The sequence below is a fragment of the Physcomitrium patens genome, chromosome 17 (genome assembly GCF_059467195.1).
Source record: "Physcomitrium patens ecotype Gransden chromosome 17, ASM5946719v1, whole genome shotgun sequence".
NCBI lineage: Eukaryota > Viridiplantae > Streptophyta > Bryopsida > Funariales > Funariaceae > Physcomitrium > Physcomitrium patens.
This window is the reverse complement of record NC_143426.1, coordinates 6,241,108-6,385,286: the sequence shown is the minus strand read 5'-3', so window position 1 is coordinate 6,385,286 and position 144,179 is coordinate 6,241,108. Positions and strand designations below refer to the sequence as shown.

The 144,179-nt window shown below is 32.8% G+C and overlaps 8 protein-coding genes across 12 annotated transcripts; 4 read left to right on the top strand and 4 right to left on the bottom strand.

Moving 5' to 3' along the window:
• Nucleotides 1–10,517: 10,517 nt before the first annotated feature.
• Nucleotides 10,518–12,178, bottom strand: LOC112294047 (uncharacterized). The gene is made up of 2 exons (XM_024544155.1): nucleotides 11,791–12,178; nucleotides 10,518–10,870 (listed from the first exon to the last, which is right to left on the bottom strand). Exons 1-2 carry the CDS (start codon nucleotides 12,161–12,163, stop codon nucleotides 10,737–10,739), a joined length of 507 nt encoding a protein of 168 aa, XP_024399923.1. The 5' UTR covers nucleotides 12,164–12,178; the 3' UTR covers nucleotides 10,518–10,736.
• Nucleotides 12,179–48,128: 35,950 nt separating this feature from the next.
• Nucleotides 48,129–49,789, top strand: LOC112294028 (uncharacterized). Its single transcript, XM_024544112.1, has 2 exons — nucleotides 48,129–48,516; nucleotides 49,437–49,789. Exons 1-2 carry the CDS (start codon nucleotides 48,144–48,146, stop codon nucleotides 49,568–49,570), a joined length of 507 nt encoding a protein of 168 aa, XP_024399880.1. The 5' UTR covers nucleotides 48,129–48,143; the 3' UTR covers nucleotides 49,571–49,789.
• Nucleotides 49,790–73,773: 23,984 nt separating this feature from the next.
• On the bottom strand, nucleotides 73,774–75,390 carry LOC112294743 (uncharacterized). The gene is made up of 2 exons (XM_024545518.3): nucleotides 75,172–75,390; nucleotides 73,774–74,251 (listed from the first exon to the last, which is right to left on the bottom strand). The coding sequence occupies exons 1-2, from the start codon at nucleotides 75,275–75,277 to the stop codon at nucleotides 74,118–74,120; spliced, it is 240 nt and encodes a 79-aa protein (XP_024401286.2). The 5' UTR covers nucleotides 75,278–75,390; the 3' UTR covers nucleotides 73,774–74,117.
• Nucleotides 75,391–79,389: 3,999 nt separating this feature from the next.
• On the top strand, nucleotides 79,390–80,979 carry LOC112294821 (uncharacterized). The gene is made up of 4 exons (XM_024545703.3): nucleotides 79,390–79,807; nucleotides 80,116–80,162; nucleotides 80,327–80,380; nucleotides 80,689–80,979. Exons 1-4 carry the CDS (start codon nucleotides 79,522–79,524, stop codon nucleotides 80,761–80,763), a joined length of 462 nt encoding a protein of 153 aa, XP_024401471.1. The 5' UTR covers nucleotides 79,390–79,521; the 3' UTR covers nucleotides 80,764–80,979.
• Nucleotides 80,980–101,328: 20,349 nt separating this feature from the next.
• On the top strand, nucleotides 101,329–106,472 carry LOC112294514 (regulatory protein NPR5). 4 transcript variants are annotated; one of them, XM_024545019.3, is made up of 5 exons: nucleotides 101,329–103,475; nucleotides 103,664–104,040; nucleotides 104,201–104,703; nucleotides 104,958–105,032; nucleotides 105,165–106,472. In XM_024545019.3, the coding sequence occupies exons 1-4, from the start codon at nucleotides 103,011–103,013 to the stop codon at nucleotides 105,014–105,016; spliced, it is 1,404 nt and encodes a 467-aa protein (XP_024400787.1). In that variant the 5' UTR covers nucleotides 101,329–103,010; the 3' UTR covers nucleotides 105,017–105,032; nucleotides 105,165–106,472. The 4 variants fall into 4 exon arrangements, 3 of the variants coding, with proteins under 3 accessions (XP_024400787.1, XP_024400785.1, XP_024400789.1); XR_012219440.2 differs by having other exon boundaries at nucleotides 101,564–103,475; nucleotides 104,906–105,032; XM_024545017.3 differs by lacking the exon at nucleotides 104,958–105,032 and having other exon boundaries at nucleotides 101,347–103,475.
• A 5,267-nt stretch (nucleotides 106,473–111,739) lies between these two features.
• LOC112294778 (serine/threonine-protein kinase 12) lies at nucleotides 111,740–117,183 on the bottom strand. Of its 2 annotated transcripts, none has more exons than XM_024545602.3 (12): nucleotides 116,959–117,183; nucleotides 115,353–115,848; nucleotides 115,039–115,113; nucleotides 114,775–114,873; nucleotides 114,398–114,483; nucleotides 113,992–114,112; nucleotides 113,708–113,787; nucleotides 113,494–113,556; nucleotides 113,105–113,256; nucleotides 112,818–112,906; nucleotides 112,510–112,634; nucleotides 111,740–112,345 (listed from the first exon to the last, which is right to left on the bottom strand). In XM_024545602.3, exons 2-12 carry the CDS (start codon nucleotides 115,692–115,694, stop codon nucleotides 112,189–112,191), a joined length of 1,389 nt encoding a protein of 462 aa, XP_024401370.1. In that variant the 5' UTR covers nucleotides 115,695–115,848; nucleotides 116,959–117,183; the 3' UTR covers nucleotides 111,740–112,188. The 2 variants fall into 2 exon arrangements, with proteins under 2 accessions (XP_024401370.1, XP_090099754.1); XM_090243628.1 differs by having other exon boundaries at nucleotides 116,862–117,035.
• Nucleotides 117,184–120,615: 3,432 nt separating this feature from the next.
• On the top strand, nucleotides 120,616–127,643 carry LOC112294603 (exocyst complex component EXO84B). The gene is made up of 11 exons (XM_024545249.3): nucleotides 120,616–121,856; nucleotides 121,992–122,089; nucleotides 122,839–123,454; nucleotides 123,728–124,174; nucleotides 124,414–124,578; nucleotides 124,896–125,070; nucleotides 125,177–125,415; nucleotides 125,696–125,884; nucleotides 126,210–126,346; nucleotides 126,558–127,198; nucleotides 127,375–127,643. The coding sequence occupies exons 1-10, from the start codon at nucleotides 121,647–121,649 to the stop codon at nucleotides 126,712–126,714; spliced, it is 2,433 nt and encodes an 810-aa protein (XP_024401017.1). The 5' UTR covers nucleotides 120,616–121,646; the 3' UTR covers nucleotides 126,715–127,198; nucleotides 127,375–127,643.
• A 2,665-nt stretch (nucleotides 127,644–130,308) lies between these two features.
• On the bottom strand, nucleotides 130,309–133,184 carry LOC112294742 (short-chain dehydrogenase TIC 32, chloroplastic). Its single transcript, XM_090244025.1, has 6 exons — nucleotides 133,064–133,184; nucleotides 132,299–132,530; nucleotides 131,915–132,042; nucleotides 131,451–131,604; nucleotides 131,195–131,324; nucleotides 130,309–130,690 (listed from the first exon to the last, which is right to left on the bottom strand). Exons 1-6 carry the CDS (start codon nucleotides 133,182–133,184, stop codon nucleotides 130,400–130,402), a joined length of 1,056 nt encoding a protein of 351 aa, XP_090100151.1. The 3' UTR covers nucleotides 130,309–130,399.
• Between the last annotated feature and the right edge of the window lie 10,995 nt (nucleotides 133,185–144,179).

Here is a 144,179-nt window from a genome sequence, read left to right as displayed (position 1 = left end):
TAGTTATTTTCTCCAAGATAAAATAGAATTTTTTTCAGTAGCCATAGTTTGATCTTTTGATATGGATAGCCAAGAGATAGATACAATGTCAATCAGATTATCTCAACCAACTAACTCACGAAGGCGACCCCGAGATGAAGAACCACCTACACCACGACGACGACGGAGGATACCAAGTAATCGATCATTGGTGATTGTATTTGAGTCCGAGTCTGCTTACGATGGTCAGCCAGAAGGCATATTTGCAGGACAATTTCACAATGAAGACATGGAAGTTCATGCTTGGTCAGAAGTTGAAGAAGTAGGCCACTACTGTTGGCTTCAAGGGTCGATGAACCACTTACCTTGTGAACAACAGTTGGAGTTCATAGCAGACATTATGCGACAGATCTTCATTTTCTTGCGTTGGTACTGATTGACAACAACATTGCTTCTCAGAGACCTCGAAGCTAAAGGAGGGGGTGATGTTAGGGACATAGTCTTTAGAACCTGCTAGAGATAAGTTTCTAGAACCTTCTAGAGACAAACTTCTAGAACCTTCTAGATGTTAGGGACATAGTCCTTAGAACCTTCTAGAGACAAGTTTCGAGAACCTTCTAGAGACAAACTTCTAGAACCTTCTAGAAGCAAGTCTCTGGAATCTTCTAGAAGCTTCTTAGTTGATAGAAGATGTTAGGAACATAGTCCTTGGAACCTTCTAGAGATAAGTTTCTAGAACCTTCTAGAAGCAAGTCTCCGGAACCTTCTAGAAGCTTCCTAGTTGGTAGAAGTTGCTTGAGAAGCTTCCTAAATAGGAGTATATATTGGAATCGAGGCTGAAGAGTTTTTCAGTCTCGACAACACATCTCTTGGAGCTCTAGCTCACCTCTCTGGTGTTGTTCTTGTATTCATCTGATTAATCTAGTTCTTGCCAGTTCTTCTTGAACTTCTTGTTAGATCTCAAGTCTATATTTTTGTGTCCGTGACACCTACTTAAGAGTGTATATGGAGGCAAGAGTGAAGCTTTCTTCCCTCTTATCAATACCTTTTTAGTTCTTAGTCTTGTTTGAAGTCTTTCTAGTCTTCTTATTTTGACAATAGTCATTCTAGTTTAATACTATATCATCTTTGAGTGAATTTTTAGTTCTTTTGCATGATATAAGAGAGTATTAAAGATTTCTTTTTTCAAAATTCATATCTTGGACGCTTTTTCAAAAGTATTAATTTCTTATTCTTATCTTATTTTAGAAATAAGTAGATTATTTTAATTCTATTGTTATATTTTGAAGGTTGTAAATTATTCATCTTTAAATAAAATATTTAATTTTTTAATACTAATATTTTTTTAAAAAAAGAGCAAATTATCCTTCTTTGTAGAAATTTTTATTTAATATTAAAAGTTGTAGATTATTCTCCTCTATTTTAACTTCTAAATTTCTTAAATTAATTGAAATAGAAGAAAAAATCATGGATGCTATACTTGGCAAAAGTGAGAATAGATTTGCAACTATTACAAATATTCATGAACTTGTCAATACTCTTAGAGTGGAATATTCATGCATCATCAATGCCAATGATAGAAATACTAATCCTATGCTTATAAAAAAAGTTCAAAATCTATGTCAAGAAGTTGTATAGTTGGAAGAAGTAAGTAGATTGACCTTACAAAAAAATCTAAGAAGATTTGCTTCTATAAGTACGATGGAGATATAAATTAGTATGTCTAATAAGCTAGATGAAACGAGATCAAAATTTTGAAGATTTTTGCAACAAATCAAATTCTATCTAAGATTGCATCTCTTCTAATACCTTCATGGATTTACTCAAGTTGGATTCATAAGCACACTCTTATTTCAAAGTACTATCTCTTGCTTTGTACCTTTAATGGAAAAGATTAGTAATTCTTTTATGATTTGATTTCATTTTTAGAAGTATTTATAGCTACATTTGAAGAAAGTAATTGAAAAAGAATAGTAGAGACCAAGCTCTTATTTTTATAACATAGATTATAGTTAGCTATATTATATGTTGTTGAATTCCAAAATTTTGCTTGTGATGTAGACTAAAATGACAATACTTTTATTAATCAATTTCAATATGGATTGAAAGATAACATCAAAGATTTGTTATTGACAATATCAATGGTAAAATCTTTGGAATAATTTATTATTCAAGCTATTGTATATAATAATTGATTATTTAAAATATATGAAGAATAAAGATTTAGCTAAAGAAGAACAAGCCAAGTAATGATGGCAACTCTCAAGTTTTCAAAAACTTATTTATCAAGGCCAAAATCAATACAAATTCATATGCTTTGTTTTAAATTCCTCATTGAGTAAAAAAATTTAATGTTGTCAAGAAGGTTTTTGCTTATATTATAGAAAAGCTAAGCACACTCCTCAATATTATCCAAAGAAGTAACGCAAATACAAAATCAGAAGCACAATTGCCAAAAAAGACAATGTGTTGGAAAACAAGTTTTTTCAGCTATAATAGGAACCATACACCTTAATCATGTACAATACTTAGTAAATGTCCTATTCTCTCCTCAAATCCTTCACCTTATTTTACAATAGATGTATATTTAGAATCTAAAAATCACAAAGTCTTTACATTATTAGATTTAAGAATCTTAGCTTGTTCTATAGATGAAGACTTTGTCAAGAAATAATAAATACATTAAGTCAAGAAACCTAAACTTATACATGTAAAAGTCATAGATGGTCATTTTTTGTCTTCTAGAGATATTAGTCATGAGATTGTTCTTTTAAATGTAACAATTAAAGATTATAATAGTGTAGTTATATTTAATGTCATAAAATCTTCTTCCAATTCAATTATTTTAGGATTATTGTGGTTAAAAAATATAACCCTTAGATAGATTAGATTTCTTATAATCTTAATTTTTCTTATATTTTAATTTAAATTTTTAATAGTGAAATAGAAATAGATAAGCCTATTACATCCAAAATCTTATTGGTACATGCAAGAACTTTCATGCATGTAGCAAAAAAAAGGTCATCTTTTTTTATATATACCACATCTATTTCAAATGGTAAAAAGATGTCAAGTGGCAGTTTTAGCTAGTATCAAGATTTCCATGACGTTTTTGAAAAGAAGAATGCAAATATTCTTCCAAAGCATTGATCCTATGATTATTCAATTAATCTATAAGAGAGAGCTCAATTATCATTTGGACCAATCTACAACTTATTACAAAATGAGTTGGATGCATTAAAAGAGTACATTGGCAAGAACTTAGCTAAGAACTTCATAAGCCACTCATAATCTCATGTATGAGCTCCTATCTTATTTTTGAAGAAAAAAGATGGATCTTTATAGATGTGCATAGACTATCAAAGGCCTTAATAAGATCACTATTCAGAATAAGTGTCTTCTATCTCTGATTTCAAAACATCTTAAGTAATTCAATCAAGCAAAGATCTACACAATAATAAATCTATAAAGAACATATAACCTAGTCTACATCAAAAAAAAGATGAGATGAAGTTTGATTTTTAAATTAGGTATGGATATTTTGAATATAATGTCATGTTTATTAGACTTACAAATGCACCAGCTGCTTTTCAATATTTCATGGATGATGTCATTTGTGATTTTCTTGATCATTTTATTGTCTATTATTTAGATGACATTCTAATCTACTCTAAAAATATAGAAGAACATAAATTTCATATTTATTGTATATTATAAAAATTTAGAGATACAAGATTATATGTCAAAATGAAAAAGTATATATTTTATTTTACTCAAGTTAATTTATTAGGATATATTATATTTAACAAAAGATTAATAATAGATTCTAAGAAGATCCAAACTATCATAGATTTGAAAGTCCCAAAAATAATCAAAGATATGCAATATTTTTAGAGATTTATCAATTATTACAAGATCTTCATCAAGAAATTTTCTTAAATTATGGTTGCTCATACATGTTTAATATGCAAAGACAAACTTGAATAGAGCAAAGAGGCAAAAGCATCTTTTGAAGCCTAGAAGATAACATATATTTTACATCAATTTTTTTAAGACATTCTTCATGGAAATAGATGCATCGGACTTTGCTATGGATGTTGTTTTATAACAAATAGAAATAGATAATAAGCTCCACTAAGTTATTTTTTATTCCAAGAAATTTTTAGTAATTGAGATTAACTACAAGATCTACGATAAAGAACTTCTTACAATTGTGGATTCATTTCAAAAATAGTATCATTATCTAGAAGGCACTTCTAATTTAGTTACTTTGTATGTAGATTACAAGAACCACAAATACTTCATATTGATTCTAAAGCAAAAAAAAAAAAAATTGATAAGAGTGAAGAAGGCTTTATTCTTGCTTCTATATATATTGTCAATCAAAGACTTATGCGGCGACGTTCTATAGAACTTCTAACATGTGTTGACTTTGCAAGTCACATATCATAACTTGCAATGCAAGTTTTTTATGTATGTACCACATAGTTAGCTTGTCCCACAAGCTATCTACACATATGATACATGGCTAATTTGTTGATCAAGTTTCTAACCTAAAATTCAACTGTAAATACATGTAAAGTCAAAACCATATCTATAAAGCTTTTAAGAAACTTTTTAGAAGATATTATATAATTAATCTATTTTTATTTAATTATATTTACTTCTATCAAATCATATAGATAATTACTAGAGTAAGTATATATATATCTGTGATAGTATGTCTGTGACTACTATTAAATTTATTATTATTAAAGCTATTATGATAATTAAAATACTAATGTATTTATATATAGATTTAATAGATATAAATTAAATATTTTTAAATAAAAAATTAGATAATAAAAAATCTTGATATATCAATATTAAATTTAGATGCTATGTTAATCAAAAGAAGATTTTATCAATGAAATCATCTAAATTACAAATACAAAAAATTAAAAAATATAAAATAAAAATAGGCACAAAGACTTATTGTCTATAGTTAAGATTCTAATATCTCTTCAATAAGCTTACTATCCAAACTTTGATATTTTTGATATAAATAAGTTTGTAGTCCAACAATTTGAAAGTTTAGCCAAGCTTTGCTATAAATTAGATAGACTTATTAACTACCTTCAATTATTGTTGAATTGTTATATTTCTTGTTAAATATCAATCAACAAAAGTTAAAATTAATAAATAATATTTGTACAAAAATTAACTTGTTACAAGCAAAACATATATCAAGGTTTTTATATTGAGTATTATTTTAGTTGGATTATATATAATCTAACTTCAATGAAAAAAACAAAAAACTTAAGATAGGAAAAATAGTAATAGACATAAAATATTATATAAAAATATTTATAGACTTCTTGATGCAACATAACAATAATAATAATAAAATAAGGGTCTTAGCTAATACAACCTTATTGTATACTAATACTACTTTTAATTAATTATGGCAGCTCACCATCTATCTATATATGTCAATTTATTATCTGGCCTAAATTTGCTCTTAGTTAGAAATCTTTTTATAAATGGGTCGGATATTTGTGAGTTATATTGAATGTTATTAATCAAAGTCTTTCTACTATCCAAAGTTTAAAATGAGTTTATTTAGGCATCTTGTCTTTAATGGGTTGGCTATATCTTAATACCATTGGATCTTATTTGTCCCAATCTTTCTATTTTTTCAACCTCATTATTCCAAATCTATTGCTTAATTGGTTGTGTTAATTAAAATTACCCTTGTCATGGGAATTTACACATAAAAAGCAAAAAATACCATATATATATATATGTAGAAAAACTTATAAAATGACTACAAATAAAAACAAAATACTATATTCTATTGCTATTGTAAAGGACATGAATCTAGATATAATCCAAAAGTTAATATATTTATGTATTACTAAAGAAGAGACAATATAATGTAAAAAGAGATACTTATAAGAAAGAATAGAATTAGAATTCTACCTACTTCTAATTCTTCATGGTTGTCACTATAAAATACTAATCTTTATTCTTAATTTTTAATAAAGCTTCTAACAATGAAATTAAATTTATAACTACTTTTCTAAGATAAGAGATTTTAATTTATAATAATTCATTCTATATTCTTACACTTCTTACTACAACTCATAACCAACTTCCAACTACTATAATTTCTAATTCTTTTATTTTTACCAACTTTTTTAAAATTTAGACTCTAAGCTCTAACTATTTAGAATCACTTCATAATCCTAATTTCAAAATATAATATCCAACCTAATTAGATGTCATCCTTCTAATGCAAAAATCACTTACATCCTTACTTCAAACAATTTGATTATTAGTTTAATTATTTTAATTAGTCAAATTTATATTTATTATAAGCATACATATAAATATAAAATATATTATAATTAATAATATATTTTGAATTAAAAAATATTATTTTTAATGTTTACATAAATTATGATACCATATAACATTATCAATACTATTTTCAAAATAAATGGTGTATTCAATTATAATGAAGTTAGCTCTAGTTTTTATTGTAGAAGTTGTACACTATTATAATATACAAGATGCAATATATACATATCTAATATATTATATGTAATGTTTTTATAAATTTGAAAATAAATCCATAAACCAAGTAGATTTAAAATTTTAGATCTATAAACTTAATACAATATTTTATTTTTTTATGGAATGAAAGAAAAAAAATTATATAATATATTCTTTTAAAACTATGCTACTTATAGATATTAATCTAAATTAGTAGAAATAGATGCTAATTAAAAAAAATTATAAGGAAGTATTATATCTTTAAATAATGTTATTTGATTCTTCTCTTCTCCATATTTTAGAAAGTATATAGCTACTGTAAAATCATAAAAATTCTAAGATCCTAGAAACATTGCTTCTACACAATTTAAATAAGTACCAAATAGTATATAGAATTACTTATTTTACTTTAGTGCATGTTTAAAAGAAAAAGAAAAAGAAAAAGAAAAAAATTTAAACTAAAACAACATTTTTTTTTTTTTTTACAATATCTACAACAAAAATAAGACAAATAAAGGTTTTTCATCTTTGTAGCTAGGATTCAATTTAATTCCAGATTGGTAATTTATCAATTGGGGATCTAAGAATAAGATTGTTTTAATGAATAGATTGGATAAAAATATTTTTAGTCTAATAATTTTTTCAAAATAAGAGTATATTGTCAAAATATTTGAAAATATAATTATATTTTAATTCTCTTTGAATTCTTTATCCAATTAATTCTAACTTCTTTCAATTCTAAATTGTAACTTCATGCCATTACAAATAATCTAAATAAAGCTCTAAATTTTTTTCAAGTTATCCTAATTACATCTCATTAACCATACAAATACATGGATACATCCAATCAATCCTTAGTTAGATTCCAAAAAATCTTTAAGAAAATCCTAATCAACCTCAGATAGAATTCTAAAATAACCTTAATTAATGCTAAATAAACCCTAATCAAATTCTATGAGATTAAAATTAAATCCTAATAAAATCATAAATAAGATATGAAAAAAACCTAATTAAATCCTAATAAATTCATAAATACGATATGAAGAAAACTTAATCAAATCCTAGAACAATCATTAAGAAATTCTAACAAAATTCTAATCAACTCTAAATCAATCCCATAGCAATTATAAAAATATAATTAATTTATAATCAATAGTTAATTTTACTTTAAAAAAATTCAAATTTTAACCTCTTAGTTGAGAATAAGCTCAATAATATAAAAATATTCACCTCAATCCACTTTGAAGATATCCAAAAATCTTTGAAATTCTTACTAATATTTAAACAACTAATTATAGATATCTTAACCTACTTAAATTTCAATAACTTTAGATTTTTCCAACCAACTGAGCACAAACTTATATTATAAAGTTAAGACAAGTATGTCCACAAACTTTTTAAAAATCATTTATAGATATATTACAAAATTCACAATATTATCCAAAAAGTAAACTTTATTTTATTTCTCAAGAAAAAAATCATTAAAACTGATTCTTATTTTTCTTAGGTCTCAAAAAGTTTGTATAAACTCAATATGCTTAAAAGTACCGCATGTAGAATCCTTTTAATATTTTGCTCTCTAATTCCACTTTAGATTAACAAAAAGACTCTGCATTTCATATAGGCATTTAGATTTATGCTTTAAAATGTAGTTTTGACCCTAGTTAACATATGTTCCTTGTTTAATATCATTTTGAGTTTTCTTGAATAATTTCTGCTATAAACTACCTCTAATTTTCACCTAGAGATGTCTTTAATAGTATTTTTTGTCTAATCTACATTGTCTTGTCTTGTTTATGGCCATAGAAAGTCATTGTAAAAAAACACATTATGGACATTAAATTTTCCACCTCATCTTATCTTTTATCTATGGTATGTAAAGAAATTTTCTACTAAATTCTCAATAAAGCCCTTCTAAAATATAGGTCTTCATTTGCTCTTTCATCTTTGTGTTGTGTTACAACACAATTGCATTTATTATGTCAAATTTTTCTACACTGCCTAGAACACTTCGAATTCTCCACTAACTAAAATGTACAAGGTTTGCATTTGGTGCTTGAGGAAGGAAGGAAGGCCATACTACCAGCGGGTCTTCTTCTTGTGCATGCAATTTGTAAATTTACTGTATTTTGGTTCTTTTCACAATATGAGAACAATATTATTATGTGTATGCATGGATACGTGGCATGAAGGGAAGGGGGGAGTTGTTGTCCACATAGTTAAAAGAAGATTTGTGCCTAATTGTTTCCAAAATCTATCATTGCACAATCTTACATACCAAAGAAAATATTTTTAAAATAGTAATTGTAATAAGGTTTGTATATTTATAAATTTTAATTGAGTAATATTTATTTTATAATTTTGATTTTCTAATCCCATAAGTATTTAATATAATTTCCAAATGCTTTATAAAATATTATCTTATGGTTTTGTTTTCTCTTTTTTGAACCTTATTTGAAAATTTAACAATGATAATCTTAAAAAATAATAAAAGACAATAAGTTTCTCACAAGTTATTATAATATTATTGTATTCAAAATAACATATCTTAAAAGCATTTAAAAATGAAATAGAATATTTATGAATCATAGTTTTTATTCCTAAAAATATTTTAAAGATTATTTTATATAAGATTAAATTTGTTTTACATCATACTTACTTAACAAATCCAATCATATTAATGCCACCATAGTTTTTGCTTCATTTCACATACTCCAATAATTTTTTTTCAAAGAATGTAAAAATTTCATATATTTGTTCTTTTTTCAAATTATATACAAAAATAATAATCTAATAGTAAAATAATTGAAGAAATAATAAGAGTAAATTCGGGTGGAAATAGCAAAGACAAAACAGAGAAGAGGTGCATGGATAACTGCAAAAAAAGGAAAACAAATGTGGTGAGATTGGCATTTATGCATACTAGTAATATAGGCAAAACATCATAAAATAACTACCGAACTTCAATAAAGTCGTTTAAGTGTGAGGAAGTAAAATTAAGTCACGTTTCACTAAAAAAAACTCCGTAAAGGCAGCTCTTTTCAAGTTCACAAATACGATAAAATTTGAATAATAATCTAAGACTATGTATTAAAGTATATGCATCAAAAAATTCCAACTTTGAAAATTTTAACTCCTTTCAGGGTTAAATCCTGAATTTTGTTCAGTAATCAAGACCAAATACCACCCCTGCACAACAACCCAGTGGGAATCAAATGTATGCGGGCTGCTGAAAAACGTCTAGTCGGTATTCCACCACCTGTTCCCACCCCCACGCCCTTCCCACATCACTTCCTCTCCTACCATGCTCCAATTGCTATCCCATCCCACATCAACCCCACCTCATACCCCCAACGCTTTCCCTTCTCTTTCCTGCCCTCTCCTCCCATCCACCTTCAACCTCCCCACATTTTCCCCCTTTCCCACTTCCACACTTCATTACTACCACATTTCCCCTCCTTCTCACCATCCCAATCCATACCTCCACACATCCACCACGACTCCCTACCATCTCTGCACGCTTCATTACATCCACACTACACATGCACTCTACACCACCGCATCCGCTGTTTTCAAACACTTTCAATCACAAAGCCCACACTGCATCTACCGGTCATCATGTTGGCAACCTCATGCTGCAATACTGTTCCACATCCTATCACACAACCACAAACTCATGGGCAAACATCACCGCCCGACTGGTACCCTTCACCACCCTTTCACGTCCTCAGAGCAACCCACAGATTTCACTCACCATCCCCATTACCAATCACGTCCACCCCCTCCGCTTCCCCCTTCACCAAACCATACCAAGCTCACTTGCACACAGCCGTGCTCCTGCTCTGCTCATGCCATCTTACCCACGCCATACAACTGCATTCATTTCAACCATTTCCACTTCCCCCTCCATGCCTTCCATTTCTATGCACATCTACCATTCCACACCATACCATTGCCCTGTCAGACACTCTCACCATCACCATACATTCTGTCCCACACGCTTTGTCATTCTGCATCCGTCCCGAAATCCGGGTCATATTCTCATTGCATTGCATTCACGCCTCCCATACATAACCATGTCATTCATGGCGTCCCTAAGTCGAAGCGTGTACCAGCACCTGCATACTAACACCTCATGTCTTTATTCCCTTTCCCTTCTCTACGATTCTACGCATGGCCCTGCATCCAACTCCTGCGCCTGCCATCCCATCCTACTCCGCTCAAGCCTTGTGGTAGTTCTGCCTTGAGATTGGGTTCATCACCACCGGTCCTGCTGCCTCACGTGGCCATGCATCCAACTTCTTCCCTGTTTCCTTCTCCCACTCGCTGTTTTGGGCTGTGATCGGCACCGTACCTGCACCATCCAATCCATAAACATTACTCATGTCACCACACACCCCACCTTCACCGTCCCACGCCATTGCGCCTCCACATCCACATCCTCACCCTCACCACCACACTGTGTCTGCTCCACACCCACAACCCGCTACATTCACCTGTCCAAACTTCCCTGCGCCACCACGCTTGTTTCTTCTCATGCCCACACTTCCCCAAAACACCCCCACCTCCTCACCACCGTCGCATGCAAACTATTCACATCCCAAATCCACCAAAACCACACACATCCCACTGCGTCGCCCACCACCACACTGCCACCCGCATTCTAAACACCACAGTTGGACCTCAATTCCGCCCCTCCCACGACTTCACTCATTCCTCCTCCCACAATTGTGCCAAGCTTCTGCCGTCAACGTCGTCACCGTGTCTCGACACCTTTCCTGCCCTGCTACCAACTACGAACGTGCACAAATTTCCACTACTTCACAACTTCTCACCCCCAACTGCCACCGTCCATCGAGTCAACACATCACACAACTCACCCCGTCTCGCTCCACGCACTTCCGTTCCCAAATCTCAACCCCACACTCCCACGCACAATTCACTCGCCACGTCACGTAACCTGTCACCGTAGCGCCACACCAGAACACTTCATCCACCACCAGGTCGTCCCATCTCTCCTTCCCACCACAGTCGTCGCATCCAATCGCCTCACACAACCCCTAAATCCCGATCTCATTCCGCCAACCCCCACTATGCCCAACCGATCGTCACACCTGCACTGCGACCAAAACCTAACTAACCCTCCTCCCTCCGACCCTCACACCCGACAATCGCCCTGCACAAACCCTCCCCTGCAACAAAACCAACCCCCAAACCCACACAACACCGACTTCCAACACCACAGACACGGAGAATGGGCAAGGAAACCCTAACCTCCAAACAGCTTGCGATTCCTGCTCAAGTCCCAGAACGCGTAGGACACAACACAGGTGCCCGCGAGGGCAGGCATGATGACCTTGGAAAACGACACCAACCCCATTTGCAGTGACGATATGGCCTCGCGTTTCGAATGCTGCTTGAATGGTTGTGGAGAACAAGGAGGGAAGGAAGGGACCCCGACGGAGAGCAACGAGAAGCAGCGAGTGAGAGCGAATGCCGAAATGCTGGCTTGCGCTGCCCAGTCACTCCGAAGAAGTGCACAGAGGCTGTCCCTCCCTCCGTCTCTTCCTGCCTGGCCCTTTCGCAGTGACTGGGAATCGCAGGCTGTGCCAAACCTGGCGTCGAAATTTACTAAAGCAGAGTGCATTGATGTGTTAATTGTTGGGAGTTGGTGGCGGTGGACAGTTTGAGTGGGACGGAGAAATCAAAAGTTGAGAATGCATGCGGTCAAAGTAAATGGCGTAGGATTCATGTCGCATACATGTTCTTATTGATTTATGAATACTTCAGATGATAATATGTAAGCTAAATCTATTCTATTGTGCATATATATTTTGAAGTAGGAAATCTTATAATTCATGTATTTTTTTATTTTTTTTATTTGAATGATAGAGCCACATTGTAGGTAAAGACAGTTTTTTTGTGCATAATACTGTTATTGTAAGTATTTAAATTATGACTTTATTATGGATTTTATTTTATAAGTATACTATGGTTATCTCAAAGACATTAATTTCAAAGAAAGGGAATCTCAATGCACTCTTGTGTCACTTAAAAAGTTTAGGAAATCACTAAAAAATGGTAATACATTGAATTAGAATGGATATTTGTAAAAACAAGAAGAATAGAAAGTCTTAAAACGAGACTAAGGATTAGAAAGGCATTAACAAGAGTAACAAAGGTTTTTTTTCTTGCTTCCATGTATATATAATATTTAATTAGGAGTTACATGACAATGTTCTACATGACTTTGAACCCGTGTTAATTTTGCAAGACACATGCCTTAAATTGCAAGGCAAGTTTTTCATATGTACACTATATAGTTAGCTTATTCCATAAGCTACCAACACATTGTTGTATGGTGTGATTTTCTATCTAGAAATATATTAAGTACCTAATTGTAGAGAATTTAACTTTAACCTATTGGCCAAGTTCCAATAAGTCATATATTCTTATTATAAAGGACAAATAGATACAACATTATCAAAAAATATTCTACTAATAAAAATCCTTATATATTTAAAAAGCTTTAACACAGTGTTGAATGTGACCACATCAACTGACCTTGAACTAGATGATGACTATTGACACACTACCAAAGAACAATCTAACACTTACTCTAATACAAATGAAATGTGGCTAGTCTATCTCAAGTATCCAAAATCTTTTTAATCCATAGCAACAACTCCTCATTACAAAGTAGGACCAAAAATGGAGTAGAACAAAACTGAATAGAACTTAAACAAAATAGGACACCAAAGACAAAACTAAGCAACCAGAATTAAAACAAAACAAAACAAATAAGAAGATACAAAATCAAATTTTATTAATAGAAAGGGTCTAAAGCCATACCTGACCAGATGCCTCAAAAGGCCATGGCCAATCCTATTTACACTTTGTTCTACAACCTTGGACTTTCAAGAATGTTCTTAGATTATGGACCCTACTTAGTTAACTATCTTAAGCTCCATTTAGAAGGTTTGACGATGGATTCCACTTAGATAATTGCCCTAAGCCATTTCTAGAAGGTTCCACAATGGACCCTACATAGTCCACTAACCTAGCCTCAATTCTAGAAACTTTTATAATTTCTCCAACGTGGTTCCAATTATCTATTATTATGTGTCAACAATACAATTATCTTATCTATATCCTATTACACATGGCTTGTCCAAACCAACTTCAAATCTTTTATCTTTAGTATGCAAAATGTAGCCTTTTAAATCAGCTTTCCAATTGCATAATTTGATCTTCAAAAGCCCTTTATACTCATGTGCTATACCCCAAAGAGTGACAATAGGTACAAAATCGACATCTTCACTTTGAGTGCCTATATCTCTTTCATAAAAATTCCAAATCACACAAAATTTTTATCAAAACCATATCCAAAATTCTTAACTTGATGATCATAACCTCTAATATTCAAGTCTTCTATAAAGAGTAATCTTAATTCCTAATAAGGCCTTAGGCAGCTTCTTTAAAGCCCATTGGGCATGACTTTTAGCCACTAAGAATGGAGATTTTCATCATCTATTTCTATTTATCCATATGGTTGACTTAACTATTTCATTGTATACAAAATCCTTCTTTAATCATTTTTCTAATAAATTTTACATAATATGTCCCCTAAATATTAAATAAAAGAAACAAAATAAGATTTTAAGAATTACTAATGTCTAATAAAGATGGCTCTTAATAAGTTGTATAGTAAATTCTATATATATATATATATATATATGCATTAACTTGATCAAGTTTCTAACCTACCAATCAACTATAAATGTAATCATGTAAAGTTAGAGTTATATTTATAAAGTTTTTAAGAAGTTTTTTTAAAAGATATTATAAAATTGTTCTACTTTTATCTACTTCTACTTAATTATATTGATAATTAGTAGAATAAATATTTATATTTGTGACAAGTTATAGAAGCATTCAAATAATATATAAATTGATATGGTGAAAGTTAGTGCAATTAGAATTATATTTACAATAATTAAATTAAATAGATTATAAAATATTTACTATTATATATTAAGATGGAATAGCAATTTGAAGTAACATGATATTTAAAAATAGAAAAAGATGCCAATCAAGAAGACAAATTAAGAAGACAAGTGTATCTTTTTAAATGTATTAAGGTAGAATGAATCCATTAAGATTAAAATAAAAAAAAGATAAATCAAGTCAGTTGAGTGTAAATAAAAAAAATTAATCAAATTTTAAATCTATATATATATATATATATATATATATAGTATTTGATTAAAATTATCTAAAAAATTAATAATTAAAAAATAAACCAATCAATCAATAAAATATAAAATCTATTAAATATATAGAATATGTATGATGAAAGAAATTTCTAATAGTAATTAAAAAAAAATTGTAATTATAATAAGACAAAAATAACATATAAAGTTCTATAAATGATAAACATATTTTATTTTTAAAAATAAAAAATAAAAGCTAAAAAATCCATTGTAGGTGTAAAAAACAAGGACTTGAAGAATATTAATAAATAAGTTAGATTTTTTTTAAAAAAAAGATGATAAAAAAAAAGAAGTAAATATATATATTCAATAAGAAACAAGAATGAATATTAGCAAAGTCTACGAAATTAGATACTTTTAAAAATAGATTACAAGCATTAAAAAAGTTGATAAGAATGTAAAAGGCATGACTCTTGCTTCCATATATACTATCTAACTAGAAGCTATATAGTGATATTTTATATAACCTCTAGTATATGTCCAACTTATGAGATATGTGTCTAATTTTCAAGAGAATTTTTTTATATATACATTATATGTCCAATTTGCACCATAAGAGGCCAGTATGTGCAACATGTGGTAAACTTGTTGGTCAAGTTTTCAATCTACCAATCACCTACAAACATGTATAAAGACAAAGCCATATCTATACAACTTCAAGAAGTTTTTTTTTACAAGTTATTATCAAATTCATATTCTTTTGTCTATATATATATATATATATATATAATTATTTATATATATATATTTATCTAAATATATATATTTATGTTATCTAGGTAATTATTGAAGTAAAAATATATATATTTAAAATATTATGCCATAAATAATTTATAAACATAAATAAAGATATAATTTAATAAAAAAATAATTTAGAATAAAAATAATTTTATTTTATAGAAGTCATGTTGTTTTAATATAGATATTTTTTAAAAAAACTTGTCATATTAAAAATCTCTTAAAAAAGCATATTAAAAAAATAATTGATTATTTCAACTATTTATTATAATTTTACCATTATTTTAGTAATATACTTCTATATTTAATTTTTAAGTTTATTTTTTGATTAATATTTTAAAATATTCAAGTTATTAAGTTTTTTATTACTAGATACAATGTTGATTTCATAAAAATAAATAATTAAATGTTGATTTTATATATTTAGTTTGTAAAAAATTAAATATTAATAGAATAACATATTTTTTATTCATTTAAATTTATGGAATAGATTACGTAGTTATAATATTTTTAATATATAGTATTTAATAAATATCTATTAAACTATTGAAATAATTTAGATATAATATTAATAATAAAATAAAATATGATAATTCTATATTTCTTTAGATCTAAAGAATTTAAAATCCATTCTTAAAAAGTCAACCAAAAAATAAGAAGGCATTATAATAGTGGAGTCTAGCAGAGAAATTACAGCATGGGAGATATGGCAGAGCAATCCTAAATAGAAGCTCAATTATAGCACCTCTTACACCAGATAGCTACTTTGCAAGAAAAAATAGAAACCTTGAGGATAAGGGAGTTGATATCTATTAGGCTGAAATTGAGTAAGCCTAGTACATACTCTGGAACTTCAAGACAAGAAGATGTATGTCAATGGCTCTTCAAAATGCAAAAATATTTCCAACTATTTGGGACAAATATTAGTAAAAGAATTATATATGCAGTCAACTATTTGAAAGATGTGGCAGCTATTTGGTGATGACATCAAGTTCAAAGCTATAGAGCTCAAGGTGGGTTTTGTAATTGAGAGGAGTTTAAAACCAAGTTTAGGAATCAATTTTGGCTCATCAATGGGAAAAGGATAGCATGCAATCAATTAACAAATCTTACACAATCTAAGTCAATACAAGATTATGTCTCCCAATTCAAGTCTCTATATTTTTAAATTGATAATATTTCAAAGGTAGAAATGATGGATTGATTTCTATGAGGTTTGAAGCTTGGGATCCAGTGAGAAGTAGAACTAAAGAATCTACAAACATTTGAAGAGGCAATTAGGATTGTAGAGAAGCTCAATGCTATAGATTTTAGAAATTGTAGAGTATAACATGTAGCACAAAGTCCTACGCCGCTATCTAATACTATGGCACAACAACCAATGCCAATAGAGTTTGATGCCCTACAAAGAATATTGACACTACAAAGATGACAAATATTGGTACAAAAAGGATTGTATTTTTATTGTCAAGAGCCACGCCATCAGATCGGAGGTTGTTCAAAATGTCAAAATTCAATCACTAACAAAACAAGGCAGATTCATAGTCTTAAAATTCACCAAGTCAATAATAAGTTAGAGCAAGAAAAAGGGGCTCCCTAATAAAGGCGCTAAGGGCCAGTATTAGAGATAGCTACTATGTCTTAGAGACAAATGGCATGGCTTTGTACAACTATAAAAGAAAAGTTGATCAATGCATTTAATAGAACTACTAAGAGGACAATCATGTCAAGTACTTATAGATTATGGATCTACAAAAAATTACATCTTGGATGAAATTGTTAATCAATTTCGAATTAAAACTAAGATAATCAAAGAAGAGAGTATATACTTTATAAATGATTGAGAAAACACATTGAATGAAATATGTGAAGAAAAAACCTTGAGGTTGACTGATACCTACGTCTTAAGAGAGAGGTTTAAGATATCAAAGCTAAAATATGATATTATCCTTGGTATGCCATGGCTAGAAGTGAAAAAGAAGCAAATTGATTAGGTAGTAAGGACAATCTCCTTCAAAGATAGTGAATGCAAGGTGGCTTTTTATATCTTTGCATTGACTGAAGAAAAAAAAATATTATGTAACTAGAGACTTACTCATAAGAATGACCTCTTAAAGAAGCAAATACAATATAAGCAACTAATATATATGATGGTTTTAAATCTTGTATCAGTAGTGGGAGAGACAGCCAAAGGAGTGGAATAGACAAATCAATTCATACTGAAATATCAAGATGTCTTTTTAACCAATCTACCTACTAGCATGCTTTTTGATCAAGGTTCTTCCTTTTATACTATTGCTTGGAACCAAACTAATTAGTTACTTACTCTTAATTCTAATTTAGTAGCATCTATGAAATTAAATGCCTCATAATTTGATTTATAGCTTTACAATTTTAGTGTATATTTGTAGAAATGTTTATCCAAATAGTCCTCCAAATAGCCAATTTATGACCCATATCAAATTCTTCATGAAATTTACTCATTAATAAACCTCAATTTGGAAGCATTGTCTTCAAGCAGTCATGGTGAAATAAGATTAGTCTATGTAAAGTTTCTAAAATCCTTTTAATCTATAGCAACATAAAACCTCATCACAAAATAGGATCCAAAATGAAGTAGTATAAAATCGAACAAAACTTAAACAGAATGGGACATGAAAGACAAAACTGAGCAACTGGAATTAAAACTGAATAAAACTAAACAAGAAGATAAAAAACCAAATTTTATTAAGAAAAAGGGTTCAAAGCCATATTTGACTAGATGCCTCAAAAGGTCTTTGCCAGTCCTATTTATACTTTGTTCTACTTCCTTAGACTTTTAAGAATGTTTCTAGATAATGGATCTCATTTAACTAACCACCTTAGACTCTATTTAGAGGAATTGACAATAGGCCATACTTAGATAACTATTCTAAGTTATTTTTAGAAAGTTTTATAGTAGATTCTATTTAAATAATTATTTTAAGCTATTTTTAGAAGATTCTATAGTAGATCCTATGGAATCAACTAACTTAGCGCCAATTCTAAAAACTTTCATAACTTTTCAAATATCGTTCCAACTATCTATTTCTTTGTATTAACAATATAATTATCTTACTTATATCTTGTTATAGTTATTCTTCTTCCTCTAATGCAAAACATCTTTGTTTCACTCTTAATGGTATTTCTAAATTATCTCTTTGAAATGAGTGAGGTTTTGTGTAGGTTCTCAAGTTGCATCATGGATAGAATAATCTTTCCAAAGAACTTTGTACTGAAGTTGTGGACGTCCACTACCATATTGAAAGTAACAATGCTCCAAAATTTTGTCCACATCATATTCTTATCGGTCTTCAACTACAACCGATGGTGGTAGTAGTTGGTGTCGATCCAAAAAGAAATTTGGCTTAGTATGAAATTCTTTCTCTTGGAAAATATGAAAGACTAAATGGATCCAAATATGTGGCAAAAGCTTGAGGCAATATGCAACATCAAAAATTATTGCAAAAATATAGAAAGGTCTAAGCCACTAAGATACCAATTTATGGTTTTGGTTGATGTAGCAAGTGGCAAGTTGGCATTGGAGAATAATACTTGATTATCCTTTCAAAAGGTCTTGTGTTACCAATGATTATTTGTATACTATTTTTGTCAATTTTGTGCAGTTAAGAAGCGGTGCCATACTTTTTTTAAGGTTATTGTAAGCCATTGTATAAATTCCTCTTTTATTCAATTGTTAGTGTTGATAGGATGATAGAGAATTGTCAGTATAAGTAGATACTGACCGGTATTAAGGCAAAATGATAAATGATTGGTACTCGCATGAATACTATCATTGTAAGCAAACTTCAAAAGCGTCAAATATTCATCTCAATCATTATGATGAACTATCACAAATGCTCAAAAAATATCTTCCAAGGTCCAATTTGTATGCTATGAAGGGAAAGAGAGCTTGCCTTGAGAGCTTTTTCTCGACAGCAGTAGTAGTAAAATCCTTGTAATACCAAAATTCCTTCAATATCGAATTCCTGTGATGCATTGAATTTTAAAATTTGATAATTCTCAATTCAACCATTAGATTGAACTCAAATTATTTAAGAAGTAAGGCAGTACCTTTAACTCTATTATATCCAATTTTCAATTGTTGATTCTTTACAATCCTCTAGATAACACAATTTTAGTAGCACCGCCTTTACATGTTGACTTAGAAACACCTATGTATTGATTTTGTAATTTCTTACAAACCCAACACTCAAATGACATGAATTTTTTTTGTAGATTTTCAATATTATAACTACATCTTTGGCAAGTTTGAGCCAAAATTTATTCAAAAATGCTCAAAAAAAAAATGTCTCAAAACATAACCATTAACAATTAGGTTACTTATTACCTTAATTTGCAAGCTCTAACTTCGACCAGCCATTTCTTCCTCACTTCAGATCTGATTTCATCAAATCTTATGTAAGAATTGAAGTCCTTCAAGTCAGCTTTCCAACACTTGACAATATTACTATAATTCAATGGCAATACCTACATCTCCTCAATACATACATTTAGAAGTAGAGGATATGCAAATTGATGCGATATGTTTTAAACCTCTTATCGAGTAAGAAAAGACTTGATGTCGTCAAGAAGGATTGTGCTTATATTATAGAAAATATAAATACATTGCTCAATATTGTCCAAAGAAGCGACAAAACCACACAATAAGGACCACATCTTTCAAAGAAGATAATGTATTAGAAAACAAATTTGTCCAGCTACAATAAAGACCGTGCGGTTGAAATCTTATATAATTTCTAATAAAGGTCCTATCTTCTCCTCAGATCCTTATCTTTGTTTCATAATAGATATAAATTTAGGACCTAATAATTATAAAGCCTCCACCTTTATAGATTTAGGATCCTCAACTTCTTTCTTAGATGTAGAATTTGTTAAAAGTCATAAATTATCGTTACTAGAAAAAACTAAATTTGTTCATGTAGAAGTCATAGATAGTCATCCATTGTCTTTAAGAGATATTACTCATGAAATAATTCCTATAGATGTTGCAATAAATGGTCATACTAATTACATAATCTTTAATATAATTAGATCTATTTCTAATCTAGTTATTTTAGATTTATCATGATTATAAAAATATTATTCTTACATAGATTGGATTTTTTGTAGTCTTAATTTTTCTAAAAATATAACTAAGCGTGAAATTAATTCAATAGAAAGTTATAAGTCTAGCATAATAAAACTTGTATTTGTAGATATGAGAGCTTTTTTGCATACTACAAAAGAAGGATCACGTTGTTTCATTTATACCACACCTATTTTTAATGATGCAAAGACTTCAAGTGGCATTTCAAGCCAATATGAAGACTTTTAAGATGTATTTGAGAAGAAGAATGTTGATATTCTTCTAGAATATCGTCCCTTTGACTATTCAATTGACCTTCAAAAAAGAACACAACTGCCATTTGGATCAATCTATAGTTTATTACAAAATGATTTGGCTGAATTTAAGGAATATATTAAAGAAAATTTGGCCAAGACTTTTAGATGCCATTCCAAATCACTAGGAGGAGCTTCAATCTTATTTGTGAAGAAGAAAGATAGATCATTGTGGATGTGTGTTGATTATCAAAGACTCAACAAGATCACTATCAAAAATAGGTACCCTCTACTTTTGATATCCAAACTTCGTAATCAACTGAATCAAGCTAAAATCTATACAAAAATAGATCTACAAAGAGTATATAATCTACTACATATTAAAAAAAGAGATGAATAGAAGATTGCATTTCAAACTATGTATAGACATTTTGAATACAACATCATGCCTTTTCGACTTATAAATGCACCAATAGCTTTTCAACATCTAATAAATGATATTTTTGAAGAGTTTTTGGACGATTTTATTATTTGTTATAGAGACAATATCTTGATCTATTCTAAGAACACAAATGAATATAAACTTCATGTTTGTCGTGTGTTACAAAAATTAAGAGATGCAAGATTCTATGCCAAGATAAAAAGTGAGTATTCTACACTACTCAAGTCAACTTCTTAGGATACAACATTTTAAATGATGGACTTGTGATGGATCCTAAAAAAGTTCAGACTATTATGGATTGAAAAATTTCAAAAATAATAAGAGATATTCAATGCTTTTTGGACTTTGCTAACTATTATCAAATCTTCATCAAAGACTTCTCTTCAATTGGAGCTCCACTTATACATTTGACTTAAAAAAATAAATTTGAGTGGAACAAAGAAGATGAAGTATTGAAGTCAGCCTTTACTTTTGCACCAATCTTGTATCACGTTGACTTTTCTAAGGCATTTTTTTATAGAAATAGATGCATCAGACTTTGCTTTGGGTGCCATATTATCACAAATAGAAACTAGTGATAAACTTCATTCAATAAAAATTTTTAGCAGTCGAGATTAACTGTAAAATCTATGACAAAAAGCTTCTTGTAATTATGGATTCATTTCAAGAATGGCATCATCATCTAGAAGGCGCTTCTAATCTTATCACCATATATATGGATCACAAGAATCTTGAGTACTTTATGTCAACACATGTTTTAAATCGTGACCAAGCACATTGGAGCATGTCTTTATGAAGATTTGATTTCAAGATTACATATTGACCTGAAAAACAACAAGGTTTGTCAGACATCCTTTCTAAACGTTCTTATCTTATGTAAAAAGAAAAAAATACATATTTTGATCAACAAAGAATGATTCTCTTGGAGCCAAAGCATTTTTATCTTTAAGTAATGAAATCAACATTGACTGTTGATTCAATCCTTGTAAAACAAATCCAATGAAGTATGTCTTTTGATCTTCTTGTTCTTAATATCAAGAATCCTTCTTCTAAGTCCTAAGATACTTCTAAGTTTGAGTTTAAAAATAACTTAATCTATTTTGAAGATCAATTATATGTTCTAAAAGGAGAAGCATGATTATGTGTTTTTCAAGCATGTCACAACTTTTCAAGAGTAGAATATTTTGGATACAATAAGACTTTGGAGCTTATATCGAGAGATTTTTAGTGGCCACAAATGTAAAAAGGTGTGAAAGACTTTGTTCAGTCATGGGACATTTGTTTAAGATCAAAAACTCTTAGTCATTGACCTTATAGACTTCTTCAACCATTACCTATTCTAAAACAACCATGGTCTTCTGTTTCTATGGATTTCATCACGAATCTTTCAATCTCAGGTTCTTATGACTCTATATTCGTGATAATAGATTATTTTACCAAGATGGCATATTTTGTACCATGTTGTCACGGCCATAATCATGTAAGCTAATAATTACATATGGAAATAGGTAGAAGTAAGTAAAAGTAGACAAAAGTAAGCTAATTCTATAATATTTAATATAGAAGCTTCCTAGAAACTTCCTAGACGCTGCTTTGACTTCATAGGTATCTTTAATTGACTTTTTGGATTAGAAACGTGGTCAACAAGTTGGCCATGTGCCACACATGTTGTTAGCTTGAAGATCAAGCTAACTATGTGGCCCACACATAGAAAAACTTGCCTTGTAAGTCAAGGCATGTGTCCTACAAAGTCAACACATATTGGAGGTCCTATAGAACGTCGCCACGTAGCCTCTAGTTAGATAGTATATATAGAGACAAGAGTGAAGGCTTCTTCACTCTTGTCAACTCCTTTCTTGCTTCTAGTCTAGTTTCAAGGGTCTCTAGTTTTCTTGTCTTTTGGCAATAGCCATTCTAGTTTCTCTTTTCAATATACATACTTATTATTCATATTTTGTTACTTTTCTTTGAGTGAAGGCTTACTTGTCTGAACTGTTTTTTCATCGAGTTCTTGTCCTTGACAGATTGACAAGAGTGTACTTACAATATCAGAGCTTTGTTTTTCTTGAGTAAGAGTGGATTATCCCTTTCTCTTGACAAGACATAAGCGTATTAGAAGTTGCGGATTATCCACTTCTAAACTAATATTGTTCTTAGTATCTTCTTTGTTATCAAGTCTTTCTTTTCTTTTGTCTTGAGCAGTATCAAACAAATTTTTCTTCTTAGTGTCATTATGGCAAAGCTTGTTGAAATGAAGAGTGCAATGGCACAAATGCAAGAGCAAATGAGGGAGTTAATGCTTGCGATGCATCAACTCAATTCACCAACACAGGAAAGAACAAGAATAGCAGAAAGTGGGGATATAGAGATGATCGGAGCTGCTTCAACATCTGTAACAAATCATGTTCCTTCTCCAAATATACAATACTCTGTAAGCACTAGAAAACCAAGAATTGCCTTACCCGAGAAATTTGATGGTACGAGATCAAAGTTTCGAGGGTTCATCAATCAAGTACAATTGGCAATTGAACTTCAACTGCAAAGCTATCCAACTCCAGGATCACAAGTCAGGTTTATTGGCACTCTACTTTCTGGTTCTGCATTATCGTGGTTTTCGTCTTTTCTTGAACAACAAAATCCAATATTGGACAATTTGGAAGCCTTTTTGGCGGAGTTTCGATCTATGTATGGTGAACACAATGCAACTCGTGTTGCAACAAATAAGATCCAAATTTTGCGACAAGGAAATCGCTCAGTAACAGTGTATGCTTCACAATTTCGACAACTTGCAATTGACATCAAGTGGGATGATGCTGCACTCATCAGTCAATTTCTTTATGGATTGCAATACGAAGTAAAGAAATTGATGCTCAACTTATCTGATCCTCAAACTTTGAGCCAAGCAATCGATTTTGCGGTAAAATGTGATAATCGACTTTTTGAATTTCGATCCAAGAATCATTCACGGGAACCTCAACGTTATTACTCAATGGCAACATCAACATCTTTGCCAAACGTACATTCGAAAGTAGAAGACATGCAAATTGACGCGGTACGTTTTAAAACCCTAACTGAGCAAGAAAAGATTCGTCGTCGTCAAGAAGGATTATGTTTATATTGCGGAGAACCTAAGCACACTGCTCAACATTGTCCAAAGAAATGACGCAACTATAAAATGAGGGGTACGACGGTCAAAGAAGACAACATGTCGGAAAACGGATTCGTCCAGCTACAATAGGGACCGTGCAGCTGGAACCTTGTACAATTCCTAATGAAGGTCCTATCCTCTCCTCAGAACCCTCTCTTTATTTTATAATAGACTTATATTTAGGACCTAAGAATTACAAAGCCTCTACTTTATTAGATTCGGGAGCCTCAGCATGTTTTTTAGATGAACAATTTGTTAAAAGTCGTAAAATACCCTTTGTACAGAAACCTAAACCAGTACATGTAGAAGTCATAGATGGTCGTCCCTTGTCTTCTAGAGATGTCACTCATGAAACTCATCCTATAAAAGTAACAATAGACGGTCATGATAGCTACATAGCTTTTAACATAATTAAATCCCCGTCCAATCCAGTTATTTTAGGTTTATCCTGGCTAGAAAAATATAACCCTCGAATAGATTGGAATTTACATAAACTTGAATTTTTCCAGAGCGTTATTAATAGTTCTACCAACCAAGTAAAAAATTATAAGTCTAGTATAGTAAAACCCGCACAAAAGCATTTATACACGCAGCAAAAGCATTTATACACGCAGCAAAAGAAGGATCAACTTTTGCTATTTATGCTGCACCTATTTCTGAAAACGTAAAGACTTCAAGTGGCATTCCAAGTCAATATCAGGAGTATCAAGACGTTTTTGAGAAAAAGAATGCAGATATTCTTCCCGAGCATCGTCCATATGATTGTTCAATCGACCTTAAGGAAGGAACTCAGCCACCATTTGGACCAATTTATAGTTTATCGCAAGATGAGATGGCTGAACTCAAGACATATATTGACGAGAATTTAGCGAAGAATTTCATACGCCATTCAAAATCTCCAGCAAGAGCTCCAATTCTATTCGTAAAGAAAAAAGATGAATCTTTCCGAATGTGTGTTGATTATCGAGCACTCAACAAGATCACAATCAAGAACAGGTATCCATTACCTTTGATATCAAGACTCCTTGACCAGTTGAATCAAGCTAAGATCTATACAAAAATAGATCTAAGAGGAGCATATAATCTAGTACAGATCAAAGAAGGAGATGAATAGAAGAATGCGTTTCGAATCAGGTATGGACATTTCGAATATAATGTCATGCCCTTTGGACTTACGAATGCACTAGCTGCTTTTCAACATCTCATGAATGATGTATTTCATGAATTCTTAGACAATTTTGTCGTCTGCTATCTAGACGATATCCTGATCTATTCTAAGAACCTCTAAGAACATGAAATATATGTTCGTCAAGTATTACAAAAACTTAGAGATGCAGGATTGTACGCCAAGATGGAAAAGTGTGTATTTCACACTACTCAAGTTGACTTTTTAGGATACATCATTTCAAATGATGGTCTCATGATGGATTCTAAGAAAGTCCAAACAATCATGGATTGGAAGATTCCAAGGATAGTAAGAGATGTCCAATGTTTCTTGGGATTTGCCAATTACTATCAGATCTTCATCAAAGATTTCTCACAAGTTGCAGCTCCACTTACATGCTTGACTAGTAAAGATAAATTTCAATGGAATCAAGAAGCGGAAGTAGCATTTGAAGCCTTGAAGACATCGTTTGTCTCTGCACCAGTCTTATATCATGTTGACTTTTCTAAGGCATTTTTTATGGAAACAGATGCATCAGATTTTGCCTTGGGTGCAGTTTTATCACAAATAGGAACAGATGACAAACTTCATCCGATAGCTTTTCATTCAAGAAAATTCTCAGCAGCCGAGATCAATTATGAGATCCACGATAAAAGACTTCTTGCGATCATGGATTCTTTTCAAGAATGGCATCATTATCTAGAAGGCACTTCTAGTCCAGTCATTGTGTATACAGATCACAAGAACCTCGAGTATTTCATGTCAGCATGCATATTGAATCGTCGTCAAGCTCGTTGGAGTATGTCTTTGTCAAGATTCGAGTTCATTATCACTTATCGGCTAGAAAAACAACAAGGTTTGTCCGATGCCCTATCTAGACGTTCTTATTTTGCACCAAAAGAAGGAAATACAGCTTTTGAGCAACAAAGAACGGTCTTTTGGAAACTGGAGCAATTTCATCTCCGAGCAATGAAATCAACATTGACTATTGATTCAACTTTTTTCAAGCAAATCCAGTCCAGTATGTCCTCAGACCCTCTTGTTCATGATATCGAGAATAATTCTTCCAAGTCTCATGATCCTTCTAAGTTCGAGTTCAAGAATAATCTATTATATTTTGAAGGACGTCTATATGTTCCAAAAAGAAAAGCACGTTTACGTGTTCTCTAAGCACGTCATGACTTTCCAGCAGTAGGGCACTTTGGATATAATAAGACTTTGGAACTCATATCAAGAGATTTTTGGTGGCCACAAATGTGAAAGTCAGTCAAAGACTTTGTACAATCATGTGATATTTGTTCAAGATCAAAAATTCCTCGTCATTGACCTTACGGACTTCTTCAGCTATTACCTATACCAGAACAACCATGGTCTTCTGTTTCTATGGATTTCATCACAGATCTTTCAAGCTCAAGATCTTATGATTCTATATTTGTGATAGTAGATCGTTTCACCAAGATGGCACATTTTGTGCCATGTATAAAATCTATCACAGGTGAAGAAACAGCTAAGCTTTTCATTGATAATATCTATCGCTACCATGGATTACCTAAAGATATCATATCTGATAGGGGAACTCAATTTGTGTCAAGATTCTGGAGGACCCTTTTCAAGATTTTAAAAGTGGACATCAAGCTATCTTTGGCTTTCCATCCTCAAACTGATGGACAAACAGAGCACGTAAACTAAGTCTTAGAGCAATATTTAAGGTGTACTATCAACTACCAACAAGATGATTGGACAACCCTTCTGCCATTGGCAGAGTTTGCTTATAATAATACGGTACATTCTTCCACGCAACAAACACCTTTCTTTGCCAATTATGACTATCATCCACGACTTGATACTTTTGATTTTTCAAAAGTTGATAATCCTGCAGCAGAAGATATGGGAAATTGGTTGTCAGAGTTACATGCAACATATGATGACCGCTCCTCGTGGAACTCGTCTCTAGAAGGGGGGGTAATGTCACGGCCATAATCATGTAAGCTAATAATTACATATGGAAATAGGTAGAAGTAAGTAAAAGTAGACAAAAGTAAATTAATTCTATAATATTTAATATAGAAGCTTCTTAGAAACTTCCTAGATGCTGCTTTGACTTCATAGGTGTCTTTAATTGACTTTTTGGATTAGAAACATGGTCAACAAGTTGGCCATGTGCCACACATGTTGTTAGCTTGAAGATCAAGCTAACTATGTGGCCCACACATAGAAAAACTTACCTTGTAAGTTAAGGCATGTGTCCTACAAAGTCAACACATATTGGAGGTCCTATAGAACGTCGCCACGTAGCCTCTAGTTAGATAGTATATATAGAGACAAGAGTGAAGGCTTCTTCACTCTTGTCAACTCCTTTCTTGCTTCTAGTCTAGTTTCAAGGGTCTCTAGTTTTCTTGTCTTTTAGCAATAGCCATTCTAGTTTCTCTTTTCAATATACATACTTATTATTCATATTTTGTTACTTTTCTTTGAGTGAAGGCTTACTTGTCTGAATTGTTTTTTCATCGAGTTCTTGTCCTTGACACATGTACAAAATCCATCACAGGTGAAGAAATAACTAAGCTCTTTCTTGACAATATCTATGGCTATTATTGATAATCTATGGATATTATATCGGATTGGAGAACTTAGTTTGTATCAAGATTTTGGCAAATTCTTTTCAAGATTTAAAAGTAGATATAAAACTAACTTCGGCATTCCATCTTCAAACTGATAGATAAATTGAGTATATCAATCAAGTTTTGGAGCAGTATTTAAGATGTACCATCAACTACCAACAAGATGATTAAAAAATTCTTTTGCCATTGGTGGAGTTTGTTTATAATAACAAGATACATTCTTCTATAAAATAAACACTTTTCTTTATCAATTATGGTTATCATCCATAATTTGATACTTTTGACTTTTCAAAAGCTGATAATCTTATGGCAAAAGATTTGGCAAATCATTTATTAGAGTTACATGCAACATTGAAGGCACAATTAAAAGAAGCTCAAAAACAACAAAAGAGTAATACAAATATCTATAAAAAGAAACAACTACCATTCTACATGGCTGATAATGTATGATTACTGTATCGCAATATCAAGACCACTCATCTTTGTGACAAGTTGGACTATTGTAGATTTGAACCATTTCCTATTTATGCACAAATTAATCTAGTTGCATATCATTTACACCCATCAAAATTAATGAAAATCCATCCAGTATTCTATATATATTTTTTTAAACTATACAAGAAAATGGACATACCAAGAAAAAGATAAGCTCCACCTCCTCTAATAGAAGTAGACAATAATAAAGAATTCAAAGTGGAAGAAGTCCTAGATTCAAGGCGACGCCAAAATAAATTAGAATATTTTATCTATTGGTATGGATATGATATTAGTGAATGCACATGAGAGCTAATAAAGAATCTTGCAAATACAACAAAGGCGATAGAGGCTTTTCATCGATGACATCTATGAAAATCAAGATAAAGGCCTTTCTTATAAAAAAAACAAAAACTAGATAAGAAAACATTCTACTTTCAATCTTTGTTTGTAGCTTCTTTTTATTTGTGACACTAAAGAAATAGAAAACCAACAACCAATAGACTCAACTGAAGAACCTTTGTTTGCTGACTTGTTAGATGAGACATTATAATTGTCAAAACCTTCAAGATGATGCAATGAAGATGAAGATCCTCAAAAATAACATGTTTTTTGTCGAATAAATGGCGAGATACAACTTGTTTTGTATCACGACCTTGGAAGAGATTTTTAATATTTGGTAATTTTATTAGAGGTAGAAACAACTGCTGACTGTGTTCTATATATTTTATTTAAAGGAAGTTACAAAGGCATCAAAAATAATCAAATAACAGGGTGGTCTTTCAACCTTGGTATGGAACACTATTCATGGTTGAGAGGCCCTATCAATCATCTTCAAAGAGAACAAAGATCTGAATATGTGGCAAATATAATTTGTTGTATCATGGATTTTTTCAACATATGATGATCGCTCTTCATGGAACTTGTCTCTAGAAGAGAGAGTAATGTCATAGACATACACATGTAAGCCAAAAATTACTTCTATAAATAAGTAGAAGTAAGTAGAAGTAAGTAAAAGTAAAGTTAATTCTATGATATCTTCTACAGAAGCTCCTTAAAAGCTTCATAGATATTGCTTTGACTATATAGGTGTCTATAATTGACTTTCTAGGTTAAAAAAATAATCAACAAGTTGGCCAGGTGCCACACATATTTTTAGCTTTAAGACCAAGTTAATTATGTGGTCCACATGTAGAAAAACTTGCCTTATAAGTTAAAGCATGTGTTCTATAAAATCAACACATATTAAAGGTCCTATAAAACATCACTACTTATGTCATATTATGTGTTGTCTTCCTCGGGAATGCATCAGGCACCTAGCTGTGGAAGATGAGGCTGTGTTTTATAAATATCCAAAAAATCCAAATAGGTTTCATCTATACGAGAAGAATATAATCTGAATTTTAATTCAAAAGTAATAAAAATACTCTTCTTAATAGCCTTAACCATACATAAATCCCAATTATCTTGTTACTTTTATATTTAAGCAATTTAGATTTTTTTCTTATAAATCCCAATCCTAATCAGTGAGCTTTAACAAGTTGTAACATCCAATCCGACTATCCACTTGATGTAGAATTTTTCATAAAATTTTTAATGCAATTCTTCTAAATTCTCAAGAATTTTTAGCCCAATCCAACTTATAGATTGTGAGAACACCTCCAAAAATTGCACCAATGTCACTCGGCCGCCAACTTGAAAAGTGAAGCAAAAATCCCAACAATGATTTCTCCCTTTCCAACCGTTAATTTTGACTCAAAGTTGGTACGCAACATGATCTTAAACTCTTTCAACACCATGCCAATTTTCACCTTGATTCAATTGATAGATCTCTAGATATCACAAAAATCCTATCCAACCTCAAACTGCCAACTTCCGAAACCTTCTTTTGCTAAAAACTAGATATCTCTAAATCACATCATTAGATTATCACAAAATTTTGTATATACTTAGGACATTTAATAATCCAAATAGTTTCAAATTTTCAACTATAGATGTTACACCAATTGCACAAATTAGCCAAAATTGCTAGCCCTAATTAGATTATATAAAATCCAAATCATGAATACAAACCTTGACTTTGAACAATAATTGTTAAGTCTTCAAAAACCTTCCAAAAACAATCCTTATGCTTCTAGAAAGAACTTCAAGCTAGCTCTCAAACTCTATCTTCCGATCTTTGAATGCCTCCCTATTTTGTCCTAGGCCATTGTTTTAGTGGCTAGAGGTTTGATTTCGACTCTGTCTCACAAACAATCGACCCCCGAGTATCAATCTAATCTATCTTAAGGATTTTTTAGCCCAAACCTACTTTTAACTTAATCCTAGTACCAAGCATACTAATTATTTACCTCTTCTAACCTGATTTTATCAATTTATGGTCTTTCTAAGGTAATAGAAGAGTCTCTATAATCTAGAAGGTAAAATTACTAACTAACCTTCAACCTACTAACTATTAAGATAAGAAAATAGCCTAAGAGACTTTTATAAAAGCTAAGTTTAGATACCTCAAATTATAATTGAATTAAGATAATTAGATATTAATTAGAAATTTAATTTTGATTATAATTGAATTAAGATAATTAGATATTAATTAGAAATTTAATTTTGATTATAATTTCACTATATAGTTGTATTACATTATGACAACATAGCCCTAGTTAGATAGTATTTATAGACACAAGAGCGAAGCCCTCTTCACTCTTGTCAATTTCTTTCTTACTTCTAGGGTAATTTTAAGAGTCTCAAATTTTCTTGTCGTTGAGCAAAAAGCCATTCTATTTTTTTTAATATATGCACTTTTTTATTTCTATTTTTTCACTCTCTCTTTAACATAGATTTCATTAATTTTTACATCATCTTTTAGTTCATGTCTTTGACATCCAATCTCTTTCATGAATCACATGAACAAATTGTTTCAAGATCTTTTGGATTAGTATATAATTGTCTTCATCGATGATATCCTCGTATATATTAATATCTCTAAAGAATATGAGCAACATCTATGAGAAGTACTATGCCAGTTATTAAATAATTACTTCTATTATAAGCAATCAAAATATAAAATTTAGAAGTTGAAAGTTATTTTTTTGAAATATGTGATATTCTTTGAAGACATGGGAATGGAGCATGATAAGGTGAAAGCAATAGAAGATTGACCAACTCTCAAAGATGCTTCTGAAGTTTGTTCATTTTAAAATTTGGTGGATATTATCACCATTTTATTTAGCAATTTGTCTACATTATTGTTTCATCGACAAACCTATTAGAAAAGGGTGCTCCATTTGAACGGAAATTAGAGTAGCAAAGCACTTTTAATAGGTTGAAGGAAGTATTCATTACTGCTCTAATATTGCAATCGTATGATCCCAATCTTTCTTGCTCACTTGACATTGAAGCTTTTAATTTTGCTATTGAGTAGTCTTTCAACAAGAATTTGGTAGGGGCCTTCAAATTAAAGCATATAAATCATAAAAGCTTGAAAGGACACATTGCAATTACTCCATATGTGATTAAGAATAATTATCAATTATACACAAAGATGTAGTAATACCATATGTTGAAAAAACCAATGATTGTTCGAATTGACCATCAACTCTTGCTATATGATTTGTGTTTGAAAAATATGAAATTACAACATCATCATTATGAAGAATAGTTGCAACTTTTTGATATCCAACTTCAGTACAATTAATGGCGACAACATACTATATCTGACAACTTATTGTAAAAAATAGACTTGAAGGTCAAATCGAGATATAAGGCAGAAGTTGCTACCATTATTAGTATCATTTTAAACCTAGCCAAAGAAACACAATCAAAGGAAGCTATACATAGGGATGCTTATTTCAAGATGGTTAACAATCAGTAGAAGATGGACAATACACAGCATCAAGATTATATTCTTGTTGATGGCTTGTTCTATTTCAAAAAATAAATTTATATACTTTACAATGCTATACTCGAGATGTACATACTTTAAGAGAGACATGACATTCCAATATCTAGATATCTAAGGTGAAATAAGGCTCTAAAATAAATCTCAAGGATATGATTTTGGACAAGTTTAAATCAAGATGTTTGAACTTTTGTGTGCTCTTGCAAGTCATGTCAATGTATTAAAGCACACAATGCAGCATCTCTTGGACTATTGTAGCTAATTCTACTACCTAACGCACATCAAAAGCAAGTGACTATAAATCTCAATACGTGTTTGTTGTGAATACCTCATAATTACACTGCAATTACCATCTTTGTGGATTGACTCTTAAAGCAATCGTACTTGGCCACGATGCACTCAAATATTGATGCTCCAATGCTTGCACGAGTCTTCTTTGATAATCTCTTTTATCACCATAGATTACATTGTATCATTGTTTCAAATCGAGATCCATGCTTTAGAAGAAGTTTTTAGCAAGCCTTGTTTAAACTATTAGGCACTTAACTTGCCATATTTATAGTATTCAATTACCAAAAATATAGATAAACAGAGCATTATCGTATTGTAATTTATTCATAGTGTAAAAATAATGGTTATTATATTGATGTAATTTAATAATGACCTTAGAAAATAATGAATTATATTCTATAGAATTTCATGGTTTATAGAAATCTTAAATAACTTGTGTAAGTTTTATAAGTAAAAGTAGAAGTATTAGGATTATATGATATGAAAGTTGTAGAAAGATATGGATATTGATATTATAGTATTGAGGCCTTAGGCCATCTATTTGGATAGATAAGGCAAGGATAAGAGGATCTTCAATCTCATTGGCTATAGGTCATGACCAATGAGTTTTAAGGGGATATCCGAGAGAAAACCGAAGGGGAGGCCACTTCTTTAGGGCATTCGAGGGTTTAGAGGAGAGATTCAGAAAGCTTGTATTTTGGGCTATAATTTTGGTATATAAAGGTTGTTATTTGAGTTTTGTATGAAAAAGTTAAGGTTGTTTGAAGTTAGGGTGTCAATTGTTTACTGACTATCACTCTTTTAAGCATACAAAAAGTTGTAGAAGGTTTTTTGGAAAACAAAAGATGTCGCTGGAAATCTGGTTTGAACGAATATAATTTTTGTACAAGGGTTTTTAACTTTGAATCTGCAATGAAAGAGTTATGGCTATTTAAAGTCTAGATGTAAAATTTGTACCTATTGTCACTCTTTTAAGCATAAAAAGTGTTGTAAAAAGGCATTTAACAATCGGAAGGTGGAGTTGGAAAGCTGACTTGAAGGACTTCAATTCTTACATAAGATTTGATGAAATCAGATCTGAAGTGAGGAAGAAATGGCTGGTCGAAGTTAGAGCTTGCAAATTAAGGTAATAAGTAACCTAATTGTTAATGGTTATGTTTTGAGACATTTTTTTTTTGAGCATTTTTGAATAAATTTTGGCTCAAACTTGCCAAAGATGTAGTTATAATATTGAAAAGCTACAAAAAAAATTCATGTCATTTGAGTGTTGGGTTTGTAAGAAATTACAAAATCAATACATAGGTGTTTCTAAGTCAACATGTAAAGGCGGTGCTACTAAAATTGTGTTATCTAGAGGATTGTAAAGAATCAACAATTGAAAATTGGATATAATAGAGTTAAAGGTACTGCCTTACTTCTTAAATAATTTGAGTTCAATCTAATGGTTGAATTGAGAATTATCAAATTTTAAAATTCAATGCATCACAGGAATTCGATATTGAAGGAATTTTGGTATTACAAGGATTTTACTACTACTGCTGTCGAGAAAAAGCTCTCAAGGCAAGCTCTCTTTCCCTTCATAGCATACAAATTGGACCTTGGAAGATATTTTTTGAGCATTTGTGATAGTTCATCATAATGATTGAGATGAATATTTGACGCTTTTGAAGTTTGCTTACAATGATAGTATTCATGCGAGTACCAATCATTTATCATTTTGCCTTAATACCGGTCAGTATCTACTTATACTGACAATTCTCTATCATCCTATCAACACTAACAATTGAATAAAAGAGGAATTTATACAATGGCTTACAATAACCTTAAAAAAAGTATGGCACCGCTTCTTAACTGCACAAAATTGACAAAAATAGTATACAAATAATCATTGGTAACACAAGACCTTTTGAAAGGATAATCAAGTATTATTCTCCAATGCCAACTTGCCACTTGCTACATCAACCAAAACCATAAATTGGTATCTTAGTGGCTTAGACCTTTCTATATTTTTGCAATAATTTTTGATGTTGCATATTGCCTCAAGCTTTTGCCACATATTTGGATCCATTTAGTCTTTCATATTTTCCAAGAGAAAGAATTTCATACTAAGCCAAATTTCTTTTTGGATCGACACCAACTACTACCACCATCGGTTGTAGTTGAAGACCGATAAGAATATGATGTGGACAAAATTTTGGAGCATTGTTACTTTCAATATGGTAGTGGACGTCCACAACTTCAGTACAAAGTTCTTTGGAAAGATTATTCTATCCATGATGCAACTTGAGAACCTACACAAAACCTCACTCATTTCAAAGAGATAATTTAGAAATACCATTAAGAGTGAAACAAAGATGTTTTGCATTAGAGGAAGAAGAATAACTATAACAAGATATAAGTAAGATAATTATATTGTTAATACAAAGAAATAGATAGTTGGAACGATATTTGAAAAGTTATGAAAGTTTTTAGAATTGGCGCTAAGTTAGTTGATTCCATAGGATCTACTATAGAATCTTCTAAAAATAGCTTAAAATAATTATTTAAATAGAATCTACTATAAAACTTTCTAAAAATAACTTAGAATAGTTATCTAAGTATGGCCTATTGTCAATTCCTCTAAATAGAGTCTAAGGTGGTTAGTTAAATGAGATCCATTATCTAGAAACATTCTTAAAAGTCTAAGGAAGTAGAACAAAGTATAAATAGGACTGGCAAAGACCTTTTGAGGCATCTAGTCAAATATGGCTTTGAACCCTTTTTCTTAATAAAATTTGGTTTTTTATCTTCTTGTTTAGTTTTATTCAGTTTTAATTCCAGTTGCTCAGTTTTGTCTTTCATGTCCCATTCTGTTTAAGTTTTGTTCGATTTTATACTACTTCATTTTGGATCCTATTTTGTGATGAGGTTTTATGTTGCTATAGATTAAAAGGATTTTAGAAACTTTACATAGACTAATCTTATTTCACCATGACTGCTTGAAGACAATGCTTCCAAATTGAGGTTTATTAATGAGTAAATTTCATGAAGAATTTGATATGGGTCATAAATTGGCTATTTGGAGGACTATTTGGATAAACATTTCTACAAATATACACTAAAATTGTAAAGCTATAAATCAAATTATGAGGCATTTAATTTCATAGATGCTACTAAATTAGAATTAAGAGTAAGTAACTAATTAGTTTGGTTCCAAGCAATAGTATAAAAGGAAGAACCTTGATCAAAAAGCATGCTAGTAGGTAGATTGGTTAAAAAGACATCTTGATATTTCAGTATGAATTGATTTGTCTATTCCACTCCTTTGGCTGTCTCTCCCACTACTGATACAAGATTTAAAACCATCATATATATTAGTTGCTTATATTGTATTTGCTTCTTTAAGAGGTCATTCTTATGAGTAAGTCTCTAGTTACATAATATTTTTTTTTCTTCAGTCAATGCAAAGATATAAAAAGCCACCTTGCATTCACTATCTTTGAAGGAGATTGTCCTTACTACCTAATCAATTTGCTTCTTTTTCACTTCTAGCCATGGCATACCAAGGATAATATCATATTTTAGCTTTGATATCTTAAACCTCTCTCTTAAGACGTAGGTATCAGTCAACCTCAAGGTTTTTTCTTCACATATTTCATTCAATGTGTTTTCTCAATCATTTATAAAGTATATACTCTCTTCTTTGATTATCTTAGTTTTAATTCGAAATTGATTAACAATTTCATCCAAGATGTAATTTTTTGTAGATCCATAATCTATAAGTACTTGACATGATTGTCCTCTTAGTAGTTCTATTAAATGCATTGATCAACTTTTCTTTTATAGTTGTACAAAGCCATGCCATTTGTCTCTAAGACATAGTAGCTATCTCTAATACTGGCCCTTAGCGCCTTTATTAGGGAGCCCCTTTTTCTTGCTCTAACTTATTATTGACTTGGTGAATTTTAAGACTATGAATCTGCTGTCACGGACATACATATAATTACCTATATGAATAGATAAAAGTATGTAAAAGTAGATAAAAGTAGGTTAATTGTGTAATATCTTCTAGAGAAGCTTCTTAGAAGCTTCATAGACGCTGCTTTGACTTTATAGGAGTCTATAGTTGACTTTTAGGTTAGAAACTTGGTTAACAAGTTAGCCATGTGCCACACATGTTGGAAGCTTAAAGAACAAGCTAACTACGTGGTCCATCCATAGAAAACTTGCCTTGCAAGCAAAGGCATGTGGCCTAGAAAGTCAACATATATTGGAGGTCTTATAGAACATCGCCACGTGGCTTCTAGTTAGATAGTATATATAGAGGCAAGAGTGAAGCCCTCTTCACTCTTGTCAACTCCTTTCTTGCTTCTAGTCTAAGTTTCAAGGGTCTCTAGTTTTCTTGTATTTTGGCAATAGCCATTCCAGTTTCTTTCTTAATATACATATTTCTATTTTGTCCTATTTCTTTTGAGAAAAGTCTCACTTACTCTTTAGCTTTCATCGAGTTCTTGTCCTTGACAGATTGACAAGAGTACACTTACAATATCAGAGCTTTGTCTTTTCTTGATTAAGAGTGGATTACCCCTTTTTCTTGATAAGACATAAGCGCATTAGAAGTTGCGGATTACCCTCTTTTAAACTGATATTGTTCTTAGTATTTTCTTTGTTATCAATTCCTCTCTTCTATTTGTTTTGAGCGTTATTAGACATCTTCTCTTTTCTAAGTGCTACTATGGCAGAGCTTGTTGAAATGAAGAGTGCAATGGCACAGATGCAAGAGCAATTGAGGGAGTTAATGCTTGCGATGCATCAACTCAATTTACCACCACAAGGAGCAACAAGAATGGTAGGAAGTGAAGATATAGAGATGATTGGGGCTGCTTCAACATCTACACCAAACCATGTCCCTTCTCCCAGAATGGAACACCCTTCGAGTGTTAGAGAACCGAGAGTTGCCTTGCCCGAGAAGTTTGATGGTACCAGATCCAAGTTTCGAGGATTCATCAATCAGGTCCAACTAGTAATTGAACTTCAACCCCAGAGCTATCCAACTCCAGGGTCACAAGTTAGATTCATTGGTACACTCCTTTCAGGTTCAGCATTGTCATGGTTTTCATCTTTTCTTGAACGACGAGATCCAATATTGGATAATCTGGAGGCTTTTTTGGCGGAGTTTCGATCCATGTTTGGAGAACATGATGCAATTCGTGTTGCAACCAACAAGATCCGTATTTTGCGACAAGGCAATCGATCAGTAACATTATATGCTTCGCAATTTCGACAACTTGCAACTGATATCAAGTGGGATGATGCCGCACTTGTGAGTCAATTTCTCTACGGATTACAATATGAGGTAAAGAAATTGATGCTTAATTTACCTGATCCTCAAACATTGAGTCAAGCAATTGACTTTGCTGTGAAGTGCGACAATCGACTTTTTGAATTTCGATCCGAGAGTCGTACAAGTGGGCCTCAACGTTACTACAATTCAATGGCAACACCGACGTCTCCTCAACACATACCTTCGGAAGTAGAGGATATGCAAATTGATGCGGTACGTTTCAAACCTCTTACTGAGCAAGAAAAGTCTCGTCGTCGACAAGGAGGATTGTGCTTATATTGTGGAGAACCTAAGCACACTGCTCAACATTGTCCAAAGAAGCGACGTAACTACAAAATGAGGAGTACGACTGTGAAAGAAGACAGTATGTCGGAAAACGAGTACGTCCAGCTACAATAGGGACCGTGCGGCTGGAATCTTGTACAACTTCTAATGAAGGTCCTATCCTCTCCTCAGAACCATCTCCTTGTTTTATAATAGATGTGCGTTTAGGACCTAATAATTACAAAGCCTCTGCCTTGATAGATTCAGGAGCCTCAGCTTGTTTTTTAGATGAAGAATTTGCTAGATGTCATAGAATATCATTAATACAAAAAACTAAACCTGTACACGTAGAAGTTATAGATGGTCGTCCGTTGTCTTCTGGAGATGTAACTCACGAAACACTTCCTGTAGATGTAGTAATAAATGGTCATAGTAGTTGCGTAATTTTTAATATAATTAGATCTCCCTCTAATCCAGTAATTTTAGGCTTATCATGGTTAGAAAAGTATAATCCTCGAATAGATTGGATTTCTCGTAAACTTGATTTTCCTCGGAGCATTAGTAACAGTTCTATTAATCAAGTAAAAAACCATGAGTCTAGTATAGAAAAACCCGCACTTATAGGTGCAAAAGCATTTATACACGCAGCAAAAGAAGGATCAACTTTTGCTATTTATGCTGCACCTATTTCTGAAAGCGTAAAGACTTCAAGTGGCATTCCAAGTCAATATCAGGATTATCAAGACGTTTTTGAGAAAAAGAATGCAGATATTCTTCCTGAGCATCGCCCATACGATTGTTCAATCGATCTCAAGGAAGGAACTCAGCCACCATTTGGACCAATTTACAGTTTATCGCAAGATGAGTTGGCTGAACTCAAGACATATATTGACGAGAATTTAGCGAAGAATTTCATACGTCATTCAAAATCTCCAGCAGGAGCTCCAATTTTATTCGTAAAGAAAAAAGATGGATCTTTACGAATGTGTGTTGACTATCGAGGACTCAACAAGATCACAATCAAGAACAGGTATCCATTACCTTTGATATCAGGACTCCTTGACCAGTTAAATCAAGCTAAGATCTATACAAAAATAGATCTAAGAGGAGCATATAATCTAGTACGGATCAAAGAAGGAGATGAATGGAAGACTGCGTTTCGAACCAGGTACGGACACTTTGAATACAATGTCATGCCTTTTGGACTCACGAATGCACCAGCTGCTTTTCAACATCTCATGAATGATGTATTTCGTGAATTCTTAGACAATTTTGTCGTCTGCTATCTAGACGATATCCTGATCTATTCCAAGAACGTTGAAGAACATGAAATACATGTTCGTCAAGTATTACAAAAACTTAGAGATGCAGGATTGTACGCCAAGATGGAAAAGTGTGTATTTCACACTACTCAAGTTGACTTTTTAGGATACATCATTTCAAATGATGGTCTCATGATGGATTCTAAGAAAGTCCAAACAATCATGGATTGGAAGATTCCAAAGACTGTAAGAGATGTCCAATGTTTCTTGGGATTTGCCAATTACTATCGGATCTTCATCAAAGACTTCTCACGAGTTGCAGCTCCACTTACACGCTTGACTAGTAAAGATAAATTTCAATGGAATCAAGAAGCGGAAGCAGCATTTGAAGCCTTGAAGACATCGTTTGTCTCTGCACCAGTCTTATATCGTGTTGACTTTTCCAAGGTATTTTTTATGGAAACAGACGCATCGGATTTTGCCTTGGGTGCAGTTTTATCACAAATGGGAACAGATGACAAACTTCATCCGATAGCTTTTCATTCAAGAAAATTCTCAGCAGCCGAGATCAATTATGAGATCCACGATAAAGAACTTCTTGCGATCGTGGATTCCTTTCAAGAATGGCGTCATTATCTAGAAGGCGCTTCTAGTCCAGTCACTGTGTATACAGATCACAAGAACCTCGAGTATTTCATGTCAGCACGCGTGTTGAATCGTCGTCAAGCTCGTTGGAGTATGTCTTTGTCAAGATTCGACTTCATTATCACTTATCGGCCAGGAAAACAACAAGGTTTGTCCGATGCCCTGTCTAGACGTTCTTATTTTGCACCAAAAGAAGGAGATGCAGCTTTTGAGCAACAAAGAACGGTCCTCTTGAAACCGGAGCAATTTCATCTCCGAGCAGTGAAATCAACATTGACTGTTGATTCAACTTTTCTCAAGCAAATCCAGTCCAGTATGTCCTCAGACCCTCTTGTTCATGATATCGAGAATAATTCTTCCAAGTCTCATGATTCTTCTAAGTTCGAGTTCAAGAATAATCTATTATATTTTGAAGGACGCCTATATGTTCCAGAAGGAAAAGCACGTTTGCGTGTTCTTCAAGCACGTCATGACTTTCCAGCAGCAGGGCACTTTGGATATAATAAGACTCTGGAACTCATATCAAGAGATTTTTGGTGGCCACAAATGTGGAAGTCAGTCAAAGACTTTGTACAATCATGTGATATTTGTTCAAGATCAAAAATTCCTCGACATCGACCTTACGGACTTCTTCAGCCATTACCTATACCAGAACAACCATGGTCTTCTGTTTCTATGGATTTCATCACAGATCTTCCAAACTCAAGATCTTATGATTCTATATTTGTGATAGTAGATCGTTTCACCAAGATGGCACATTTTATGCCATGTACAAAATCTATCACAGGTGAAGAAACAGCTAAGCTTTTCATTGATAATATCTATCGCTATCATGGATTACCTAAAGATATCATATCGGATAGGGGAACTCAATTTGTGTCGAGATTCTGGAGGACTCTTTTCAAGATTTTAAAAGTGGACATAAAGCTATCTTCAGCTTTCCATCCTCAAACTGATGGACAAACAGAGCGCGTAAACCAAGTCTTGGAACAGTATTTAAGGTGTACCATCAACTACCAACAAGATGATTGGACAAACCTTCTGCCATTGGCAGAGTTTGCTTATAATAATACGGTACATTCCTCCACGCAACAAACACCTTTCTTTGCCAATTATGGCTATCATCCACGACTTGATACTTTTGATTTTTCAAAAGTTGATAATCCTGCAGCAGAAGATATGGCAAATCGGTTGTCAGAGTTACATGCAATAATGAAGGCGCAGTTGAAGAAAGCTCAAGAACGACAAAAGATAAATGCAGATGTATATCGTAAAGAGCAACCACAACTCAACGTGGGTGATAAGGTATGGCTACTTCGTCGCAATATCAAGACCACTCGACCTTGTGACAAATTGGACTATCGTAGGCTTGGCCCCTTTTCTGTTTCTGAACAGATCAACCCAGTTGCATATCGGTTACATCTACCGGAGTCAATGAAGATCCATCCTGTATTCCACGTGTCTCTTCTTGAACCATATAAGACAGTGGATATACAAGGAAGAAGACAAATGCCACCGCCTCCTATAGAAGTAGATAATAATGAAGAATTTGAGGTGGAAGAGATATTAGACTCAAGGCGGTGCCGAAATAAGCTAGAATATCTTGTTCATTGGCGCGGATATGATATTAGTGAGCGCACATGGGAGCCATCCAGGAATCTAGCAAATGCATCAGCTAAAGTCAAAGTTTTTCATCAACGACATCCATCAAAACCAAGATGAAAACCTCTCTTATAAAAGAGACAAGATTGAGGCAAGATAACATTCAAATTCCTATCCTTGTTTGTAACTTCTTTGCATTTGTGACGCTAATTAGATGGAGAGCCAACAACCAGCGGATTCAACTCAAGAACCTTCGTTTGTTGACTTACCGGATGAGACATTACGATTGTCACAACCTTCAAGACGACGCAACCGAGATGAAGATCCTCAAGAACGACATGTTCTTCCTCGAATAGATGGTGAGATACAACGCGTTTGGTATCACGACCTTGGAAGAGATTCTCGATGTTTGGTGATATTATTGGAGATAGAAACGACTCCTGATGGTGTTTCAAATGTATTATTTGAAGGAAGTTATGAAGGCCTCAACAGTGATCAAATAACAGGGTGGTCTTCTCGCCCTGGAATGGGACACTATCGATGGCTAAGAGGACCCATCAACTATCTTCGAAGAGAACAAAGATCAGAGTATGTAGCAAATACAATTCGCCGCATACTAGATTTTCTCAATATATAATCACCGCTCCTCGTGGAACTCGTCCCTAGAAGGGGGGGTAATGTCACGGACATACATATAATTACCTATATGAATAGATAAAAGTATGTAAAAGTAGATAAAAGTAGGTTAATTGTGTAATATCTTCTAGAGAAGCTTCTTAGAAGCTTCATAGACGCTGCTTTGACTTTATAGGAGTCTATAGTTGACTTTTAGGTTAGAAACTTGGTCAACAAGTTAGCCATGTGCCACACATGTTGGAAGCTTAAAGAACAAGCTAACTACGTGGTCCATCCATAGAAAACTTGCCTTGCAAGCAAAGGCATGTGGCCTAGAAAGTCAACATATATTGGAGGTCTTATAGAACATCGCCACGTGGCTTCTAGTTAGATAGTATATATAGAGGCAAGAGTGAAGCCCTCTTCACTCTTGTCAACTCCTTTCTTGCTTCTAGTCTAAGTTTCAAGGGTCTCTAGTTTTCTTGTATTTTGGCAATAGCCATTCCAGTTTCTTTCTTAATATACATATTTCTATTTTGTCCTATTTCTTTTGAGAAAAGTCTCACTTACTCTTTAGCTTTCATCGAGTTCTTGTCCTTGACATCTGCCTTGTTTTGTTAGTGATTGAATTTTGACATTTTGAACAACCTCCGATCTGATGGCGTGGCTCTTGACAATAAAAATACAATCCTTTTTGTACCAATATTTGTCATCTTTGTAGTGTCAATATTCTTTGTAGGGCATCAAACTCTATTGGCATTGGTTGTTGTGCCATAGTATTAGATAGCGGCGTAGGACTTTGTGCTACATGTTATACTCTACAATTTCTAAAATCTATAGCATTGAGCTTCTCTACAATCCTAATTGCCTCTTCAAATGTTTGTAGATTCTTTAGTTCTACTTCTCACTGGATCCCAAGCTTCAAACCTCATAGAAATCAATCCATCATTTCTACCTTTGAAATATTATCAATTTAAAAATATAGAGACTTGAATTGGGAGACATAATCTTGTATTGACTTAGATTGTGTAAGATTTGTTAATTGATTGCATGCTATCCTTTTCCCATTGATGAGCCAAAATTGATTCCTAAACTTGGTTTTAAACTCCTCTCAATTACAAAACCCACCTTGAGCTCTATAGCTTTGAACTTGATGTCATCACCAAATAGCTGCCACATCTTTCAAATAGTTGACTGCATATATAATTCTTTTACTAATATTTGTCCCAAATAGTTGGAAATATTTTTGCATTTTGAAGAGCCATTGACATACATCTTCTTGTCTTGAAGTTCCAGAGTATGTACTAGGCTTACTCAATTTCAGCCTAATAGATATCAACTCCCTTATCCTCAAGGTTTCTATTTTTTCTTGCAAAGTAGCTATCTGGTGTAAGAGGTGCTATAATTGAGCTTCTATTTAGGATTGCTCTGCCATATCTCCCATGCTGTAATTTCTCTGCTAGACTCCACTATTATAATGCCTTCTTATTTTTTGGTTGACTTTTTAAGAATGGATTTTAAATTCTTTAGATCTAAAGAAATATAGAATTATCATATTTTATTTTATTATTAATATTATATCTAAATTATTTCAATAGTTTAATAGATATTTATTAAATACTATATATTAAAAATATTATAACTACGTAATCTATTCCATAAATTTAAATGAATAAAAAATATGTTATTCTATTAATATTTAATTTTTTACAAACTAAATATATAAAATCAACATTTAATTATTTATTTTTATGAAATCAACATTGTATCTAGTAATAAAAAACTTAATAACTTGAATATTTTAAAATATTAATCAAAAAATAAACTTAAAAATTAAATATAGAAGTATATTACTAAAATAATGGTAAAATTATAATAAATAGTTGAAATAATCAATTATTTTTTTAATATGCTTTTTTAAGAGATTTTTAATATGACAAGTTTTTTTAAAAAATATCTATATTAAAACAACATGACTTCTATAAAATAAAATTATTTTTATTCTAAATTATTTTTTTATTAAATTATATCTTTATTTATGTTTATAAATTATTTATGGCATAATATTTTAAATATATATATTTTTACTTCAATAATTACCTAGATAACATAAATATATATATTTAGATAAATATATATATATAAATAATTATATATATATATATATATATATAGACAAAAGAATATGAATTTGATAATAACTTGTAAAAAAAAACTTCTTGAAGTTGTATAGATATGGCTTTGTCTTTATACATGTTTGTAGGTGATTGGTAGATTGAAAACTTGACCAACAAGTTTACCACATGTTGCACATACTGGCCTCTTATGGTGCAAATTGGACATATAATGTATATATAAAAAAATTCTCTTGAAAATTAGACACATATCTCATAAGTTGGACATATACTAGAGGTTATATAAAATATCACTATATAGCTTCTAGTTAGATAGTATATATGGAAGCAAGAGTCATGCCTTTTACATTCTTATCAACTTTTTTAATGCTTGTAATCTATTTTTAAAAGTATCTAATTTCGTAGACTTTGCTAATATTCATTCTTGTTTCTTATTGAATATATATATTTACTTCTTTTTTTTTATCATCTTTTTTTTAAAAAAAATCTAACTTATTTATTAATATTCTTCAAGTCCTTGTTTTTTACACCTACAATGGATTTTTTAGCTTTTATTTTTTATTTTTAAAAATAAAATATGTTTATCATTTATAGAACTTTATATGTTATTTTTGTCTTATTATAATTACAATTTTTTTTTAATTACTATTAGAAATTTCTTTCATCATACATATTCTATATATTTAATAGATTTTATATTTTATTGATTGATTGGTTTATTTTTTAATTATTAATTTTTTAGATAATTTTAATCAAATACTATATATATATATATATATATATATATAGATTTAAAATTTGATTAATTTTTTTTATTTACACTCAACTGACTTGATTTATCTTTTTTTTATTTTAATCTTAATGGATTCATTCTACCTTAATACATTTAAAAAGATACACTTGTCTTCTTAATTTGTCTTCTTGATTGGCATCTTTTTCTATTTTTAAATATCATGTTACTTCAAATTGCTATTCCATCTTAATATATAATAGTAAATATTTTATAATCTATTTAATTTAATTATTGTAAATATAATTCTAATTGCACTAACTTTCACCATATCAATTTATATATTATTTGAATGCTTCTATAACTTGTCACAAATATAAATATTTATTCTACTAATTATCAATATAATTAAGTAGAAGTAGATAAAAGTAGAACAATTTTATAATATCTTTTAAAAAAACTTCTTAAAAACTTTATAAATATAACTCTAACTTTACATGATTACATTTATAGTTGATTGGTAGGTTAGAAACTTGATCAAGTTAATGCATATATATATATATATATATATAGAATTTACTATACAACTTATTAAGAGCCATCTTTATTAGACATTAGTAATTCTTAAAATCTTATTTTGTTTCTTTTATTTAATATTTAGGGGACATATTATGTAAAATTTATTAGAAAAATGATTAAAGAAGGATTTTGTATACAATGAAATAGTTAAGTCAACCATATGGATAAATAGAAATAGATGATGAAAATCTCCATTCTTAGTGGCTAAAAGTCATGCCCAATGGGCTTTAAAGAAGCTGCCTAAGGCCTTATTAGGAATTAAGATTACTCTTTATAGAAGACTTGAATATTAGAGGTTATGATCATCAAGTTAAGAATTTTGGATATGGTTTTGATAAAAATTTTGTGTGATTTGGAATTTTTATGAAAGAGATATAGGCACTCAAAGTGAAGATGTCGATTTTGTACCTATTGTCACTCTTTGGGGTATAGCACATGAGTATAAAGGGCTTTTGAAGATCAAATTATGCAATTGGAAAGCTGATTTAAAAGGCTACATTTTGCATACTAAAGATAAAAGATTTGAAGTTGGTTTGGACAAGCCATGTGTAATAGGATATAGATAAGATAATTGTATTGTTGACACATAATAATAGATAATTGGAACCACGTTGGAGAAATTATAAAAGTTTCTAGAATTGAGGCTAGGTTAGTGGACTATGTAGGGTCCATTGTGGAACCTTCTAGAAATGGCTTAGGGCAATTATCTAAGTGGAATCCATCGTCAAACCTTCTAAATGGAGCTTAAGATAGTTAACTAAGTAGGGTCCATAATCTAAGAACATTCTTGAAAGTCCAAGGTTGTAGAACAAAGTGTAAATAGGATTGGCCATGGCCTTTTGAGGCATCTGGTCAGGTATGGCTTTAGACCCTTTCTATTAATAAAATTTGATTTTGTATCTTCTTATTTGTTTTGTTTTGTTTTAATTCTGGTTGCTTAGTTTTGTCTTTGGTGTCCTATTTTGTTTAAGTTCTATTCAGTTTTGTTCTACTCCATTTTTGGTCCTACTTTGTAATGAGGAGTTGTTGCTATGGATTAAAAAGATTTTGGATACTTGAGATAGACTAGCCACATTTCATTTGTATTAGAGTAAGTGTTAGATTGTTCTTTGGTAGTGTGTCAATAGTCATCATCTAGTTCAAGGTCAGTTGATGTGGTCACATTCAACACTGTGTTAAAGCTTTTTAAATATATAAGGATTTTTATTAGTAGAATATTTTTTGATAATGTTGTATCTATTTGTCCTTTATAATAAGAATATATGACTTATTGGAACTTGGCCAATAGGTTAAAGTTAAATTCTCTACAATTAGGTACTTAATATATTTCTAGATAGAAAATCACACCATACAACAATGTGTTGGTAGCTTATGGAATAAGCTAACTATATAGTGTACATATGAAAAACTTGCCTTGCAATTTAAGGCATGTGTCTTGCAAAATTAACACGGGTTCAAAGTCATGTAGAACATTGTCATGTAACTCCTAATTAAATATTATATATACATGGAAGCAAGAAAAAAAACCTTTGTTACTCTTGTTAATGCCTTTCTAATCCTTAGTCTCGTTTTAAGACTTTCTATTCTTCTTGTTTTTACAAATATCCATTCTAATTCAATGTATTACCATTTTTTAGTGATTTCCTAAACTTTTTAAGTGACACAAGAGTGCATTGAGATTCCCTTTCTTTGAAATTAATGTCTTTGAGATAACCATAGTATACTTATAAAATAAAATCCATAATAAAGTCATAATTTAAATACTTACAATAACAGTATTATGCACAAAAAAACTGTCTTTACCTACAATGTGGCTCTATCATTCAAATAAAAAAAATAAAAAAATACATGAATTATAAGATTTCCTACTTCAAAATATATATGCACAATAGAATAGATTTAGCTTACATATTATCATCTGAAGTATTCATAAATCAATAAGAACATGTATGCGACATGAATCCTACGCCATTTACTTTGACCGCATGCATTCTCAACTTTTGATTTCTCCGTCCCACTCAAACTGTCCACCGCCACCAACTCCCAACAATTAACACATCAATGCACTCTGCTTTAGTAAATTTCGACGCCAGGTTTGGCACAGCCTGCGATTCCCAGTCACTGCGAAAGGGCCAGGCAGGAAGAGACGGAGGGAGGGACAGCCTCTGTGCACTTCTTCGGAGTGACTGGGCAGCGCAAGCCAGCATTTCGGCATTCGCTCTCACTCGCTGCTTCTCGTTGCTCTCCGTCGGGGTCCCTTCCTTCCCTCCTTGTTCTCCACAACCATTCAAGCAGCATTCGAAACGCGAGGCCATATCGTCACTGCAAATGGGGTTGGTGTCGTTTTCCAAGGTCATCATGCCTGCCCTCGCGGGCACCTGTGTTGTGTCCTACGCGTTCTGGGACTTGAGCAGGAATCGCAAGCTGTTTGGAGGTTAGGGTTTCCTTGCCCATTCTCCGTGTCTGTGGTGTTGGAAGTCGGTGTTGTGTGGGTTTGGGGGTTGGTTTTGTTGCAGGGGAGGGTTTGTGCAGGGCGATTGTCGGGTGTGAGGGTCGGAGGGAGGAGGGTTAGTTAGGTTTTGGTCGCAGTGCAGGTGTGACGATCGGTTGGGCATAGTGGGGGTTGGCGGAATGAGATCGGGATTTAGGGGTTGTGTGAGGCGATTGGATGCGACGACTGTGGTGGGAAGGAGAGATGGGACGACCTGGTGGTGGATGAAGTGTTCTGGTGTGGCGCTACGGTGACAGGTTACGTGACGTGGCGAGTGAATTGTGCGTGGGAGTGTGGGGTTGAGATTTGGGAACGGAAGTGCGTGGAGCGAGACGGGGTGAGTTGTGTGATGTGTTGACTCGATGGACGGTGGCAGTTGGGGGTGAGAAGTTGTGAAGTAGTGGAAATTTGTGCACGTTCGTAGTTGGTAGCAGGGCAGGAAAGGTGTCGAGACACGGTGACGACGTTGACGGCAGAAGCTTGGCACAATTGTGGGAGGAGGAATGAGTGAAGTCGTGGGAGGGGCGGAATTGAGGTCCAACTGTGGTGTTTAGAATGCGGGTGGCAGTGTGGTGGTGGGCGACGCAGTGGGATGTGTGTGGTTTTGGTGGATTTGGGATGTGAATAGTTTGCATGCGACGGTGGTGAGGAGGTGGGGGTGTTTTGGGGAAGTGTGGGCATGAGAAGAAACAAGCGTGGTGGCGCAGGGAAGTTTGGACAGGTGAATGTAGCGGGTTGTGGGTGTGGAGCAGACACAGTGTGGTGGTGAGGGTGAGGATGTGGATGTGGAGGCGCAATGGCGTGGGACGGTGAAGGTGGGGTGTGTGGTGACATGAGTAATGTTTATGGATTGGATGGTGCAGGTACGGTGCCGATCACAGCCCAAAACAGCGAGTGGGAGAAGGAAACAGGGAAGAAGTTGGATGCATGGCCACGTGAGGCAGCAGGACCGGTGGTGATGAACCCAATCTCAAGGCAGAACTACCACAAGGCTTGAGCGGAGTAGGATGGGATGGCAGGCGCAGGAGTTGGATGCAGGGCCATGCGTAGAATCGTAGAGAAGGGAAAGGGAATAAAGACATGAGGTGTTAGTATGCAGGTGCTGGTACACGCTTCGACTTAGGGACGCCATGAATGACATGGTTATGTATGGGAGGCGTGAATGCAATGCAATGAGAATATGACCCGGATTTCGGGACGGATGCAGAATGACAAAGCGTGTGGGACAGAATGTATGGTGATGGTGAGAGTGTCTGACAGGGCAATGGTATGGTGTGGAATGGTAGATGTGCATAGAAATGGAAGGCATGGAGGGGGAAGTGGAAATGGTTGAAATGAATGCAGTTGTATGGCGTGGGTAAGATGGCATGAGCAGAGCAGGAGCACGGCTGTGTGCAAGTGAGCTTGGTATGGTTTGGTGAAGGGGGAAGCGGAGGGGGTGGACGTGATTGGTAATGGGGATGGTGAGTGAAATCTGTGGGTTGCTCTGAGGACGTGAAAGGGTGGTGAAGGGTACCAGTCGGGCGGTGATGTTTGCCCATGAGTTTGTGGTTGTGTGATAGGATGTGGAACAGTATTGCAGCATGAGGTTGCCAACATGATGACCGGTAGATGCAGTGTGGGCTTTGTGATTGAAAGTGTTTGAAAACAGCGGATGCGGTGGTGTAGAGTGCATGTGTAGTGTGGATGTAATGAAGCGTGCAGAGATGGTAGGGAGTCGTGGTGGATGTGTGGAGGTATGGATTGGGATGGTGAGAAGGAGGGGAAATGTGGTAGTAATGAAGTGTGGAAGTGGGAAAGGGGGAAAATGTGGGGAGGTTGAAGGTGGATGGGAGGAGAGGGCAGGAAAGAGAAGGGAAAGCGTTGGGGGTATGAGGTGGGGTTGATGTGGGATGGGATAGCAATTGGAGCATGGTAGGAGAGGAAGTGATGTGGGAAGGGCGTGGGGGTGGGAACAGGTGGTGGAATACCGACTAGACGTTTTTCAGCAGCCCGCATACATTTGATTCCCACTGGGTTGTTGTGCAGGGGTGGTATTTGGTCTTGATTACTGAACAAAATTCAGGATTTAACCCTGAAAGGAGTTAAAATTTTCAAAGTTGGAATTTTTTGATGCATATACTTTAATACATAGTCTTAGATTATTATTCAAATTTTATCGTATTTGTGAACTTGAAAAGAGCTGCCTTTACGGAGTTTTTTTTAGTGAAACGTGACTTAATTTTACTTCCTCACACTTAAACGACTTTATTGAAGTTCGGTAGTTATTTTATGATGTTTTGCCTATATTACTAGTATGCATAAATGCCAATCTCACCACATTTGTTTTCCTTTTTTTGCAGTTATCCATGCACCTCTTCTCTGTTTTGTCTTTGCTATTTCCACCCGAATTTACTCTTATTATTTCTTCAATTATTTTACTATTAGATTATTATTTTTGTATATAATTTGAAAAAAGAACAAATATATGAAATTTTTACATTCTTTGAAAAAAAATTATTGGAGTATGTGAAATGAAGCAAAAACTATGGTGGCATTAATATGATTGGATTTGTTAAGTAAGTATGATGTAAAACAAATTTAATCTTATATAAAATAATCTTTAAAATATTTTTAGGAATAAAAACTATGATTCATAAATATTCTATTTCATTTTTAAATGCTTTTAAGATATGTTATTTTGAATACAATAATATTATAATAACTTGTGAGAAACTTATTGTCTTTTATTATTTTTTAAGATTATCATTGTTAAATTTTCAAATAAGGTTCAAAAAAGAGAAAACAAAACCATAAGATAATATTTTATAAAGCATTTGGAAATTATATTAAATACTTATGGGATTAGAAAATCAAAATTATAAAATAAATATTACTCAATTAAAATTTATAAATATACAAACCTTATTACAATTACTATTTTAAAAATATTTTCTTTGGTATGTAAGATTGTGCAATGATAGATTTTGGAAACAATTAGGCACAAATCTTCTTTTAACTATGTGGACAACAACTCCCCCCTTCCCTTCATGCCACGTATCCATGCATACACATAATAATATTGTTCTCATATTGTGAAAAGAACCAAAATACAGTAAATTTACAAATTGCATGCACAAGAAGAAGACCCGCTGGTAGTATGGCCTTCCTTCCTTCCTCAAGCACCAAATGCAAACCTTGTACATTTTAGTTAGTGGAGAATTCGAAGTGTTCTAGGCAGTGTAGAAAAATTTGACATAATAAATGCAATTGTGTTGTAACACAACACAAAGATGAAAGAGCAAATGAAGACCTATATTTTAGAAGGGCTTTATTGAGAATTTAGTAGAAAATTTCTTTACATACCATAGATAAAAGATAAGATGAGGTGGAAAATTTAATGTCCATAATGTGTTTTTTTACAATGACTTTCTATGGCCATAAACAAGACAAGACAATGTAGATTAGACAAAAAATACTATTAAAGACATCTCTAGGTGAAAATTAGAGGTAGTTTATAGCAGAAATTATTCAAGAAAACTCAAAATGATATTAAACAAGGAACATATGTTAACTAGGGTCAAAACTACATTTTAAAGCATAAATCTAAATGCCTATATGAAATGCAGAGTCTTTTTGTTAATCTAAAGTGGAATTAGAGAGCAAAATATTAAAAGGATTCTACATGCGGTACTTTTAAGCATATTGAGTTTATACAAACTTTTTGAGACCTAAGAAAAATAAGAATCAGTTTTAATGATTTTTTTCTTGAGAAATAAAATAAAGTTTACTTTTTGGATAATATTGTGAATTTTGTAATATATCTATAAATGATTTTTAAAAAGTTTGTGGACATACTTGTCTTAACTTTATAATATAAGTTTGTGCTCAGTTGGTTGGAAAAATCTAAAGTTATTGAAATTTAAGTAGGTTAAGATATCTATAATTAGTTGTTTAAATATTAGTAAGAATTTCAAAGATTTTTGGATATCTTCAAAGTGGATTGAGGTGAATATTTTTATATTATTGAGCTTATTCTCAACTAAGAGGTTAAAATTTGAATTTTTTTAAAGTAAAATTAACTATTGATTATAAATTAATTATATTTTTATAATTGCTATGGGATTGATTTAGAGTTGATTAGAATTTTGTTAGAATTTCTTAATGATTGTTCTAGGATTTGATTAAGTTTTCTTCATATCGTATTTATGAATTTATTAGGATTTAATTAGGTTTTTTTCATATCTTATTTATGATTTTATTAGGATTTAATTTTAATCTCATAGAATTTGATTAGGGTTTATTTAGCATTAATTAAGGTTATTTTAGAATTCTATCTGAGGTTGATTAGGATTTTCTTAAAGATTTTTTGGAATCTAACTAAGGATTGATTGGATGTATCCATGTATTTGTATGGTTAATGAGATGTAATTAGGATAACTTGAAAAAAATTTAGAGCTTTATTTAGATTATTTGTAATGGCATGAAGTTACAATTTAGAATTGAAAGAAGTTAGAATTAATTGGATAAAGAATTCAAAGAGAATTAAAATATAATTATATTTTCAAATATTTTGACAATATACTCTTATTTTGAAAAAATTATTAGACTAAAAATATTTTTATCCAATCTATTCATTAAAACAATCTTATTCTTAGATCCCCAATTGATAAATTACCAATCTGGAATTAAATTGAATCCTAGCTACAAAGATGAAAAACCTTTATTTGTCTTATTTTTGTTGTAGATATTGTAAAAAAAAAAAAAATGTTGTTTTAGTTTAAATTTTTTTCTTTTTCTTTTTCTTTTTCTTTTAAACATGCACTAAAGTAAAATAAGTAATTCTATATACTATTTGGTACTTATTTAAATTGTGTAGAAGCAATGTTTCTAGGATCTTAGAATTTTTATGATTTTACAGTAGCTATATACTTTCTAAAATATGGAGAAGAGAAGAATCAAATAACATTATTTAAAGATATAATACTTCCTTATAATTTTTTTTAATTAGCATCTATTTCTACTAATTTAGATTAATATCTATAAGTAGCATAGTTTTAAAAGAATATATTATATAATTTTTTTTCTTTCATTCCATAAAAAAATAAAATATTGTATTAAGTTTATAGATCTAAAATTTTAAATCTACTTGGTTTATGGATTTATTTTCAAATTTATAAAAACATTACATATAATATATTAGATATGTATATATTGCATCTTGTATATTATAATAGTGTACAACTTCTACAATAAAAACTAGAGCTAACTTCATTATAATTGAATACACCATTTATTTTGAAAATAGTATTGATAATGTTATATGGTATCATAATTTATGTAAACATTAAAAATAATATTTTTTAATTCAAAATATATTATTAATTATAATATATTTTATATTTATATGTATGCTTATAATAAATATAAATTTGACTAATTAAAATAATTAAACTAATAATCAAATTGTTTGAAGTAAGGATGTAAGTGATTTTTGCATTAGAAGGATGACATCTAATTAGGTTGGATATTATATTTTGAAATTAGGATTATGAAGTGATTCTAAATAGTTAGAGCTTAGAGTCTAAATTTTAAAAAAGTTGGTAAAAATAAAAGAATTAGAAATTATAGTAGTTGGAAGTTGGTTATGAGTTGTAGTAAGAAGTGTAAGAATATAGAATGAATTATTATAAATTAAAATCTCTTATCTTAGAAAAGTAGTTATAAATTTAATTTCATTGTTAGAAGCTTTATTAAAAATTAAGAATAAAGATTAGTATTTTATAGTGACAACCATGAAGAATTAGAAGTAGGTAGAATTCTAATTCTATTCTTTCTTATAAGTATCTCTTTTTACATTATATTGTCTCTTCTTTAGTAATACATAAATATATTAACTTTTGGATTATATCTAGATTCATGTCCTTTACAATAGCAATAGAATATAGTATTTTGTTTTTATTTGTAGTCATTTTATAAGTTTTTCTACATATATATATATATGGTATTTTTTGCTTTTTATGTGTAAATTCCCATGACAAGGGTAATTTTAATTAACACAACCAATTAAGCAATAGATTTGGAGTAATGAGGTTGAAAAAATAGAAAGATTGGGACAAATAAGATCCAATGGTATTAAGATATAGCCAACCCATTAAAGACAAGATGCCTAAATAAACTCATTTTAAACTTTGGATAGTAGAAAGACTTTGATTAATAACATTCAATATAACTCACAAATATCCGACCCATTTATAAAAAGATTTCTAACTAAGAGCAAATTTAGGCCAGATAATAAATTGACATATATAGATAGATGGTGAGCTGCCATAATTAATTAAAAGTAGTATTAGTATACAATAAGGTTGTATTAGCTAAGACCCTTATTTTATTATTATTATTGTTATGTTGCATCAAGAAGTCTATAAATATTTTTATATAATATTTTATGTCTATTACTATTTTTCCTATCTTAAGTTTTTTGTTTTTTTCATTGAAGTTAGATTATATATAATCCAACTAAAATAATACTCAATATAAAAACCTTGATATATGTTTTGCTTGCAACAAGTTAATTTTTGTACAAATATTATTTATTAATTTTAACTTTTGTTGATTGATATTTAACAAGAAATATAACAATTCAACAATAATTGAAGGTAGTTAATAAGTCTATCTAATTTATAGCAAAGCTTGGCTAAACTTTCAAATTGTTGGACTACAAACTTATTTATATCAAAAATATCAAAGTTTGGATAGTAAGCTTATTGAAGAGATATTAGAATCTTAACTATAGACAATAAGTCTTTGTGCCTATTTTTATTTTATATTTTTTAATTTTTTGTATTTGTAATTTAGATGATTTCATTGATAAAATCTTCTTTTGATTAACATAGCATCTAAATTTAATATTGATATATCAAGATTTTTTATTATCTAATTTTTTATTTAAAAATATTTAATTTATATCTATTAAATCTATATATAAATACATTAGTATTTTAATTATCATAATAGCTTTAATAATAATAAATTTAATAGTAGTCACAGACATACTATCACAGATATATATATACTTACTCTAGTAATTATCTATATGATTTGATAGAAGTAAATATAATTAAATAAAAATAGATTAATTATATAATATCTTCTAAAAAGTTTCTTAAAAGCTTTATAGATATGGTTTTGACTTTACATGTATTTACAGTTGAATTTTAGGTTAGAAACTTGATCAACAAATTAGCCATGTATCATATGTGTAGATAGCTTGTGGGACAAGCTAACTATGTGGTACATACATAAAAAACTTGCATTGCAAGTTATGATATGTGACTTGCAAAGTCAACACATGTTAGAAGTTCTATAGAACGTCGCCGCATAAGTCTTTGATTGACAATATATATAGAAGCAAGAATAAAGCCTTCTTCACTCTTATCAATTTTTTTTTTTTTTGCTTTAGAATCAATATGAAGTATTTGTGGTTCTTGTAATCTACATACAAAGTAACTAAATTAGAAGTGCCTTCTAGATAATGATACTATTTTTGAAATGAATCCACAATTGCAAGAAGTTCTTTATCGTAGATCTTGTAGTTAATCTCAATTACTAAAAATTTCTTGGAATAAAAAATAACTTAGTGGAGCTTATTATCTATTTCTATTTGTTATAAAACAACATCCATAGCAAAGTCCGATGCATCTATTTCCATGAAGAATGTCTTAAAAAAATTGATGTAAAATATATGTTATCTTCTAGGCTTCAAAAGATGCTTTTGCCTCTTTGCTCTATTCAAGTTTGTCTTTGCATATTAAACATGTATGAGCAACCATAATTTAAGAAAATTTCTTGATGAAGATCTTGTAATAATTGATAAATCTCTAAAAATATTGCATATCTTTGATTATTTTTGGGACTTTCAAATCTATGATAGTTTGGATCTTCTTAGAATCTATTATTAATCTTTTGTTAAATATAATATATCCTAATAAATTAACTTGAGTAAAATAAAATATATACTTTTTCATTTTGACATATAATCTTGTATCTCTAAATTTTTATAATATACAATAAATATGAAATTTATGTTCTTCTATATTTTTAGAGTAGATTAGAATGTCATCTAAATAATAGACAATAAAATGATCAAGAAAATCACAAATGACATCATCCATGAAATATTGAAAAGCAGCTGGTGCATTTGTAAGTCTAATAAACATGACATTATATTCAAAATATCCATACCTAATTTAAAAATCAAACTTCATCTCATCTTTTTTTTGATGTAGACTAGGTTATATGTTCTTTATAGATTTATTATTGTGTAGATCTTTGCTTGATTGAATTACTTAAGATGTTTTGAAATCAGAGATAGAAGACACTTATTCTGAATAGTGATCTTATTAAGGCCTTTGATAGTCTATGCACATCTATAAAGATCCATCTTTTTTCTTCAAAAATAAGATAGGAGCTCATACATGAGATTATGAGTGGCTTATGAAGTTCTTAGCTAAGTTCTTGCCAATGTACTCTTTTAATGCATCCAACTCATTTTGTAATAAGTTGTAGATTGGTCCAAATGATAATTGAGCTCTCTCTTATAGATTAATTGAATAATCATAGGATCAATGCTTTGGAAGAATATTTGCATTCTTCTTTTCAAAAACGTCATGGAAATCTTGATACTAGCTAAAACTGCCACTTGACATCTTTTTACCATTTGAAATAGATGTGGTATATATAAAAAAAGATGACCTTTTTTTTGCTACATGCATGAAAGTTCTTGCATGTACCAATAAGATTTTGGATGTAATAGGCTTATCTATTTCTATTTCACTATTAAAAATTTAAATTAAAATATAAGAAAAATTAAGATTATAAGAAATCTAATCTATCTAAGGGTTATATTTTTTAACCACAATAATCCTAAAATAATTGAATTGGAAGAAGATTTTATGACATTAAATATAACTACACTATTATAATCTTTAATTGTTACATTTAAAAGAACAATCTCATGACTAATATCTCTAGAAGACAAAAAATGACCATCTATGACTTTTACATGTATAAGTTTAGGTTTCTTGACTTAATGTATTTATTATTTCTTGACAAAGTCTTCATCTATAGAACAAGCTAAGATTCTTAAATCTAATAATGTAAAGACTTTGTGATTTTTAGATTCTAAATATACATCTATTGTAAAATAAGGTGAAGGATTTGAGGAGAGAATAGGACATTTACTAAGTATTGTACATGATTAAGGTGTATGGTTCCTATTATAGCTGAAAAAACTTGTTTTCCAACACATTGTCTTTTTTGGCAATTGTGCTTCTGATTTTGTATTTGCGTTACTTCTTTGGATAATATTGAGGAGTGTGCTTAGCTTTTCTATAATATAAGCAAAAACCTTCTTGACAACATTAAATTTTTTTACTCAATGAGGAATTTAAAACAAAGCATATGAATTTGTATTGATTTTGGCCTTGATAAATAAGTTTTTGAAAACTTGAGAGTTGCCATCATTACTTGGCTTGTTCTTCTTTAGCTAAATCTTTATTCTTCATATATTTTAAATAATCAATTATTATATACAATAGCTTGAATAATAAATTATTCCAAAGATTTTACCATTGATATTGTCAATAACAAATCTTTGATGTTATCTTTCAATCCATATTGAAATTGATTAATAAAAGTATTGTCATTTTAGTCTACATCACAAGCAAAATTTTGGAATTCAACAACATATAATATAGCTAACTATAATCTATGTTATAAAAATAAGAGCTTGGTCTCTACTATTCTTTTTCAATTACTTTCTTCAAATGTAGCTATAAATACTTCTAAAAATGAAATCAAATCATAAAAGAATTACTAATCTTTTCCATTAAAGGTACAAAGCAAGAGATAGTACTTTGAAATAAGAGTGTGCTTATGAATCCAACTTGAGTAAATCCATGAAGGTATTAGAAGAGATGCAATCTTAGATAGAATTTGATTTGTTGCAAAAATCTTCAAAATTTTGATCTCGTTTCATCTAGCTTATTAGACATACTAATTTATATCTCCATCGTACTTATAGAAGCAAATCTTCTTAGATTTTTTTGTAAGGTCAATCTACTTACTTCTTCCAACTATACAACTTCTTGACATAGATTTTGAACTTTTTTTATAAGCATAGGATTAGTATTTCTATCATTGGCATTGATGATGCATGAATATTCCACTCTAAGAGTATTGACAAGTTCATGAATATTTGTAATAGTTGCAAATCTATTCTCACTTTTGCCAAGTATAGCATCCATGATTTTTTCTTCTATTTCAATTAATTTAAGAAATTTAGAAGTTAAAATAGAGGAGAATAATCTACAACTTTTAATATTAAATAAAAATTTCTACAAAGAAGGATAATTTGCTCTTTTTTTAAAAAAATATTAGTATTAAAAAATTAAATATTTTATTTAAAGATGAATAATTTACAACCTTCAAAATATAACAATAGAATTAAAATAATCTACTTATTTCTAAAATAAGATAAGAATAAGAAATTAATACTTTTGAAAAAGCGTCCAAGATATGAATTTTGAAAAAAGAAATCTTTAATACTCTCTTATATCATGCAAAAGAACTAAAAATTCACTCAAAGATGATATAGTATTAAACTAGAATGACTATTGTCAAAATAAGAAGACTAGAAAGACTTCAAACAAGACTAAGAACTAAAAAGGTATTGATAAGAGGGAAGAAAGCTTCACTCTTGCCTCCATATACACTCTTAAGTAGGTGTCACGGACACAAAAATATAGACTTGAGATCTAACAAGAAGTTCAAGAAGAACTGGCAAGAACTAGATTAATCAGATGAATACAAGAACAACACCAGAGAGGTGAGCTAGAGCTCCAAGAGATGTGTTGTCGAGACTAAAAAACTCTTCAGCCTCGATTCCAATATATACTCCTATTTAGGAAGCTTCTCAAGCAACTTCTACCAACTAGGAAGCTTCTAGAAGGTTCCGGAGACTTGCTTCTAGAAGGTTCTAGAAACTTATCTCTAGAAGGTTCCAAGGACTATGTTCCTAACATCTTCTATCAACTAAGAAGCTTCTAGAAGATTCCAGAGACTTGCTTCTAGAAGGTTCTAGAAGTTTGTCTCTAGAAGGTTCTCGAAACTTGTCTCTAGAAGGTTCTAAGGACTATGTCCCTAACATCTAGAAGGTTCTAGAAGTTTGTCTCTAGAAGGTTTTAGAAACTTATATCTAGCAGGTTCTAAAGACTATGTCCCTAACATCACCCCCTCCTTTAGCTTCGAGGTCTCTGAGAAGCAATGTTGTTGTCAATCAGTACCAACGCAAGAAAATGAAGATCTGTCGCATAATGTCTGCTATGAACTCCAACTGTTGTTCACAAGGTAAGTGGTTCATCGACCCTTGAAGCCAACAGTAGTGGCCTACTTCTTCAACTTCTGACCAAGCATGAACTTCCATGTCTTCATTGTGAAATTGTCCTGCAAATATGCCTTCTGGCTGACCATCGTAAGCAGGCTCGGACTCAAATACAATCACCAATGATCAATTACTTGGTATCCTCCATCGTCGTTGTGGTGTAGGTGGTTCTTCATCTCGGGGTCGCCTTCGTGAGTTAGTTGGTTGAGATAATCTGACTGACATAGTATCTATCTCTTGGCTATCCATATCAAAAGATCAAACTATGGCTACTGAAAAAAATTCTATTTTATCTTGGAGAAAATAACTACATCAACTATGAATTTTGGTAGTGCTCTCCTCCTTTCTTATATTCTTGGATGAACAAGCTTCAGAAGGAAGCTATCGTCGAACTGGCTTAGATTTATGAGGATGTTGTTGATGAAATTCCTGTACCTTTTGCGGTGCATTGGGGAGATTTTCAGCTGGCTCCCACGTTCGCTCATTAATGTCATAGCCGCACCAATGAACAAGATACTCCAACTCGCACCACCTTCGCCGTGAATCCAGTACCTTTTCAACCTCGTATTCCTCGTGGTTCTCGATCTCAATACTAGGTGGCGGACATTGCACTCTTCCAAGAAAAGACAACTCTCGATAAGGCTCCAACAGAGAAACATGAAAGACTAGATGTACCTTCATAGAAGCCGGTAATTCCAGACGGTATGCCACTGGATTGATTTGCTTCTGGATGATAAATGGTCCCAATCTTCGATAGTCCAACTTATCACATGGTTGCTTGGTCTTGATATTCCGTCGAAGAAGCCATGTGTAGAATAAGTAGTTATTTGTTGAATTGTAGATACTTAGTTCATAGTGTAAACAGGGATAGATGACTGTTGAAAAGGTAGTTCAGTAGGTAAAATGGATGAATAGTTAGGAAAAGCAGTTTTCATTAGAGATGTAGCAGTTGGTATCTCGTGGTAGCATAAGGAGGATGGGAGAGAGGAAGTAGGGGCCATTACTGTGATAGTGTGAGCCGGGGTAAGCTTGGTGCTACCTCTTTTCTTTTGTTGTTATGTTCTTTGAAATAAGAGTATTGAGAGTTTCTGAATATTGTGAAGTGAATCATGGAATGAAAGTGTGAATGGAATTATATGTTATTGAATGAGAAGAAGAGAGATTGAATGCTGAAATCTGAATGTAGTTCAGCAGAGAGAATGAGTCTGTGTTTGTGTGAAACACTGTAATGTGAAGGCAGTTAATGGTGAAGAACTCCAGAATTTGGATTATAGTATGATTATGTCCTGTCATTTAGGATAGTGTGGGATTACATGTTATTGTTATCAGTGATGGTGGAGTATTATTAGGAAACGGAAAGCATTGTAGTGTTTCCTGGATGTTTTAAGTAGTGCGGAATACAGTTAATTGTGTGACCCTAACGTGTAAGCTCATGCGGTATTCTTTCCCTGTGTTCGAATTCCCCTATATAGGTTTACTCTGATTAGATAAGTTAGAGTAAGTAAAACGACAATCACACCATGCTTTATCTCCAATTTTGAAAGTAGTTGCTTGATTCCGAGATCTATCTGCAGATGCCTTGTAGGATTCTTGAGCGGATTGTAATTGAAGCTTCAACGTATTTTAAAGCTCTGATAGCTGTTTTGCAAATCCTTCAGTTGCTGGATTGTTATTTGTTGATGGACTCAATAATTCAAGCTTGACATGATACCCATAGTTGGAAAAGAATGGTGTGTATTGAGTCGATGTATTAAGGGTGTTGTTATATGCAAACTCAGCTAGTGACAGATATGTAGTCCAATCGTCTTGTTGATAGTTGATGCTGCATCGTAAGTATTGTTCCAAGACTTGGTTCACCCGTTCCGTTTGGTCGTCAGTTTGAGGATGAAAAGCCAAAGAAAGCTTGATATCCACCTTCAGTATCTCAAAGAGAGATCTCCAAAACTTTGATACGAACTAGGTTCCTCGATTTGATATGATATCATCTGGTAGTCCATGATAACGATACATATTATCGAAAAAGAGCCTTGTTGTGACTTCACTAGACGATGTCTTCTTGCAAGGGGCAAAGTGCGCCATTTTTGTAAGCCGATCTACCACGACAAAGATGATGTCAAATGAGTTCGATGATGGCAGGTTCGTGATGAAGTCCATGGAAATGTAAGACTATGGTCGACGTGGAATCGGCAATGGCTGTTGGAGTCCATAAAGACGATGCCGAGGGTTCTTAGATCTTGAACAGATGTCGCAAGAGAGGACAAAATCTTTCACATCCTTCCATATTTAAGGCACCAAAAATCTCGAGAAATAAGCTCCAAGGTCTTATTGAATTTAAAATATCCCGCAGCTGGAAAATCGTGGCGAGATTGAAGAACTTGGAGTCGTGCTGGTCCTTTTGGAATATATAACCGCTCTTCAAAGTATAAAAGATCTCCCTCCACCTTGAACTTGTCGTCATTGGCACGTTGCTTAATATCACTGGCTACTGAATCTTCAATAGTCACGGCACGTACCTGATTCAGGAAGTCAGCATCAATTGGCACAATAGTAGTGCAAAGCCGAAATTGCTCTGGCTTCAACAATGTCGTACATTGTTGATCAAACGTTACTTCTCCAGTCTTTGGTATAAGATACGATCTCCTCAATAAGGCATCAGATAGTCCTTGTTGCTTTCCAAGTCGATAAGTGATAACAAAATCGAACCTAGATAGCAACATACTCCACCGAGCTTGACGTCGATTTAGAACTCGAGCCGACATGAAATACTCCAAATTCTTGTGATCTGTGTATACGTTCATTAGATGTCTAGCTCCTTCAAGATAGTGACGCCATTCTTTGAAAGAATCTACTATAGCAAGAAGTTCCTTATCGTGGATGTCATAATTGATTTCTGCAGCAGAGAACTTTCGAGAATAGAATGCAACTGGATGGAGCCTCTTGTCTTCTCCTATTTGTGAAAGTACAACTCTTAAAGCAAAATCCGAAGCATCAGTTTCTAAATAAAAGGCCTTTGTAGAGTCTGGATGTACCAAGATTTGAGTCGTAATAAATGCGAACTTCAAGTCTTGAAACGCCTTCTCTACTAGAGGTCCCCATTCGAGCTTATCCTTGCATGGTAATCGAGTGAGAGCAGCAGCAACTTGAGAGTAATTCTTGATAAAGATCCGATAGAAGTTAGCAAAACCAAGAAAGCATTGTACGTCTCTAACCGTCTTTGGAACCTTCCAGGACATGATTGCTTCTACCTTCTTGAGGTCCATCTTCAAGCCTTCCGTAGTCGCAACAAACCCCAAAAACTCCATTTCTATTTAATGAAATAAACACTTCTCCAACTTGGCATATAATCCTCGTTCGCATAGTTTCTCCAAGACCAAACGAACGTGTTTTTCATGCTCTTCCTTATTTTTGGAGAATATCAAAATATCATCCAAATAAATGACAACAAAATCATCAAGGTGCTCTCGAAAAATGTCATTCATCATATGTTGAAAGATCGATGGAGCATTGGTCAGACCAAAGAGCATGACATTATACTCAAAATAGCCATACCTTGTACGAAACATTGTCTTCCACTCATCTCCTTCCTTGATTTGTACGAGGTTGTAAGCTCATCTTAGATCAATTTTTGTAAAGATCCTTGCACGTCCAAGTTGTTCTAAGAAGCCAGAAATCAAGGGTAATGGATAACGATTCTTCTTTGTTACCTTGTTGAGGCCTCGATAGTCCATGCACATCCGTAATGAGCCATCTTTCTTCTTCACAAATAAGATAAGTGCTCTAGCTGACGATTTTGAATGACGGATGAAGTTCTTGGCTACATTCTCGTCGATGTACTTCCGCAATTCCGCCAACTCCGTCTGCAATAGATTGTAGATTGGGCCAAAAGGCGGTTGTGCTCTTGTCTGTAAGTTTATGGCACAATCATATGGTCTGTGTTCCGGTAGCATGTCGGCATTTTTCTTTTGAAACACGTCTTTAAAATCCTTATATTGCTCCGGTATACTTGCTGCCGAGATCTTCTCCCCGGTAGTTGGAGTCGCATAAATGATAAACGATGTGCCTTCCTTGGACGATCTTATAAATGCTCTTGCTCCAATAAATAAGGATTTCTCTATTCGGGGTTTTCTATTAGGCTTGCTCTTGGGTAGTTTTGTGGGAAAGGTCATCTTCCGCAACTTCCAATCTATGGATGGATTATGCTTTTTCAGCCAAGAAAGACCAAGAATAACAGGATTTGATGGGATTATAATAATATTAAAAATAATATGACTACTATGGCCCTTAAATGTCACTTCTATAGGTTCTGATTCATGGATGATATTACCAGACAATAAAGATCGTCCATCTATGACCTCAACGTGAACAGGTTTGGATTTTTGTACTAAAGGGATCTTATGATGCTTTGTAGATTCATTGTCTAAGAAACAAGCAGATGCTCCTGAATCTAATAATGCTAAGGTTCTCAGTTTCTGAGGACCAATAAGCAAAGGGATTGTAAAACAAAGGGAAGGTTGAGCGGAAAGAAAGGAACCTGGTTGTTGTTGCAATATTTCACTGTCCAGCCGCACGGTTCCTATTGTGGCTGGGCATCCTCGTTTTCCTGAATAAATGTGCCTCTAGTCTTGATAATACTTCGATTTTGCTTCTTGGGGCAGTTTTCAACTTTGTGGCCTTCTTCACCGCAATACAAGCATAGACCTTCCTCCATACGCCATTTTTTTTCTTATAGAGTAAGAGATTTGATACGTACCGCATCAATTTGCATGTCTTCTACCTCTGAATGCGAATTCACACTGCTTGCCGACATAGTTGGGATGTGACGAACCGTATGTTGTCTTGAACGTTGGTCTTGGCAACGTTGGAATAGGCGATTATCACACTTTACAGCTTGACTAATAGCTTCGTTGAGTGTTTATGGATCAAAAATAGTTAACAGCAAATCCTTTACATCGTCTCTTAAATCCCAATAAAATTGACTCATCAACGCTTCTTTGTCCCAATTGATGTCGCATGCTAATTGCCTAAAGTCCGATGCATAGATTGATGTAGAACGCATCCCTTGTCGTAGTGACCGGATCTTTGTTGTAGCCCATCGAACCTTATCGTATTCACCAAATGCTTCCGCAAACGCTTCCAAAAAGGTTTCAAAGTTGTTTAGTATGGGCGATCGTTTCTCAAACAAAGGAGCAAACCATGATAGAGCTTGTCATGTAAGTAAGGTTCCAACAAGTCCAACACGTGACTCCTCCGTTGGATAGCGTTCGCGTTATAAAACTATTATCAACCTGATTTGGTTGACGAATCCTCGAAACTTGGAACGCGTACCATCGAACTTGTCCGGAAGGCTAACTCGGGGCTCCTTATGTTGCAGAACCAGCGATGCTTGTCGAACTTGAGGTAAAGTTGCTTCTTCAAGTGCAGAAGTTTGAGGTTGGTGCAACCTAGATTGTATCATCCCAGATGCTCCATCATTATGAAGCCTTGCCACGACTCCTTCAATCTCTGCAGTTCTTTGCGATAACGTAGCAAAGGCATTCATAATAGCATCTAACTTGGACTCTGAACTTTCCGTCATACTAATGTCTTAGCCTCCGGCCATTCTGAGAGAAGGACAAAAATGACTCTACAAGAAGACAATATTGGTTTAGAGGAGGGTACTCCGCAACCTCTAAAATGCCTTAAGAGCTTCAAGAAAAGAGGTAATCCACTCTCTCTAAGAAGAATAAGACTCCAATATTGTAACAAAAGAAGTATCAATTTAGAGGAGGGTAATCCGCAACCTCTAAAATGCTAGTACACTTCCAAGCAGAGGGATAATCCACACTCTAACAAAGAAGAACTAGCTCTGATAGCTGAGTTGAGTGAAGTCTCGACAAACTGTCACGGACACAAAAATACAGACTTGAGATCTAACAAGAAGTTCAAGAAGAACTAGCAAGAACAAGATTAATCAGATGAATACAAGAACAACACCAGAGAGGTGAGCTAGAGCTCCAAGAGATGTGTTGTCGAGACTAAAAAACTCTTCAGCCTCGATTCCAATATATACTCCTATTTAGGAAGCTTCTCAAGCAACTTCTACCAACTAGGAAGCTTCTAGAAGGTTCCGGAGACTTGCTTCTAGAAGGTTCTAGAAACTTATCTCTAGAAGGTTCCAAGGACTATGTTCCTAACATCTTCTATCAACTAAGAAGCTTCTAGAAGATTTTAGTGACTTGCTTCTAGAAGGTTCTAGAAGTTTGTCTCTAGAAGGTTCTAGAAACTTGTCTCTAGAAGGTTCTAAGGACTATGTCCCTAACATCTAGAAGGTTCTAGAAGTTTGTCTCTAGAAGGTTCTAGAAACTTATATCTAGCAGGTTCTAATGACTATGTCCCTAACAGTAGGAACTATGTGATGATGTCTTATAAGACCTCCAAAACATGTTGTTTTTATAAAATACATATCTTAACTTGCAATGCAAGTTTTTTATACATGTGCCACATAATTAGCTTATTTTGTAAATTATCAATACATGGTTAACTTGTTGACTAAGTTTCTAACCTATCAATCAATTACAAATATATGTAAAGTCAAAGTAGCATCTATGAAGCTTCTAAGAAGCTTTTCTAGAAAATATAATGAAATAAATTTATTTTTCTTACTTCTATTTAATCATATATATAAATATTAAAATAAGTATGTATATCTATGATAATTTGTGATAGAACTTTTATTCTAAAGATGTCCAACTCTAAAATTTTAAGTTAAATTCATTGATATATTTCTTTTAGATTTAGTATTATTATGGTTTTCAACTTTTTTTGAATAATAAAATTCAATATTAGATAATTTAGAGACTTTTTTTAATAGTGTTTTGATCCTTGTATGGAAAACCTGATGCAATTTGTATTGTAACAAATAAGATCCGTATTTTGTAAGAAGGCAATCGATGAATAACATTATATGCTTTACAATTTTAACAACTTATAACTAATATCAAATAAGATGATGCTGCATTTATTAATCATTTTTTCTATAGATTATAATATGAGGTAAAAAATTGATGCTCAACTTACCTAATCTTCAAACATTGAGTTAAGAAATTGACTTTGTTGTGAAGTGTGATAATTGATTTTTTGAATTTTGATGTAAGAGCTATATAAGTATACCTCAACATTACTTTAATTTAATGGCAACACCAACATCTCTTCAATATAAACATTTGAAAATAAAGAATATAAAAATTGATGTGGTATGTTTCAAACTTCTTATTAAGCAAGAAAAGACTTGTCATTGTCAAAAAAGATTGTACTTATATTGTGGAGAACCTAAGCTCACTACTCAACATTGTCCAAAGAAGCAACACAATTACAAAATGAGAAGTATGGCCATCAAAGAAGATAATGTGTCAAAAAACAAGTTTATTCAACTAAAATAGGGATCATATGGTTGAAACCTTGTACAATAACTAGTAAAGATCATATTCTTTCCTTAAAATCTTCTCCTTATTTTACAATAAATATTATTTTAGGACCTAAATATCACAAAGCCTCTGCCTTATTAGATTCAAGAGCTTTAGCATGTTTCTTAGATGAAGAATTTATTAAAAGACATAACATACTTTCAGTGATGAAAACTAAACATATTCATATAGAAGTCATAGATGGTCATTTATTGGCTTCAGAAGATGTTATTTATGAAATCCTTCCTATAGAAGTAAAAATTAATAGTCATAGTAGCTTTGTAATATTTAATATCATTAAAACTCTTTCTAATCTAATTATTTTAAATTTATCATGGTTAGAAAAAAACAATCCTAAAATAGATTAGATTTTAGTATTTTTAACTTTTTAAAATGTATAACTAAAAATTTAGTTAATCAAATAAAAAGTCATAAGTTTAGTAAACTTATTTTATATTTGTAGGTGGAAAAGCTTTCTTGTATGCTATAAAAAAAGAATTTCTTTGTGACATTTATGCCACATCTATTTCTAATAGTAAAAAGACTTCAAGTGGCATTCTAAGCCAATATCAAGATTTTTATGATGTATTTGAGAAGAAGGATGTAGATACCCTTATAAAATATTATTCATATGACTGTTCAATTGATCTTTAAGAAAGAACTCAACTACGATTTGGACCAATCTACAATTTATTACAAAATGAGTTGACTAAATTCTAGGAGTTTATTGAAGAAAGTCTAGCCAAGAACTTCATACGTTAATCCAAATTTTTAGCAAGATCTCAAATTTTATTTATGAAGAAAAAAGATATATCATTGTAGATGTATATTAATTATTGAAGACTCAATAAAATCACCACCAAGAACAAATATCCACTACCTTTGATATTTAGACTTCTTAATTAATTGAATCAAGCTAAGATTTATGCAAAAATAGATCTATAAAGAATATATAATTTGGTATATATGAAAAAAGGAGATGAATACAAGACTACGTTTTAAACTAGGTATGAATATTTCAAATATAACTTCATACTTTTTGGACTTACAAATGCACCAAAAACTTTCAAGCATCTAATAAATGATGTCTTTCATAGATTTTTTTAATGATTTTATTGTCTGTTACCTAAACAACATCTTAATCTATTCTAAAAATGTAAAAGAATATAAACTTCATATTTTCTTTGTATTTCAAAAATTAAAAGATGCAAGACTCTATACCAAGATAAAAAAAAAGTGTATATTTTATACTACTTTTGGATTATATTTAGATTCATGTCCTTTACAATATCAATAGAATATAGTTTTTTTTTAAATTATTTATATTAATTTTGTATATAATATAAAATTTAAAACACTTGTGATTATAGAAAGTAGTTTTAAAAAATAATAAAATAATAAAAATAGACCTATAATAAAAGTTGTTTTCAAACATTAAAGCATTTTTTTTTATCTCTAGATTTTACCATAATTTGTCTTTACAAGTCAATTCCTTCAATAGAAAATTACTTTGAAAAAAAATCTTAATAAAAATACAAATCATTTCATACATTACAAGAAGTGTTAAACATCTTATATAATTCTATGCATTGTTTTAATTATAATACTTATAGATATTTAGACCATTTTTGAGATGATATGACCAAAATATTTTATTTTTGTTTAATTAAACACACATATATATATATATATATATATATATATATATATATATACACACACACACACATATATATATATATATATATATATATATATTTCATCTTAGCACATAATCTTATATCTTTGAATTTTTGTAATGCAAGTAAATTTTTATTTATTTATTTATTTATTTATTTTATGCATTTTTGGAATATAAAAGAGTCTTATCTAAATAACATTTTTATTTTTTATTTTTTATAATTCACAAAATATATTACTTATCAAATATTAAATACAACTAGATCATTTTTAAGAAAAAAAATACATGATAGTATATTTAGAATATCTATAAATAGTTTAAAATATGCTCTTTTATTTATCTCATCCTTTGATGTACATTAGATAGTATGTTTTTTAAAGATTTGTTTTTCTATAGATCTTATTTTTATTTAATTGGTAAAGAAGCTAAGATATTTTATATGAACAACAATAATTATCAGTACTCAACTTATATATATATATATATATATATATATATAGATATATATATAGTATATTTAAAATTAAACATGTACACTTTTTTTTTTATAGAAACTAAAATTTGTACACAAGATTTTGAATACTAAATGAAATTCTTTTAATTTTTTTTTCATAAAAAAATATTCTTCAAATGTGTCTTATTTGTTTTGAAATGGTTGAGAATTGGTCCAAATGGCAATTGAATTCTTTCTTTAAATTTGATTTTTCGTTATAAAAATGATTTTAATGAAGAAAATTGACATGTTTTTTTTAAATACAACTTAAAACCAGTTATAATTTTTTGAAATGTTGTTAGAAGTTTGTCTTAAATATAAGCTAGATATTATATAGATAATATAAAAAATTAAAAATTAAAAATGTCTTATGGCTTATGTAAAAAGTATTTTGTGAAAAAATAGAAATTTGTTTTTGAAGACATAGAAAAAAAATATTTTTTATTTCTTTTTTAAAATTAAATCAAGAAAAAAATCAAACTATAGAAATGCATAATTTATCTAAAGGCTACACTTTTTCTACATACAATAAATCTAAAATAATAGGTTTGAATGAAGATTTTTATGATATCAAATACTACTCCGTTTTAAAGTTTTTTGCACCATTATAAATGCAATGAAGATTGAATGGATAACTTGTCTAAAATATAAAATATGAGAAGCCTCCGATCCCAGTTCCGTTTTCAATGATTTTCATGCTTCCCATTTACTTCGGAACCAGACTTCTCCTTCCTTGCTTTCCCTCGCTTTGTGCCTTGATTAGTGGGAACCGGCGGTTATGTAATGCCCGGTTCCGGGTATTATAAATGTTACCCTCCCGCATCAAACCTGCTTTAGCGGTTTGAGATCGTTGGTGTTGCTGGAATTTGTTTGGGCTTTTCTTCGTCTCTGCGCGTTCATGGCGTTTTGAACTGTGCATGCGAGTTGAGTTGCGGGTGAAGTTTAAAATATATATATTTGGGAACGAGTCGTACCGACGCTGTGTTGGAGTATTTAACAATCATGGATGTGTGGATAACGTGGATCCAAACCCAAACACGCGTCGAAGAAAGCGTTGTTGGATATTTGTCGTCAATGCCTTCTCACTCCGGGCAGATTTTGGCATGAGAGCCTCGAAGACTTCCACGAGCATGAGGATTCATCATACTTTGATCCACTCGGATGAGACGAGGTCGCTTAGAATCTTAACTTGCCTATGAATCTGCAGGGATACGAAAAAAAAAGGTGTCGTTGCCTGCCTGCCTCCTCAACGTCTGCGAACCAGTAAAAAGTTGAGCGCGTGACCCCGGGGAGGGAAACAGGGATTGTTGTTGTCGTCAAAACACAGGTCAGAAAAAAAAAAAAAAAAAAAACCTCAGCTGCCAGGGCAACATCGCGGAATGGCGTCCCATCAACAAACGGCAAAGGAAATGCAGCAGAGAAGAGAGACCAACCACAGCGCGAACGGGAAGACGAGATGGTTCGGACTGGGCGATCTGGTGATGCAAGCCGATGGGTGTACGATGGAGCAGAAGGGCGAGAAGCTGCAGCCGAAGTGGAAAGGACCGCTGGAAGTGCGCAAGGTCTTCGAGGGGCAGAGGTATCTACTGGGCACATTGGAAGGGCAGGTGCAAGCCAAGCATGTGCAAGGGCGTCACCTGAAGGCGTTTGAATCGAGGAGGAGGGTCGCGGAGGAGAATGCAGTTCCTCCGAGTAGCGACCAGAGGTGCTGCCATGGCTGCGACGAGGGCGAGGACGAGGAGGGTGGGGAACGGGAACGGGAACGGGCTGGGGATGGGGATGGGATCCTCCGCCGCCGCCGTCTCCTTGAGCAGGAGAGGAGAAGAAAGGGAAAGCGACAGGTGGGGAACTGTCACGCTCCCACGTTCCCCAAGCTCTCCTGGTCAAACCGCCTTGACCCTAACCACGTCTCTTAGAGGTCCCCTCAGAGAAACACTAAATTATATTGTTATATGTTTGTTGTAATTAATTTTTTGTGCGCTTCGCTTTAAAAGAGAAAATAAATTTGATGTCAGAGTTGGTAGTGTCATATCAAAGTTTTTTTTTTTTTTTTTTCTGTGAAGAAAAACATGTGATAGCATAGCTTGTGACAACAATAGATTCAAATATCTAAATAATTATCATAATCTTGGTGGTTTTTTGAAAATGCTGGTAAAGAGTCTTAGATTATTAAGGTAGCAGTCATTTGTAAAAGAACTATCTGATAACTCTTCAAATTATGCCAACTCTTGAAATGTGAGTTTACAGTAAGTGAGAGTGTGTGTGTGTGTGTGTATATATATATATATATATATACGGATTATTAATATAATGAATATTGTATTGATTACAAGCTACAACATTACTTATAAATTCTTACATGTACACATGCAGTATTTATATTCAATCAAAAATATAAAATAACATAAAATTCAATAAATAAACGTATATATTATTTTACATCAAATATAAATATGTCAAATTTTATGTCCTATTTTTAAAATATAAAATTTTTATTTAGAAAAATTTAATTATATAATTATATAAAAGTGAAAAAAATTTAAATGTAGCAATATATTCTATTTTCATATATAAATAGTTACTTAAATTTTTATCCTTTAAATTATCATGTAAATTTTCAACATTTATTTTTAAATAACCCAATGTTTTAAAAAAAATATTAAATAAACGTTAAAAATATTCACAACATCTATAAATTTTTCTGAATGTTAGATATTTTTCATCTATGACTTAATACAACAACTTAAAAATTCTAAAATTCATTTATTTTTATTATACTCAATAAATGTGTATGTATATATTACAAACACATAACAATCATCATTCATAATCATATTCCTTTTTTTTTAAGTCTATTGATTAATTCTCAAAAATACCTCTCTCTAATGTATATAGATAAAACTCAATAATATATGCATAAAAATCATTATTAAAAGGTTTTTTTAGTTGTTTCATTAAAATGCTTGTCCTATTCAATTGCTTTGTTGATAAAAATTTCTTTGTTTGTACGTCCAAAGAATCTACAAGGAAATAGAATTAATATTGATGTATCTTGATTCATGAATTCCTAGAAAGAGTGACTTACTAGATTCTCTAATATCACCTTGAGCATTTTTAACTAGAAAGAATTTGAATATAGGAACAAAGGATATGTATTTGCAAAAACAAATCAAATGAGATGGAGATAAATAGAGCATTAAAAACAAAGAAAATACTAACAGGTCTTATTACAAATGTGATAAAATTGTAATAGACTAAGAACAATTTGAACAATCTATTCTATAATTTAGACCTTTCTACAAGTAGAATTTGTTTTACTTGCACAACAAGCAAGAATGTTAAAGAAGATAAAATAATTCTTATCTCATGATTTGGAAGATTATTTTTTTTTTTTTAAAAAAATACATTATACTTCCAAATGAGTTAAGTGTAATTTTTTTTATGTATTAATGATAATGGTAATTGTTTATGTTTATCCATCCAAGGGCATTACATATCTCTTCATGCATCAGTTCTTCCATAAGTTCATCTACACTTATTAACCAATTCTTCCTATATTGAAAATGTTTAAATAAACATAAAAGATAGAGAATAGACTCTACAACCAAGATTAATATGAACGAGCCACAACTCATGAACCTTGTTTGTTGTCCACTTTAGATGCAACACATGAAATTCTTTTCTTTCTACTTTTGTTCTTGAAGAGAATATATTGATAACAATTGATTTCTACCTCCTTTGTAATTATATAAAACCCCATAGCTCAAACATGTTATTCTTAAAACAAAGCAATTGAATCTAATACTTATATATATACAAATGAATACTAAAACTAACATTTCACCCCTCAATAATTTACTATTAACATGTTCCTTCCAAACAAGAATAAAAACCTCAATGCAAATACATACAAACACATAAAATATATATATATATATATATATATATACCTTCCAAAAATAAATAAATAAATAAACAAACTTTTTAATGAACCTTTCAAAAGTGGAAAAATAAAGAACAAACAAAAACAACCAACCAAACCTGCAAAGTCACTAAGTGAACTCATTAATACAATAATTCACTCACAAAAATTCATCTACACTAAAAAAGATTTGCAAAAAATAAAAAATAAAATCTTCAAAATAATCACAGAATAGTAGCGTTGTCCTAACTGAAGATTGATTTGTATTCCAGTTTAATACGTGACAAGGCCAGTTTCGCAAGCTCCATAACTTGCATGCAGTGCAGTTCAATATTCAGCCAAAGATACCCGCAACAACTGCCACTGATATTCAATCTCATTACTTGCACAAGATGAAAAGAGTTAAGACGGCATTTCTGATACTGCGCCAAACACATTGACAACCTACATTCAACCCTTAAGCAAAGCTACTATTTAAAACTCAAATCATAAAGAGACCTTCAAAAGGCTCCCAGTCACAAGCGGATGTGCAGTAGACTGACAACCTAAGTATAACAAAAAGATGACACCAGATTGAAAGGCACTCAAGCCTTGTGGTAGTTCTGCCTTGAGATTGGGTTCATCACCACCGGTCCTGCTGCCTCACGTGGCCATGCATCCAACTTCTTCCCTGTTTCCTTCTCCCACTCGCTGTTTTGGGCTGTGATCGGCACCGTACCTGCACCATCCAATCCATAAACATTACTCATGTCACCACACACCCCACCTTCACCGTCCCACGCCATTGCGCCTCCACATCCACATCCTCACCCTCACCACCACACTGTGTCTGCTCCACACCCACAACCCGCTACATTCACCTGTCCAAACTTCCCTGCGCCACCACGCTTGTTTCTTCTCATGCCCACACTTCCCCAAAACACCCCCACCTCCTCACCACCGTCGCATGCAAACTATTCACATCCCAAATCCACCAAAACCACACACATCCCACTGCGTCGCCCACCACCACACTGCCACCCGCATTCTAAACACCACAGTTGGACCTCAATTCCGCCCCTCCCACGACTTCACTCATTCCTCCTCCCACAATTGTGCCAAGCTTCTGCCGTCAACGTCGTCACCGTGTCTCGACATCTTTCCTGCCCTGCTACCAACTACGAACGTGCACAAATTTCCACTACTTCACAACTTCTCACCCCCAACTGCCACCGTCCATCGAGTCAACACATCACACAACTCACCCCGTCTCGCTCCACGCACTTCCGTTCCCAAATCTCAACCCCACACTCCCACGCACAATTCACTCGCCACGTCACGTAACCTGTCACCGTAGCGCCACACCAGAACACTTCATCCACCACCAGGTCGTCCCATCTCTCCTTCCCACCACAGTCGTCGCATCCAATCGCCTCACACAACCCCTAAATCCCGATCTCATTCCGCCAACCCCCACTATGCCCAACCGATCGTCACACCTGCACTGCGACCAAAACCTAACTAACCCTCCTCCCTCCGACCCTCACACCCGACAATCGCCCTGCACAAACCCTCCCCTGCAACAAAACCAACCCCCAAACCCACACAACACCGACTTCCAACACCACAGACACGGAGAATGGGCAAGGAAACCCTAACCTCCAAACAGCTTGCGATTCCTGCTCAAGTCCCAGAACGCGTAGGACACAACACAGGTGCCCGCGAGGGCAGGCATGATGACCTTGGAAAACGACACCAACCCCATTTGCAGTGACGATATGGCCTCGCGTTTCGAATGCTGCTTGAATGGTTGTGGAGAACAAGGAGGGAAGGAAGGGACCCCGACGGAGAGCAACGAGAAGCAGCGAGTGAGAGCGAATGCCGAAATGCTGACTTGCGCTGCCCAGTCACTCCGAAGAAGTGCACAAAGGCTGTCCCTCCCTCCCTCTCTTCCTGCCTGGCCCTTTCGCGGTGGCTGGCCTTGTCTTCACCAAGGGGTCGCCGAAATCTGAGATCCGGCGACGGGCCGTGGGCGTCGTTGGTGTGTGCGAGTCCAAGTGGAGTGTTTTAGTGTGGGCAAGCCTCGTGGGGGCAGATTTGACAATTCCTTTCCTGAATTACTTTGATGCCCCTTTAGTTTCTGTGCTTCCAGTTGGTTGTGGACTCTTCATCTTCGTTCCTGGTCTTTGCGCCACTCGCAAGGTTGTTGGGCGCCCTCCCCCCGTTGCCCTCGTTGCTTCATTTACTTGTTTTAGTTAATGTCCCATTTGCAGTGCTTCATCTATTTGCTTCTTTGCTTCCTTTGATGCAACTTTCTATTTGCTCATTTTTTGTCATGTAGAATTATTGCATTTTACTATTATGTAGTTATATGGTTACTACAGTAGTTTCCATTTTTAAAAACATTAAGTCAAATGGGTTGATTTTTTATTAAAAAAACCAAGTTAATATGATCATTGAAATAAATTTTTAATCTTTTGTAATTTTTGTAACATAGATTACTTGATGTATACATTAATATGGTTCTATTATTATAAATACTTCAACAAATTTATAAAACAATTACTATATATGTAGAAGTAGAGGGATGCATTAAATAGATCCATTCTTTCACTAAATCAATCTATTCTATGTTAACCATCATGAGGGAAATGGATCATCTCTAGAAACCATCATTATAATCAAGTTGTAGTTTCAATTGTAAGTATTGTTGACTTATAGTTTTGAGCTACTACATTGCATGTGACTTAAAATTTTCATTGATATTTTGTTGTGATTTGATTTTGGTTGGATATGGTGACTAAGGATGGAGGTGCCATTTAAAAAGTATTTTTTCAAACTTCTAAGCAAGTATAATTGCCAATTGTTTTCATTGGCAATTAACACATTGGTGACAAGGATGTTGTCAAAGCATTACATAATAAGAGTAAACTTGTTATTAAGCTAAAAAAAAGTAATAGTGCTTAAGACCAAAGACAAAGAGAAATCACAACCCAAAGACAAGGTGAAGAAGACCAAAGCAAAATCTGCCCAAGAACAAGAATGATAGTTATGATAGGATGGATTGATTCAACAAATGGATGGATTTTTTTTAATATTCTTATATATATATATATATATATATGTATATATAAACATTGCATTCTAAAAAAATAGACTTATAAATGAATATATTGCAAATTACTTATGTTATCACAAATATTTATAGTATTCATATATTTAGATTTTAAAAAAATGTTATTAATATATAAACATACTTTTATTGATTAACTTTTAAAGAAGTATTTTTTTTATAGAACACATTTATAAAATATATTCTTATTGTTTAAATTAATATTTCTAATTTTTTTGGTTAAAAAAAAATACATTTACAAAAATTCATATGTTTTTTCTTTTAATTTTATATTTTTAGAAATTATAGTAATTTCAATATAAATAGAAAAATATCAAGATTCAATTATATAACTTTTGAATAAAATTTAACATGATAGTTGTTATATTTGATGGTAAAATCTAGTATTTTATATAGTAATTAAATAATATAATATATTTAATATATTAAAAATATTATTAGATAATAATTAAATTTTTATTAATAAATATATATATTTTTAGTTTTTAATTTTAATTTTTAATTTATAAAATTATAAAATTTACACAAACATAAAATAAATTTTAGTATTGTAAGATCTATATAATATTGAATGTTGTAAAAACTCTAATATATGTTCAATGAAGATAAAATAATTTTGTAAAAATGCAACTAAATTTTTATGAAATAAAATAAAAAGAATGTGAAAGACGGAATATTTTTATGTATTTAGCTTAAAATGTTATAATTTGATAGTTTTGTTAGAGCATAATTACAAGGGTGCAAAGTCTTAAAAAAATCCTAAGTTTGATCCATCTCCATCAAGCTTTTATAAAAGATAAACTTTTCAGTCTTTAATGGATATGACTATTTTTTTTTAAAAAAAAATTGTACAATAAAAAATAAAATTTTAGTAATATAATTTTTAGTATATTTATGCATTTTCATGATTAATCCATTTCTACACTCAAGTAATAATAAGTAGTTGTAATATTCATAAAAAGATCTTTAGAAGCTTAATAAAGACAATGAGGTTTGCAAGTTAAAAGTCTAAATTACAAAATGTCAATCAAATAGATTTGTAAATGCAATAGAATTCTAGAAGACATTTTGATGGCCATGTGAATATCAAAAAAACATATATAGATATAACTTGCATTTAAGAAACTTTCTATGATGTATTTTGAAGAAAATATTTTTTATCCAAAAAAACTATATTTTAGATGTTTATATTTCTATTTACTTAAAAGATATAGGTGTTTATTACACATTACCATACAACCAAATTTATATAAATAAGTATTGATACAACAAAATAATAATAATAATAATAATAATAAACATATCACATTTTCAACTAGAATTGGCTTTATAATATATTGGTCATAAAAGAATATATAATATCTAAATCCTAAACATTGATTTTGTAAGTTTTGTAATTTTATTGATTATCAAGAAGATAAATTCTAACAACAATAAGACATTAATACGAATATCATAACTATTATAATAATTAATTAATAATAATAATAATAATAACTCAATACTCTAATATTACTTTTCTTAAGAATCAATGACCTCCAATCCCACCCCTTCCAAAATCCCATGCTTCTATAAACACCAAAACCATCTATTGTTGTTTTTAAAGTCATTCAAACCTTTGTGGAGCCATAATATTCTCAACATCACCTTACAAGACACAACACAAACAGACATTCATAAACTATCTATTTATTCCACTTGGATAATTGATGAAACATTTATGTTTTTTTCTAAAAACTCCAAACTATTTTTGTATTTTCATTTCAATTTCTTAGTTAGAAGAAATCATTTACTTTAATTGTTTCTTATCACCATGTTTGTTCACATTCCATTGTCTCTCACTAACAACTCTACCCATCAAAATCACAGAGTGTGGTAAGGTTTATAGAACATGTAAGACCATGCAGCTTGAGAATAAACAAGTAGACTTCTCCACGGCGACATTTCTCAATAGAAAAATGGTCGCATCGAAGCAGGAACTGGGACTTCCGGAACCATGTTTGCAATATGTTGTCGACATGAAACCCTCTCGACTTCGGCAACAATTGCATCGCAGACACGATTGTGATTGGAGCAGCTGAATGGATCTTACACTAGATGTTGCACTAGTGAAGGAATTTTCAAGCAGATTCTGTGATTATGGCAGCACAGGAGTTGAATCCATGCCTTTTGAAGGCTTTATCGAAGAGATGCGTCCTCATTTTCTACCTCCTGCATCGGTGTGCGCGCGAATCACGTCACACTAGACATTCTACTGTGTTCAATAAGCCTTGCTAGATTAGAAAAGTTGCATTTTGTCGATCCGAATTGCTACAGTCTTTCGGTGGCTTGTTGCCACTTCGAAGCAATCTCTGTGAGATTTGATTGCTTACGGTTCATGGATTTTCGAACACCTGGGGTCCGTGTGTGTGCACTGGAAGGGAGCTTGTGCTTGTCGCTCAATACTCCGCAGCCGCAAGTCCGTGTGCGGGAATAGAAACCCATTTGATTCACTCCGAATGCCGACAAGCCTGGTACCGACCAACGGCAGGTCGCCTGTGCACCACCGAGTGAGTGGCACACAAGGTAAAGTCTGGCTAGAGATTAACTAGATAAGGTGCCGGCGACCAGCAGTCGATGGGGTTCGGAACGCGGCAGCATTGTCCTCCCATTGGGCATTGTTAGATATTTCTCTTCCAGGTTAATAGGTGGCGCACTGTGGAAATCAACTTTCTCAAGTTTGTAGGTTTTCATTTTTGGGGGGGGAGATTGATAACTATCAATTTCATTGCCTGTTTGGCAGTCCTGTTTGCGCTAACGAAGTTGAATATAGTGGCGCCATTATAAGCTTGCTCAAAGACGCCGAATTTGAAGACTTTTGTGTATTCTGAAGAAGTATGGCTTCTCTTGGTGGCCAGCTTTGCTCTGGAATCCATTCATTGTCCTGCCAGGGTCGAGCGAACACAAAACTTCACCCCATCGTCGTGAAATCTCGCAAGTGTGAAGTTGCGAGAGCTAGTTATGATGCTCAGGTACAAACCTCACGGCGAGAGGCGATTACTAGACTAGCTATTGCGTCAGGAGCTGCACTTCTGAGCTTGGTAGCGGCGACAGATGCTGCGCATGCTGCAGCGGGGGAGATAGAAACTGCTGAAGAAGCCGCTAGCAATCCTCTTATTCAGAGTATGAACTGTTCTCTCTTCTGTGTACTTGTCAATCCTGATTTGCTAGTAATCGTCGTCCATTGCTTGCCCCGACGGTGCATCTACACAGACCGGGTCAGAACTGTGTTCTGCTCTTGTATGAATTGTGGGAACTCCAATTGAATCATGTCACAGAAACTTGAAAAGGTGATCGTTTAAGAGAGGGTCGAGAAGTATTAACTAATTGGATCTGAAATGGAACCAACTGTGATCGCTATCTTCCAATTGTTATCTTGAAATAAGGATTACAATTGCATTTTAACATCAACTTTGTGCTCTCTGTGACAGAACTTCTGGAGACATCTCGAGCAAACAAGGCTGTCAATGACGCAGCGGTAATTTGGCTCTCTCTCTCACTCTCTCTCTCTCTCCCCCTCACCTTGTCTTAGCGATTATGAAGCTTATTGTGTTGTCAATTGGGTTACGAATGCTCTGAAGTTTGAGGTATTGGGTTGTGGAGGAAACGGAAGCTGAAGACGATTTTTATGATATCTCGCAGAGGCTGGAAGACTACTACCGGCGCAACTTCACAGAATACTTTCAGTTTGTGGAGGTAAAATCAAGTTCAAGCCTTCCATGCTTTGTGTGCACCTCCGCATATTTCTAACACACAAGCCCTAAACTCGACTATTTTATAAGCAATGAGGCTGCCTGTAAGAGCCTGTTTCTAGGATGTTCTCTCAATCGTTGTAGCAGAGCCATCCACCTAGGCACTGTTCTTCGCACTACCCACCATTGAAGTAGCAGATTTTTTAGATGATTGTCTTTTTCGCAGTTGCAAAATGTGAGTACAAGGCTGGGGATTATGTGTACATTGAACTGCATTGTTCAGACAATTGATTTCTCTCTCTGAATTTGCAGGGTTCCGTGAGGAACAAGAAAGAGCTGACTCCGGCTGAAAAAGCTATTGTGGAGTGGCTTGCGAAGAACAAATGAACATTTTCGCAAATTCCCATACCCGTGTAGAAAGATGTTTTCTTTTCCCATTCATCATGATTAATCTGCTCTCATAGTGTAATTCTGCAATTTGCAATCGACACCAGTATTTGCTCTCTTGAACTCATTACTTTGTCTTTGTTATAACGCCGACTTGATGAATATGTATTCTACTGCGTACACAATGCGCAGTTTGAATTTGGTGTGTTCACCGATGGAGAAGCTTGTACATTCATGTGAGCTTATCTAATTTGCGCGATCCTGTGTGGCGTAACTTGTGAAAACAAACTGACATCTACACATGGAGATTTCCCACTCTGAGCAAATCAGGTGGAACTGCGTTGTGTAACCCTAACAACCACAGCTGCAGCTTCTAAGACACAGCAAAGAGAGGAAGAGTCTCTCCAACTTGGCTATGGTGTGTGGGGGATGTTGATGCTAGACACACACGAGGATAGTGAATGCCATTGTTGAAGATGGAATTCCTTTGTAGTAACCCACTTCTGTTCATATCTCTAACCCGAAACTGGACTTTTGTTGCTGCAGCTGTGCATACTTCCGCTCTAACAGGATTTGTTCAGGCCTGCATAGCTTGCTGATCGATGGTGGTGGTCAACTTTTGGGGCTCAGATTTGCATGCAGAGCGGCAATGAATCGCAAAAAAACAGACTTGGATGCAAATCTAGGTGGGTAATTACTACTGTTTACCAAGCTCATTTTGATTCTACAGGATCCCCTCCTTAAATGGGCCTATTAAAAATTGGTGAAGTTTGTGACCTGCTTTTGCAGGAGTGAAGTCTGATCTTTGCCTCATTTAGAGTGTTGCGAGAAACTCTGGATAGATTGAATTTCTCCTTCTCCTTGCAAGGATTGTATTAACTGCCTAGATTTTTGGCTTATTTTCCTTGTTGTCAGATTTTTTTTTTTTTTTGTTTTTGTTTTGTTTTTGTTTTTTGATTTTTGATTTGCCTGGACATGAGATGACTTCCTCAAAATGCACTTCAATGCATTTGTAAATAGAAAAAGGTGTTTTTTTTACAATATATTTGTTTTTGTTGTGTTGCTGTCATGTGAAAAATGACATGGTCATTATCACATCTTTCAAAACCATCTTCAATTCGTTTTATGACCTCGCATCAACACATCGTAGAAGATATGGTAGAATTTTAAAATGTTCTATCTTTTTTCAAAATCATTTTTAATTCAAAGTGCATGACGCAATCTTTGAAGTAATGGCTCAATCGTCTCTTCAAATCTTTGGTTTGGATGAGAAATTTTATCTTTCCATATTTGTGTTAATTGTTTTTGGTGGTCAATGATTATTTTTGTTAATGTTTATGTTTATGCAACAAATTACTTGCTACTAGTTCTCTGTTAGATTATATTTAGACTAAAAGAACTAATTTTGTCATAAATTTTTGAAACATTTGTATAATACCTTTATTTGAAGGCTAAAAAATTAAGTTCTATAGTTGTTCGTTTTTTTTTAATGAATTAATTGTTACATAAATCCTTAGAACCACAAATGTTCCTTGATTTTACTATCTTCTTGTCTCACATTCTTTAATAAATATAATATTAAAGGCCTTTTGTATCAAACAAATCGTATTGGTATGCCCCAATACATACTAAGAAGTCTGTGTTTTCTTTGGAAGTTCACACGTACTTTGCTTTAAAACAACTTTGTCAAACTATGGTCCATTTAGTTAAAATATGCAAAAATACAATTTATTATTACATCCTTTATTGAATCATATTTTACTATTGTGTGTGTTGTATCAATAATAAATTGGAAAGATGCAAACAAAATAAACTCTATTGTAAGACAACATGATTACCTTGTTATATTGAATGTAACAATGAATTCAATATATATTTTAAAATCTTAACATATCCCATAACAAGATGATATTTATTTGTACTTACATGTATACTTTTAATTCTAGAACAACAACTTCATGCTTTTGAAATGATGTACGATGCAATCAATCAATCAATCAATCAACTTACAATGCAATCATTTTTGCAAAACTTTAATATATGAAGGAAAGCCACACAAACTAAATCTCTATTGGTTTACAGTTAACAGAAGAAAACAAAATACGACTCAAAACCCAAAAAAATTAGGGGTTTTAATTACTTGTAAATGAAAAAATTGAAAAAATAAAAATAAAAATAAAACACATGTTGCTGTATCAACATTGTGTCTTCTTATATTTATTTATTTAAAATCATAATAAAATGAAATAATTAAACGACATTATAATAATTAAATGGGTACATGCTGCTGCTCAGAGGACAAAACATGTGCTCCAACTTGCACCTCTTCTTAAAAAAAACTAAAATAGATAAAATTAAATCATTGACCACCAAGAACAATTAACACAAATATTTAATTAATCATTAATCATGCAAAAGTTTTATTAGACTTTGTGATACTTTAAATATAAATAAATCAATAATATAATTATTTGTTATACTATTGATTTTTGTACAATAATATGCAATATTATAGTCCAAAAACATTGACTTTCCAAATGACTTTCTGATTTATTTATTTACTTATTTTATTATTTATTTTTTTGCATCCTCCCTCTAAAAAACAGACCATATCTGCTTCTTTTTGTTGTAGAAATTGCAAGTTTCATATCATATTGGGTGTGCCACGTGAGGGAGAACTTCTCCAAAATAAATTTTGACACTTGGCAGTTTTTTAGTGGGTGGGACCCATCACATATATTGCTGACCTGGAACAAAGCACACCCATTCATAATAGATAAGTGTTGTGATAAAGAAGGGGTTCATATTACATGAAACACTTATCTATTATGTGACAAATGAACAATATTATTGCCTACACAATGAACTGTTCATTTGGGTTCGCTTTTTTCTACTTTATTTTAGGCTTAGCTAAGTGTGACTGTAGGAATGAGTTTTTTTGTTACATTCATTGTTGGCGTCTTTAAAAGTTCTAAGAAAAAAAGTTGTTAATGAAAAAAATATTACTACAATTAACAATTAAAATATATAAGAATAGTTTATTTTCAGAAAAAAAAAAAACGATTGTTTAGATTTTTTTTGATTCCATGTTTCTGCAACAAACCTATGTCTTTATACTTCACAGTTTTTAAGATGCAAGTGAAATGTATTATTCATTTAATGTATGAGATAAAATTATCATGTGGGTTTTGTGTGTTTCTTTTTTGTGATTATTATAGCCACAATCAAGTGTGCAGGATAAAACTTGTTTTAAAATTGTGTAAGTGTGTCAATAGCATTTGAATTAAAATAAGTAACACGTTCTTACTAACAATATTATTGCCTACACAATAACATTTATCAATGATATTATAAAATTATAAAATTTGCAAAAAAAACTAATAACACAAAATGTGGAGATGGTATTTTGGAAGTATAAATTTGATGTTAGTTTAAAAGCTAAGAGATATATTTGATTGTTTGATATGTTTTGTTGCAATAGTAAAATGCATGATTTCAACACAACCACTATTACAATATTTAAACATGTACCTATTTAGAATGTGATAAACTTTACTTCATTCTTGCATATATATATTTCATCAATAAACATCAGTATTGGTTTTGCTCTACTCGCTATCCATAAACAAAACCAAGTTTAACATAAATAATGTGAGGTTAAATGTCAAAGTGGTACAGCTAGTCCTAGTGCCAATGGATTACAATAGAAATGGATTGCAATAGCATCAAACAACTATTAGGATTGGTTCTTCTCACAAGTGCGAGCAAATGTTTATAATATTGTTAAATTTTGGCCCTTTTCTATATTACTTAATCACTTCTCTCCATCCACTTGCCTTGGTCTTCTCTCATTTTTGGCCTCCACTTAGTCATATGTTTCAATCTTAGTGGGAGGACATTGGCAAGGATTGCCATAGAAACAATTCTTAAAATTGCTCAAAATGTATTCATGTATGAAGAAGTTCCATTAAAAGATGTCAAGATAATTTTGTAACATTTCTAAAATATTACATTACAAATTTTTAAAAGTAGTTATGATTCAACCAATGAAAGTAATATATTGTTGAAATAATGATGTTCTTAAAAAATGTGGCCTATATTTGTACTTATTGTAACTTTATTAAAAGAAAAAAACCGGAAAGATTTTCCCAAGAAAAAAAGTTCACCCATTATGCTCATGTAATGAATTGGTCCACACAAACCTAAAAAATAGAAGCCCACTAATCCAACAATTGACACTAGTCTTGAATAAAATTCAAAAAAGGAGTGAAAAACTAATAAAATAAATATACAAACAAAGAAACAAAGACTGCAGTAATTATTGACTGGGTATGTGTGTAGAAGTCATGAGCATTGGTAGATGAATGTTGACCATGTACTGAAGGGGGCCACCTCTCCACTCACAAACCATGTGTCTGTACACCTATTCCATTTTCTGCTCATGTGTTTGTGACCAATAAATAATATATATGTATGTATGTATATATATATATATATGTGTGTGTGTGTGTGTTATGGCCATTTGCTTTAGTTTAAAAATAGTATATTGAAGAAAATCATCGATGTACAATAAAATGTTTCATGATATGAAAGAAGATGATAATAAATTCAAGAAGTTAAAAATAAAAGACTTAGGAAAAGAAAGTACAAAATAATCTTAGGTTTGAAGGTTTTGCATGTATTATAACACTCAAATCTCTCTAGAAAAGAAATCAAATAAATCTAAAGATTTTTATTTATTTATTTATTTATTTATTCTAATAAATTTTATTAAATTTGAAAATAGGAGTCATGCACGATCTTATGGGATATACAACCAAATTAGACAATTAAGTACTAAAATTCAATGTGGAAGGATAGAAGATAGCAAAGGAAAAATGGCACATCTTAGAACAATACCACCACTTTGATTGGCTTAAAACTTAGACCAAACATGAAGCATAAAAGAAGCCCTACTCATGTAGCTAATCTAGCACAAATGCATGGTAGTAAATGCATAGTTGACCCAAGGTATCTCTAATATTTTTCTTCTATTCCAAGTTTAGAATCAACAATCTCTAAAAACAATAAATAAATATATATATATATATATATATAATCATAATCAAGTTTAGAATTATGCAATTAGAATACTTTTCTTTTACCTAAAATAGTTTTAATAAACCAAGCCACCTATGTAATACTTCCTCGTCCAATTTAAACATTTATATAACTTCATTTGGTATGTTTTTAGATTCAAAAACAAGTACAAAGTATGTTTAGAAGAAAAATATATTCCTATCAAAACAACGAAAAAAATATAGACATGTATTATTAAATATAAAAAATCTTGTGGAAATTAATAAAAGTTGTAACATATAAATAACTAAATCTTTATACCAAAGTTTTAGGCAAGTGGGAAAGAACATGGATGACAATAACAAATTTAGGACATAAGGAAGGTAGAGTGAGTGAATAGAGCAGTAATTAGTGGGATCATTATCTGTCCTACACTTGACCTATAATTTTAATACGATCATTATTTGTAGTATATTATTACAATATACTTGTACAGTTAGATGTAAGACAATGGTAATTTATATTGCAATTTTTTACTAATACAAGTGAGAAAATGACTTTGTAAATAGAAAAAGAAAAAACTTTTAAAACAATATCAATAAATGCATGAATAAGTAAACAATGCTTTAGATAGATGCATATAGATTAAAACCATTGTTTCTATATATATATATATATATAAATAATTATTTAATAATAGAAACACTAAAAAAATTATTTAACAAAATAAGTGTAATATAAAACTTAGTAATTTTTTTACTAAAAACACTTAAAAAGATCAAGTATTAATTATAAGAAATATGTATTAAAAAAATATTGAATCAATCATTTAAAAAAAAATTATGTATGTATATGATTTAGAAAATTAATTTTTTTAGTGTCTTTTAATTTCATATAATATAATTTTTCTTATCAAAACTTATTGAACATTATATTTAAAAAAATGTCATTCATGTATATTTAATATACATTTAAATACTGTTGCTATAATTTTGTAGATTATAATTAGAAATAATTATATTTTTTATTAATAATTATTCAATATTTATCTACATCGTTTATACAATTCCAAATTTTATATTTATGTATTTGTACTGTTGTTATTATATTTCATGATTATTTTTCATAATTATATAGATGTTTTTTTATTAGCAATAATACATTGTTTATCTAAATTATGAAACACGAAATAAAAATATTAATAATAGTTTATACACATCAAGAACTGGTGTTGATCAAACACATATTATTTGAAATATAAAGATTTATAGTTTGCACCAAATATTTTTTGTATACCAAATTTAAAATTGGGATATGTAAAAATGAACACATGTTAAAATCACATGAGTTTTTTGAATAAGAACCATAAGATGATGATTACATGGATACCCCTTGGCCTCCACATACTCATAGAGAACCTCTTATTTTCATTAAAAGATTTGTGTGCAATAGTTTTTAGCATTTGTTTTTACTTTTATTTTATAAAATTTAACTTGTTGATTAAAACTAAAATTATTTCATGATAATTTTTATATTATACTTTCATTCACTTTTATAAGTTCAATAATTTCATTTAGAAAATATCTTATTGTGGATTTATCCTTAAAAAATGTAACATTATTTATTTTACTGTAAAATAAGGATCTTATTGTGTATATGTAGGGTGTCTATACAGTAAAAGGGGAGTGTCCACCTAGCCGTTCTCTTAATATGAGTTTTTCATAAATAAAATAAAATCATAAAATTAGCTATTTATTTTTTTTAATTCCATTTTTTAAAAAAATTCTTGTATTATATTACAGGCATGATAATTTGTATAATTTATTTTGTAAAAAAAATACTTTACAATAATTATTGTTCATCTCATCTGAAATTTGGAAATGGACACCACAACCAAATAACATTTAATCTTGATAAACATGTCAAAAACGTTATATGAGAGAACTCATATGAACATTACATGGTACAAACTCACCAAATATTACACCAACCACCATTGACTATATTAAAGTGAAATTCCACCAAACATTACACCAAAGTACTATTCATTGTGAAAGTGCAAACTCACCAAGTATCATGTCAAATTCAAATTCACAATTTCAGTGCAAATTTACCAAATATCTTGTTACACTACAATTCTGACAGCCAGGATGTTTGGTGATCCCACAGCAACCAGCCACGGAGATGGCAGCGCCGCTGCTGCAGTTCTCTCAACGAGGGAAGGGAGCAACCACTAGTGCAGCATCCACTCTACAGGAACTGTAACTCCAGGATGAAGTCCACTCTCCGACGCGTTGAAAAAGCGAAGGAATGGAAGGAAGATCGATTTGACACTAAGGAAGGAAGCAAGCGAGGAAAATGAGCTTCAACAGCGACTTACGGAGGATTCGTTGCTTGCGACGATGGTCTAGCTATCACCTCGTGAAACGAAAGCATCGCACCCCACAATCTCGATTCCCCCGGTACCCATAAGCACAGGTGGCGCAGTGTGCAGTCAGTCACAGTTGCAGTCATAATAGAAGTGTGGAAGTCTAGGTTCGCAGGATGCCAGCATCCGGGGAGTTTTGAAGAAGAATCGTTTGGTGCAGGAGGAATCACACGTACACGTGCTCTGTAGCGGTAAATGATGACTGATGGGACGCCTGACGGGATGCCTGACGGACCGAAAGCCGCCTCGCACCTAGCCAGCCCCACTTTATTGGTTTGCAAGTGTGTCTGAGCGCTATTCTGTGGAGGAGGGGAGTGGTTAATGCGTATTTTAATACCCTAGTTTTTATGGTAGTTTATAATACCCTGCATTATTGTGGACGTTTTTTTTGGGTTTACTGGGTACCAGCGTCACTTACTGTCGGTTGCGAGTTTAGTACGTCCATACGCCCTCTTTCATTGGTGATGATCAGACCTTTCTAAATTTGTGTTTTCTCCAAAACAAACTCTAATTTTCTTAGAATAAGCTCAGCGAGATGCCCTTAAATAAGGCCCCAACAGTTTTACTCCGCACTGTTGGGGGAGGTGTTGTATGACGTGATCCATGCGGAGGAATACCAATCTGCAATTGTAGCAATCACATCAGGGTATGCACGTCAAATTCACCATGGTGAAAGAGTTCCAAATCCCTTGGAAATCCTCTATAAGGACAAAGTTCAACCTTGTACCAAACCTAAGAGATGAGAACACCGACCAAGTTCTATTAGCACAATGCTTATTCTATGAGAAGCTTAGATATGAAGAGATCAATCTCACAATGTGTAAGTGGAAGTAAATGGTGAATGTAAAAACATTTTCAATTCTTTTGTGTACAAACAATATCATGGCATATATAAAGTCACAACATGCTAAAGCATAGGTAGAGTATAACACCCTCTCAGATGCCTTGAAGAAGCAATTCTTTAACCATGTAAATTTCAAAAAATACCCATGCGACTCATTTGGAGACGAAGAAGGCACTCACATTTACAATCAATTGAGACATTGAGGACATGGCTATCAGTGATATGTTATTCAATGAAAATAACAAGGAATCTACACCGACTTGTAAACAAGCGTTATCAATTTTGAAGATATTGAAAGATGCAAATAACTATCAAGTTGAGCTTACTAAAAAGCTAGATTTGAAGTGCAAAGTGTATGAAGTAGAGATCAATCTTTTGTGGTTGTTTTGTCTTGTGATTGCTTTTACCTCTTGTAGAGCTTTATTTCAAATGTCAATACATCTCGTGGATGTCACAAAGATCGTGTTATATATGGACTATTTAAGTGAATATAATGATGATTGTGCAACTTCATTCGTGAGCATGGTTTGTCTTATAAGCTTACAAAAAATCACCAAACTCATTCATATACAATGGATATTTTTGCTTGTTCTTAACATTTGCTCAAAGCAAGATACCTTTTATCTTGACTTCCAAGTTCAATTTGAATATCAATCAAAGTTGCATAACATCCATCTTTTTGCTATTTTGTTTTTTGATTGTAAGATAGCCAAAGTAATCTTTGTTTCAAATGCAAAACTTTTAAATGACATTTTTCCAAAATAGAAGTCACAACTAGTTGGAATTATTACAAATAATAAGCGTACAATGATTAAGCAAATTTTTGGCATCACAATGAGGATAGTTAAGGTAATTGGTGATAGAATTGTGTAGGTGTGGTGTGCTCTACATCAACTTGACCTTGTAGTCCAAGTTGAATACATTAAGTTATATAAAAATTAATTTATCTACATCTTGACAAGCCTTATTTTTATTTTTATTTTTTATTTAATTTTTTTTTGGATAGTATAATCTCATTAAAAAGATGGCTTATACATGTCCAAAATTCATTGATACATAGTGGTCATCTATAAAAAAATTAAGTGTATTTTTGTGCCATATATGCATAGTGGTCTATAAGTACCTTGAGCAGAAGTTGCCCATATATATCCCTTCATCTTCTTAGCAAGTAGTATTGATTGCACTCAACAATATTATAGAGGTAACCTCCACCATTGTAATATGCTTGCAAAAATTGAGCACCCTTCTCAATCAACAAAATGTCTAACTAAAAGGCTTGATTCAATCCTTAGTAGATTTGTATAAAGTACAAGGTCCGCACAATGCAAAGACTCTAGCCATGGCTTATAGTATTATGAATACACTATACAAAAAACTGAACAAGAAGTTGAATAAAAGAGTTTTAATAAGAAAGCTAACATGAATTTAATTAAATTAAATGAGTACAAGATCAATATTAAGAGAGGTGAGTTTGAACAGATGTATTGTCAAGACTAAAGATTCCATCAATCTCAACTCCAATATATACTAGGTATTAAAAAAATTCCAAAGAAATTTTTATATTATTTGAAAACAAAAAAAATCTTTGGATCTTTTTTAGAAATTTTTTTTAATCATCTTAGAAATTTATAGAATCTATTAGAATATTTTAAAAATCTTTTAGAATCTTCTAAAATAGTTTAAAAATATTTTTGAAATCTTTTATTGAAATATCATAAAAATCTTCTATTGAAATATTTTAAAAATTTATTAATACCTTTTAGAATCTAATATAATATTTTAAAAATATTATTAAAATCTTCTTGTTGGACGTCTATAACTTCATCTTTCCTATTAACTTTGAGTTCTATAAGGAACATTTATTTCACATCTACAAAAATTCAAGGATTTGTTGAACAATAGATACAATATATACTATTTATTGATCTTTATTCAAAGGATAGACTGATCTACTTAGATAGCAATAATAATTACCTTTATTTACTTATTGAAGATCTATTCTTTCGACTTGATTAGCATTACGGCCTTCAAAACATCCATAAAAAGTAACTCTAGCTCTATTAGATTCTATTGCTTCAACTTGCAATAGAATGACTAAAACTTGAGCATTATCTTAAAAGTTTTTATATTTGAATTGACTATAGCATAAATATTTCTTTCCTTGAGAAGGTCCATTTTCATCTAAAAAATGAATTTACAAAGGTTGCAAGAACAGGAATGGTTGATTTAATAGCTATAATAAGAAAAACTCCAACTTTGGCTCTACTTGAGATTCATGATCTAAAGACTCTTTAAACACTCTCAAATTCAATATATTAGATCATTAACTGAATATACTAAATTATTCTATAAAATTTATTCTTCAATTATTCTTCAAGAGTCTTAGAATAGATTAAAATATCATCAAAATAATATGCAATAAACTTGTCTATGAATTCTCAAAAAATATCATTTATTAAATGTTAGAATATAGTTAGAGTATTTATCAATTCAAAAAGTATGACATTATATTCAAAATGTCTGTATCTTATTTGAAATGATGTCTTCTATTCATTTCCTTCTTTAATCTATACCAGATTGTATACTCCACAGAGATCTATTTTAATATAGATCTTGCCTTTAGCGAGTTATTCCAAAAGCCTTGATATCAATGATTATGGATAATGATTCTTCCTTTTTAATTTATTTAGGCTATAATAATTGACACATATTTGCAAAGATCCATTAGTTTCTTCATAAAAAATATAAGTGTAGCTACTATAGATTTGGAATGCCAAATAACTTTCTTTGTTAGATTTTTGTGGATATAATCTTTTAATGTTCAAAAATCATTTGATGATGGATTTTAAATTGGATCAAATAGTGATTGAGCCTTTTTTTGAAGTTTGATGGTACAATCATATGGTTGATACTCCGATAAAATATTAATATTTTGTTTTGAAGATATCTTGAAATTCTTTATATTACTTTAAGATAGACTAATAAGCTTGCTTCTTTACAAGTTGAGATTGCATAAATAAAAAATGGCATTTCTTTCTTAGATATCTTCATAAAAATCCTTGCTTCAAGAAATAATGGCTTTGTAATTGATGACTTCTCAATAGATTTTGTTTGAAGGAATTCTATAGAAAATTCAAGCTTACAAAATTTCTAATATATAGATGGATTATATCTTTTTAACCATGAAAGTCCTAAAATGATAGAATGAGTTGGAATTTTAATAATATTGAATATTATTTTTCTACTATGGTCCTTAAATGATATTTATAGGAATATTTTTTCATAAGAAATAATGCTTGTATATAAAAGTTGACCATCTATTACTTCTATGTATATAGGTTTTTATTTTTATATTAAAAGAATTTTATAAAGTTTGATAAATTCTTCATTTAAAAAATAAACAAATGCTCTTAAATCTAATAAGGCATTTGTTTGAAGCTTTTGTGAGCAAAGAAATAAAGATAAAATAAAACAATGATCAAGTTGGATATAGAAAGAAGAACCTTGATGAACTCGAGGTGTTGGAATGTTCAATTACATGATTCCTATTGTAGCTCGGTCTCTTTATTTTCTTTGATGATTATACTCCTAATCTTGATTGTATGTTGTTTCTTTGAACAATTTCCAAATTTATGGCCTCTTTTACTACAATATAAGCATAAGCCTTGTTCAAATTAATACTTCTTCTTTTCTATTATAAAAAGGTTGAATTGTACTATATTAATTTACATATCTTCAGCTCCAAAGTATAGAAGCAATGCATTTGTTGAAGCAAAAAAATACAAATTTTGAGTGCATTGTGTTGTGTCACGGACACAGAAATATAGGCTCGAGATCTAACAAGAAGTTCAAGAAGAATTGGCAAGAACTAGATTAATCAGATGAATACAAGAACAATACCAGAGAGGTGAGCTAGAGCTCCAAGAGATGTGTTGTCGAGACTGAAGAACTCTTCAACCTCGATTCCAACATATATTCCTATTTAGGAAGCTTCTCAAGCAACTTCTACCAAATAGGAAGCTTTTACAAGGTTCCAGAGACTTGCTTCTAGAAGGTTCTAGAAACTTGTCTCTAGAAGGTTCTAAGGACTATGTCCCTAACACGTTGTCAAAGTCCATGAGCATTGAAATAATCAATTATTAAACTTCATAATTTGATTAATGGCTTTATTAGATATTTAAAGATCATATAATGATAATAATAAGTCTTTCATATCATACCTTAGTCTCTAATAGAATTGCTTCATAAGAGCTTATTCATTCCAATTAGTATCATAAGCCAATCGCCTATAATTAAATGGATAAAGTAATGCAAAGCATGATCTTTGACGTAATGAACAAATCTTTGTTGTCATCCATTAAGCCTTTTCATATTTTCTAAATGCCTATGTAAATGCTTTTAAAAAAACTTCAAAGTTACTGAAGATTGAAGATTTCTTTTTAATTAAAGGAGCAAATGAAGATAAGGCTTATCTTATAAGCAAGATTCCAATTAAATCAACTCTCTATTCTTTTGTTGAATAGCAGTCATGTTGTAAAAAAGTTACTAATTGAATTTGATTAACAAATCTTTAAAACTTGAAAGATTAATTTCAGGCTCCTTATATTATTGAATAGGTGATTTTTTTTTTTTTTTTTTTTTTTTTTTTTTGAAGTATAGATGCAACTGCCACCTTGGATGTAAAAGCTTGACAAAGTAATTGCATCATAAGCTAAAGTATTCCAAGTCTTACATTACCATGAAATCTTGCAAAAAAATATTTAATTTCAGTAGTTTTAGAATATAAAGTATTTAGTGTGTTCAAAATATCATCTAATTTGGACTCAATAGACCCAACCATATCAAGATCTTTACCTCCAGCCATCTTGAAAGAAAAAAATGAAGTTTTTAAATAATATCAATTAAGAGGAGGATAATCTACAATTTCTAAAATACTTATATGCCTTCAAGAAGAGAGATAATCTACTTTCTCTTAAGAAGGATCAAGCTCTAGTATTAATAAGAAGGCAATCTTGATAAATTATCATTGATATATTATAGAGAAAGTCAAATAAGAAGTTAAACAAAAGAATTTTAATACGAAAGTTAGCATGAACTTGATTAAATAAGATGAATAGAAAATCAATACTAAAAGAGGTAAGCTGGAGCTCTAAGAGACATGTTGTTGAGATTGAAGATCCTCTGAGCCTTGACTCTAATATATACAAGGTATTAGGAAGCTTCTTTAGAAGTTCTTATGTTTCTTGGAGATGAAGCAATCCTAGAATCTTTCTAAGATAACTTCTTTAATCCTCTTAGAACTTTTTAAAATTTTTTGGAATATTTTGAAAACCTTTAAAAATCTTCTAAAATATTCTAAAAATCTTTCAAAATATTTCATTGAAATATTTTAAGAATATTTTAAAACCTTCTAAAACCTAATAGAATATATTAAAAATATTGCTAAAATCTTTTCATTAGATATTCATAATATATGGTGTTTCAAATGTAGTCATTTACGGATCTCAATATATAGCTCTCACAAGTGTGGAGGCTTTTATTGAAGATGAAGGCACCTTTGTGATGAGCCTCATGGCTTTACTCCTTGCAACTAAAGCCAAGGCCATAATTTGTAATATGGCAGCCTTATTTGTGGGGCTTGTCAATAACAATGCATCTATTTTTATTTAACATGATTGCAAAAAAAATGTCAAACATGAGGATATTTCAAAAGTGTTGCCCCACAATTTGTGTACACTATAGATGTCTCCACTAGGCATTTCTATCTCTCAATACATGTTGTCATTAAAAATAATTCGATGGGATGCTATCACGAATATATATATATATATATATATATATATATATATTTATGCCAATAGTTACTTATATGATTAAATAAAAATAGGTACATATAGATTAATTTCATAAAGTCTTTTAGAAAAGCTTCTTAAAAGTTTTATAGATGTGGTTTTGATTTTAAATGTGTTTGTAGGTTAGAAACTTGGCCAACAAGTTAATCACATATTTGTAGCTTATAAAACAAATTAAATCGATGTATTAGCTTATGGAATAAGCTAATTATGTAGCACTTACATAGATAACTTGCCTTACAAGTTAAAACATGGAGCTAGTAAAGTCAACACAAGTTGGAGGTCTTCTAGAATATTACCACATAGCTCCTAATTAGAGAGTTTATATGGGGGCAAGATTGAAGCCTTCTTTAGTCTTATCAATGCCTTTTTAGTCCTTAGTCTTGTTCTAAGACTTTTGGATCTTCTTATTTTTGGCAATAACCATTTTAGTTCAATATTATATCATCTTTGAATGACTTTTTAGTTCCTTTCAATGATATAAGAGTGTATTAAGGATTTACTGTCCTGAAGATTTATGTCTTTGATAGTTTGACCAGAGTGCGAACATGTTATTTTTTATCTTGTTTTAGAAGTAAGTGGATTACTTTACTTTTGTTGTTGTATTTTGAAGGTTGTGGACTATCCACCTTTAAACAAAAAATCTTATTTTTTAACATTAATATTTTTCTTAAAGAGAGTGGATTATTTCTTTTTGTGAAATTTTTTATTAGAGGTTGCAGATTATCCTCTTTTAATTTAATTTTAAAAATTTGTTTGACTTGTCTATGGAAGGAAAGATTATAGATGCTACTTTCAATGGAAGTGAAAAATAGATTTGTAACTATTGTAGATCTTTATGATTTTGTCAACACTCTAAAAGTAGAAATTTCATGTTTTTTCAATGTGAATCATAGAAGTACTATGCCTATGCATATGAAAGAAGTTTAGAGTGTGCGACAAGAAGTTGTACAATTGAAGGAAGCAAGTAGATCAACCTCAGAACCAAATCCAAGGAATTTTGCTTCTACAAGTATGACGGGGATAAGAATTAATATGCTTGAGAAGTTTCATGGAATAAGATCAAAATTTTGAAGATTTTTGCAACAAGTCAAGCTCAATCTAAGATTACATCCTTTTCAATACTCCAATGGATTTACTCAAGTTAGATTCATAGATACACTTCTATCAAGAAGTTCTCTCTCTTGATTTATACCTTTAATAGAAAAAGATTTATGACTCTTTTATGATTTGAATTCATTTCTAGTAGTATTTATGGCCACATTTGGAGAAAAATATCAAAGAAAAGTAGTAGAAATCAAGCTCTTATCTTTACAATAAGGATCACAATCAAATACCATATATATTTCTGAATTCTAAAACCTTGCTCGCGACATGGATTGGAATGAAAAAGCTCTTATCAATAAATTTTGATATGGATTGAAGGATAATGTCAAAGACTTATTATTAACAATGTCAAAGACAAAATCTTTGGAATAATTTATTGCTCAAGCCATTGTATGCAAAAATCAATTATTTGAAAGACATAAAGAATAAAGATTTGGTTGGAGTGGAACAAATCAAATAATGATGGGAGCTCCTAAGTTTTTAGAAACTATTCATCAAGGCAAGAATCAATGTAAATTGATACAATACATTTTAAATTCCGTCCAAAGTAAAAAAAGAGTCAACAATATCAAGAGAACTTATGCTTATATTGTGGAGAAGATAGGCTTAGTATTCAATATTGTTCAAAGAAGCAACGTAATTATAAAATGAGAAGTACAATTACCAAATGAGACAAAATGTTGGAAAATATGTGGCTAGAATCATGTACAATATCTAATAAAGGTCTTATTTTTTTTTTTCAGATCCCTCACCTTATTTTATAATAGAAGTCTATTTACGACCAAAAAATCACAAAGTCTTAGCCTTGTTGGATTTAAGAGCCTCAACCTCTTTTATAGATGAAGATTTTGTCAAAAAAAAAGATATAATTTTAGTTAAGAAAATCAAATCTATGTATGTAGAAGTAATAGATGGACGTTCATTATCTTATGGGAATGTTATACATGAAACTATTCTTGTAGAAGTAACAACTACTGGTCACAATAATTTATTAATATTTTATATGATTAAATCTCCTTTTAATCCAATTATTTTAGGATTATTGTGGTTAGAAAGATATAACCTTCAAATAGATAAAATTTCTTGTAATCTTGATTTTTTTTCATAGTTTAGCCCAAGATCTTGCTAGATAAGTAAAAATCCATAAATCTAATATATTCAAACCATTATTGATAGGTGTAAGTACTTTTATGCATGCTACAAATGAAGGGCCATCTTTTGCTATATATGCCACATTTATTGTTGATGGTGAGAAGATATCAAGTAATATTCATAGCTAATAACAAGATTTTTATGACATTTTAGAAAAAAAAAATACAAATATCCTTCCAAAGTATCGGTCTTTACAATTGTTCCATCAATCTTCAAGAATAAATTCAAGTGCTATTTGGACCAATCTATAGCCTATCTCAAAATGAGTTGGCTATAGTCAAAGAGTTCATTTAGGAAAACTTGGCTAAAAATTTTATATGCCATTCTAAATCTTGAGCCAGTGCTCCTATCTTATTTGTGAAGAAAAAAGATGGATCTTTGCAAATGTGTTTAGATTATAGAGGACTTAATAAGATCACCATAAAGAATAAGTATCTTCTACTTTTGATTTCAAGACTTTTAGATCAACTAAATCAAGCAAAGAAATATACAAAAATAGATCTATAAGAAGCATATAACTTGGTCCACATCAAAAAAAGAGATGAATGAAAGATTGCTTTTCAAACTAGGTATGGATATTTTAAATATAATATCATGCCTTTTGGACTCACAAATGTACCAATTGCTTTCCAACATATAATGAATGATGACTTTTATGAGTTTTTTGATGATTTTATTGTTTATTATTTGGATGATATTTTAATCTATTCTAAGAATATAGAAGAGTATGAAGTTCATGTTCATCATGTGTTACAAAAACTAAGAGATGCAAGATTATACTTTAAGATAAAAAAAGTGTGTATTCCACACTACTCAAGTTGATTTTTTGAGATATATCATTTCTAATGAAGGCCTTATGATGGATCCAAAGAAGGTCCAAACTATTATAGATTGAAAAATCTCAAAAACAGTAAGAGATGTGAAATGCTCATTGAACCTTGGTAAATTTTTACCAAATCTTTATCAAGAACTTCTTACAATTGTGGATTCATTTTTCTCAAGTTGTAGCTCCATTTACATGTTTGACTTATAAAGACAAACTTAAGTGGAATAAAGAAGCTGAAGCATTGTTTGTTGCTTTGAAGAAGGAATTTACTTCTATACCAACTTTATATTGTATCGACTTTTTTAAAGCGTTCTTTTTGAAAATAAATGCATCAAATATTTTTCTTTGGATGGAATATTATCATAAATGGAAACAAATGAAAAACTCCATCTAGTAGCTTTCAATTCCAAGAAATTTTTAGCAACCGAGATTAACTATGAGATCCACAACAAAGAACTTCTTATAATTATGGATTCATTTCAAGAATGGCGTCATTATCTAGAAGGCGCTTTAAATCCAGTCACAGTATATACAAATCACAAGAATCTTGATTATTTCATGTCAACACATGTTTTGAATTGTCACTAAGTTTGTTGGAGCATATTATTATCAAGATTTGATTTCAAGATCACATATTGACCTAAAAAATAATAAGATTTATCAGATGTTTTTTCTAAATGCTCTTATTTTGCACTAAAAGAAAGAGACTTATTTTTTAATCAATAAAGAAAAATTCTCTTGAAGCTAGAGCATTTTCATCTTTGAGTAATAAAATCAATATTCACTATTGATTTGATCTTTGTCAAAAAAATTCAATCATGTATGTCCTCTGATTTTTTTAGTTATGATATCAAGAATCTTTCTTTTAAGTCTCATGATATTTCAAAGTTCGAGTTTAAACACAACCTACTCCACTTCAAAGGATGCTTATATGTTCCAAAAAGAGAAGCACGTTTACGTGTTTTTCAAATACGTCATGACTTTCCAGCAGCAAGATATTTTGGATACAACAAGACTTTAGAGCTTATATTTAGAGATTTTTTGTGGCTGCAAATGTGGAAGGTGGTAAAAGTCTTTGTTTAGTTATGTGACGTTTGTCTAAGATTAAAAATTCCTTATCATTGATCATATGGACTTTTCCAACCATTGCCTATACTCAAACAACCATGGTCTTTCATTTCTATGGATTTTATTACAAATCTTTCAAGTTCAAGTTCATATGACTCTATATTTATAATTGTAGGTTGCTTCACCAAAATGGCACATTTTGTATTATGCATAAAATCTATCACAAGTGAAGAAACAACTAAGCTTTTCATTGACAATATATATCACTATCATGGATTACCAAAGGATATTATATTGGATAGGAGGAGTCAATTTGTATTAAGATTTTAGAGAATCCTATTCAAGATTTTAAAGGTGGATATAAAGCTCTCTTTGGCTTTTTATCCTCAAAGTGATGGGCAAACAGAATAGGTGAATAAAGTTCTAAAGTAATATTTGAGTTATACCATCAACTATCATGAAGATGATTGAACAACTCTTTTATTATTGACAGAGTTTTCATATAATAATTTGGTACATTTTTCTACTCAATAAAAACTTTTTTTTGCCAATTATGGTTATCATCCATGACTTGATATTTTTGACTTTTCAAAAGTTGATAATCCTATGGCGGAAGATTTAGCAAATTATTTGTTATAGCTACATGCAACAATGAAGACATAATTAAAAGAAGCTCAAGAACAACAAAAGATCAACGCGGATGCCTATTGCAAGGAACAAACACAATTCAATGTGGGTGACAAGGTATGGTTACTTTGCCATAATATCAACACTACTTGTCTTTATAATAAGTTAGACTATTGTAGGTTGGAACCTTTTCTAATTTGTAAATAAATCAATCATGTTGCTTATTGATTACATCTATCAAAGTCTATAATAATTCACCTTGTATTTCACATGTCTCTTCTTCAGCCATATAAGACAGTGAATATTTTGGGAAGAAGACAAATGCCACCTCCATCTATGAAAGTAGACAATGATCAAAAGTTTGAGGTAGAAGAAATCTTAGATTTAAAGCAACTCCAAAACAGATTACAATATCTTATTGATTGGCTCAAATATGATATTAGTGAACACACATGAGAGCCAATAAAGAAACTTGCAAATACAAGAAAGAAAATTGAGGCCTTTCATCGACGACATCTATCAAAACCAAGATGAAAAATTGTAAGATCTATGAAAGATGATTGCTTCTCGTAGAACTCATTTTTAGAAGAGAGAATAATATCACGGACATATATATTTATATCAATAGTTATTTATATGATTAAGTAGAAGTAGATAAATATAAATTAATTTCATAAAGTCTTTTGAAAAAGCTTCTTAAAAGCTTTATAAATGGTGTTTTGACTTTAGATGTGTTTGTAGATTAGAAACTTAGCCAACAAGTTAAAGACATGTTGGTAGCTTATGAAACAAGTTAAGTCAGTGTAGTAGCTTATGGAACAAACTAACTATGTGGCACTTACATAGATAACTTACCTTGTAAGTTAAAACATGTGGCTAGTAAACTCAACACAAGTTGGAGGTCCTGTAGAATATCGCCACATAGCTCCTATTTAGAAAGTATATATGGAGGCAAGAGTGAAGCCTTCTTCACTCTTGTCAAAGCCTTTTTAGTCTTTAGTCTTGTTCTAAGACTTTTTGATCTTCTTGTTTTTGACAATAGCCATTTTAGTTCAATATTATCTTTGAGTGACTTCCTAGTTCCTTTCAATGATATAAGAGTGTATTAAGAATTTTCTGTCCTCAAGATTTATGTCCTTGACAGATGCTCAATCTATCATGGATATTGGGAATGACTACTACGCGATGGTATATGCCTACTGCAAGGAGATGACTAGCAACGATGCCAATGGATATTAGGAATGAGTACTAAGGGATAGTATATGCCTACTAGAAGGAGATGACTAACATGGATGCCGATGATAAGTGCTTTGCAGATGATAAGTGCTTCTATTCACAAATATAATTTCACTTCTGATTCAGATGGGCTCATTACAATAGCCGGTTTCCACAACTTCAATTTTTTTGTGGCACGCTAGCTTGTATAATACAAGTATTGTAGAACCCAACTTCTCTATGATTGTGGGAGGAGGACGAATATGAACAGTCCTTCACAAACTTCTTGCTTGATAGTGTTTTGCACTTTGAACAATTCGACAAAGTCTGTCAAATTTGAAGAGGCCTGGTGATGATGGAAGACCACTCAAGCAGTTGTTTGGGGACAACGGTCAAAATGTCTCTCCGACCCCTTGAGTGCTTGAGATGTAGACGTTCGGTTCGGATGATGTGCTGAGGTCGGCGCTTTTCTGGTTGGAGCTTGGGTGGGGGGAGCCTAGGCTGGCCCAGATTACGCGGTTAGGAAAATTAGATTCGGTAAGGACGGTGCGTGATGTGATGCTGATCTAGACCACTGGCTGGATTTTGTTCGCCTTTGGGTTTGCTTGCCCTGTTTGGCCTTGATTCCATGCCATTAGAGGTTGTACGTTTGGAATGTGAGAGAGCACTTATTGTCGGAGTGGAGGAGTACAACGCGTGTGCGTGCTTGGGTTCGGGTTGAGACGGCCTGGGTCTCTCTCTGAAAGGCTCAGTACAGCTGACAGCGTGGAGATTTTGTTTCTCCTAAGTTCGATCCAACCTAGACCGGGCTTCTGAAGCAGTGGTTGGGCTTTTGCTTATTTGACGAAGTTGGGAGATCTTAAGATTGGGGTACTTGTACAGATGAATAGCGCTCGTGTGTAGTGAATCTGTGAATGTTTCCTAAAGTTTGCTTTTTCTCTCTAATGCTTGAATGGGAGATAGTATAGAGCTGACTTAATTCACCAAGGTTTCCGTTAGAGTATAACCCTAAACTTAGAGGAACCGTGCGTCGCGATTACAATCTGCTGCCACTGTGGTTAGTGCGACATATTGAGATTAGGGTACTGGGGAAAAGGTTTCGGCCCAAGCTGCTTAGGATATTTTTACTGAAGTTTCTAAATCTGCTCGGATCGGGTGGTGTTCCTGCCGGCGGGTGTCACAAGCCCCTCGGGAGGATCTTGCGAGGAAGCGAACTTTACGCAGGACTGAGAGTCGATGGCCTATGACTGTGGGAGTGGCTGTGGAAATGTAGACTTGTAATGGGTCTTCAGAGTTGGAATTCTGAGGAGAAGAGGCATCGTGGAGGAAAGGAACAGCGAGAAAGAACTTAGGCGGTTTTTCACTTTTGAGGAAGAATAAATATACCTTAGCAGGAAGGGTTTGTTCGTTTCACCACGGGTTAGGTTACATCTGCACTCTGATTAAGCAAGTTTTAGCTTCACCATCGTCACACAGTACACACTTGCGTATGTACCCGCATCTCAGGTTTGGCAAGCCGCTTTTCTAGTTTGCCTCTTTGCATTTCACCTGTTTGGTGGTTCATTGGAGGTGCTACCCATCGTATCAGGGTATTGAATATTTGGGATCAGCTGGGATGTGATTTTCTGAATTCTGCTCTAGCCAAAAGCATATGCTGTCCAACCTTGAACCTGTGCACTTCTCGTGCATTTGGCTTTCCTGGAATTCCTTCGGGTTGAAGATTGCGCATGAAGCCCTTGTCACGATCCATCCGCACTTTCACGAGTTTGTTCAATGGAATAGAGAATTCTCTGTGCACGCAGGTTTTGCAAGAATTCTTGACTTGGGGGTCGCTTACTGTCACTGCGGCAAGTTACCAGGACTTCTGGATTACATTGCCACGCAATCCTCATCTATAGATCTTTGCTACACTGCCCTACTTTCTTTGAAGGACCTTTGTACGAGGCTTTTTCAACGGATTACGGTATCATTCACGGAGGTGTTCGTTTCTTTAAAGGCGTCAACTTGTAACTATCACATCCCACTTAGTACATTTCCTGTGATGCAATAAGACGAGCAGTCATCGGAGCCATGCAGATATCACAGAAGCACAGTTACATGTCTCCAGAGGACCAATCATTGAAAACACTTTCGGCAGATTTTCTCGCTCTACTTGACAAGGGCCAAGCCTTTAGCGATGTCACATTTAAAGTGGAGGACCGGCATGTTTTTGCTCACAGATGCGTGCTTGCGGCGCGAAGCCCCTTCTTTCGTATGGTTTTCTGCGATGACCAGCAGCTGAACAGTGCCCAACCCAGGCCCGGCATACCTAATGTTATTTCGGTGGGGGTTGTAGGCTACGATGTCTTCATGTTGCTGTTGCAATTTCTGTATAGCGGAAACTACAGCAATTTCTTTTCTCCTCAAAACTGCGGCCGCCAGTGCAAGGATAAATCTTGTTGGCACACCCATTGTAGCTCAGCCGTAGAGTTTGGGCTGGATACTATGAAGGCTGCGCTCTTCTTTGGTTTGGATCAGCTTTCTACCCTCACCCAGGTTGCCACTGTCTACTTTTCCGTGCTTCTGCACTTAGGGATCGCATCTGTCTTGGTGGAAATTTAGGACTCGTCTTTTGTTGCGAATTGAATAGCTTGATCACGTGAAGTGGTTTTTCTTTTTGCACTTTCATCTTAATTCGTCATGTTGTATTCCTCATGTTGTGCTTCTACATTGACTTATCACAGAAACATTTAGCCGCCATGGCAGAGAAGGCGTCCGTCGAGGACGTGATGCGCATTCTAACAACTGCACACACGCAAGAAAATAAGCATCTTTGGAATGTTTGCTCAAAGTTGGTTGCGAAGTCTGGTCCATTTTCAGAAATATTGCAGAAACATCTGCCTGCGAATATTGTATGCGAGCTTGAGGATATTAGGCGAAAGTCCGGATTCGGGTTTGAGGCTGCCATGTCCAGCAATACAACATCCGAGCAGAAGACGAAGCGCATGCAGAAAGCCTTAGACTCGTCTGACGTGGAGTTGGTTCAGTTGATGATCAATGGAGAGGGTTTGAACCTGGATAAAGCATTTGCCCTGCATTACGCTGTTAGCAAATGCAGCAGGTATGCATCTGTTTCTCAACTTTCATTTCTTATAACTCTTGTTGCATTCTCACTTCTTGCGAAAGTTCAGCTTTTTTGGTCACCTGTAGGAATGCGAGTGGATCACCTCAAATTCTTTTTTAAAGCTTTACTAATTTTTGTTCTATGTCTGTGATTACAGAAAAGTGGTCAAAACCCTTCTAGATCTGGGAAAAGCAAATGTAAACCTACGAGGTCCAGATGGTCTGACGCCCTTGCACATAGCCGCGAAGTTAGGTGATCCAGAGAAGATTGTTATGTTGTTGAACCATGAAGCTGATCCCCACGTACAGTCAGCTTCAGGTGCAACTGCAATGGGCATAGTTCAATTTGGAATGACTGAAATTGTATCCGCTGGGGGGTATAATTCTAAAGGCGACCAGAACAGGCTTAGATTATGCATGGAGCTTTTGGAAAGAGCTATTTTAGCACCAACTTCTTCGTTGCACGCGAGGTACAATAAAGTCGAGAGCGGGAGCCCGGCCTCGATCCTTACTGGACATGGGAGTAGCACGTTTCTGCCGGAGGAAAGTGATACTGATTTTCGTTGGTCAATGAGGAGAACGATGAGCGGCTCAAATCAGGGGGTGTATGTAGGCAATAACGATATTTCTTCCTCTTTCTCACATGGACTTACAGATAAAGGTACGACTTGTCGGCTTCCTTAATCTCCGATCAGATTGTACACAATCAATTCTCAGGACAGTCTGACAGTGCTAGTCGAGATGGAAGCTGAAGTTCTTCTCGAGCCTCCGGTTAGTGGAGTAGAATGCTTTTCTTGCTTTTCTCGTCTTCCTTCAAGGAGAGGTGTTGTCAACGAAATTAAGGTCTGAGTGTATTGGTGCAGCAATCAAGTCTTAATCATTTGGAGTGAACCATAGTGGTTTCATTTCTTACAGTACCACAGCCCGGATGGACTTTTCGAAATACCTATGCGCACCGGTGTCTTTGCAGCTAAGAGTCTTTTCCCAAGGGTAATGCTTTAGGAAGTTGGCACAAGTCTTATGTGAGTGGGCGTGTAGAAATGTTCTGTGTTGTGAGAGATGTTTCTTGGAAAAGTATGGGTAAAACCCTTGTCTCTGTCTCACTTCACGTATTTTGGACAGTGTATGGCAAAGAGCCAGAAAGGCCGGAGACAAGTGACTCAATTTCAAGGTTACTCTACCCCAGTTCCGTAGCGATTGATCTTTCAGAGTCACAGCTGCAAGCAGAGTCCCGGAGTCTCACTGGTAGCTACAGCGTATTGGATACATCAATTTTGGAGGAAAGGCCGCGCAAAATGCAGCGATCATTTGCCGACCTGAAGAACCTTCCCGTTTTAAGAGAGGCTGTGCTCAAGGACTTCTCAAACGAAGCTATGGAGAGCTTCAAGACCGTGTGCAACCCCAATCACGTTGATGAGGAAGTCAGCTCAGGATGGCAGCTTTTCCTGCAGGAGCGCTCAGAAGCTCATTATGCTCGTGGAGATACATCTGTAAAAATATGTCCCAAGAAACCGGATCGTCAATGATCTTCCTTTTCAATGGAAAATGAGAGTGAGGCAAGCTATGAAGTCGAGAGATGCGCCACAGCAGCTTGGATCTCGAGCCTCCGCCAGGGAGGTAAAACGCTCAGGATCATCAGGCATTTGGGAAGGAATCCTGTATCAGTGAAGTCATGATGCCTGTGTACCTTTAAGAGCAGGTCATTACCAGCCCGTGAATCACAACTGTGATCAACAATTGGTTGAGAACGTCTCCTCCAGCTCCTGAACAGTTCGGAATGCGGAGGCTCAGGGAAGTATCAGCACGTCATGAAACTGGGGTGGAGGATCATTGTTGTAGACATGAGCTTTAGAGTATAAAACTGGTGTGTACCTCATTCACTTACCGTACCTCTTTGGTACGTGAAATACATAGGTTCTAGCGCTGTGCAGGTATCATGGTTAAGCAACAGATTCCCAGCAGGGCGAGCGTGTATGGTCTCCAAGTAGATGATGAAAAGGTTGCAAGTCAACCAAGAGCGGCAGTTTGTAATTTTAACACCCAATCTTTTGAAGATTTTTTTTCCATCTCCTTCGATGGAGTAAACCAGGAGAAATCAACGACACGTCGATGAGGGCCCAGGGTTAATGAGCTCTATGCATCTCGACCCTGGAGGTATGTGAAGATTGTGCTACGTACACACAATGCTAGGTGTAGGATCTTTAGTGGTTGCAAACCACTCCTTTTTTTTCTTTTTTGTAAAACAAATGCTCGAGTTCGTAGTGCGATTTCTATTTACAGCCATATGAGCTATCAACTTGCTCAGCTTAGGAGATAGTGCTGGTGGGTAGATTTCCATGTGCCTGATCCATGCGCATAATCATGCAAGTTCGTAAACCTTTGTTGAATCCAAGTGAGACAACGCCCGGGGTACTTGTCTTTCTTATTCAACTTTTTTTTTTTTTTTTTTTTTTTTTTTTAAATCAGGCAGATGGCTTTGTCATACACATCATTGTCATGGGTTTGAGATGTTTACCAATGTTTCCTTCGATTTTTGACCATGTCTGTAGGTATCCAGCTCATGTCAGTATTGTATGTTGTTGGCTTTTTTTTGTGGCCACTACTTCAACAAACGCTAAGAAGCAAGAAATATTCTGCAACAAATGGTCCAACTTATCTCTTTGTCTTTATTTTCTTCCCTCCCATTTCTTTATCTTGTTCAGGGTCCTTTTTTACAACTTAAAGTCAAAATGGGTGATTTACAGCTCTTTATCAGTCGTATTTTGAACTTCTTGTTTTTACTTTGAATTTGTTTATCTTATAGTTCTAAACTGATATGGTTTCTATTACAATACTTTCTTCAATAATTAATCCTCCAAGAACTAATAACCTCCAATAATTAATCAAAATCTTAAGAATCAACTCTATTTTTTATTGCATAATTAATAACCTCTCATTTCTAATAATTAATTGATTTTCATTTACTTTTGTTGATTAACAAGAGGAAGTATTTCTACATAATTTAGCAAGGCAAGGCTATAAAGGTTGGCTAGGTAATATGGTCAAAGCCGGTGGTTTAGTTTGACAGATCTTGGCAAGATTTGTTTCTTTCAACACATGTCCTTATACATGGGAAAACATTTAGATGAAGCTTGAAAGCATAACATTAAGATTGGTTAAAATTTCTCTAAGAATCTGATTCTTGGTGTGGTATTGATGCTATTGAATCAAAGTCTTAAAAATCATGATGTTCTCATCATCTTCTACAAGACCCAATCAACCAATTCCATGTTCTATGTTGATCAGAAGGTGCCTTCTTTGTAAAGAACCCATACAACACCTCCACTTATTCCTGCAACAAAGTTCTTCCAAGTCTTATCAAAGACCATGATAATACTACCAATCATGTATTCACATTTGTGATCTCCAATTCCTTCTACAACAAGCTTTGTTCTAGAGATGCGCACATCAAACCTTTCTATTACCATGCCATTGAAGTATGTTGAAAAACTATCTATCTCTCTCTCTCTCTCTATATATATATATATATATATATATATTAAAACACATATATAACAAATTTTTATTTAAATAGAGAATTTAAGAAATTCTAATTTTTTTTGGCATATCTACTTTAATTTGTAATCAAAAAAAAAAAATGATAGTAATTTAACAATGACAAAGAATAATAATAATAGCTTAAAGGTAGTCAAATTAAGGATGTATTATTTTAAAATATAAAGTGCACAATACTTTTTGGCACCATTCTTACATCTTTTATTTCTAAAATTAAAAAATAAAATTTCCAAGCAAAATTTTACCTCTTCTTGTTGCCTCAAATTTAAAGGATATGAGATGGGACTTGATTTTAGCAAAGGATGTTCAAAAAATTTGTATTTATTCATAAAATGAATTCAAAAATTCTTAAAGAAGAGTGCAATCAAAACAAGAGAATATAATATCAAGAGATTGTAGAGTTGTAAAAATAAAGATGATTAGAAGCATCCCATATGTGCACTGTTGTAATGAGACTCATCCTTTGCATGTATGAAACAATGAAGATGCTTATTTAGAGAAGGGTGTTTATTCTTACAAAGACAAGGGTGCTTATTTAAAAAAATACTTGAAAAATCTTAGTCATCTTAGAAGCTATACAAACACAATACAAGAAAAATTGCCATTCATAGTATTCACTTTCAAAAACATTTAAATGCATGGAAATTAAATTTCAATATTGGTGCTTTGTTGTTCAATTTCCTCAAACATTCAACTTCTTTAGTTGTGCATTTTCATTTGATTAGTATGAGACAATTGTAGATATATTTTACTAACAACATACCAATGTAGGTGATTAGTTTCTTTTTTATATGCCATTCATATTGAAATTGAATAATTTGATTTGTAAAAAAATTATTCATATGTTTATAATATCTATTAGATTGATTTAATTAATATAATATTTTTTTTATTAATGATACATGTTTTCTAAATTATAAAAATAAATAGTCAATATTTTACAAAAAATTAAATATACTAGTTTATGAAATATATTCAAAAATAAAATATATAATATTTTAATTTTTTATTAATTTTTTTAATATAAAATATATAAATTTTGTGTTAGAATAAATTAATAATGAAATAATATAATAGTGGTTGGATTTTAGTACACTCATTGTTTTAAATTATAATTTGTGGTTTTATTAAAATTTTGCTACTATCGCATTAATGTATGTTGATGCGACTTTCTAATACAAATTCTATCAAAAAACTAATATTCTATTTGAAGATAACTTAGAGTTGGATGTTTTTTTGCTTAAAAAGATTTTTATGGAGAATTATTTTTAAATGATATTAAAAATTGTGTTGTTCTTTCAGCACAATATTTGCTCATCTTTACAAAATATATTGAGATGTTGCTTCCAAGCTCTTATTAAGATCTTTGCAAGTTTTAAGAAACTATAAATGAGTTGAAGAAGTTATTTGGTACATTTGCATATCTCAATCTACTTAGGGTATACAAATGAAAGTATACAACAATAGCAAGTCAATTAGAAAGTAGTTGATTGTCACATACTTGCTTTAATAGTGTAATTTTTATTTACATGTATTTTATTACAAAGATCAAATAGTGATTTAAATTACAAAGGTTGTGTAGGTGAGTGTTGCCAATTTTTCCAATATATGTTGTATGCCAATCTATTAAATTAAGAATACTTGACCTAGTTGTGATGTTGATTTTAGATTTGAAGAAGTTACAAAGTATTTGTAAGGATTTATTAGTAAGTCATGAGTATATCAAAAAACTATTTATCGAGTGTATTCTTGAATAAGCATTATGAATAAATAAGGATTGTAAAAGATACAAATATTTATATATTTGAATATTGGCCTTTACTTTTAGAAGATGAAGCATATTATTACATAATATTTAAAAGAACTATTAAATAGACATTCCTAAGCTATGCACCTCAACAAAAAAATAACTAGTTTTGATTTTCAAAGAATATTTTTTAATCCTTTTTATTGTATTTTTTACTATTATTTTAGTAAAAAATATAATATTTTATGTTACTATTTTGAAAAATCAATTTGACAAGGATTTTCAAGGACAAAAGAATTGAAAGAAAAGATTATTTGGTGCTATGAAATATAGATAGATAAAGATATTTAAAATTTTATATTAAAATAATAAATATAATAAGAATCATGATTTTAAAATTATGATTTAAAATCAAAACTAGTTGCTTTTTGTAAAGGTGTGCTTGCAAGAGTGTATGGCAGAAGAAAGTGTTGATGTAATAAAAAGAAGATGTCTACCTAGTGAAATCTAAACTTCCTTCGATATACCTCATGATTTCCTTAAGAATATACCAAAATTTTAAAAGTAGAATTTTCCAGAGATTTATTAACTTGGCCGTTTCAATATATTAAATTAATTCTTTTTATTGTCATAGGATGTATAAAAAATCCAAAAAAAACTTAGAATGATATGTCTTTTATGTCTTTTATGTCTTTAATGTCTTTAAGCTCATTATGAATTATTTTGTTTGTTAAGAGATTTTATAAGAAATTTATATTAGATGATTCTATTTAATTAATTACTTGATTTTATAAAACTTAAATATATTGATAATTTGATTGATTTTAATGAAATATTTCTAAAAATTTATAATAAAAAAAGTAGGATTTTTAATAGTTATGTATACATTTTATTTAGAATTTTCAAACAATGTATATTTATTTTTATTTTTTAAATTTTTATTTGATGAATTATGTTTATAATATGCTATAAATTTGAATTTTTCTTCTTTATCAAAGATCACATTTCAAATAATAGTTTAAAAAAAAATCTCTATTATATAACATGTTTATTGTTTAGCACCTAATTTTTTATTCATAACTACCAAGTATTTCTTTACAACTTTTTGCATCCAACTTCTCACAAATTTTATCTAGAATATGGATGTAATATGGTATAACGAATATATGTCTATTATAATTATTGCCTAAGCAATATGAATAAATAGAATTAAGTAAAAGTAAGTTAATTACATAATACCTTCTAGAGAAGCTTTCTAGAATCTTCTTAGATGCTATTTTGACTTTACATATGTTTGCAGTTGATTGGTAGATTAGAAATTTGATCAAGAAGCTATCTATGTGCCATATATATTGATGGCTTGTAGGACAAGTTAACTATGCGGCGCCCATACAAAAAACTTGCCTTATAAGTCAAGATATGTGTCATGCAAAGTCAATATGTTTTTAGAGGTCCTATAGAATGTCACCACATAGATCCTAGGTAGATAGTATATATAGAGACAAGAGTGAAGCCTTCTTCACTCTTGTCAACTCTTTTCTTATTTCTAGTCTAGTTTCAAGAGTCTCTAGTTTTATTGTCTTTTGGCAATAGCCATTCTAGTTTTCTTTTTAACATATATACTTCTTTGTTTTTATTTTTGTTACTTTTATTTTGACATAGATTTCTCAAGTTTATACACCTCTTTTCAATTCATGTCCTTCACAGATTGACAAGAATGCACTCATAATATTAGAGCTTTGTCTACTCTTAATTAAGAATGGATTATTCTTTTTTTTTGATAAAACATAAGTATATTAGAAGTTGCAGATTATCCTTTTCTAAACTAATATTATTTTTAGTATTTTTTTTTTATTTTCAAGTCCTCTCTTCTGCTTCTTTTGAGTAATATCAGATTTTTTTTTTTTTCTAAATATTATCATATTATATTATGGAAGAATTATAACATATCAAGCACCAAAACAAATTTTTTTTGACAAAATCATCATGTATAATCTTACGCTCAAAAACTGAAAACTCTTGCAGGTTGTGAAATCCTTTTCATAGGAGATATAGAATGAAATATAAAAATATTTTCGTAAATTGAAATGTGTGCTCGAATAAACAGTTTTTTTCACATAATATTTAGAGGGAAATCAAACAATAGTTTGGTCAGATACTTTAACAAACAAAACAAAGACCTTTTTTAAGAAGAATAGGAAGGATAATATAATTCATGTAAAGTGTTCCATAGTTACTGTAGTCTACAATAGGAAACAAGAATTGGGTTGAATCCCTCTTAGCTTCTAACTAAATTAAAGTCAGAAGTAAAAGTCGATTAGTAATGCTATCTTCCTCCAGTTGAGTTTGTTGACAAGTTGATCTCATGCATGTGGTGAATGAAGCCAAAACTGGCTTTTCCGTAAGGGGGAAAAGAGAACTGCTTGAAAAAATTGGAGAAAATTAACAAAGATGTACCACATTGGCAAGTCCATTTGCCACACTGCAAGGTGGTTAACCTCACTTCACTTCATAGTTATTTAGTTCATGCTGATATTGCAAGGGATCCAATATTTGTGCCAGTTAACTACATCGGATAACCCAACAGTTTCAGAAGAGACGAAAGACGAAGTCACATAATTGAGGGGATAGAAGGACACCCACTGTGAAGACGTGTGCACAGGTCGGCTATTGTAGAAGGCAGGTCTCATGATACTCAATTGACAGGCAATTGCCACTGAACACATCGTCAACTCGACTGAACCTCCAGAGATACACTAGGCGCCAAACAGATATTTGTTGATGTTACCTTCTAATAAAAGACTTCGAATATCGAAGCTGTGTTGCTTGGCAGTGTTGAGAACACTATGAAATCACGCGACCAGGAGATGGGTTTACACATGAGAGACTTCTGAAGAAACCCTTTTGTCCCATGCCTTTTTGGATTTCCGTCAAACGCACTATAATCTCACTGAAACTTGGTCTTGCAGATGGTACTTTCTTCCAGCAATCCTCGATCAACCTGTCAGAGAACCACAGAAGCCGTTTAGAGTGCATGACAGCCAGGCCTGTAAAAAGGCAACTAAAGATGACATATCGAGTTATTCACTAGACACATTCTCTCATGGATAAGATTCTACCCAAAAAAAATTACGTTTAAGTAAAAGACTGGCAATTGACACATACTCTCTAAGTCCAGACGGATAACGCCGAGCGTAGTGCCTGAAGGGTGGTCGTTGATCTTCGTTGGCATACAATTTCGCAGCCGCTTCAGGCGGTTGAAAATGGAATGGTGTAGAGCCTTCCATCATCTGGCATCATCAAGAGAGAAGTTTCCGGTGAGAGCATTTCGCAGGGATATCTTCTTTGTTCATAAGAGCAAAATAAAAGTTATAAGAACAGAAGCTATGAAAGACAAATCTTGATTGCATAATATTAGGAACAAATGATTATTACAAGAAAAGAAGGCAGAGGATCAAGAATGAGAAACACACCTCTTGCACTATGAGAGCAAAGGAAAACACATCTACGCTTTTATCATAATCGGGATCATTTCGATAAAGCTCGGGGGCCATATACCGACCTTCATAAATCACAACAGGTATTTTTATATTATGGTTGAAGCCCATTAAAAACATACGAGATAAAGTGAGGCCAACAGATAGAACCTGAAACATATCCCATTACCAACATGACAAATAAAGCACACCAGAAACAGAGCTGCTAATTACACGGATTCTACTCGCTTTAGGTTCAACAAATCGAGTGATGGATAGTTTACATGATGAGCCTTTGTGGAGCTTCGTGGTTAGGGAATCAGTAGACCGGTTACTGCCAACATTTTCTGATCCATTTTCAGATGCAGAATCGTACTTCGGAAGGCTAAGCCTAAAATTGGCTACTTTCAAATGCTTGCCGTCCCTCAACAAGTTGCTGAAGCTCTCTACGGCATTGCACCACTTGTCAGAAAGAAGTCCATATTTCGAAATTCCATCCAGAATGTTATACCTATTGCAACTTTCAAACAAATGGTTCCTAATCGTTTCAAAAGCACGTCACCAGACTTCTCTACACTTATGCTACTTCATGCACATTGTTCCACCAGTCAACATTCAGATACACAAATAAAGATACAAACACCGGACCTACACTGAGAAACATAAAGCTAACCTGGGCTTAAGAGCACGGTGGATTATCGGATCAGGTTTGTGTTCATGCAAGTAATTCATCCCCCTGTTTTGACAAAAAAGAACAAAACCAAGTAGAAGTAAGACGATTTCAGGAAATGAGAATTTTCCAAAATGCATGAAATTCAATTCTAAATGTAAGCGTCTGAAAATAAAAATAAAAATGGATTGTATGCACAGAAAATTAGACGAAGTACCTGGCAATATCAAGCGCATACGCCACTGCCCTTTCCGGATCCAGACGTTTCTTTTCTTTAAGATATTTAGCCAAATCCATCTGTCAAAATAAATGACCGTTTTAAGCGCATTGTGCTAATTTCATAAGAATGTCATCTATGCATATGTCCCTTGCTCAAAAGAATTGTTAAGGATTGCACACAAATAAAACCATTCAAAATTAAAAGCATCTTAAAAGTAAAGTTTCTGAAGCACGTTGTCATCTCCCTTTTCAAGAACATTAAGAAAATAATGCAGGTGGTACCTGGGGCATGAACTCAGTGACTATCATCATGGGGCTGCTTTGAGTAACTGCTCCGAGAAACTGCACCACGTTGGGATGTCTCATCTTTTGCAAGAGGTCAAGTTCATCTCTGAAGCTATTACTGCAGAACCGAATATCATCGATCAGTACGATGGTCCACTGCATGAGATATGCCTTCGTGAGATTCTCGTCACTACTGACTCTGAAATCATCCTAGTACTGCAAATCTCTGCTTTTGTCTTCCATAATTCTAGAACCTGATGTAAATATACTTTAATTAGACGACGACAATTCTACCTATGCCTTCAGAGCATGGAACTGAAGCACGAATTTGTTTGGTTATGCAAATACCGAGGTGGCCAAAGAAAATGAATGCATATACATGAGATGAAAGGGAAGTTCTTACAATGCTTCTTCCGTAAAATCTACACTTGAAAGAACCTTCACAGCGACTCTTGTTCCATGCCACGTTCTGACTCTATACTTGCTACCCTGAACCAAGAGTCACCAATACATCAAACACCCAATCGTCAGGATTCTACCATGATCTTTGTGAAATTTGGTGTAAACAGTTAAATAAACAAGAATTTTAATGGTCGCGAATACCTGCATCCAAAAGGGCATTGATATCTCTATATTTCAAAACACTAACACAATTGGCGGCAATTGAATAGATATCTTCGATGTAACTCACAAATAAGCATTCTACTGGAAACTTTCAAACTCAAACCTCTTAATTTAAACAGAGATCAACTTGACGTTAAATTAGAGGAATAATCTTACATTGGGCATCTTATACTTCGTGTCTTTGCCAGAGAGCTGTTCAGGGAGAATCTCATACTCAGGAATTTCTTTTGTAGTAGCCACTCGCATGGATGAGATCTAAATCAAGCAATGGCAGTATTAGCGAAAGGCCTACCAAAAGGATAACGATTCATGCCCACAAAATGTTTCTGAACTGTACTGAGTACTCTTAATGTCCTCCATTCAAAAATTAAAGCCTCAAGAAATGCTACACTGGTATCGCATTGGGAAGGAGAGTTTTACTTTTAATCTAGCGCCATGCTGTTCTAACAGTCTGCAGACATCATCGTTGTTGTAATGCCTAGCATCCGCCAATGGCTGTAGCAGAAAAACATCCAGAAATCGAATGGGTCAAAGGCAACTCTAACTAAATGCAAATTCAAGCCAAATGACTATCAGGATGCTCATCACAATCCAGCATTGACGTATCAAAAGTAAAATAGAGGAAACGATAATTAAATAACATTATATTGCGCTCCACCAACAATTACAAACCACTGATTCAAACACAACTAAAACTAAAATCTTTAAGAGGTTAGCAAGGACAAGGAACTTACTGTGCTGCCCCAACGGTCACCACGATTAACGTCAGCACCCTTGTCTATAAGAAACTGGACCACATTCAAATGGCCCTCGCAGGCCGCCAAGTGTAATGCTGTGCGACCATCAAAGTCAGCGGCATCTACGGTCAAGCCTTCTTCGAGTAGTTGATTTAGTCCTTCAATGTCTCCTTTGCAAGCACAGTAGAGCATCCCTGCCACTTGTTCAAGATCCTTGGCTGAATTCAGTATTGGAGATGTACCACTCACATGATGATCCTCTTTGCCTTCGGGTTGCAGTGATGATGATCTTCCAAACACAATTCTCCCATTTTTCATAATCGACAAACCGTCCTCCATTTTAAATTCTGATTCGACGCCTTTCTATGAAAAGAATAATAATTGAGACTCGATACGCTAAGAACTTTTTAAATTGCTTTTGATGGCCGTCTGGTCAGCTGCATCATTCGTTCATTTCTCCGATTCCGAGATTGAGTCTAAATACACCTGCTCTCTGTGTCACAGAAAAGAATCACAACAATGGTTTCAGAAAATTTAAAATAGCATACCTCAATGACTCAAAAAAATACGACGAATCATTAAACACAGAACATAGATCTTGTGGGTAAGAGGAAGCCTTCTTGCGCGGGCAGTGGCTAGGAATTCAAATGCAAGTGAAGATGGTCTGTAAGGTTTTTGTACAGTAAACTCCTCAAAAGTTAGGCTGACCACCATGTTTACAACGATAATAGAAGAGCATACTTTCTCCTGCTAAAGATACCATTGTAGAGATCCTTACCTCTCAGAGCGTATTCAAAAAATAAAAAGAACCAAGAAGCTTACGGAATTGATCGCAATCACAGCTAAGTCACGTACGTTTTTAGACTTATTCCCACACAAACTAAACTCCTCTGAGAGTTAAGAGAGATGGTCAGCAAGATCCATGTAATCAAGAATATGAACCCAAAAACCATAAAAAAGAGATTCTAATTTCACTGCATTGAAGTACAAACCTTCCATCCCATTCATACGCTGTCAAGGGCTACAATGCAAAATAGAAAGCACTTGAATCTGCATCTCACAATCGGCTACAAAACTCTCTCGGATCACGAGGGATCATTCAAAGCCTATACGGTGTGGTAGTAAAAACATTGACAACGAGTCGGCGAAGTACCGCCACAACCACACCTTGCAACACCCAGACCGAACCAAATCCCCAGATCTTAAACCTAATTCACGCAGCTTCACCCGACAGCACTCACACACGAACTCCCGGGGAGAAAAAGAAAAAAAAAAAAAAAAAAAAAAAAAAAAAAACACTCGATTCCTCATACCCGAATGCTACTCTCAAAAAGCCTTCAACGCGCCACACCTCGGACCCTCTAAATCGCATCTTTTCAGCATCTAAGAAACTCGACAGCAAGTGCTCCAGATCCTACTACTCGAGACACACTCAAAATCCTTCACACAGACAGATTTCCAACCATCGCAACCCAACTGCACAAGTAAGTGCAACTCGGCACTCACCGATTTCTCAAGACGTACCAAGATCCAAACTTGGAATACAACCCACCCCCAGAAACCACCACAAGATGAGAATCACAGAGAAGGAAAATGCGCCTACCCTTTCCGAAAACCTCACGGAGATCTCAAACAGGACTCCACAGAGCCAGAAAACAAAGCAAACTGACGCCTTGAGGCATGCAAGCGAGTTGCAATGCAGTCCTGGCAGGGTCAGACATCATCAACGCTGGCTCCAAAGCGAGAGACGGAACACGACGTGGACAGCCATATCCGGGAAGACGTAGTACAAAGGGCAGTCAGTAGAAACGTAGCCTCCTGCATACTCAGCCATAATCTGCGCGGTCCATCCAGCCAGCCAGCCTATGATAGTGCCCAGCCAACGAGTTTCGCCTGTGGTGGCCCGCTCGCTGGCTGCCCGATTCCCGGCATCTACCCGAGACGGCCAACTCTCCCACATCCTACATCCCCTCCCACCACTGCTGCAGTAAAACTCGCTGCCACTACTGCCACTACTGCCACTACAACTGTTACTGGCTACGACGACAGCTACAGCAGAGCTACAAACTGCAGCCCCTAAGTTAAAACTAGTGATGGAATCCCGTGTGCTTCGAAAAGCTACTCCAGGGAAGATCACCGACACGCTTTCCTCGGAGAATGATGATGCGCAATCTGACTATGTTATCCTTGACTGAGTGAGTGTGAGAGATTGGATCCTAGTGTGCCCAATAATGTTGATGATGTTCAGGTTGATGTTATTGTTAATATGGCTACTAGTACCGTCATGTCATGGCTCCTCCTCTTCCTCGTCGTCGTCTTGCACAACAGGCATCATAACAGTGAAGCCAGCATTTCATTCCATGTATCTCTACCTTCGATCCTATATTATCTTTGAGGGAGGGAGGGAGGGAGGGAGGGGAGACTTATTCCACACTACATGCATGCATGCATGCTTGCTTGCTTGCTGCACCCGTGCTACCCATTCCTTCCCTTCTTCCTTTCTCCACACTTTTGCTTTCTTTCTTACCGTGTCTGTGTGTCCAGTCCAGTCTTCGCCGACTCTGACACACCCGAAGAGTTGTATGGGGGAATTGGGGCTCATGTGTGTGTGGGGTTGGATTGGATCATGGCCCTGCTCCTGCTTCTGCACCCAGCAAAGGGAGAGACACTTGCTTGGCTTTGTACTCATGGATGGATAGATGAATGAATGGTGTTCCTTATTCATTCATCCCGTGTGGATGGATGGATACCAGGGCTCTGTTTGGATGTGATGGCACTGTTCTCTTCTCTTCTCTTCTCGCACTCTCGCTCTCTCGCCCCTGTTTATTTGCCTTGCGCCTTGCCTTGCTTTGCTTGTTTACCTTATTTTGCTCACAAGTTTGTCGTTGTTGTTGATTCATATTGATATGTGTGAGTATGTGTGTGGTACATTCGATGTGTGAAAATTCCATAAAATAAAATAATTTAAATTATATTGTGTATGTATATATATATATATATATATATATATAAGAAACCTGTTTTACTTCGTAGAAAAGACATGAAAAAACATTGTTTGTGTAACACTCGAGATTAGAAGACTAGAAAAAAAACACGTTCCCTACAAAGTATTGGTGAAAAAGTTGTAGGTCACTAAAGGTTTGCAAACAACATCATAGGGTACTTTTGAAATATAATTTAATTTGTTATCTCTTCTCATATATTTTATTGATGTACATTATAAACACACATTTTAAATCTTACCATAATCCTGAATATTTCTTCTTATGCCATTATAATCTTAATCCTCACATACATACTACTAAATATTTTGGTTAATATTTTAGCTAATCTTGTATCTTTAATTGTTGCAATTCTTACTTATTCTTTGTTCACAAACAATCTAATTTAGATAAATATAGATTTCTATCAAGCAAGAGTTCGGGTTACTATTATAATTTTTAAGACTTTTACTTTAGTAAAGTTAGAAATATTTTATTCTTGATATATATTGTTGGAAGTTATGTTACACATTATGCAAATATTTTATGAACGTATTTGAAAGTTAAATTGCAATTATGTTTTGTTGCATATTACCTTGTGTATACATTACTCCATTTCTAATATATTTCAAATTAAAATCATGTTGTACATTATATATGTTTAAAACAAAAAGAATATTTTGGACTCTTTTCAAATTTGATGTATTCTTATTAATAATAGCTTTTTCCTCTACAAAGAATATATGTATTTATTGTAGGTTTTTAATTACATATAGTGCCAACCAATGTGAAATACAAAACCAATGCATATCAATGTATTTTCTTTTTCCACAAAACAACTTGAATTTTAATGTCCTTTTTATATACTTTGTTATTATTATCACCAATTCCGAATATATAATCTAATCTTAAATGTATAATAATTTGTTATACTTTTCAAAGTTAAAAGAACCAATCACAATTTTTAAAATGTTATTATTGGTTAATGTTTGTTAATGTTTGTTAATGTATGTATAATATCCTGTATTTTACTTTTTTAGTCTTAAATGTCCCACAAATTCCACTCCTATTTAACATCACACCCAAAGCATTGATTACTTATGTGCATTAAAATTTCCTATTAACTTTTCTCCAGTTTTTATTTTTGAAGCACTGAATATAACACATTTTATTTCAACTCCAACACAGTATAATATGCCTACTCTGCAACTACATTTTGTTACAGATTATAAAAGTTTCAAACTTTGTCTTGCATGTTGTGTTTTCTAAAACAAACACTTAACTGCCTATACATAAATTTATTTCCAACTCAACCACCTTAATTTTGGTCTTTTATTGTTCCTTGAGAAAATTCTTCAGTTTCCATTTTAAGCTTTTATTTTAACTTGTATTATATATATATATATATATATATATATATATCTTAACAAGGTAGAAATTTATCAAATTTCATGCATGAATGTGGTTTATATTAATCTGCACCAGATTCACATGCACAATCTTTCATATTATGATGGTGAACATTTTTTCTTTGTAAAACTTTGCACGTAAATGTCAATCACAAAACAAGAAGATTGCACACTTTGGCTATTGATACTATTATTATTATAATTATAATTATACTATATATGAACAGATATATATATATATATATATATATCTGAAGATTCCACACTTGGTGTTCTAATAATTCAACTTTTGCAAAGGGATCAATGCACGTATTAGCTTCTCGATCTTCTTTTGTAGAAACTGATGAAACTTGTGTTAGTTTACCCACTTAAAAAAAGAGTTAAATTCACTTCAGAAATCCAAAAACAAATCACCCAAAATCACCATGTAAGCTATTGAATATTGTTTTTTTTTTTTTTTTTTTTTTTTTAAATTAAGATTTACATGAGATGAATTCAATTGGGATAAAATTATAAGAGAAAAAAATAGAAATAAAAATAAAAAACAGGAAATAATTATCCATGTGTATATTACCAACAGGATTTGAAAGTGGACAAACTAAATTGAACGAGAAAAGGTCGTCAGTGTAACGACTTACTAGTGAGAACTTATCGTTGAACTTTCATCAATCAACCCATCCATCAATCCATCTACACATTCATCCTTAGAAGATGAACCGAGGGGGTTGGATGGACCGCTGTTGCACGAATGAAGTGTGGTGGGTCCAGGCCTCATCATCCACAAGCCATAATGCATTCATCCATGCAGGGTACAGAGGGGCTCCATGGCCCGCCACGCTGACGAGGGTTGGTGTTCTGGTGTGACATTCGTCTTGTGCTGCTCTTCTGTAGCCTCTTATCACTCTTGCGCCAGCTATGGTGGTGTCCAGCCAGCTACGACAGACAGTGCAGGAGGAGGAGGTCCTTCCTCGCCACAACATTGCCGAGCAGATTTCTCTCCATCTATCTTCCCCACGATCTTAGCGCCGTTCCCCCTCGCGCGTGGTTGTTATTTGACATTTAATTCTGAGTTTTTTTGAAGCGCTTCTTGAGCTGATTTGAAGTTCGTTGGTGGACTTTCCGTGGTTGGATTCATGCTTTTTTATGGACAGGTTGCCAGTCGGAACGACGGGCGACAATGGAATACTGGACGAACGGTGATCACGATTTGTGAGGAGTGATTCCATAGCACAGGTTGCAGACGTGAGTTCTTTCCCCGCAGTTTTTTCGTCGTTGTTAGAGAGATTTTGTGATTTCTAGAGAGTTGTAGGGCCGAGAGGAGCTTATGTACCGCGGCACTCGAGATCGGAGGTGTGGCCCTATGAGGATGGTGAATGCCTTGGCGAGGAGGTGGAGTTTTCACGAGCCTGCGTGAGGAATTTTGGAAGGAGGGAAGGGGTGTGAGTGCGTAAAAGGGACGTTGAGGAAGATGGCACGTCTCTTTTGACGTATGGTGTTTCGAATTCGGCATCAATCGATGTTTCTTTTGTTTAACTTTCGTAATGCTGTGGAATATTTCACCAATCATTGTCCCCCGAAAGTGATGCAAGTTTTAGATGCATTCATAACTCAAGAACTGTGTGTTCGTGTGAATAACATGGACAATGCAATGGACGTTGTATCTGTGGACGTTTTGACACGAGGACGTCTAAGTTATGGTCTAAACTGATACAGTTCAAGGCAAAGTACGTGTGATCCTGCCGAAACTGCAGTAATTCGGAGAGTGGAGCTACTGCAGTTTGCTGCGTTTAGGGTAGTCGCATTCTAGATCTATCCTTGTACGTATTGCAGCTCATGGTCAGGCCAGAACCTACTCTGGGCAGCTAGGACAATAGGGCACAGTGTCATAGTTTATCTCAGCAATGGGCTCGGTGAAGCCTTCTGTTCGGCATCGGGGCTCCGGAGCCCTATCGAATGCGCTTCATTCGGATGGGATAATTGGCGGTGCCAACGGATCCCCTGTTAGTAATGGTTCCATCAATCACTTGCGCAATGAATTGTCTGAGTTCGAGAAGGAGGACTTCGATGCCCAGGCTTATGTGCGATTGAAGTGTCAATCTATGAGTGAGAAGGTACGTCCTCGATCCTTCAGCCTTGCTTCCATCTTCTAAATTTTGGTGAGAGAACTGCAGCAACAGAAGTTTCTTTTTCTTTTTTCTTTCTGTTTTCCCCTTGCTTTCTTTGATTGTAATGTTTCTGATTGACAGGGTATACGCAAATTGTGTGATGATCTGCTTGGTTTGAAGAAATCGTCTGCGGAAGAAATGCGAAAGAGCGTGTACGCTAATTATGCCGCTTTTATAAGGTGCATTATCTCCCCAATTTCTCTGTTTCTTTGAGCTTTCAACTGGCAGAGCGAGAGGGTAGACACCAACTGTAGATTTGTCGCATTAGATTGTAAGAGCCTGGTATTCTTTATTGTAGGATCGCACTTTTTAAGCCTTATTTTCCGAACAAACTAAAATTTTACACATATTTACAATTCTAGTGTCCTTTTGACGTTCAAGCGTCTCATCGAAATGGTTCAAGCTTTTGGTTAGAGCCACGTTTTGCAGTAAGGCGTGCAATATTCTGATTGCGGGCTGCCTTGGTCACGAAATCATGGGCGCTAGAAACTGCTGTGGATCATATCCGTTTCAGCTCTAACCATGGCAATGTGGATACAGAGGGGAATGTGTTCGACTTTTGAGGATAGAGTTAGATCCGTCTTAGAGCTCTAAGGCGATTTTCATGCATAACTTAACTGTCACGCTACTATTGTACGTGAGTGTTTGCACTCTTCAAGCGTTACCACGCGAGGGATTGCGATTTGCGTCTGACTCATGCTAACGATTTAGAGTGCTCCCTGTGGATGTTCGTATCTTCAGCATTTGGAATACGTGCAGCTGCTTACTTCTCCGTTTTGGTTGCACTGGGCCTGTAGAAGTGACGGGAATGACTGTAGTAGTGTTTTTGTGACGCATTGTCTTAGTCACTCCAGTCTTAGATCAGGTTCTTTGGTCTTTCACCTGTGGTCTTTCTTTGGTCTTTCAATCTGTCTCTGGTGTTTGACAGGACTTCTCGTGAGATATCCGATCTGGAGGGCGAGCTAGTTGCCATGCGGAACCTTCTAAATTCTCAGGCCTTACTTGTTCGTAGCTTGGCAGAGACTGGTACTTCTAAAACTGCTGCTGGTACAGCAGGGGCTGACAAGGAAGAAAAGGTCTTTCCTCTACACGAGAAGGAATTCTCAGTTTTAGAAAGACGTGCTCAGGCTCTTCCAGATATTCTGGATGTTCTACTAGCTGAGAAGAAGGTGGATCAAGCTTTGCAGGTCTTAGAAGAAGGTGATAGACTAGTTGCAGAAGGTTTTCAGTCAACTGGCTCCGAGGGTGGAATGAGTCCCGTTGCAGCTTCAGAGTTGCAGGTGGCGTTGTTTGAGAGAAGAGCAAGGTTAGCTGAGCAGCTTGCGGAAGCTATCCAACAACCCTTTTTTAGAGGTTTAGAGCTGCGATCTGCCATAGCTGCTTTAGATAAATTGGGTGATGGAACACGAGCACACACTCTGTTGTTGCAATCTCATCACGAGAGACTCCAGCACAATATGAGAGGACTTCGTCCCAGTGGAACATCGTATGGTGGGGCTCATACCGTTGCCCTTTCCCAGCTAGTTTTCTCCGCAATCGCCCAGGTAATCCTTCCTTGTCAGATCGGACGTTATAGAGTGCAGTAGCTCTTTTACACACAAGATTGACGAAGTTTGATTCACGTAGACGCGCAATGTTTACAAAGTAGGGATTGCGCGATCGAGGATGGTAGAAGTGAGTTTGCAAATCAGATATTGAAGACTGCTACTCATGAAGTCTGTCTGGTACGTTAATTCATAATTTGATTGGTCCCGTGGCAAAGATCATGGGTGTTTGAAGAATTGCTGAAGTTGTTTCTGGTGCTTTGCTTTCTGCAGGCTTCAAGTGATTCAGTCGCAGTATTTGGAGAAGAACCTGGTTATGCTTCTGAGCTAGTATTGTGGGCCCGTTCGGAAACTGAGCTCTTTTCCTCCTTAGTGAAACGACACGTCTTGTCCTCCTCGGCTGCTGCTGGAGGTCTACGAGCTGCTGCCGAATGTGTGCAAATTGCTCTTGGACACTGTCAGTTGCTGGAAGATCAAGGGTTAGCTCTTTGTCCTGTCCTTTCCAAGCTCGTAAGACCAAGTATGGAGCAAGCTTTGGAAGCAAACTTGACCAGAATTGAAGAGAGCGTATCTGCATTGGCAGCAGCTGATGATTGGGTTCTTAGTCATCCTGGCGCAATGTTACGCGGTTCATATGGAACGAGGTCCTCTTATGGTACTGGGCATGGTTTGCACACAAAGTTGTCCAGTAGTGCACACCGGTTCAATTTCATGGTGCAGGTTCGTCTTTACCAAATCATATGATTGGTTTCCATGTTATAATTTTGGCTTTCCTGGTCGCCACAAATACATCATTCGAAAAATGGTTGCAACCCATCTACTCGATGATATTCGAATTTGTCAGGAGGATGCCGTTGCTCTCCAAGATTGGACGATCGCCCTTTTATTTGACCGTTGCATTCTATTCACTTAATAAGTCTCTTCAGACCTTTTGAAGAAATAAAAATAACTTGGTGCAGGATTTTTTGGAAGACGTTGCTCCTTTAATAAGCATGCAGCTGGGAGGTCCTACACTAGACGGTCTCTCCATGCTTTTTGACCAATATGTTGACATGTTGATTAAGGCCGTGCCTAGTCTTGGCGAGGACGAGGAAGGTGGGGTAGAGTCTGGAACTAATCGGAAGGTAGGAATGTTGGAAGTCAACCATGGAATATCGCCCTTGTGATCTAATCACTTGAAATAGCTTCATATCAATTCATATGTCTCACTTCACTGTACATTAGCTTCTTCTGCTATAATATTACCATGTACACCAAAACCATAAGATTGGACAGTGACCTGGGTGCGTGTGATTGAGTTAGGGATCTTCCAAGAGGATAGCCCAGGAAGAACGTCACATCATAGCCATCAGTTGCTCATGATTTGATCCGAGTTTATTTTGGGTATAAAACTACCAGTCGAATCTTGTTTGAACATTTTTCATCGGATGATCTGCCGCAGGTTCGACCTGCAACGACTGAGAGTCAACAACTAGCACTTCTTGGAAATGTATCTGCGCTTGCTGATGAACTTCTACCTCGATGTGCTTCGAAATTGGTTCCTGGTGGTATGCAGACTGTGATGAGCAGAGATGACTTGCGTTCAGCAACGCGCCGAGGGCGCGATCGAGATCAAGGTCAATATAATTGTACTCTAACATGGTGTTTCTTTGAATGCTAATTGAAACGGTGCGAGTGATGGCGCTTGCCTTGATGACTAATCCTGGACAAATTGTACTGCAGAAAGAAATCAATTTGGAAATGTTGCCAATCGTTTACCGGAGCTTAAGGATTGGCGGCGAATGTTGCAGCGAGGAGTTGATAGGCTTAGAGATCATCTTTGTAGACAGCACGTTCTTGAATTAATATACTTTTCTGAGGAATCTGTGTCCCAGCTCAGCTCAGAGACTTATTTAAAACTTGACAATGATGGCGGAGATCCGAATTGGCTCCAAGAACCGATGCCATCTCCTATTTTTCAGGCAAGTTAGGAGAACATGCCCTCTATTTGGCCCATGTTCGCTCATTTCTTTATATTTCTTGGTGATGACCTGCGAGTTTTTCTGTTTCATTTTGTGTGGTTAGTTTAGAAGTTTGCGGCACAGAAATTTTTTTACCTGACTGCTGTTCTGCTTGATAGCATGAATCCAGCTGACTTATTTTTCAGCATGCTCTTGGGTCTTGACTGTTCTATGTGGGTGCCGGTTAAGTTTATGATAATCTATCTTCTAAAGCTGATAATTGACGTGTGTGTGCTGGCAGACTTTGTTTTACAAGCTGACCTCAATCCAACAGGCAGGTTCAGAGCTACTTGCAGGCAGGGAAAGAGTGGTGGTTGTTTTGCTCATGCGACTAACTGAAACCTTAGTGATTTGGCTTTCGGAAGATCAAGACTTTTGGGATGCCATTGAAGATGGAGAAAACAATCTTGGTCCTATTGGTTTACAACAAGTAATATTCTAGATCCTCCATAATCTTTCTTAGTATCTTTTCCATGTTTTGGATCAATTAAACTACATTTCTTGTCCATGTGCCTTCTCCTAACTTATGTTGAACTTCGCTTCACAATTAATGGCAGATGAGGAGGTGATTTTTGTTCAATCTATGTCTTGACCTGTTTTGGTGTAACTAGAGCTTGCATCCAGCAGTTACCGCAGGGACAGAAAATTGGGAGGTAGTGATTTAGGGTTACAGTTTGTGACACTGACCTATCAATGATTTCAGCTTGTAATACTTGAAGAGATAAATTTTAATTTACTTTCTCCCGTGTGTGTAGTTTGTTTTGGATATGCAGTTCGTCATCCAGGTTGCTATAAACGGTCGGTTTTCGTCGAGACACATGCGCCAAGTAGTGAACGATGTCACAGCACGAGCTGTTACTGCTTTTGCAGCGGCAGGAGGTGACCCACACAGGTTAGTTTGATAGTATAGTTAGTTTTCTCCTTTTCAGCTGATTCTATTTGTGTACTGTTTGGACTGGAATTACTTGTACTTTGAGTCTTTCACAACGCTGTAGAGTTTATGGGCAAGGTCGATTTTAGACATATGTCAGCTGGCCGATGAGGATGTGTATGCTTGCTTGTCCTGAATCCTGTTGCTGACGCGTAGGCTTTTTATGTTGTAGTGTGTTGCAAGAAGACGAATGGTTTTTAAATGCAGCTCAGGAAGCAGTGCGTAGGCTTCTGGAAGATTGGAATCGACAAGCTGGCAGCCCAACAGCATCAATTTCTGCACAGTCAGTTTCGTCATTCCGTTCACATGGCAGTGAAGAAGTTGCTTGAGTCAGCTCGATTGAATATTGGAATCTTGGAGACTTCTACGGTGCTGACCTTGATAGGATGGAGTCCACGCAAAGCGAGTCTTGTTATGCTGAAATGCGAAACCCAAGTTACGGGGCATATTGGATGTCCAGGTGTTGATTTTGAAAGATCGTTGGTATGCATCACCAGTATATATGGAGATGTTGACCATACTAGTTAACCAAGGGGCTAACTGTCATTAAAGATGACGAGTTGTGTGGAAATGAGTCAGATTTGGTCAGCTTGTGCTCGTTGACGTCTACGCTGCTTGGAAGAAACATTGCTTCGAGTCATTCCAGGTTTTTGGTTTATTCTGATAGTCGCTACTTGGATAATTCGATAGCAGTAGAAGTGTGTGAAGCCCTTGGCGTCCAGCATTCAGTTGTGTGCACAGGTTTGTTCTGGTGTACATCGGGTGTCTTCAAGTACGGGTGGGCACTTGGGCATTTTGTACAGCGCCCTGCTGGTACATCACTCAATCACTTTCCATTACTGCTGAAGTGGGTCAGTTTGTTTATTATATTTCTATGATCATAAGTGATTAGAGAGACCCAAGAATTAGGTCCTGAGCGTGATTCTACAACCTCTTTGAGTTGAGATTCCCTGCTTTGTTGACTTCGTTTGTTGTATTTCATGTTACAGATAGTGGACACATAAACAGCGACTTTTGGAGTGTTTATCTGCGGCAGTTCTCAGGATGTGGCATTGGTTTTCATGAACCTGGGTTGCCCTCCAGTGGAGGCGCCTGTCATTGACGCAACACTTCAATGATACCCTCATTTGGGTTGTTTGTTCCGGTGTATTTTGTCAGATCGTTTACTTTTTGTTGCATCATTTATCTTCTCCAACCTCAAATTGAGTGTGGAGTTTTCATTATTTGGAATAAAAAATGGAGTGTTTTGAGTGTCTCATTTTAAGCCCAGGAAAGTTTTTGCAACAGGAATTCTAGGTTTTAAAGCCAGTGAAAGGACATCTTTCCGGGGTTCCATCTTAAGAGGGTCGGGATTCTACCTAAACCCCTTTGCCCTGGGTGCCGAATTCGTCTATGCCTATGTGTGGCACTCCATGCTCGGTGATAACCATTGATAAGTCAACAATCTGCGCAATGTGGTACCCGGTAAGGTCACTGCCTTGGTTGATATTGTGTGAGGTGTAGAGAATCATAGATATAGAGTATGAATCTCCTCACTAAGTTCACGTAGTTACAAAATTCATGGATAGAATAGAAGTAAAAAAAGCGTAGTTTCATTGGGTTTTTTCATTAAATATAGATGTTACGTGCTATTAAATTATAACGAAAATGGATTGTAATGCAATGCATTCCTAAATTGTAAAAAAACTTAGAATCCTAAGTCTTAGTCTTAATTCCTGAAGCAAAATCCTAAAATCAGGAGTACTTCATTTTTTACCTCATTTCTAAGCTAGTTTCAACCCGAACTCAATGATTTACTTAGTTACAAAAGGTCACACACTTGGAAGAATCTAACCTCCACCTTTTAGTGCTGAACTAATATTCTACTCACCAATGCCAAGGCATAGTTATAATAATTTTGATTGCAATTTTTGATGTCTAATGTGGATGAGGCTGTTGAATACATGCATCGGCCCATGTTTGGGAGTTGTTTGCTTGCCTTTGTAAATTCTTCTTTTCTTTTTTCTACAGGATTTTTAAGTAATATGATTCTTTGACATATTCTACAGAACTAGAATCTAACTTTAATTTAATGTCTGTAGAGTACTTTGCTCCTATGATTTGTGCAGAGTACTAGCTGTTTAATATTTCTTACAAAAAAAAATTATATTAATTTTTGTGGGCATTTGAAATACTAATGCTGGTTTCATGGTCTTTTTTGTTTTGTTTTGTTTGTGTTTGTTTATTTGTGTTAAACATTTACCATGAAAAATATTCTTAAGAACCTCTTCTACTTTAAAATAACGATTTTGTATAATATATCAAACCTTTGATATCTTATTTGCTTTAAAATTAAAGGAATATAAACTTATGTATGTATGTATGTATGTATGTATATATATATATATATATATATTGTTTTTAATTGTTTGATTCTTGTATTTCTTACATTTCTTGTATATTTTTTACATATTTTTTGCATTTCTTCTCTCTCTTGAAAAAGTAACAAATTGGATTTGTCAGTTTTTTTGATTATTAAATTTATTTACTTTTTCATTATAATATTGATTTAGATCTAATATTTTATTTGGTTATGGCAAAGATTCAAAAAATACTAATATTTATATTTTGACCAATTTTTATCAAGGGTTTTAATTAAGAGAGTTCTATAGGTTTATTTTTTACTTTTTATTCTTTAATCTTCTTAATTTCTTTGTTTTAGCTTAAGTCATTTTTTTCTAATCTAGGTACTTACAATCAATTAGATAAGGTTTTCTTCTTCCTCTTCTTAAAAATTAATCACTACAACAAAAAAGATTTAATAACATTGTCATTAAATTCTTACCATAGTGTTGTTGAGATTTGAATTATGTCTAAGTAAACTCTTTGGTTACTAAAATTAAAGCTCAAAAGGATTGTTAAGTTCTTCAACCTCCATTTTTAATTAATTTTTTTTCTTTATAATAGTTAATTTTGACTTTGTTAAGTTTACTTTTATAATTAGCTAATCTCTAAAACTCTAATTTTTCTACTCACTTTTTAAATCAACAAACTTTGTAAGCATAGTAAGATTTCAAGTCAATATGTAATTTATTTATTTATTATTTATATGAAATCTAAAATCTTTTGTTTTATTTTATGGCTTCACAGGCATCTTATTTTTTAATATAGATATCTATTTATTTGTTTCATTATTTTATGTCTCATTTTGTTTATTAATTAATTAATTAATTAATTATTAATCTTTTGTATATAATATCTGTTCTTATCAATGTAACGAGCTCTATATTTTTATATAGTATAGAAAAAATCATGAACATTAACCAATATTTTAGAGAATTTAAAACTAAATTTTAAATCTGAGAAAAATAAGGTATTATAAATAATATTATTAATAAACATATACAAGCATGATGAAATCACTAATAATAAAATAATTTAGTTTTGAATAAGAGTTTATTCTTATTATTATTGTTTTAGAAGATTTTATGTTATTATTTTAATCATAAAAGTATTCAATTAAGTTCCAACATTGACAAGTTAAATGTTAATATTTTAAATTTTGTTTAGGTTATAAATACTTTTTATTAAGAAAAATTCAGAGCGCTTTTGATGTGAATTACTCTTTCTTACAGTTTCTAGTACACACATACATGTATATAAATAGAAATTCCAACAAACATCATTATTGTGACATTTACCAACAAGCTTTAGCAAAGAAATATTATTCTGTGATTAAATTTTAGCATCAATGATCTAATTCCTTACAGAAAAACAGCGATATCTATATATATATATATATTTAAACTAGAGAAATTTCATGACCCGAATAAGACAACCCATAACACTAAACACTGCAAAGAAGCACTAGATTGATGATTACTTATAAAGTTAACTGAGCACAGGCTTTTGTGAGACAAAATCAGGAAAAAGGATTTCCAACCCATGGGCCCACACGTAGTATTAAAAAAACAGAAAACAAAATTTGTGCTTACGTTGCACCCACTAGAGTTGTGTTAATAAGTAGAGTTAGTCCTAGTGGGTCTTGAGGTATTCTTCGGTCCATTTCCATAGCTTGAGCTGTAGCTTTTTGTCCATCGCAAGGCCTCGCAATTCATACTCATTGTAGTCTGCAAAGTATTTTCCAGTGACGCCATGCACTTGGGGATGGGTTGCAACGTAGACTTGGGTGGCAGCAGCCTGGGCAAACAAAACAAAACAAAAAAACAAAAAACATAAAACTAACTCGCCATCAGTTAAACCACAAATCAGCATCAAACCTGGGTTCACGTTTTTTATTTTGTTTTTCCCCAAAAAATTGACAGGTTAAGCACCAGCCGACAATAGAGTGCTCGAGAGTATGAGATGGGTAGCTCATCTGTCCCATGTTCTTCATAACAAACCTCGGCAGTGCACCTGTAAAGAATTTTATGTAAAAGGTCAATCGCCATGCATACTTGTCTGTGTGCAGCTTGATATGATTTAACATCAAGAGCCTAATTTGAGGTGCTGATTGATAGTCTTCTTTTGAATTTCTTTACAAAAAAAAAAAAAAAAAAAAAAAAAAAACTGCTGATTCTGCATGCTTTTATTTATTTATTTATTTGGTTCTGTTTGAATCTGATTTATATAAGTGGCATTTTTTTCCTTCCCGGTCCGTGAACGTCAACAGTGGGTTTAGATGAGGTATGAAAGGCAATCTTACTAATGAGAAAGCCCAGAAAACCATCTAGGTGCGTAAGTTTGGTCTGCACGGCGCCTGGGTGCAGTGAGTTGACTGTGATGTTGGCACCCTCTGCCTGTCATCACCACTTTGTTTAGTGACCCTTAAGCTGCATTAAGCTCAGGCACTGTATCAAGCTTTGTGTCACGAAACCTCACCGTCAGGCGTTCCGCAAGCTCTCTGCCGTGTAAAATGCCCGCTAACTTGGATTGACCGTATCCAGAGAATCCCCATATCCTACGAGGATCACCAGGTCAACTGATCAGTGTTGATCGAAACACACTCAGAACTTTTAAGCAACGAAGCCCAAAGCTCAAAAGCTTTTCTGGGCTGTTCGACGTGAAGGGTCTCGCAATGTCTTACTCATTTTGGTTGATGAGCTTGTCAAATGCGATGCCTCCCTTGGGAGTAAAGTTGTGGAGATGACCAGAAACGATGACAATGCGCCCTTGGATGCCGCTTTCCTTGGCAGTTTCTCTCATCGTGTCGAGCAGCAGCTCTGTCAGCAAGAAGTGACCTGCGTTTAAGCACAACTTTTTGTGAGATATCGCTGATGCCACGCTTTCACAAGCTCGTGTCATGGATTTTCCAGAAAGTCTCTCAGACCAGGTTCTGCGCTAGCTTCGGGATCAGTTGGGTAGCAGTTCAGATTCACAAGGTGGATGCGCTCAAAAGACTTAGAGTGAGCAGTTTTGGTAGAGAACACGAGGGTCACAGCTTTTCCTGCTATTATTGCTGTGGAAGTGAAACACCTTTCTGACATATTTATTCGTTTCAGAAGACGTATCAAACTCTAATACATCCAACATGAATGTGTTGAGACGGACCTAAGAAGTTCGTAGCAAACATTAGCTCCAACCCATCAGGAGTGCTCTGTGGGCCAGTAGTCGAACTGATCCCTCCGTTATTTCTGCACATTGAATCCACAGACACCGAATCCCTTGAGCTTTCTGAAATTCATTCAGCTGAAGATATCATGGTCAGGAGACAACATCTCTAAAACTTGTCTTGTGAAACCCAGATTTGTTTATGCTGATTCGATGGATCTGAGTTCGACCCCGATTGAATGAAGGAATGCAGTACTGGTACAAGAGTCATGAGGTACTCTATAAGCCAATGAAACACCCAGGCACAAGAAACAACATTACCAGAGGGACAACTGATTGAATAGAGATTGATCCTTAAGTGCAGCAGTGAACTGCAGAACCTACACAAGAATGTTGAGGGGAAGTCTGGAGTCTTTGAACTTGGCAGCAAATGCGCGGACCGAGGCCAAGTCGCTCAAATTCATGTGCATCACCAGGATGCGCGCATGAGGGCTCTCCTTCATGAATTCTGCCTTCAAGGTTTCTCCCAACTTCACGTTCCTGACCGCAAAGATCACCCGGGCGCCTCTCTTGGCGAGCACCCGCGCTGTCTCCAATCCAATCCCCGCGGTCGCACCTGCCAGTGATAAGGACAAACGTTGCAGTTCATGTCAATGTCATTTCACCCAATTTCCTCGTCGGCTTACTGCAGACCGCTTCTTCAAAGCAAAAAATGCTATCAAAACTCCTCTGATTCGACCATTGTGAGGCTGTAGGAATTGTGAAGGGCTATCTTTCATGACTAACCAACAGACTTCAGTATAAAAAAGTTTGTAACAAAATTAAAACAACACATCACACACACATGAGTTGACGTGAAACGACGAAATAATTCGTCAGAGGTTAGATAATAGAGACTACCAAGACGAAGGAACGGTAAAATTATCCGAAATTCGAATTAGTATGCTTTGAAGCCATTGTGGGTAAAGAGCCACCAGATATCAATCGCCACTAATGGGTGGCAGCTTCACAGAACTAGACGATAAGCTGATTTGGACGTGTTACTACCGTGAAATGCATTCATCGATCATGTCAAACACGTCGAGATCGAACTCTTTTGCATGTGGACCGATTATCATATCGATAATGCGGAGTTGATACCAGGTTTACCTGTCACGATGGCGGTGTAGTCTTCGAGGTTAAGCCCTTCGGTGACATCCTCGGCGGTGGACATGGATCCGAACCCGCTCTTGCCCTCCGTCCCCATGAAGTAGCGCCACCACGATCCCATCTTCTCAAATGTGCCGCTTTAACTGCAAATCACTGAATGCTTCAGCTTTTTACACAACCAGTCATGAGCTGCTTCGCTTGGTCGACCGACTCTGATATACAAAACGAGAGGATCAAAATGTTTATGTAGGAGATGTCGCTGCTGTGGAGGTGGCGGGGGTAGCGGCAGTGATCTTGTAAGAAAAACCGCAGCTGCTGGAAAGGCCTTGGGACTTGGACCGAACCTTTCAAATTTGCTGCACAGATCCCTTGCGGCTGTGTTTCGCAGCCTGATCCATATCGATACGATGAGCGGACCTAGAGTATTCTAATCAGCAAACCATTTTTTCATCTTCACGGCATCTTGACGATGGGCGTGTCTTTAAAGAGTATTTTGTCAAAGATGACACGTGCTGAGCTGTACGTTATGTGCAAAGGTTACATTAAGAGATGACAAAGAGTGCTAGAGGATGGCTCAAGAATCTGGAGGTAAAGTCATATTTTCTCACTTTTAAATAGTGGTCAGCCCATGGTCATCTCAACAAACAAAATAAAATACTTCCTGCAAATAGGGTGACAACATTTCCACCTTGCTCAGCTCTAGAAAGTCTTCAAAGACCGCTACCTCACTGAAGTGAAGTATCCAGCGCGACTTTGGAGTTCAGGTTTTCTATGTGCTGCTGCTATTGAAAGCCTCCAAGGAAAAAAAATGGAAGGAGACTAGTATAGTACCCTTACAAGTAGACTGCGGTACCAGTAGTTGGGTAGCACTGGTTCCAATTTTCTCTGCCATAATATGTTCTATCCAGTTACTATCCAAGCTTGTAAAAAGAACCTCCTCCTCCTCTTCTACTCTGATTGCTAACGACTTACCTGCACATAAATTCCATGCAATCCTGTAATGGTGGATATGTCAATAGACCTGGAATGAGTCGAGATCGGCAAGGGAAACAGAAGGAAGGACTGGCAAAATTTTACATAGCTGCTGCAGCTTTGAAAGTGCCTTTCTCGAGTGAAAGAAAGCACAAGAAATGTGATTGTACACATTGAAGTGGAGCATTTTTAGTGTGGCTGGAAAAAAATAAAAAATAAAATAAAAAAGGAAAAAAAAACACACACAAGGGGCAAGAGTGGCCTGGCACTTGTCCCAACTTTGTGATTCATACTTTGCTGGATGTTGGATTTTGATGTGAAATGCAATTTTGCCAATAAGAAGTTCATTTGGGTTGTTTTGTTTTGTTTTTGACGTGGCTTTCTTTGTTTTATGGATGATTGATTGGTTGAGTGGATACCATGTTCCTGTTTAGAAAATTGTTGTTGAAGTCAAGCCTATGGAAAGTTACTGTGGTCACTAATTTCAATTGAAGTTGAAGTCATTTCAAGGCACTGTGGTCACTAATTGACTTCAACAATTGTTACTGTGAACAGTTGTTGAAGTCAATTCTCGTGATTTGGAGCTGACAAAGTCAGATGAAGTATAATATGGGCAATAGTGTGACTGTAGTGATCAAAGCCAATCTTGAATCAGAATCTAATATTGTGAAATTTGAATTCTTGGATTGAGTGACTTCCTCTGCTGTGTTGCCTGAGAAAGTGACAAAGAAATAAAAAATTCTCTGAAATATTGAACAGGCTGATGGAAAGACATTCCATAGTTGTTGATCCAGTTGACATGTGTTGAGCTGCATGTTACGTGCAAAGGTTACATTAAATGTACTTGAAAAAATGTTTAATAAGGCTAAATACATTATGTTGTGGCTTTGTCATTATGGCAATATAATTGCAGCTGCTGGACACACACCATGAGGTAGACATCTTTGTTAGGCCTTTCAATAGTTCAACCTTATTAGGATTGCAATCAGCAAATGAAAAAAATTACAGATGATAACCATTGGTTTGAGATAAAATTAAAAAAAAAAAAAATGACAGTGGCTAAGGATGTCTGGATTCAATGGACAAGGATGTTGTGAAGAGGGATCAGGCAGATGCTATTGGGCCTCCTGTTTTTTTCTCTTGCTTCTGGGTTCTATGATGCTCAAGTGTTCTACATCAATGTCATCTCAGCTTCGGTTCATGTTTTCCTAGAATTTCTATTCTTATTGCAAATTCCCACGTTTGTAGATTTCCTAGCTATCATTGTTGTTGCAAGTTGCAACATCTTTGGTGTAATGGACGCTCTTTATATTGTAACTATTATAGCAGCACTAGTTTTGTTTCTGGAGTTGAAACAATTGATGTCTATTGCTTCTTGTATTATTTTCCCTCAAGTGGATCTTAATCAAGTCATTTTAAAGTGGAGTTGATGTCAATATCTTGGATTACTAGTTGCTATTAATTTAGCTTTTTCATTTTATTTTTAATAGTATTCAATGTTTTTGTTCCTCCTCTAGAAGTGGCAGTTCTTATCTTTTTATTCAATTTGTTGTTGGTTGTAGTGTGGCAATGAAATTCTTTGGTCACTAGCTCCTGGACTTTGACAATGTTGAGTTTTGTTCTTCAAGCAGTTGCTTGACTTCATGTTATTGCCTTCCAATTATTTTTTTCTTTTCTTTTTCTTGAGTAGATTCAATAGACAAAGTTGCGGTTTTGGATGTGTTTTTTTTCTTGTAGTTCTACAATGGTGTGTTAGTAGGGATTTTGCAGCATTATTTATTCTTTAGTATTTTTGCATTGCAAGGTGTTCCTTGATGGCTCTAGATTCATTTAGTTATATCATTATCCACATCAGCTAGTAGTTTGGCTTCTAATTCTTTTTAATATTGTATAACATATTGTCTTGTTTGAAAATACACCAAGTACTTAGTTGTAGAAGGTAAATTAAAAATTTCCACAATAAGATTCTAACAGATTTAATAGAATCTTATATAAATCCTAATTAAATCTTAACAATCTTAATCAAGTGATAATTAATTCCAAAATTTTTAAAAATATTTTGTTAAAAAATTATAAAAATATTATAAAAATATTATAAAAAAATTTAAGTTTTAAAAAAAATATATTTTTAAAAAAAAAATACTAAAAAATCTACAATAAAAATATAAATCAAATTCTAAACAAATTTTAATCAAGTCCTAATTTTTGCCTTATTTATGTCTATACAAAGTATATATAAGCTTTTTTTTATAAAAAAATAATACTAACACTTAAAATTCTTATTTCTTTCTTATCTTTTATTTATATTTTTTCATTATATTTTTTAATAAGGCTCTTCTACAATAGAACCTATATTTTTTTCTTTTACCATATATTTGTATTATAATACAACATCTACTTCCTTTGAACTTGTGCATTCTATAGTATGTGCCAAATAATTCATATCTTGTTATTGGATTCACAGAATGCTTTCTATGTCTTTATGTAAATCTTCTTTATTATTTTTATTATCCAAGTCAAGATTATCTACTTGTCTTAGAAAGTTTAAGTCTTCAATAAGATCTTCTGTATTGATTCATGTATATTTTTGTTTGAATAGCTTCACTTGCTTCTCAATAATTGGTATTTTTAACCTTATTCTATTCAGTTTTTATAGTAAAAAGGTTGTATTATTATAAAAAAATTATTATCACATATAATCCAAATCAAAATTTTTATTTTTATTTATGTATTATATTAAATGTCCAAGCTACTATAATAGACCAAATTTCAATCATCTTCTTCAATTGATGTTATTTATTAAATTGAATCTTGCTTTAAAACTTTGTTTTTTTATAATATTATTATTTGAATATCTTTAAATATTTTTTCAAATTATTAAATTCTAATGACTAAATTTTTTTAAATTATTTATTTATTTATTTATTTATTTTAAATCTATCTTTTTTTGGTTATATATATTCAAAGAAGGCATTTTTTTTCTTTAATTGACATAATAGATTTTTGACTTGTCATGATTTCAATAGGAATATAACTTATTATTAAACTATAATTTTTTTGATTAATTATTATAGACATACATAATTTTCTAAATAAGAAGTATTAGATATAAAATAAATGTGGATAAATTTGATAATATCTTATGGAAAACCTTCATAGAAGCTTCATAAATGCAGATTTGACTTTATCTGTGTTTGTAGGTGATTAATAGGTTGAAAAATTAGCCAACAAGTTGGCTACATATCAAACATATTAACAACTTCTTGTACAAGTTGGCCACTTGGTATATATATAGAAAACTTCTTTTATAAGTTTGACATGTATTTTAGACATATGTTAGAGGTCTTATAGAACATTGCCACATAGTTCTTAATTAAATTGTATATATAGAAGTAAGAGTGAAGCCTTTTTTACTCTTATCAATACCTCTCTTGTTCTTTTTCTTGTTTCAAGAGTCTCTAGTCTTCTTGTTTTTGGCAATAGCCATTCTAGTTTTAATACTTTATTACCTTTGAATGAATATGTATTCTTTTTGAATGACACAAGAGTACATTGATGTTTTGATTGTTTGTAATTCATATCTTTGACATTGTATCACAATACAAATGGCAAGAGTTGAGGCCATTTTTTTATCCTCCCATTATAAGATTTAAGTAATATTTTTATAATTGATGAATGATCATGTTTACTTTTTATATTTTTTTATGGATTGTAAGTAGTAATTAATGACAACTTAACTTCACATCTTTTTAAAAAATCACAAGCTTCTTCTACATTTAATTCTTTATAGTTTATAATGAATTTTCTTATACATCTATAATGGCAAATAACATCTTTAAGAAAAAATGTACAAATTCCTTGTCTAGATTTTATTTTTAATAGTCTACCTTCTACCTAATATAATAAATCTTCATGAGCCAAGACCAAATACTTCATTTTTCATAATCTAATTGGCATAATAATAAAATTCTAACCTATTTAAAATAAATGGCAAAAGAATATATTAGATTTAAAAAATCTTAATATTGTATATTAAAATATGTTTAAAAGATTATATAAAATTATGCAAATAAAAGCATATCTTGATACATTTGTTTTTTTTTTATACTAATACCATTCTTTAAGTTTAATTAATGTAGCTCAAATTTCCCTTTGACTTGCTCATAAATTGTTGTAAAATTCTTTTAGCAATTTTTATTGCTTTGTTTTAGTGCCTACCACTTGTTATGGTATCTCAATTCTTTTCTTTCTTCTTATTTATAAAAATCCTTTTTAAACCAGAAATCCCTATATATATATATATATATATATATATATATATTAACTTATTTATAAATATTTATAGATGAATTTATTTACATAATTAAGATATTTAAGTAATAATTAATTTTCAATAATTCTTTTTTATGAAATTATTATAAATTTAATTTATCTTCTTTGTTATAATTTGAAATTGAATAAAATTTTATTCTAATATCATCAATGTCTTTAACCACCTTATCTTTCCTATTATATCTTACTCAAGATAGCATATTTTTACTAAATTATCTTTTCTATCAACATATCTAAATTTTGGATTCAATAACTTAGTATATACAATCCATCTTAATATTGCAATATTTGGTGTTGTACAATTAATAATTATTCCAAACAACGGTAAATAATTTGTTTCAATTACTACTACTACATCAATCAAATAATATTTTTTAAACTTTTATAGCTAATAAAATTCTCCATAGTTCTTTTTTTTACTTATAATTATATATATTGGCAAGTATTTAAAACCTTGGCTCCAAATCAAACTACAAATCTATTCCTACTTGAATCATCTTAATCTACAATCCATCCAATAGCAATACGATTAATATCTATAGTAAAATTATTTATTTTTTTAAGAATAAAGTCTCTTAATATCTTATTTATTCTATTTATCATATGTGTAATTGAGTTAGTAGTATCTTATAGAAGAGTATATATTTTAAATAGACTAAATAGTATTTTTATTATTGTCAAATCTATACTTCTACATACAAGTTAAAATTCATTATAATCCAAATATAAAACATCTATTGAGTAAATTTTTCTTCCTACAAATGCTTCAACAATCTTATTTACTAAAAAGATATATCTATATTTTTAATAGTTATTACATTCATTGATTTTATATCTTAGATAAATTTTAGTGATCTATCTTTTTTAGGCACTATAAATCAACAACTAGAATATAGAGCAAAAGAAGGCTTTAAAAACTTCATTCTCATATTTTCTTTTAACACATCCATTAATTTAGGCAAGCATGCTATTGATATAAGAATTGGCCTTAATTTCCAAGGCACATGTAGTATGATAAAAATAAATATATGAGCTATAATATTAAGATCTAAAAATATTATCTCATAGGATTCAAAAACAATTGATTTATTTCATTTTGCAAGTATCTCTATAAAATATTCAATTATATTTTGCAACAAGGAACCATGAAATCCAATCTTTAATTCTTCAAAAGTCTCTTTGATAAATTGTTGTCTAGTATTCTTTGGATCTTTTAAATTCTTTTTCCTTGATACTTGTTTCATTTGTTTTATAGAATCTTTTGATAAAGATCTAGCAAAAGTTTAATTTTTTTTATTATTTTATATTTTATTTCCACAATAACTTTTGGTGCCTGAAAAGATTTAAGCATAGAATAAACCTCTTTTGAATGAATTTGCACTATCTTATCATCATCTCCTAACTCAATAGATGCAATTAATTACAAAGAATCTTTCAATCTATTTTCTTCATAAACACCAAAAATCCTTTCATTATCTTTTAATATTTCTAACTTATGTAATTTTTCTATAATATTATATCTTTTTTTTCTCTTTTTTTCTTTTTAAATCTTCAATTTTTTTATATATAATATCTTTATTTTTTAAAAATACTAATAAAACTTATATCAAAAGTATCTACATTTTAGAAAAAAAATTCCCTTTTTTAATTCTATAATCTTGCTTTATAATAATATTTCCTTAAAATCCATAAATTCTTCAATAATTCTTAATAATAGATTTTTTCTTAATCTATCTCAATTTTATTCATAATTGAGAGGCATAGTTAGAAATTATATTTCTTTTTTTCTATTTTCACTTTATATCCATGCATAAGCTAAACTATCATCAAAAACTTTTGTCTCAACCTTTATTATTGTAATATATGGTTCTTCTAATTTTTTTAAATAAGATGTATCTTGAATAATGAAATTTTACTATGTTGCAACATTATCAATTTGGATTTTAGCATCTTGATAAACATCGTACAACTCATCTTGTAAATTATTAGTTGCTTGTTATTATGTTATAATTTAGCTATTAAATGAAAGAAAAAAACATACATTATAAAAGAGCTTAATTAAAAATATTATATAAAATTCTATAGATATCTTAACCAAATCTTGAATAAAGCTTAACCAAATTTTAATTAATCTTAATAAAATCTAATAGAAATTTTAAAACCTCATTAATTATTAACTAAATTATTAATTTTATTTCATAATTTCTATAAATTATAATTACTAGTTAATATCAACCATAAGAAATCAAAGAAGAATCCAACTTATTAATTGGGAAAAAAACTCCTAATCTACTTGGATGTTGGCCTTCAACTTTATCCAACCTTGATGTTAATCTACTAGCAATTATATCTCTTGATTGCATTGTTTAATTGCCTTCATTTTTTTTTTTTTTTTGAATAAAATTAATTATGAACTTACAAAAATTTATCTAAATTGGACAAAAATACTATGTAAGATCAAAAAAATCCTTAGTGACTCTTAAAATCCATATTTTAAGATCCTAATCCAAATAATTTTTATTAACCTTCAATCTAATTATTTAATTGATCTTTAATTCACAAAAAAATCTTTAAGAGATGAAAGTTACAACCCCAAATTTTTTTACTTGTTAGTTTGTTATAATTTTTATGAATTCTCTAGTATAGAAACTTTATCTTCATTTCTCTAATATACAAACTGTTTTATTTATTTATTTATTTATTTGGATTTGTTCTTGGACTGGTGAAATGTGGATTGGACTAAAGTTGTGTGCAAAACTGGATTTTTGAATTTTTTATTTTCAAAAACTATTTTTATTTTCAAAAAATATTTTTATTTTTTATTTATTTTATTTTATTTTTATTATTTTAAGATATATATATTTTTATTTCTTTATTTGATATTTTTCAATTTTTTTAGAAACTAGATTTTTATTTTTATTTTTTATTTTTTTCATCTATGGATAGAAAGCACATCTATATAATTTCATCCATAAGTACATCCATAAGGCCATATGTTTTTTTCCCATGTTTTTGAGGTAGATATTCTGTCCATATTTAATGGTCAGAAGAGATGTATAGATGTAGGATCTTTATATTTGTATTGTTATAGCATATTGTAAAAGCATTGTGGCATTATTATTTGATTAATTAAGTTGTATGTGTTAATTTGTATTTTACAAGTACTATGTAATCTTGCTCAAATACTTAAGAAATATGGTTTTATTGGAATTTTATCAATGTGAAATTTTGACACTTAAAAGTTTGTTTGTTTGTTTTTGTTTTGTTTTGTTTTGTTTTTTTTTTTTTTTTTTTAATTTTTAGAATAAGCTTCGTTTGATTGTTTGGTTAAATCTATGCTATTATTAGAAATATAACTTAGACAATAATAGGAAGTAATTGAAGAGTAAATACTCAACAACAATATAGAGAATGCGAGCAAGCACAAAGAGAAGCTAAAACAATTTATCTTAGAGGACATTTCTAAGAACATCAAAGAAATCAGAAAAAAACTTAGAAAGAGAGTATAAGCATTATGCATGATAATGTTAATCATGATTGGAGAACCATTGATCAAAAAAATAGAAGAAATTATAAAAGAGATAAAAAAAGAGAGAAATGATATTAATCATTAGAACCATAGTATGATGCAAACGAGATAAAGGACATGGGAAGAAGCAATCTTACATGTACAAAAAGAAGAAGAAACAAGAAAATATAATATAACAAAAGAAATTGGTGAATAAATGGAGCAGCTTATTTATAAACATCATAATGAAAGAAAAAGATTAGAAGGTCGTCATGATATTGGAAATATGGACATGTAACGTTGATGATGCAAGACACTCCATTGAATGGATGAGCAAATTATGCCATCAAGAACATTAAATCTACAATTTTATACATATTAACTTCATAGAAAGTTTTAAGTTCTACTTCTTCAAAATCCCCCATTATTAATAAGACAACTATTTGATGGACAAGATGAATAAGATAAAGAATTTTGAAAGAATATTTAATAATATAATGTTGCTCATGCATTTACTTTTCATAGTACAAAAGTCAATAATACTATCTTGCAAGGATCTTGTCTATATAGCTTTTCTATACCTGAAGAGCTTTGGCATCAAATAGATATTCTTTTATTAAAAGAAGGTATAGAGGTAAATTATATGCAACTTTATATATGTGATCCTAATACAACACATGAAGTAAAGATGGCATGTAGCAATAATTTATTAATTTAAATAATGTGGGAGCTTCAAGAATGTTTGAAAGAACATCACATATTTTTTTCACTTTGTCAATAAGTTCATGAAATATTGTCCAAAGAAAAGAAAAGAGGAGAGAGCAATGATGATACAAATGTACATCTTCATTTTTGTAATAATGTCAATAGAAGATATTATAATCTTTCAACTTCTAAAGAAGTTGAAATTGTTGTGTCAAACAATAGAATAATCAAAGAAAGAACAAGAGATATTATTGTTCAATTCAGAGAAGATATATTGCAATAAATTTATGAATGAAATCTTGCATATTGACCACTCTACTATGTTATTTTTTTTCTACATAGAGAATTTGGATAGCATGACCAAAAAAAATATAAAAATATGAATACCAATAAAGATGGAGGTTAAAATGTGTGGAGTGCATATATTATTCAAATAGAATTTTATTCATATCAATTCTTTTTATAATATAATGAATGTTCAATTATATTATAAGGTGGAAAGTTATTACATGAATTTATTGTAAATATTTGGGCAACAATAGAGCATAATCAATTGAAATATGTCAATATAAAACAAAATATATTACATGCAAATGTGTATCAAGGACTAGCAAATATTTTTGGAGATATGCAAAACCAAGAAATTGATATGTAAAATTGAGGAAAAAGGATAATTTTTTTGTCCTTTCATATTATAAGTATAAAAAACCTATTTGAGATTTTTCAAGATTCTATGGCTATTATTCAATACTTTTAACATCTAGATTTATTTAGTATAATGATTAAAAATTTGCAATAGCTAGAGATCTCAAGTACACTTCTTCTAATATAAAAGCTCAAGAATCATTTCAACTTGGTAGCAAGAATATTTAAACTCAAGCATTGAGTATTAATTGAAGTTATTTATTAACATCATATTTTATAATACGCACTTTCAAGAATGCATACTATTGAGTTTTAATAGCAAGATCTTGTATATATATATTTTTTACTATTTTTTAAACAACAAATGTAGAATGTATAAATGACTTTTCTGGTTCGTTATCGATTAAATAGTAGTAATGTTGGGATTTACATGAATGATTAGTTCGATTAGTTGTTAATAGTAGGAAGTTAGGAACATATGTGGTTAAGAAGCCAAAGTTTCACAACCTGTGGAATCTGCTGAATGACGATTCATATTTTGGTAGGATAAAGAGGTTGAGGAAGAAGGAATGGGGGCCAGACTATGATAGTCGTGAGCCAGGGTAAAGCTTGGAGCTACCCTTTTGTTTTCTTTGCTTTTGTGTTTTTCTTTAGTATTGGATTTAAGAAAAGGATTGCTGAAACTGTGATTGAGATATTGAAAATTATGAATTCGAATTAATTAATTTGAAAAAAGAAAGTGTGATTGTGATAATAGAGATTATTGCATTGTGTTAGTAGCACTGGAAGATTGAGTAAAAGTAAAAGAATTGAGAATTGAAGTACTGTGGAAAGAGATTAAGCATCCTGTAGATGTCAGGAATGTCAGTGATATTGAGTAGCTGCAGGGCAGTGAATGATTGTAGAGATTGTGAAGGAATTGAATTGAGATGAGGAAGAGAACTTTGGAAGTTT

Bases quoted from the DNA above. Each gene is read 5' to 3' on its own strand.
- LOC112294047 (XM_024544155.1), bottom strand. From the start codon at position 12,163: ATGCACTCTGCTTTAGTAAATTTCGACGCCAGGTTTGGCACAGCCTGC. The intron at 10,871-11,790 runs GTTAGGGTTTCC...TGGATGGTGCAG, and splicing joins GAATCGCAAGCTGTTTGGAG to GTACGGTGCCGATCACAGCC.
- LOC112294778 (XM_024545602.3), bottom strand. From the start codon at position 115,694: ATGGAGGACGGTTTGTCGATTATGAAAAATGGGAGAATTGTGTTTGGA. The intron at 114,113-114,397 runs GTAAGAACTTCC...TCGGTTCTGCAG, and splicing joins GATTTTACGGAAGAAGCATT to TAATAGCTTCAGAGATGAAC. The intron at 113,557-113,707 runs GTACTTCGTCTA...TTGTCAAAACAG, and splicing joins TATGCGCTTGATATTGCCAG to GGGGATGAATTACTTGCATG.
- LOC112294743 (XM_024545518.3), bottom strand. From the start codon at position 75,277: ATGGGGTTGGTGTCGTTTTCCAAGGTCATCATGCCTGCCCTCGCGGGC. The intron at 74,252-75,171 runs GTTAGGGTTTCC...TGGATGGTGCAG, and splicing joins GAATCGCAAGCTGTTTGGAG to GTACGGTGCCGATCACAGCC.
- LOC112294821 (XM_024545703.3), top strand. From the start codon at position 79,522: ATGGCTTCTCTTGGTGGCCAGCTTTGCTCTGGAATCCATTCATTGTCC. The intron at 79,808-80,115 runs GTATGAACTGTT...TCTCTGTGACAG, and splicing joins TAGCAATCCTCTTATTCAGA to AACTTCTGGAGACATCTCGA. The intron at 80,163-80,326 runs GTAATTTGGCTC...GATATCTCGCAG, and splicing joins AGGCTGTCAATGACGCAGCG to AGGCTGGAAGACTACTACCG.
- LOC112294603 (XM_024545249.3), top strand. From the start codon at position 121,647: ATGGGCTCGGTGAAGCCTTCTGTTCGGCATCGGGGCTCCGGAGCCCTA. The intron at 123,455-123,727 runs GTAATCCTTCCT...TGCTTTCTGCAG, and splicing joins TTTTCTCCGCAATCGCCCAG to GCTTCAAGTGATTCAGTCGC. The intron at 125,071-125,176 runs GTCAATATAATT...ATTGTACTGCAG, and splicing joins AGGGCGCGATCGAGATCAAG to AAAGAAATCAATTTGGAAAT.
- LOC112294742 (XM_090244025.1), bottom strand. From the start codon at position 133,184: ATGGGATCGTGGTGGCGCTACTTCATGGGGACGGAGGGCAAGAGCGGG. The intron at 131,325-131,450 runs GTAAGACATTGC...TGATCCTCGTAG, and splicing joins AAGCTCATCAACCAAAATGA to GATATGGGGATTCTCTGGAT. The intron at 130,691-131,194 runs TAAGGGTCACTA...GCTGGTGCTTAA, and splicing joins TGCCTGAGCTTAATGCAGCT to CCTGTCAATTTTTTGGGGAA.
- LOC112294514 (XM_024545017.3), top strand. From the start codon at position 103,011: ATGCAGATATCACAGAAGCACAGTTACATGTCTCCAGAGGACCAATCA. The intron at 103,476-103,663 runs GTTGCCACTGTC...GACTTATCACAG, and splicing joins AGCTTTCTACCCTCACCCAG to AAACATTTAGCCGCCATGGC. The intron at 104,041-104,200 runs GTATGCATCTGT...CTGTGATTACAG, and splicing joins GCTGTTAGCAAATGCAGCAG to AAAAGTGGTCAAAACCCTTC.
- LOC112294028 (XM_024544112.1), top strand. From the start codon at position 48,144: ATGCACTCTGCTTTAGTAAATTTCGACGCCAGGTTTGGCACAGCCTGC. The intron at 48,517-49,436 runs GTTAGGGTTTCC...TGGATGGTGCAG, and splicing joins GAATCGCAAGCTGTTTGGAG to GTACGGTGCCGATCACAGCC.